Source organism: Melopsittacus undulatus, chromosome 20 (assembly GCF_012275295.1).
Source record: "Melopsittacus undulatus isolate bMelUnd1 chromosome 20, bMelUnd1.mat.Z, whole genome shotgun sequence".
Taxonomy (NCBI): Eukaryota; Metazoa; Chordata; class Aves; order Psittaciformes; family Psittaculidae; genus Melopsittacus; species Melopsittacus undulatus.
This window is the reverse complement of record NC_047546.1, coordinates 757,996-875,233: the sequence shown is the minus strand read 5'-3', so window position 1 is coordinate 875,233 and position 117,238 is coordinate 757,996. Positions and strand designations below refer to the sequence as shown.

At 59.9% G+C, this 117,238-nt stretch overlaps 15 protein-coding genes and 1 long non-coding RNA gene across 21 annotated transcripts; 4 read left to right on the top strand and 12 right to left on the bottom strand.

The window, feature by feature from the left end:
- Nucleotides 1–1,884: 1,884 nt before the first annotated feature.
- On the bottom strand, nucleotides 1,885–11,037 carry LOC117437281 (steroid 21-hydroxylase-like). Its single transcript, XM_034071315.1, has 11 exons — nucleotides 10,970–11,037; nucleotides 7,375–7,625; nucleotides 6,737–6,826; nucleotides 6,248–6,399; nucleotides 5,574–5,669; nucleotides 5,371–5,478; nucleotides 4,913–5,009; nucleotides 4,412–4,602; nucleotides 3,587–3,756; nucleotides 3,023–3,126; nucleotides 1,885–2,512 (listed from the first exon to the last, which is right to left on the bottom strand). Exons 1-11 carry the CDS (start codon nucleotides 11,035–11,037, stop codon nucleotides 2,268–2,270), a joined length of 1,572 nt encoding a protein of 523 aa, XP_033927206.1. The 3' UTR covers nucleotides 1,885–2,267.
- Nucleotides 11,038–11,562: 525 nt separating this feature from the next.
- TARS2 (threonyl-tRNA synthetase 2, mitochondrial) lies at nucleotides 11,563–19,720 on the bottom strand. Its single transcript, XM_034071058.1, has 19 exons — nucleotides 19,613–19,720; nucleotides 19,453–19,538; nucleotides 19,252–19,392; nucleotides 18,697–18,814; nucleotides 17,911–18,032; nucleotides 17,715–17,832; nucleotides 16,869–16,930; nucleotides 16,700–16,778; nucleotides 16,126–16,269; nucleotides 15,706–15,804; nucleotides 15,339–15,505; nucleotides 14,677–14,839; nucleotides 14,327–14,464; nucleotides 13,704–13,781; nucleotides 13,522–13,622; nucleotides 13,197–13,298; nucleotides 12,460–12,532; nucleotides 11,825–11,939; nucleotides 11,563–11,735 (listed from the first exon to the last, which is right to left on the bottom strand). The coding sequence occupies exons 1-19, from the start codon at nucleotides 19,664–19,666 to the stop codon at nucleotides 11,587–11,589; spliced, it is 2,109 nt and encodes a 702-aa protein (XP_033926949.1). The 5' UTR covers nucleotides 19,667–19,720; the 3' UTR covers nucleotides 11,563–11,586.
- Nucleotides 19,721–20,594: 874 nt separating this feature from the next.
- On the bottom strand, nucleotides 20,595–29,766 carry RPRD2 (regulation of nuclear pre-mRNA domain containing 2). The gene is given in 12 exon segments (XM_034071050.1): nucleotides 20,595–21,377; nucleotides 21,379–23,207; nucleotides 23,625–23,828; nucleotides 24,178–24,432; nucleotides 24,786–25,071; nucleotides 25,415–25,590; nucleotides 26,132–26,258; nucleotides 26,652–26,704; nucleotides 26,967–27,044; nucleotides 27,394–27,494; nucleotides 27,976–28,105; nucleotides 29,347–29,766. Coding segments are annotated over 12 exon segments (4,152 nt in total). The 5' UTR covers nucleotides 29,594–29,766; the 3' UTR covers nucleotides 20,595–20,711.
- A 168-nt stretch (nucleotides 29,767–29,934) lies between these two features.
- LOC117437245 (uncharacterized) lies at nucleotides 29,935–32,476 on the top strand. The gene is made up of 2 exons (XR_004550415.1): nucleotides 29,935–30,123; nucleotides 30,898–32,476. It is a non-coding gene; the product is annotated as an uncharacterized lncRNA (long non-coding RNA).
- PRPF3 (pre-mRNA processing factor 3) lies at nucleotides 30,167–38,289 on the bottom strand. 4 transcript variants are annotated; one of them, XM_034071056.1, is made up of 15 exons: nucleotides 37,728–37,872; nucleotides 37,332–37,462; nucleotides 35,051–35,197; nucleotides 34,759–34,842; nucleotides 34,448–34,668; nucleotides 33,560–33,866; nucleotides 33,263–33,429; nucleotides 32,818–32,900; nucleotides 32,351–32,494; nucleotides 32,172–32,271; nucleotides 31,614–31,727; nucleotides 31,277–31,395; nucleotides 31,103–31,186; nucleotides 30,953–31,014; nucleotides 30,167–30,354 (listed from the first exon to the last, which is right to left on the bottom strand). In XM_034071056.1, exons 1-15 carry the CDS (start codon nucleotides 37,870–37,872, stop codon nucleotides 30,208–30,210), a joined length of 2,055 nt encoding a protein of 684 aa, XP_033926947.1. In that variant the 3' UTR covers nucleotides 30,167–30,207. The 4 variants fall into 4 exon arrangements, with proteins under 4 accessions (XP_033926947.1, XP_033926948.1, XP_033926945.1 ...); XM_034071057.1 differs by having other exon boundaries at nucleotides 31,109–31,186; XM_034071054.1 differs by lacking the exon at nucleotides 30,167–30,354 and adding an exon at nucleotides 38,226–38,289 and having other exon boundaries at nucleotides 30,361–31,014; nucleotides 37,728–37,911.
- Nucleotides 38,290–38,565: 276 nt separating this feature from the next.
- MRPS21 (mitochondrial ribosomal protein S21) lies at nucleotides 38,566–39,281 on the bottom strand. 2 transcript variants are annotated; one of them, XM_034071078.1, is made up of 3 exons: nucleotides 39,101–39,281; nucleotides 38,869–38,958; nucleotides 38,566–38,778 (listed from the first exon to the last, which is right to left on the bottom strand). In XM_034071078.1, the coding sequence occupies exons 2-3, from the start codon at nucleotides 38,949–38,951 to the stop codon at nucleotides 38,598–38,600; spliced, it is 264 nt and encodes an 87-aa protein (XP_033926969.1). In that variant the 5' UTR covers nucleotides 38,952–38,958; nucleotides 39,101–39,281; the 3' UTR covers nucleotides 38,566–38,597. The 2 variants fall into 2 exon arrangements, with proteins under 2 accessions (XP_033926969.1, XP_033926968.1); XM_034071077.1 differs by having other exon boundaries at nucleotides 39,053–39,274.
- Nucleotides 39,282–39,415: 134 nt separating this feature from the next.
- Nucleotides 39,416–45,740, top strand: CA14 (carbonic anhydrase 14). Its single transcript, XM_034071314.1, has 11 exons — nucleotides 39,416–39,605; nucleotides 42,225–42,245; nucleotides 42,798–42,977; nucleotides 43,178–43,320; nucleotides 43,978–44,073; nucleotides 44,296–44,361; nucleotides 44,449–44,607; nucleotides 44,804–44,930; nucleotides 45,069–45,089; nucleotides 45,474–45,558; nucleotides 45,643–45,740. Exons 1-11 carry the CDS (start codon nucleotides 39,416–39,418, stop codon nucleotides 45,701–45,703), a joined length of 1,149 nt encoding a protein of 382 aa, XP_033927205.1. The 3' UTR covers nucleotides 45,704–45,740.
- Nucleotides 45,741–45,898: 158 nt separating this feature from the next.
- Nucleotides 45,899–48,040, bottom strand: SSR2 (signal sequence receptor subunit 2). Its single transcript, XM_005139478.3, has 6 exons — nucleotides 47,942–48,040; nucleotides 47,696–47,850; nucleotides 47,244–47,342; nucleotides 46,701–46,809; nucleotides 46,526–46,603; nucleotides 45,899–46,338 (listed from the first exon to the last, which is right to left on the bottom strand). Exons 2-6 carry the CDS (start codon nucleotides 47,848–47,850, stop codon nucleotides 46,228–46,230), a joined length of 552 nt encoding a protein of 183 aa, XP_005139535.1. The 5' UTR covers nucleotides 47,942–48,040; the 3' UTR covers nucleotides 45,899–46,227.
- Nucleotides 48,041–48,238: 198 nt separating this feature from the next.
- On the top strand, nucleotides 48,239–54,519 carry CCT3 (chaperonin containing TCP1 subunit 3). Its single transcript, XM_034071272.1, has 14 exons — nucleotides 48,239–48,346; nucleotides 48,928–48,989; nucleotides 49,314–49,364; nucleotides 49,440–49,502; nucleotides 49,883–49,979; nucleotides 50,697–50,814; nucleotides 50,894–51,080; nucleotides 51,341–51,490; nucleotides 51,671–51,803; nucleotides 52,183–52,264; nucleotides 52,364–52,544; nucleotides 53,174–53,419; nucleotides 54,007–54,138; nucleotides 54,246–54,519. The coding sequence occupies exons 1-14, from the start codon at nucleotides 48,316–48,318 to the stop codon at nucleotides 54,348–54,350; spliced, it is 1,638 nt and encodes a 545-aa protein (XP_033927163.1). The 5' UTR covers nucleotides 48,239–48,315; the 3' UTR covers nucleotides 54,351–54,519.
- Nucleotides 54,520–54,964: 445 nt separating this feature from the next.
- On the bottom strand, nucleotides 54,965–56,836 carry TMEM79 (transmembrane protein 79). The gene is made up of 4 exons (XM_005139488.3): nucleotides 56,563–56,836; nucleotides 55,645–56,236; nucleotides 55,342–55,555; nucleotides 54,965–55,270 (listed from the first exon to the last, which is right to left on the bottom strand). The coding sequence occupies exons 1-4, from the start codon at nucleotides 56,776–56,778 to the stop codon at nucleotides 55,066–55,068; spliced, it is 1,227 nt and encodes a 408-aa protein (XP_005139545.2). The 5' UTR covers nucleotides 56,779–56,836; the 3' UTR covers nucleotides 54,965–55,065.
- Nucleotides 56,837–57,177: 341 nt separating this feature from the next.
- On the top strand, nucleotides 57,178–72,198 carry SMG5 (SMG5 nonsense mediated mRNA decay factor). The gene is made up of 22 exons (XM_034071271.1): nucleotides 57,178–57,292; nucleotides 59,366–59,464; nucleotides 59,714–59,837; nucleotides 60,184–60,340; nucleotides 60,896–60,985; nucleotides 61,567–61,656; nucleotides 62,174–62,252; nucleotides 62,469–62,594; nucleotides 62,952–63,020; nucleotides 63,934–64,142; nucleotides 64,223–64,360; nucleotides 64,532–65,227; nucleotides 65,946–66,115; nucleotides 66,333–66,408; nucleotides 66,806–66,981; nucleotides 67,101–67,259; nucleotides 67,478–67,537; nucleotides 67,928–68,087; nucleotides 68,318–68,408; nucleotides 68,678–68,752; nucleotides 68,980–69,118; nucleotides 69,861–72,198. Exons 1-22 carry the CDS (start codon nucleotides 57,219–57,221, stop codon nucleotides 69,942–69,944), a joined length of 3,141 nt encoding a protein of 1,046 aa, XP_033927162.1. The 5' UTR covers nucleotides 57,178–57,218; the 3' UTR covers nucleotides 69,945–72,198.
- Nucleotides 72,199–72,490: 292 nt separating this feature from the next.
- On the bottom strand, nucleotides 72,491–73,504 carry BGLAP (bone gamma-carboxyglutamate protein). Its single transcript, XM_034071155.1, has 4 exons — nucleotides 73,340–73,504; nucleotides 72,999–73,040; nucleotides 72,829–72,892; nucleotides 72,491–72,719 (listed from the first exon to the last, which is right to left on the bottom strand). The coding sequence occupies exons 1-4, from the start codon at nucleotides 73,398–73,400 to the stop codon at nucleotides 72,587–72,589; spliced, it is 300 nt and encodes a 99-aa protein (XP_033927046.1). The 5' UTR covers nucleotides 73,401–73,504; the 3' UTR covers nucleotides 72,491–72,586.
- Nucleotides 73,505–73,669: 165 nt separating this feature from the next.
- Nucleotides 73,670–75,429, bottom strand: PMF1 (polyamine modulated factor 1). Its single transcript, XM_034071154.1, has 5 exons — nucleotides 75,258–75,429; nucleotides 75,066–75,171; nucleotides 74,891–74,991; nucleotides 74,339–74,534; nucleotides 73,670–74,250 (listed from the first exon to the last, which is right to left on the bottom strand). The coding sequence occupies exons 1-5, from the start codon at nucleotides 75,395–75,397 to the stop codon at nucleotides 74,197–74,199; spliced, it is 597 nt and encodes a 198-aa protein (XP_033927045.1). The 5' UTR covers nucleotides 75,398–75,429; the 3' UTR covers nucleotides 73,670–74,196.
- Nucleotides 75,430–77,013: 1,584 nt separating this feature from the next.
- SLC25A44 (solute carrier family 25 member 44) lies at nucleotides 77,014–81,141 on the bottom strand. 2 transcript variants are annotated; one of them, XM_034071267.1, is made up of 6 exons: nucleotides 81,084–81,141; nucleotides 79,861–79,968; nucleotides 79,525–79,694; nucleotides 78,999–79,356; nucleotides 78,114–78,241; nucleotides 77,014–77,720 (listed from the first exon to the last, which is right to left on the bottom strand). In XM_034071267.1, exons 3-6 carry the CDS (start codon nucleotides 79,618–79,620, stop codon nucleotides 77,529–77,531), a joined length of 774 nt encoding a protein of 257 aa, XP_033927158.1. In that variant the 5' UTR covers nucleotides 79,621–79,694; nucleotides 79,861–79,968; nucleotides 81,084–81,141; the 3' UTR covers nucleotides 77,014–77,528. The 2 variants fall into 2 exon arrangements, with proteins under 2 accessions (XP_033927158.1, XP_033927157.1); XM_034071266.1 differs by having other exon boundaries at nucleotides 78,999–79,694.
- A 344-nt stretch (nucleotides 81,142–81,485) lies between these two features.
- Nucleotides 81,486–88,032, bottom strand: SEMA4A (semaphorin 4A). Its single transcript, XM_034071252.1, has 15 exons — nucleotides 87,817–88,032; nucleotides 87,237–87,365; nucleotides 86,259–86,419; nucleotides 86,122–86,184; nucleotides 85,923–86,021; nucleotides 85,594–85,702; nucleotides 85,377–85,493; nucleotides 85,157–85,287; nucleotides 84,228–84,394; nucleotides 83,969–84,119; nucleotides 83,583–83,772; nucleotides 83,358–83,473; nucleotides 83,126–83,286; nucleotides 82,519–82,631; nucleotides 81,486–82,434 (listed from the first exon to the last, which is right to left on the bottom strand). Exons 2-15 carry the CDS (start codon nucleotides 87,361–87,363, stop codon nucleotides 81,806–81,808), a joined length of 2,334 nt encoding a protein of 777 aa, XP_033927143.1. The 5' UTR covers nucleotides 87,364–87,365; nucleotides 87,817–88,032; the 3' UTR covers nucleotides 81,486–81,805.
- A 3,875-nt stretch (nucleotides 88,033–91,907) lies between these two features.
- LMNA (lamin A/C) lies at nucleotides 91,908–105,812 on the bottom strand. Its single transcript, XM_005139480.3, has 12 exons — nucleotides 105,359–105,812; nucleotides 96,182–96,338; nucleotides 95,947–96,072; nucleotides 95,691–95,861; nucleotides 95,370–95,495; nucleotides 95,052–95,272; nucleotides 94,764–94,968; nucleotides 94,567–94,674; nucleotides 94,226–94,345; nucleotides 94,042–94,140; nucleotides 93,338–93,592; nucleotides 91,908–93,058 (listed from the first exon to the last, which is right to left on the bottom strand). The coding sequence occupies exons 1-12, from the start codon at nucleotides 105,706–105,708 to the stop codon at nucleotides 93,026–93,028; spliced, it is 1,971 nt and encodes a 656-aa protein (XP_005139537.1). The 5' UTR covers nucleotides 105,709–105,812; the 3' UTR covers nucleotides 91,908–93,025.
- Between the last annotated feature and the right edge of the window lie 11,426 nt (nucleotides 105,813–117,238).

Genomic DNA, 117,238 nt, shown 5'->3' with positions numbered 1-117,238 from the left:
GGCGCAGCACCAGTACCCCCTCCTGGCCCTCCGGCCCCGGGCGCGGGGGCCCGGCGTTCGGGCGGCTTGGCAGGGCGCCCGGGCCCGGGCGGCCGGGGCCGGGGGGGGCCTTGTTGCCCACGGCAACGGCCCTGGGGGCCGGGGGCAGAGAGTGAGGGGCGGGCGGGGGGCAGCGTTGCGAAGCCAGGCGTGCGCTGAACAGGCGCAGCACCAGTACCCCCTCCTGGCCCTCCGGCCCCGGGCGCGGGGGCCCGGCCTTCGGGCGGGTTGGCAGGGCGCCCGGGCTCGGGCGACCGGGGCCGGGGGGGGGCCTTGTTGCCCACGGCAACGGCCCTGGGGGCCGGGGGCAGAGAGTGAGGGGCGGGCGGGGGGCAGCGTTGCGAACCCAGGCGTGCGCTGAACAGGCGAAGCACCAGTACCCCCTCCTGGCCCTCCGGCCCCGGGCGCGGGGGCCCGGCCTTCGGGCGGGTTGGCAGGGCGCCCGGGCTCGGGCGACCGGGGCCGGGGGGGGCCTTGTTGCCCACGGCAACGGCCCTGGGGGCCGGGGGCAGAGAGTGAGGGGCGGGCGGGGGGCAGCGTTGCGAAGCCAGGCGTGCGCTGAACAGGCGCAGTACCAGTGCCCCCTCCTGGCCCTCCGGCCCCGGGCGCGGGGGCCCGGCGTTCGGGCGGGTTGGCAGGGCGCCCGGGCCCGGGCGGCCGGGGCCGGGGGGGGCCTTGTTGCCCACGGCAAGGGCCCTGGGGGCCGGGGGCAGAGGGCCAGGAGGAGGTACTGGTGCTGCACCTGTTCAGCGCACGCCTGGCTTCGCAACGCTGCCCCCCGCCCGCCCCTCACTCTCTGCCCCCGGCCCCCAGGGCCGTTGCCGTGGGCAACAAGGCCCCCCCCGGCCCCGGCCGCCCGGGCCCGGGCGCCCTGCCAACCCACCCGAACGCCGGGCCCCCGCGCCCGGGGCCGGAGGCCCGCGCATGCGCAGTAGCAAATTAGACTCGCGCATGCGCAGTAGCAATTTCGCCAGGCGAATGCGCAGTAGCAAAATAGGCTCGCGCATGCGCACTAGCAATTTAAGCTCGCGCATGCGCAGTAGCAATTTTTACCGGCGCATGCGCAGTAGCAAATTTGCCCCGCGCATGCGCAGTAGCAATTTAGGCTCGCGCATGCGGAGTAGCAATTTTGCCCGGCGCATGCGCAGTAGCAATTTAGGCTCGCGCATGCGCAGTAGCAATTTTGACCAGCGCATGCGCAGTAGCTGTTTCATGCGGTGCATGCGCAGTAGCATTTGGATTTCCGGAAATCGAGACGCTACTGCGCGTGCGCAAGATCCCAGTCCTGTGAAACTCTTCCCTAAGACTTTATCTGACGTGTGAAGCATCTGTGACACCTCAGGACACCCAAGGCAGGGGTAAACTGCAGCATCCGATATTTCATATTAGCTAGGCCAGAAATCCACTAATTTTCCTTGTACTGCTGGATTTTGAGTATACATTTTTCTTTAGGAGGGGGCAAAGTCTTCTCTAAAACAAAGCACTGGGACTGTCTCTTACTCAGAGAATGGCAGCATGTTAAACCCATGCATATCCTGTGCTTTTTATTCATCAACAGAAAAGGTTACTGCTGAAAGCAAGAAGTTATAGCCCACTCCAAAAACCTTATAAAGATCCATTTCTCTGCCAACAGGAAAGCAGCAAACTCACAAAACACCTAGGAACTGGCTCACTACTGACTAAAGAGAAGAAACATCAGCCAGTTGCAATTACTTTAAACTACTGAGCTAGATCTCAAGCAAGTAAGGCTACTTCAGCACTTCCTACCCAATTCCTTTGCTTTCTCCTGTCCAAGGGCATTAAAAAAACAGAAGAGAGCCCTTTCGGATGGGAACTGTTCAGTTGATTTTGCAAGGGTGGTATCAGACAACCCTCTGCAGGAGACCTCAGTGCACTGTAATTGCTCTACAGAGATTACAGGCTTTTATAGATAGTAAAGTACCAGCACTTAAGAGCAGAAAATCCAGACATTTTTAGTAGCACAAATTGGACTTGGCTCTTGCAAATGGAAAGACAAGCTTGTCTCATTAATACTCAATTTACGTTACCTGCTACCCCTATAATCCATGGGCAATCAATGAGTTACAATTCTTTCTAGAAAATAGCAGAGTTATTTGGCTCAGCCAAACTCTTCAACAGGTGCAGGCAGGGATCTGGGTACAGGCAGGGCAGGGTGCAGGTCACATGTCACAGGTCACATGTCACAGGTCACATGTCGCAGGCAGGTCTCAATCCGCCCCCTCCCACGGCACCAGGCGCACCCGGAAGGACGGGCAGCGCAGGACGGTCCCTGCGCGCACGCGCAGTGACGGCAGCAGCCCCGGAACCGGCGGCTCCAACCGGAAGTCGCCCAGCAGCTGCCCCAGGAACACGAACAGCTCCGCTCGGGCCACGGCCTCACCCAGGCACGAACGGGCCCCACAGCCGAACGGCAGCAGCGACCGCAGCGGAGCCCCCGCGGACAGGAACCGCTCTGGGGGGGGCAGAGTCAGAGGGTTGACACCGAGGGGGGCAGGTGACCCCAATAACAGAGAGGAGACCCCAATATCAGGGAGGGGACCCCGATAACAGAGAGGGGACCCCAATAACAGAGAGGGGACCCCAAGAGGTTGGGGGGACACCGATGGGGTTCAGGGCACCCCAATAACAGAGGGGACCCCAAGGGGTTGAAGGGACCCCAAAGGTGTTGAGGGGAACCCAAGTGCTCAGGCGACCCCGGTAGCCAGGAGGAGCCCACTCAGATGGGGCTCAGGGGACCCGAAGGGGTTGAGGGGATCCAGGGGGTCCTACACCAAGGGGTTCAGGGGAACCCAATGGGGTTTGGGGCCCCAAAGGTGTTGAGAGGACCCCAATATCAGGGAGAGGACCCCAATGGTTGAAGGGACGCCAAAGGTGCTGAGGGGACCCCGAGGGCTCAGGGGACCCCAAGGGGTTGAAGGGACCCCAAATGTGCTGAGGGGCCCCCGGTGCCCCCGGTTCATACCAGGCAGGAACTCCTCCGGGTGCTCCCAGAGCTCGGGGTCCTGGTGCGCGGCCAAGAGGTTGGGGACCAGGATGGAGCCGGCAGGGACCGGGAGCCCCCCGAGGCTGCGGGGACAGAGGGGACGGGCAGGGGGCGCTGCGGAGCACGTGACGGGGCGGCAGGGGGCGGGGCCTCGGGAAGGGGGCGGGGTCGCAAACAGGAGGCGTGGTCACAAACAAGGGGCGGGGCCACGGAGGAGGAGGGGCCGCGGACAGGGGTCGATGCTGAGCCCGTTCCGAGGCTGCAGTGGGTGGGGCCGGAGACAGGGGGCGGTGCCACAGGAGGGGGCGTGGCCTCGTGCAGGGGGCGGGGCTCCGGCCTTACCTGGTGCTCCGCCGGGCGCAGTGAGGGAGGGGGCGGGGCCTCGGGCAGGGGGCGGGGCCACAGGAGGGGCGGGGGCTCGGTAGGGGGCGGGGCTCAGCCGGTACCTGGTGCTCCGCCGGGCGCAGCGCGGCAGTGTCAGCGGGGGGCAGGGGGCGGGGTCGGGGGCGTGGTCTCGGTCAGGGGGCGGGGCTCAGCCAGTACCTGGTGCTCCGCCGGGCGCAGTGCGGCAGTGCCAGCGGTGCCGGCGGCCGCAGCCGCAGGGTCTCGGTGACCGTCGCCCGCAGCAGCGGAAGCCGCCGAACGTCCGAGGCCCGGAGCTGAGCACCCGGAGGCAGCTCCCGGCGGAGCTCGGAGCGGAGCTGCTCCTGCAGCTGCAGCGGGGAACACGTGGTGCGCACGTGATGTGTGTGACACACATGTGATGTATGTGTGTTATACACGTGATGCGTGTGACACACGTTACAGGTGTGTTATACACGTGTTACATGTGTGTTACATGTTCTATGTGTCTTAAGTGTTCCATGTTAAGTCACGTGTGTGAAACACATCACACCTGTAACGTGTCATGTCTCATATCACACCCATCCCCTGGATCACACACACACCACATGCATCTCACACACATGTCACATGGATGGGATACGGACATGGATGGACATGGACATGGATGGACATGGACCTGGATGGACATGGATACAGGCGGACATGGATATGGATGGGACATGAACATGGATGGGATATGGACACAGATGGACATGGATAGGACATGAACAGGGATGGGACGTGGACACGGATGAGATGTGGACAAGGATAGGACATGGACATGGACAGGACATGGCCACGGATGGGACTTGGACAGGAATGGGACATGGACAGGGATAGGACATGGATGGGATGTAGACACGGATGGGACATTGACATGGATAGGACATGGACAGGAATGGGACATGGACACAGATGGGACATGGACAGGACATGGCCACGGTCGGGCAGTGCTGCCCCCGGTGCCGCCGGTGCCCGCAGTACCTCAGGCCGGTGCAGCAGGAAGGCAATGGCCCAGGCCAGCGCCGCGGCCGTGGTCTCGGTGCCGCCGATGAAGAGGTCAACGAGGGCCATGTGCAGGCGGGGGGGGCTCAGGGGGGGGCCCGGCCGAGAGGGGTCCAGCAGGAACCCCAGCACCGTGTCCCGGGGGGGGGAGGGACACTCCTGGGGGGGCAGAGAGGGGCCAATGGGTGCCAAGGGGGGGGGCCACGGACATTGGGGTCGGTCCCCCCCCCCATGGATATTGGGGTCTGACCCCCCCCATGGACACTGGGGTCCCCCCCCCATGGACATTGGGGTCTGTCCCCCCCATGGATATTGGGGTTCCCCCCATGGACATTGGAGTCCCCCCCATGGACACTGGGGTCTGTCCCCCCCATGGACATTGGATTCCCCCCCCATGGACACTGGGGTCCATCCCCCCCATGGATATTGGGGTCCCCCCCACGGACACTGGGGTCCGTCCCCCCCATGGACATTGGGGTCCTCCCCCCACCTCGTGCTTCCGGATCTGGGCCCCCACGAAGGCATCACGGAGCTCCACTAGCTCCAGCAGCTTCCGCAGCCCCGGCTGGGGCAGAGCCTGAGGAGAGAGACCCCAGCGGGACCCATAGAGACACACACAGACCCCCCAGCCCCACAGATCAGCCCCATAGACCCCCCCCCAGCCCCATAGATGCCCCCACACCCCACAGGTCCTCGCCAGCCCCACATCCCCCCCAGCCCCACATCCCCCCCAGCCCCATATCCCCCCCCAGCCCCATAGATCCCCCGCAGCCCCACACTTCCCCCTCGCCCCACAGATCCCCCCAGTCCCACAGATCCTCCCCACCCCACAGATCCCCCCCAGCCCTACAGACCCTCTCCAGCCCCACACATCCCCCCCAGCCCCATAACTTTCCCCAGCCCCATAGATCCCCCCCAGCCCCACACATCCCCCTCACCCTCAGCGCCGGCACCAGCTCCAGCGCCCGCAGGGAGCCCCTGCCCCACAGCTCCAGCAGCTCCAGGACACAGCGGGTGAAGCCTCTGACCTCGGGCTCGGGGGGGAGCTGCGGAGGCAACGGGGGGGGGGGATGGGAACCCCCAAACTCACCCCTCCCCCACCCCAATGTTGGGGTTCCCTCCTCCCCTCCCCCCCCGTTACCAGGTCCCCAAAGATGAGGCCCCCGATGGTGCTGCACGTGTGGAAGGCGAAGACCTCGAAGGGGTCCAGGGGGGCCCCCCCGTAGGAACGGAGCTCCTGGGGGGGGGAGGGGTTATTGGGGGGGCTATACGGGGGTCTATGGGGGGGTATTGGGGTCTATGGGGGTATTGGGGGGGCTATGGGTCTCTGTGGGGTCTCTATGGGTCGCTATGGGTCTCTATGGGGTATCTATAGGTCTCTATGGAGGATCTATGGGTCTCTATGGGGTACCTATAGGTCTCTATGAAGTACCTATAGGTCTCTATGGGGTATCTATAGGTCTCTATGGGGTATCTATGGGTCTCTATGGGGTATCTATAGGTCTCTATGGGGTATCTATGGGGTATCTATAGGTCTCTATGGGGTATCTATGGGTCTCTATGGGGTATCTATGGGGTATCTATAGGTCTCTATGGGGGATCTATGGGTCTCTATGGGGTATCTATGGGTCTCTGTGGGTTCTCTATGGGTCGCTATGGGTCTCTATGGGGTATCTATAGGTCTCTGTAGGTCTCTATAGCTCTCTATGGGGTATCTATGGGTCTCTGTGGGTTCTCTATGGGTCGCTATGGGTCTCTATGGGGTATCTGTGGGTCTCTGTATGTCTCTATAGCTCTCTATGGGGTATCACTCACCTCCCTCAGGCCACGCCCCCTCTTCATAAGCTCCGCCTCCAGCCGTGGCCCCGCCCTCGCCAGCGCCCCCCGCGTGGCCGCGCGCTGCAGCCGCCAGCCGGGGGTGGGGGCCCCGAGCGCGAGGTCACGACCCCCACGTGACACCAACGGGGCTGGGGGGGAAGGGGGTTATGGGGCACAGAGACCCCATAGAGACCCCATAGACCCCATAGAGACCCCATAGAGGCCCCATAGAGGCCCCATAGAGACCCATAGAGAACCCTTAGAGAACCCAGAGTCCCCATAGAGACCCCAGAGACCCCGCCCATCCCCATAGAGACTCCCCATAGACCCCATAATACCCCCAGCCCAATAGAACCACCCAGCCCCATAGACCCCATAACCCTCCCCCAGCCCCATAACCCCCCCCAGCCCCATAGAGTCCCCCAGCCCCATAGACCCCATAACCCCCCCATCCCCATAGAGGCCCCCCCATAGCCCCTCCATTACCCAGGTAGCTCGGGGGCCGCCCCAACCAATCCCCCCAGTGCCGAGCGAGCGCCTCCCGAATGGTCCCGGCCGAGCTCAGCACCAGCACATCTGGAGGGGGGGACCCCAAAATGGGGGGGAAGGGGTTAAAATGGGGGGGACCCAAAGATGGGGAGAGCCCAAAATAGGGGGAACCCCATAATGGGGGGGACCGCAAAATGGGGAGAGCCCAAAATAGGGGGGACCCCAAAATGGGGGGGAAGGGGTTAAAATAGGGGGGACCCAAAGATGGGGAGAGCCCAGAATAGGGGGGACCCCAAAATAGGGGAGGGAGAACCCAAATAGAGGGACGCCCAAATAAGGGGGGGACCCAAATTGGGGGGGACCCCAAAATAGGAGGGAAGGGGTTAAAATGGGGGGACCCAAAGATGGGTAGAGCCCAAAATAGGGGGGACCCCAAAATAGGGGAGGTAGAACCCAAATGGGGGACCCCCAAATAAGGGGGAACCCCCAAATAATGGGGGGACCCAAATAGGGGGTGACCCCAAAACTGGGGCACCCCAAAAAGAGTCTGGGGAGGATCCATAAGGGTTGAATTTGGGGGGGGGGATTGGGGGTCAGGGTCAGTTTTGGGGTGTCCCCCCCCCCCATAGACTCACCTCGCCCCCCCACGCGCATGCGCAGGACGGGCCCCTTGCGGCGAGCGAGGCGAGCGAGGTGCAGCGCCCCCTGCGGGTGCAGCAGCTGCAGCGCCCCCCAGTGGGCGGCGAGCGCCATGAGCAGCGCCAGCAGCGGCAGCAGCAGCGGCAGCAGAGCCATGGGGGGGGGCGGGGCGACAGGGGGAGAGGGTGTTAAATAGGGGGGGACACGCCCACTATAAGCTCCGCCCATATACGACGGGACACGCCCACTTCCCAGTTTGAGGGGTTAATGGGGGTGTGTTGGGGGGGGAATAGGGTCGTATAGAAGGGTTAAAGGGGGGATGTGGGGGGGCACCAATAGGGTCCTATAGAAGGGTCCCCAATAGGGTCCTAGAGAAGGGTTAAAGGGGGGATGTGGGGGGGGCCCAATAGGGTCCTATAGAAGGGTTAAAGGGGGGGATATGGGGGGGGCCCAATAGGGTCCTATAGAAGGGTCCCCAATAGGGTCCTATGGAAGGGTTAAAGGGGGCACATGGGGTCCCCAATAGGGTTCTACAGAAGGGTTAAAGGGGAGACATGGGGGGTCCCCAATAGGGTCCTATAGAAGGGTTCTATATAGGGTCCTATAGAAGGGTTAAAGGGGGGATGTGGCGGGTCCCCAATAGGGTCCTATAGAAGGGTTAAAGGAGGGATATGGGGGGGGCCTAATAGGGTCCTATAGAAGGGTCCCCAATAGGGTCCTATAGAAGGGTTAAACGGGGCACATGGGGGGTCCCCAATAGGTTTCTATAGAAGGATCCTATAGAGGGTCCTATAAAAGGGTTAAAGGGGGGAATTTGGGGGTCCCCAATAGGGTCCTATAGAAGGGTTAAAGGGGGGACATGGGGGGTCCCCAATAAGGTCCTATAGAAGGGTTAAAGGGGGGATGTGGGGGGGCCCCAATAGGGTACTACAGAAGGGTTAAAGGGGGGATATGGGGGGGGGCCCAATAGGGTCCTATAGAAGGGTCCTATATAGGGTCAATAGAAGGGTTAAACGGGGCACATGGGGTCCCCAATAGGGTTCTACAGAAGGGTTAAAGTGGGGACATGGGGGGTCCCCAATAGGTTCCTACAGAAGGGTTAAAGGGGGGATATGGGTGGGGCTCAATAGGGTTCTATAGAAGCGTTAAAAGGGGGACCTTGGGGGTCCCCAATACGGTCCTATAGAAGGGTTAAAGGGGGCACACTGGGGGGGGGGAGGACCCCACGTCACCACCTTGGGGGGAACTCAAGGCAATGGGGAGGGGACAAGGACAAGGACAAGGTCATTGCGTCACTGGGGGGGGGAACAAGGACATGGGGGGAGGGGAACTGACATTGGGGGGAGGAGACACAAGGATGTGGGGGGGGAGTCGCTGGGGGGGGAAGGGGGGATTTTGGGGTGTTTTGCTGCATTTTGGGGTATTTTGCATCTTTGGGGGTGTTTTGGGGTGTTTTGGGGGAGTTCAGGTGTTTGGGGGTATTTTGGTGTAGTTTGGGGTGTTTTTGGGTATTTCGGGGTTATTGGGGGTATTTTGGGGGTGGTTTGTGGTGTTTTGATGTATTTTGGGGTGTTTTGGGGTATTTTGGTGTCGTTTGGGGTATTTTGGGTTGGTTTGGGGACATTTCTATTGCTATTGACTTGGACATCGATACTGAATTTGATTTCTACATTGATTTGGCCATTGATATTGATTTCGATATCGATGCTGATCTTGATTCTGATTGATACCGATTCCGGTATCGATTCGGTTCTGGGTCCGGGTTCTGAGCTCCATTGTGACGTCAGCTCTGACGTCAGTTTCGCCACCGATGACGCAAGGCGGAGCCAAGGGGAGCGCGAGCCCCGCGGTGACGTCACAGAGCCATGGCCCCGCCCCTCCTCCTGCTCTGCTTCCTCGCGGGTGCGGGACCCGGGGGGGGGGGGGCGTGTCCGGGCCCCATTGAGCTTCCTTAGATCCCACCCACATCCATTGGGATCCCACCTGGACCGGTTCCCATTGATGCAGCCCCCTTGGCCCAAGGGGACCCATTGGGATAACCGGATGCAGCCTCCCCACACCGACCCCATTCCTCCATTGGGAATTCCCCTTTGAGCCTATGATCCCTGTTTGCTTCCAGGTGCTGGTGTCATTGGTGCAGAGCAAGCTCCGGAGCCGGATCCCAGCACTGAGCCTTGGGCTTCCGAGCACCAGGGTAAGTGGTCCATGTCCCGGCAATGGGAAGCTGGTTATGGATCCGTTATTGGCTGCATAGATCCCATTGGATGGGGAGGATCCAACCTCCCAACGGGCTCTTCTCCATCAGGAATTCCCCTTCTCCCAAGGGAAGAGGCTCCCACTTTAGTGGCATGGGAAGGATGCTCTTGGGATGCTACCATCCACATTCATGCCCTGTATCCGGGTCCCCCACTGTGGCCTGGGAAGGATGCTCTTGGGGTGCTCCCATCCACATCCATGCCCTGTATCCGGGTCCACTGTGGCCTGGATCCCATCCCATGCCCGCAGATCCCTAAGGAGGAGGGGAGCAGAGCGGGATGGGAACCCTCAGAGCTCCCATTGTGGCCCCATTCTGTGCGGTGCTGATGCCCCATGGATGCTTGGTTGCAGATGGAGCCAGGATCAGGAGCTTCCCGGAGCCTCTCCAGCACCTCGTGCACGGTCCCAGCTGGCACCTCACTGGTGAGTCCTGGTTCTTCCCACATGGGGGATGCAGATGTGGGGATGCAGATGTGGGGATGCAGATGTCAGGATGCAGATGTTGGGATGCAGATGTCGGGATGCAGATATTGGGATGCAGATGTCGGGATGCAGATGTCAGGATGCAGATGTCAGGATGCAGATGTCGGGATGCAGATGTCGGGATGCAGATGTTGGGATGCAGATGTCGGGATGCAGATGTGGGAATGCAGATGTCGGGATGCAGATGTGGGAATGCAGATGTCGGGATGCAGATATTGGGATGCAGATATTGGGATGCAGATGTCGGGATGCAGATGTCGGGATGCAGATGTCGGGATGCAGATGTGGGAATGCAGATGTGGGGATGCAGATGTTGGGATGCAGATATTGGGATGCAGATGTCAGGATGCAGATGTCGGGATGCAGATGATGGGATGCAGATGTTGGGATGCAGACACCAGGATTCCCATGGCGTTCCCTGGACCGGGATCCCCACATCCCTTCCCATGGCTCCGGCTCCATCCCAGTAACGCAGCCCCTCTCCCATCTCTCTGCAGGTGCAGAGGCCTCGTTGGTAACAGCAGCCTCGGGGCAGCTGCGGCTCCTCCAGCGCTCGCTATGGGCAGCGGCTGCAGCTCTGGCTCTGCTGCTCCTGGTGCTCCTGACCTCCTGCATCCTCCTGTGCCAGCTCCAGCCCCGGTGAGGCCCCAATCCCATGGGATGTGCCCATGGCAGCGCTCGGAGCTCCGGCTCCTTCCCATCCCATTCCCATCCAGGAGGGTTTTGTGCCATGTTTGTACAGGCAGAGCCAGGCAGAGGGAGCAGCATCAGGAGATGGTATCCATGGGAGCAAGGAGCGAGGGATGGAGAACGGAGAGGAGCATTCCCAAAGGATGGATAACGGCAAGGAGCATCCTCATGGGATGGATAACGGAGAGGAGCATTCCCAAGGGATGGATAACGGAGAGGAGCATCCCCATGGGATGCTCAGCCTCGGTTCCAGCCCATTCCCGAGCTCCTTCCCAGTGGAGCTGCTCCATGCCTACAGGAGCAGGGAGCCCCTGCCCCCCTGCCCCATCCACCCCATCAGGGATGGAGCCTCCGCTCCGGAGATCCACATTTCCTTGGATTCACCCCAGCCCGAAGCCTTCTGGTGCCCCTGCCACCAGTTCCAGCAGGGATACTGCACCTCCGAGGAGGAATCCCATTGCGAAGAGCAGTAAATGCCTCTTTCACCTCATGCCTTTGGCTCCCGATGCACAACTGGGATTCAGTGGGAAGAGAGGAGAGATCCCAATGGAAATGGGCCCTTTGCTTGGATGCTCCTGCTCCGAAACCCGTTTGATGCATCCCCAAACCCACCCCCCCCATCCCCATGAACAGAGCCTGGATCCAGGGAAACGCATTCCAGGAAGGATGGAGCCGGATCCCAACCGGATCCCAACCGGATCCCACCCACACCCCCCATGGCCAATGGGGCTCTCGGCTCCGCTCTATGGGGCAGCAGCTCTTTAATGGCCGTGGGGGGGTCAGAAGCATCTCTCCGCATCCCACACCCGCTCATCCCGCAGCTCCTGCAGCCTCCGCAGCACCAGCCCCAGCTCCTGCTGCCCCACATCCCGGTTCTCCCGTGTCCGGATGCTCACGGTGCCGCTCGCTCGCTCCCGGGCTCCAACCACTGCAATGGGATGGGGGGGTGGGAATGGGACCCCCCCCCCCCGAGCAGATCCCAAGGGGGGGATTGGGGGGTCCCGTCCCCCCCATTACCCATCTGGAAGTTGTACTGGGAGAGCTGGGCCCTGCGGATCTTCCGGGCCAGGGTGGCTCCAGGGTCTGCATCCAGGTCGGCCATCAGGCCCCCCCCCCGCAGCACAGACTGCACCTGGGGGACAGAGGGGGGATATGGGGGGACATGGGGATATGGAGATATAGGGGGGATACGGGGGGATATAGGGGGGATATGGGGATATAGGGATATGGGGGGGACATGGGGATATGGAGATATGGGAGTATGTGGGGATAGGGGGATATGGAGATATAGGGGGGATATGGGAGATATGGGGGGATATAGAGATATAGGGATATGGGGGTGACATGGGGGATATGGAGATATGGGGGTATAGGGGGATATGGGGTGGGCATGGAGGATATGGGGGATATGGAGATATTGGAATATGTGGGGATAGAGGGATATGGGATATGGAGATATGGGGGCATATGGGGATATGGGGGGATGGGATATGTGGGGAGATGGGAATATGGAGGGAAATGGGGTTATAGGGATACGGGGGATGGAGGGATATAGGGATAGGGGGATATGGGGGGATATGGGTGTCATGAGGGGTACATGGGGCTATGGGGGATCCATGGGCTCTGGGGGGGCTATGGGAGTCCTCACTCACCTCCCGGGCATAGCCCTCGATGTCAGGTGCCTGCGGTATCACCATCACCTGCATTGGGGAGAGCCACAGGGGCCTGCGGGGGGAGGGGGGGGGGGGGCAGAGCGAGGCCATGGGGGGGGGTCCCGCAGGGCTGGGGGGGCCCTGGGGCCGCAGTGGGGCCGCAGTGGGGCAGCAGTGGGGCCGCAGTGGGGCAGCAGTGGGGCTGCAGTGGGGCAGCAGTGGGGCAGCAGTGGGGCAGCAGTGGGGCCGCAGTGGGGCTGCAGTGGGGCAGCAGTGGGGCCGCAGTGGGGCAGCAGTGGGGCAGCAGTGGGGCCGCAGTGGGGCTGCAGTGGGGCCGCAGTGGGGCAGCAGTGGGGCAGCAGTGGGGCAGCAGTGGGGCCGCAGTGGGGCAGCAGTGGGGCCGCAGTGGGGCTGCAGTGGGGCCGCAGTGGGGCAGCAGTGGGGCCGCAGTGGGGCAGCAGTGGGGCTGCAGTGGGGCAGCAGTGGGGCCGCAGTGGGGCCGCAGTGGGGCAGCAGTGGGGCTGCAGTGGGGCCGCAGTGGGGCAGCAGTGGGGCAGCAGTGGGGCAGCAGTGGGGCCGCAGTGGGGCAGCAGTGGGGCAGCAGTGGGGCAGCAGTGGGGCCGCAGTGGGGCAGCAGTGGGGCCGCAGTGGGGCAGCAGTGGGGCCGCAGTGGGGCCGCAGTGGGGCAGCAGTGGGGCTGCAGTGGGGCAGAGCCCCCCCCCCACCCCCCCGCTCACCAGCGGCCGCCGCAGCTCTCGGTCAGCACCGCCAGGAGGCGCTCGACGGAGCCGAGCACCGCTCGGTGCAGCAGCACCGGAGTCAGACGGACACCCCCCGGACTGCGGGACATGGGGGGGGTCAGAGGGGGGGGAACAGATACAGTGAGAGCCTGAACCCCCCGAACCGACCCTGACCCCCCCAACTCATCCTGAGCCCCCCAACCCATCCTGACCCCCCCAACCCGTCCTGACCCCCCCCAACCCATCCCCCCCATCCCCATTCCCATCCCCCCCATCCCCATTCCTACCCCCCCATCCCCATTCCCATTCCCCCATCCCATACCTGCTGTACTGGAGCCCAAACCTCTCCGGCATCTGGAAGTCCAACTGGATGGTTCCGCACTGGTGCTGCCTTCCCAACGCATCCCGGATCCGGATATCGATCTGTCGGGAATAACGGGGGGGGGGTCCCCAAGGGTCCTGGTTTGTCCCATCCCGGGACCCCCCCACCCCAAAACCTCTCACCTTGGGGCCATAAAAGGCTCCATCACCGGGACTCAGCTCCCAGGGGTGCCCGAAGGTGCTGAGGCTCCGCTCCAGGATCTATGGGGACAACAGAGGGATTTAGGGATGGGAATGGGGGGGGACACTGGGATGGGGACACTGGGGTGATGCAGGTGATGGATATGGGGTGACACTGGGATGGGATGGATGCATTGGGGTGACGCACGTGATGGATATGGGGTGACACTGGGATGGATGCATTGGGGTGATGCAGGTGATGGATACGGGGTGACACTGGGATGGATGCATTGGGGTGATGCAGGTGATGGATACGGGGTGACACTGGGATGGATGCATTGGGGTGATGCAGGTGATGGATACGGGGTGACACTGGGATGGATGCATTGGGGTGATGCAGGTGATGGATACGGGGTGACACTGGGATGGATGCATTGGGGTGATGCAGGTGATGGATACGGGGTGACACTGGGATGGATGCATTGGGGTGATGCAGGTGATGGATACGGGGTGACACTGGGATGGATGCATTGGGGTGATGCAGGTGATGGATACGGGGTGACACTGGGATGGATGCATTGGGGTGATGCAGGTGATGGATATGGGGTGTCCATCCCCCCTCTCACCTTCTCTGCCCGGTCCCAGGTCTCGGGGTCCCCCAGGAAGCCCTGGGGCCTGGTGGCCAGAGCCACACGGAAGGAGAAGCCGAGCACCCCATAGACCTCACGCACGAAGTCCAGGCAGGCACCAATCTCCTGCTCCAGCTGTGGGGCAAGGACCGGATGGAATGGGATGGGATGAGATGAGGGGGTCCCCTTGGGGCCGCAGGGAGGGGGTCATTGGGATGCAGGGGGGGTCAGGACCTGGTCCATGGCACAGGGGAAGGACCGGAGCGGATGGGATGGGATGGGGGGGGTCCCGTTTCGGATGCAGGGAAGGGGCCATGGGGCCATGGGGGGACCAGGGGGGTCAGGACCTGGTCCATGGCACAGAAGATGTGTGCATCGTCCTGCTGGAAGCGCCGCAGCCTGGTCAGCCCCGTTAGGGTCCCTATGGGTTCATTGCGGTGCAGGACCCCAAAGTCCGCCAGGCGCAGGGGCAGCTCCCGCCAGGAGCGCGGCCGGTGAGCGAACATGAGGCTGGGATGGGGCAGGGATGGGGATGCTCAGGGTGGTACCCAAGGGGGGTGCTGGTACCCGGGTACCCATCCCCATCGCACCCATCCCCATTGCACCCATCCCCATTGTACCCCAATGCACCCATCCCCAATGCACCCATCCCCATTGCACCCATCCCCATTGTACCCCAATGCACCCATCCCCAATGCACCCATCCCCATTGCACCCATCCCCATTGTACCCCAATGCACCCATCCCCAATGCACCCATCCCCATCGCACCCATCCCCATTGCACCCCCCAGTGCTCACCAGTGCTCACCAGTGCTCACCAGTACTCATCAGTACACACCAGTACTCACCAGTACTCACCAGTGCTCACCAGTACTCATCAGTACACACCAGTACTCATCAGTACACACCAGTACTCACCAGTACTCACCAGTACTCACCAGTACTCACCAGTGCTCACCAGTACTCACCAGTACACACCAGTACTCACCAGTACACACCAGTACTCACCAGTGCGCAGGGCAGTTCATGGGTTTGAGGGACAGTGTCTCGGGGCCGGCAGAGCAGGAGAAGATGTTGGGGCCATAGTGGTGCCAGTGGCCGGAGAGCTCCCATAGGCGAGGGTGGAACAGGTTTGGGGTCACCACCTCCTGGAAGCCCCGAATGCGGTACTGGCTCTGCAGGGGGAGGGATGGGATGGGGATGGGAACAGGGATGGGGATGGGAACAGGGATGGGGATGGGAACAGGGATGGGGATGGGTGCAATGGGGATGGGTGGGGTGCAAAGGGGATGGGTGCGATGGGGATGGGTTCATTGGGGTGCATTGGGGTCGGTCTCCCAATCCCACCCCCCATCTCTCCCCCCAGGCCCCATACCCGGATGAAGTCCACGAGTGTGTTGTAGATGTGAGCACCTCGGGGCAGGAGGAAGCAGCTGCCAGGGCTGAGCTCGTGGAAGAAGAAAAGCTCCTGCTCCTGGGGGGCAATGGGGGGGTTGGGGGGGGGGATGGGGGGGAGAGGGGGGGTCAATGAGGGGGTTGGGGGGGGTATTGGGGGGGTTGGGGGGGCCAATGGGGGGGAGAGAGGGGGCAATGAGGGGGTTGGGGAGGGTATTGGGGGGGCTGGGGGGGGTAATGGGGGGGAAGGGGGGGCAATGGGGGTTTGGGGGGGGTAATGGGGGGGGAGGAGGGGGCACAGGGGGGGTTGGGGGGGGCAATGTGGAGGGTTGGGGGGGGTATTGGGGGGGATGGGGGAGTCAATGTGGGGGGGGGGGGTGTCAATGGGGGGGGTCCTGACCCTGCCCAGGCGCCGGTGGTCCCTGAGTGCTGCCTCCTCCTGCGCCTGTTCCCATTGGGAGAGCTCTCGGGCACTGGGGAAGGCGACTGCAGTGACGCGTTGGAGAGAGATGGAGCCGAGGCCCTGCCATAGTGCTGAGGAGCTCTGGGGCAGAGGGGAGGGGTGACCGTGGGGTCCTGCCCCATAGCAGAGCATCAACCCATAGCCTGCCCCATAGCTCTGCCCCATAGCCCAGCCCCATAGCATCAACCCATAGCCTGAACCCATAGTATCAACTCATAGCCTGCCCCATAGCCCTGCCCCATAGCCTGCCCCATAGCTCTGCCCCATAGCCCAGCCCCATAGCATCAACCCATAGCCTGAACCCATACCCCAGCCCCACAGCCCAGCCCCATAGCCCAGCCCCATAGCCTGCCCCATAGCCCAGCCCCACAGCCCTGCCCCACAACACTGCCCCATAGCCCAGTCCCATAGCCCAGCCCCACAGCCCTGCCCCACAACACTGCCCCATAGCCCAGCCCCATAGCCCAGCCCCATAGCATGAACCCATAGCCCAGCCCCACACCACCCGTACCGAGAGGACGCGCAGGGCCCCGATGAGCCCTGTGTGCCGCAGGAGGGGCCCACGGCAGAGCTGGAGCTGTGACCCACACCTGGGGGGAGCAGAGGGTGGGAGGGGGCACAGGGAGCGACCCCCCCCCCGAGCCCCCCCCGGAGTCCCCCACCGGAGCCCCCATGCTCACCTATAGAGAGTGACCGAGGGGGTCGGGAGAGCCTCAAGCTGCTGCAGCTGGAACCGGTTGTGCTGGGGGGGGAGTGGGGACAGCGGTAACATTGACACCGTTCCCATTGACACTGTTCCCATTGACACCGTTCCCATTGACCCCATTCCCATTGACACCGTTCCCATTGACATCGTTCCCATTGACCCCATTCCCATTGACCCCATTCCCATTAACACCGTTCCCATTGACCCCATTCCCATTGACACCATTCCCATTGACCCCATTCCCATTGACACCGTTCCCATTGACCCCATTCCCATTGACCCCATTCCCATTGACACCATTCCCATTGACCCCGTTCCCATTGACACCATTCCCATTGACACCGTTCCCATTGACCCCATTCCCATTGACCCCATTCCCATTGACACCGTTCCCATTGACACCGTTCCCATTGACACCATTCCCATTAACACCGTTCCCATTGACCCCGTTCCCATTGACCCCATTCCCATTGACCCCATTCCCATTGACACCGTTCCCATTGACCCCATTCCCATTGACACCATTCCCATTGACCCCATTCCCATTGACACCGTTCCCATTGACACCGTTCCCATTGACACCGTTCCCATTGACACCATTCCCATTGACACCGTTCCCATTGACCCCATTCCCATTGACCCCATTCCCATTGACACCGTTCCCATTGACACCGTTCCCATTAACACCGTTCCCATTGACCCCATTCCCATTGACCCCGTTCCCATTGACACCATTCCCATTGACACCGTTCCCATTGACCCCATTCCCATTGACACCATTCCCATTGACCCCATTCCCCCCCCATTGCCCCCTCCTCACCTCCAGCAGCTCCCGGACCCGTTCCTTCGGTGCCTCCATGCGCTCGAACCGGTGCCCAGCGCTGGTGAATGCGGCACATGCCCCTTCCAGCGCCTGCAGCTCCCCACGCGCCACCGTCCTGGGGGGGGGACGGATGTGTGGGGCAGCCCCATAGCGGCGTATGGGGGGGGTTGGGGCCCTGCTGCCCCCCTCGTACCGGTCGCCCATGTGCACGTCGCAGTGGAAGCCGTCCTCGGTGGTGCTGGCGCGGCAGAATGTGGCCCCATAGAACTTCTCCAGCACTGCCCCCAGCACGAAGGCAGCCGAGCGCCAGAAGGCCTGGGGGTAAGGGGGGCAATGGGGCACAAGGGATGTGGGGCACAATGGGGGGTGTGGGGGACAAGGGGGGTATGTGGGGCACAAGGGATGTGGGGCACAAGGGTTGTGGGGCTCAAGGGATGTGGGGCACAACGGGGGGTGTGGGGCACAAGGGGGGTATTTGAGGCTCAAGGGATGTGGGGCACAAGGGGGGTATGTGGAGCTCTAGGGATGTGGGGCACAGGGGAGGTGTGAGGCACGAGGGATGTGGGGCACAGGGGGCTCTATGGGGCACAGGGGGTTCTATGGAGCACAGGGGGCTCTATGGGGCACAGGGGGTGCTGTGGGGCACAGGGGGCTCTATGGGGCACAGGGGGCGCTATGGGGCACAGGGGGCGCTATGAGGCACAGGGGGCCCTATGGGGCACAGGGGGTGCTGTGGGGCACAGGGGGCGCTATGGTGCACAGGGGGCGCTATGAGGCACAGGGGGCTCTATGGGGCACAGGGGGCTCTATGGGGCACAGGGCACTATGGGGCACAGGGGGCACTATGTGGCACAGGGGGCGCTATGGGGCACAGGGTGCTCTATGGGGCACAGGGGGCGCTATGGGGCACAGGGTGCTCTATGGGGCACAGGGGGCGCTATGGGGCACAGGGGGAGCTATGGGGTGCACACAGCCCCACCTCTCGCCCCTCGGCCGAGCTGAAGTCCAGCAGCTCCACGTCACTGTCGCCCTCCAGCGGCTGCTCCAGGTCCTGCAGGGCCCCGTTCACCCTGGCCACGAGCACTGCCTCCGCCGCCCTGAGGGACACGGGAACACGGGGGAGCTGTGGGGCGCTATGGGGCTCTGTGGGTGTCTATGGGTCTCTATAGGTCTGTATGGGCTCTCTATAGGGACTCTATGGGGCCTCTATGGGTCTCTATGGGTCTCTATGGTGTCTATGGGTCTCTATGGTCTCTATGGTTCTCTATAGGGACTCTATGTGTCTCTATGGGTCTCTATGGTCTCTATGGTTCTCTATAGGGACTCTATGTGTCTCTATGGGTCTCTATGGGTCTCTATGGTGTCTATGGGTCTCTATAGGGACTCTATGTGTCTCTATGGGTCTCTATGGGTCTCTATGGTGTCTATGGGTCTCTATGGTCTCTATGGTTCTCTATGGGTCTCTATGGTCTCTATGGTTCTCTATAGGGACTCTATGGGTCTCTATGGTCTCTATGTGTCTCTATGTCCCCACCCCATCTCCGCCGCCAGCCGGAAGGGTGTGGTCTGCAGGGCCCGCCCGGACAGGAAGCGGCCTCCGGGGAGCGCGATGCGGATGGGGGCGCCGGGGGCGGGGCTGCCGCTTCCGGTACTTCCGGTGCTCCCGTTTCCGGTGCTCCCGTTTCCGGTGTTCCCGTTTCCGGTGCTCCCGTTTCCGGTGCTCCCGTTTCCGGTGTTCCCGTTTCCGGTGCTCCCGTTTCCGGTGTTCCCGTTCCCATCCTTGCGGAGCCGCTGGATCCGGTCGGGATCGGGCCCGGAGACCTGTGAACAGGGTTCAAAGGTCAAAGGTCACGTCGGGAGGGGCGGGGCCCGGGGGGGGTGGGGGAGGGGCGCACCCGGTACCGGCGCGGGGCTCCGGCGAGCAGCAGCGCCCTGGGCGCACGCGTCATGACGTCAAACCCCTTCCTTCCGTCGCCGCGCTGACGTCATGTGGGACCCACGTGTTAAGCCCCGCCCCGAGGATCGACCAATCCGCGTTGAGGGGCGTGGTCACAGCGCGCAAGCCCCGCCCAGTAGGCGGAGCTTATGGGTTAGGTTCCCGTCCCGTTCCCCCCCCCCCTGCGCCCGCATTGGATTCGTCCGCCCCCAGCGGAGCTCTGCGGTACCGGACGGAACCATCGATAGGGATGGGGGGGGGATGGGTACAGGCATGGATCCAAACGGGATAACAATGGGATAACAACGGGATAACGACGGGATAATGGGATAACCGGCCCCCCCGCCCCGAGCGAAAGAAAAGGAGCCACCACCTCCGGGTCTTTTGGAGTCTTTATGTGGATATTGAACCCTACACCGTGGCTCACCCAGCCCCATGGATTCTAGCAACTAAAAACCAACCCCAAACCGACCCAAAAATCAAGTAAAATCCGAACTTCATATAAAAGCCGCCCGGGGGGGGGATGGGAGGGGATGAGGGGGGTGGGGGGGGCCCTGCCAGGCTCCATCCACGCGTCAAGAGGGCGATTCCCAAGGGATTCGTGGCCCCAGGTACGAAGGGAAGGGGGGGACAGGGACCAACGATACCGGATGCTGTTTGTGCCATGGGGGGGGCTGAACCATAAAGGGAAGGGTTTGGCCTCCCCCCCCCCCCCAGCAACGTTGGACCCTTCCTTTCCTCTTCTTTTTCATCGTTTTTGCCCCTTTTTGGGGTTTTTTTGCATTCATTTTAATGCTTTGGGATGGGAGCAGGGAAAGGCTCCGGTTCTGCATCAAACGGGGGGGGGGGGGGGGGGGAGGCAAAACCCAAAGGGAAATTGGAAAGAAAAAAGCATAAAATTAGAGAATATTTAATTTAGAGGATTTTTGGGGGGGGGAAGGAACAAAAAAAGGGGGAAAACTGGAAAACAAGGGGGAAAAATCCCAAATGGGAAGCGCTGCTCTGGATAGCGCGGGGAGGGGGGTGGGGGAACAGCCTGTGCTTGGGGGGCGGCTGCTTCAGTACCGGGGGGGGAAAAAGGGGCGTTTGGGGGTGAAGAACGGGGCCCCCCCCCTGCCAAACGGGGGTCGTGGCCGTTTGAGGCTATGGAAGGGGTCCCTGCTCCCAAAGGGCTCCCTGGGCCTGAAGTCGGGGCGGGGGGTCCTGAGCAGCACCCCCCCCCTGCCCCCAGTGCTTGGGGGGGGGGGGCCCCAAAGACCTCGGGGTTGGGGCTGCTGCTGCTGCCCCCCCCCCCACCGCCCCCCCCCAAGCAAGGGATCCCTGGAAAGCGGCGTCATGGCCACAGCTTCCCGGGATCGGGATAACGGAGCCGGAGCCATATCCCGGCCTTGGGGCTGCGGCTCCCGGGATGGGAAATGCTCCTTGAGTGTCCCTTGGTGCAGGGAGCCGTGTTCCAGGGCTGGGGGGGGCGGCGGGGGGGGCGCAGGGAAGGGGACGGCTCCGTGCTCCCCAGCGGCCGGAGCTTGGGATGGGAACGGGAGACTGGGATGCTCGGGGGGGGCGGAGGGGAAGGGGACCCCGGGATGCTCCTCCTTGGAGAAGGGGTTGTTGGGATCCCTTGGGAATAAGGCGCCGTGGTCCTTGGGGGGGGGCCCCGGCTCCCTTGGGAATGGAGTCCCGTGATCCATACTGGGAGGTGGTGGAGGGGGGGGGGGCCGGGGGGGCCAAGTGATGCTCGAAGGCAGGGCTGAAGCTGTTGCTCCGGAAGTTGTTGACTCCATCCGGGAACGGGCGCTCCTTGTAGGACGTCGGGAATGGCGCCAGCCCCGGCAGCTCCGCGGGGCCGTTGGCGAAGGCACCGGCACCACTGGGGCTCAGCTCGAACCAGGCCCTGCTCCCATCCCGGCCCTGCCCTCGGCTCCCTTTGCCCAAGCCCCGGATGGACTCCACCGTCTGGATGGGCTCTCCCGGCATTCCGCGGTTGGAAGCATTGTGGTATCCCAAGGTTTCAATGGGAGCTCCCTTCTCCTCGGGGCTCCCGGGTAAGTCCAAGCAGGAGGAGGAGACGCGAGTCTCGATGCGGAAATGCTCCTCCGGTGCTTTTCCTTTGGGATCACCGCCCTCGGTGCCGGATTTGGGAGCAAAATGCTTCTCTTCCGAGGGTTTGCGGGACGCGTTCTTGAGCATGGTCTTGAATTCCATGGTGGACGTGGTGGAGATGGACGAAGCCAAAGGTTTCTCCACGTTGCTTTGGGATGAGAACAGGGAACGCAGGGGAAGGGAGTGCGGAGAGTCCGGGAATTGCTTGGGAGCCAGGCCGGGATGTGCCACAGCCTTGGGCAGGGTGTTGTGGTTGGAGTCGGTGCTGAAGAAGCCGTCGCTCTTCCCGGGGGAATGGGATCCATCCAAGGTGGAATCACTGCCCCGGAGGCCGTAGCTCCCATAGAGCCCTGGGGATGCGGCCAGGGCGTCGCAGGCCTCGCTCTGCTCCAGGATGGATCTCATGGATGGAGGGAATGGGGCCTTGCTCCCAAACTCCCTCTGGGCATAGGAGGGCAGGAGCGGTTGGAATTCCGCCCCTTCGGAAAGCTTCCTGGATTTCAGGATGGATTTGGTGGGTTTCTTGTCCAGGTTGAGCATGGCCGACGGCGGCGGCCCCGAGTACTCGAAGTCGCGGTAATCCTCATCCTCTTGGAATGCCGCGTCCGGATAGAACTTGTCCTGGGAGGAATCCAGCAAGGAGGAAGGCAGCTCCAGGCTGTCCGCGGGCTGCTTGTAGAGCCCGGCCGGGGATTCCCGGCCCATCCCGAAGGGCCGATAGGAAAGCTCTTGGGAATAGCCCTCATCCCGGCTCTGCAGTGGGGAGCGGGTGCTGCTGGGGGTGGAAGAACCTGGGCTCATGATCTTGGACAGCAGGGAGATGGTATCCACACTGCTGGAAGTGGCTTTATCCATCATCTCATCCTGGGTGGGGGTCCCGCTCCGCTCATCCCGCACTGGTGTCCCATCCACGTTCTCCATGGGAACGCTGGTGGGAGCCCTTTGGAAGTCGGCCCCATGGCTCTCCGGGGCTGTGCCAGCCCCCAGGCTGCTGAGGATGGGGATGTTGAGGTTGAGGCCGCTGAAACCAGGATTTCCCTTCAGGAAGTTGTGGATCTTCATCTCCAGGCTGGGAGAAGGTGGCTCCGCTTCCAGCTTGGCCTTGGGAAGCTCAGAGCCCGGAGCCAGGGAGGGCTCTGCTGGCAACAGGGATGAGGGGCTCGGGGGGTGGGAGCTGGGAAAGGCCATGGAATTGGTTGGAGGCTTGAAAGCAGAGCCCGGGGGGGGTCCAATGGGGGCTTTGTTCACGGGGCCAGAGGAGACCTCAGCAGTGGAGGAGTTGGGGGAGTACCCGAAGCCCTTGGATAGGAAGGACTGAGCGCTGGGAGGGGGAACATTCCTGCTCTTCCCACAGGGAATGGCGGAGCCGGCGGGAGAGGCTGTGGTGCTCTGGGTTGAGGCTTCGCTGGCTTGAGCTGAGCTTCCGGCCACGCTCTGGAGCAGGGAGGATAAACCTGGGAAGAGCAGAAGCAGAGCTGAAGCCTTTGGAATAGCAACAGCCACAACCTGAGGCACTGATCCCAGCTCAAGGGCAGGAGCTTCCCAATCCCTAGCCCTGGAATCGTGCTTTGCCCATGGGGGAGTCTCCATCCCAGTGCCACCACAGTGCTCCCTATTGCACAGGGTGAGCACAAAGCCCTCCCGGTCTGCTCAGGGTTCCGGATGGCACCGGGGTCATGGCAGACGGATGGAACTTATGGAATGCTATGGGATGAAGGGACCTTAAAGCTCCTCCCATTCCCGTGGCACCTTCAGCCTAAGAGCCCACCCCCAGCGGGTTAAAGCCATTCCCAGGTCCATCCCGCAGGCACAGGGATTCCCGAGGCTGTTCCAGATCCCAGTTTCAGGAATTCTCCCCTGTAGCCATGTACCTTGCAGGGCCGGCGCAGTCTGGGGCTGCGTTTTGGACAGAGCAGACAGGATACTCTCCGGAGTAATTTCCACCTTGGAGAGGATGTTGGCCAAGGGATTGGGAGCAGCAGAGGGGGGAGCCAGGGCAGGAGGCTTCAGGCCACTGCTGAGAGCTGTGGGGCTCGTCGGGGTGCCCGGAGAGGGCCTGGAAGCCGGACTCACACCTAGGACAGAAGGGACACGGCACTTAGCTCCATCGCTTCCAAGGATGCTCTTTAACCCCAAAGGATGCTCTTTAACCCCAAAGGATGCTCTTTAACCCCAAAGGATGCTCTTTACCCCCATAGGATGCTCTTTAGTCCCAAGGATGCTTTTTACCCCAAAGGATGTTCCTTACCCCCAAGGATACTCTTTACCCCCAAAGGATGCTCTTTACCCCAAAGGATGCTCTTTACCCCCCAGGGATGCTCCTTAGCCCCAGAGCAGAACCTCAGGAAGGCAAAAAGCTGCAGCACAGGGATGGAAGCAGCTTTGGGATCAGGAATTCCACAGCTCTGGAAGCTCAGCACCCACCTGTGTTCTTCATCACCGACGTCAAGCTGCTGAGGATGGAGCTGATCTTGGCCAGGTCCACGTTGGCCAGGTTGGGCAAGGCGAGAGCAGGGGCCGGAGGGGCTGGTGCTGCCTTGGGGGCCGGGGGGGTCGGGGGGGCCTGGGTTGGTGCCGGTACCGGTACTGGGGCTGCTGCCGTGGTGCTGGGCACTGCTTTGGGGATGCTTTCAGGCTTGGGGGGTGCTGGAGCCGTCGGCTTCTCCTTCCTCTCTTCCACTGCAAGGGGAGAAGAAGGCATCATCACTTTGGCCATGTGGAGGTGTTTGGGGTACAGGGGTTTCCTATGGGATTAGGCATAAGCCATGGGATTCTGGAAGGGGTCGGGGTGAAGGGAACCCTTCCACTGGAGCAGGATGCTCAAACCTGGACCACTTGCCAGGGATGGGGCAGGCACAGCTCCTCCGGGCACCCTCCCCCAGGGAAGAACTCCCTTATCTCCAAGCTAAATTCCCATAGGAGACACAGGATTCCCATCAAACCCATCCGGGAGATGGGAATGGCCACGGCTGGATCGGATGCTGGATCCAAGGGGCAATTCCAGCTCCGTTACCCCCCCCAGCATCACCCACCGATGATCTTGGATGCGTCGTCCTCCACGTCAGACAGCTCCATGTCCTCCACATCCCGGTTATCCGTGATGGGCTCCGGAGACACCGGCTTCCGGCCTCCCCCCCCCGGTGAACGGGTGCTCTCCTCCTCTCCCATCCCTTGGAATGGAGACTCGGAGCCCGTCGGAGACGGCGCATCCATGCTCGGGGAAGGGACCGGAGACTCCTCGGGATCAGGAAGTGTTGCTTTCAGTTGGTCGAGCTTCTTCTTGAGGTTGCTCACTCGGTTGGCAAAGGTCTTGTAAGCCTAAGGAGGAAAGGGCAGGGATATTATGGGATGCTTCCCTAAGAAAAGCAGGATGCGCTTGGGAAAAGCATCTCCTCTGCAGGGAAACCACAAGGAAAAGGGAAAGGAAAACCCTTATCCCAGTGCTTCCGTATCCCAAATCCCACTTCCTGTGCTCTCCCCACGCTTCCCTCCATTCCCAACTTCTTCCCAAGGGCTCTTTCCATCCATTGGGATTTACAGGAAGCACAACCCTGCACCCCCCCCCCCCCCCTTGCAACACCAGAAGGGGTAAAACTCCAAGCCTTGCATCCCGCTTTTCCCTTGGGAATGGGATGGGATGCTCCCGAGGAAAGGCACTCACATTGGCCACCACCTTGACTTCCTTGTACTGAGCCTCATAGAAGATCCCGGCGTTTTCCAAGGCTTCTGTGAGGGAGGGTCCGTTCTTCACCTGCTTGTCCAACCCGTTGACGAATTCCTCCAGCTTGGAACTGGCTTCTTCAAATTCCTTGGAAAACTTCTTCCCTCCCGTTTTATCTGCAGGGAAAAGCAGCAGGAAGCAAGGAGCTGAGCAAGGGAAGATTCCCAGCCCAATCCAAGCTTCTGGCAGGTTAAAGCCATTCCCTTTCTCCTGCCCCTCCATCCAAAGCTTCCTGGAGCGCCTGGAATTCCCTCAAATGGGCTCTGGGATCTCCATCAATTCCCTCAAATGGGCTCTGGAATCTCCATCCATTCCCTCAAATGGGCTCTGGAATCTCCATCCATGAGATCCCACAGCCCCATTTGAGGCATCTGGGCTCCAGGTTCCCTTTAACCCAACTCAAGGCCGAACATGCTGCATCCTATTGGACTCACTGGGGGGGGGGGGGGGGTGTTCCCCTTGGATGAATCCCAATCCACTTCCAACCCCAAATCCCACCAGATTGAAAGGGTTCGGGATGCTCCAAAGCCAAAGGGGGGGGGGAGTTGAAGAGCCCAAAGTGCATCTGAGGCTTCCCATTAGCACCGGCTGGATGATCCTGGAGTGGAGCATCCGGAGCCGGCTCATTCCCAATGGGAAGCGCTGCTGGCTCCTCACCTTTGAGACACTTGAGGGTGTCGGTGCTGCAGACATCCACCCGCAGTGTGGAAAGCTGCTTCTCCTTGAGCTCCATCTGCTCCTCGGAGCGCTTGTATGAGAGCAGCTCCTCGATGAGAGCCTGAGGCTGGGGGGGAATAGGAAAGAGCCTGGGAACAGCTGGGAATGGCAGGAACTGAGGGAGAACCGGAGCACAGATCCCGGTGCTTCCCGTGGGATGGGTTTGGGGTGAAGGGAGCTGAAAGCTCATCCGGTTCCATGGGCAGGGAACGCTGAGCAGGATGCTCCGATACTGCCAGGGATGGGGCATCCGAACCGTGTCCATTCAACCCATCCCAGTGTCCCATCCCCATTCCCCCTTCTCCTGCCCCTCATCCCTTATCCAAAGCCCCTCTCTTCCAGGTCTCCCGGAGCCCCTTTAGGCACTGGAGCTGCTCCGAGGTCTTTCCTTAAGGAGCTTTCCCTTCTCCATAGGAATCCCAGCACTTCCCAACCATCCCTGCAATGGGATTCCACTTACCCGGAACTCGGCCACAATCTTGGACTTCAAAGCAGCTTTGGGATTGGTGGATGCTGTCGGGATAAGGATGAGGGATAAGGGAGAGCAGAGGGTACCAAAAGGCAACAGCATCGAACCAGAGGCTCCTGATCCCACTTTTCCTGCTCCCAATCCCCCTCCATGCTCTGCCTTTTGGGAAGAGCAAGTGTTGATCCAAGAGCCTTATCCAAGGTGCCGCAAGGAATCTCCTAGCACTTCCCAAGCTAGGTGCCTGTTTGGTCCCGCTGTCCTCCCCCATCCCTCCATCAGCTCCCAGCATTCCCATAGGATTCTTACCTGGAGCTTTCTTCCATGCTTTATTCTGTTGCTTGCTGAGGGTTTCCTTCAGCTGCTTCTGAGTTTTGAAAGTGGTACCTGGAAAACAGGCCGGGAATTGCATGTGGGCAGCTGGGAATTCCCGGGATAACGCTGGGATTTGGGGGGGGGAACAGCACAAAAGGGAAGAGGAGGTTGGATCCAATGGGCATGGGATGCTCAGCTCCCGAAGGAAGCAGCTGTTTGGGTACCACGGGATCTGTGCTGCATCCTCCATCACCCTTCCCAACAATCCTTATCCCAAGTGGTACCCAAAGCCAGGAGAGGCAGGGCTTGGAGGAGCCCTTCTCCTTCCCATGCTGCTTCCTGCTGGCTGGAATAACTCCAGCTCCTATGGAAGCATTTAGGGATGCCCCTAAAGAACAGGGGGAATGGGGGGGGAGCTTACTCAGGGCTTCCTTCAGAGCCAGGATGGTTTCCTCCGGATACACATTCCGGTCCTCCCAGATCTTGAAGATCCTTTCGATGGATTTGGATACGGATGGATCCCTGGGAAAGAGAGGAATGGGTTGGGTTTGCCTTGGGATTCCTCCCCATTCCACAGCGGGAAGAGGTTGGGATTGAGATGCAGGGAGCCTGCAGGGGGATGCTCTAAAGGCTACAGCAGCACATCCATGTGCTTGGAATGAGGCCCCTGCAAGAGGATCCTTCGAGACCCAACGCTCCCTGCTTTTCCCATGTCCTATCCTTTAAACACCAGGATTAAGAAAGTTTCCATGGGGCTCAGCCCCCTGGGATCCACACCAGCCCCCATTATTCCAAGCCCGGAGCCATGCGTTGGGCTGCTTCTCCCTCAAAACCATTCCCTGCATCCCACCCCCTGCATCCCAACCCCTTTCCCAGCTTCCCAACGAGCTCCCAGTGAAGCCAAGCACGGAACCACTTCCACCCCCCCCTTTTCCAACCCCATCCCACACTATCCCTGCCCCCCCTTCCCAAAGAGCCCGATCCCAGGTTCAGGAATGCTCACTTGACCAAGGAAGCGGCTTCGGGCAGGACCTCAGCGAAGGCATCACGGAAGACGATGGCGTTCTTCCTCTTGCAGTTCTGGATCACATCATTGGCCAGGTAGAAGAGGTTCAAGCGATGGGGAAAGGCGGCTGGAAAACCGGGAATACCGCGGGAATGAACTGGGAGCAGGTGGGAAGCATCCAAGGGGGGTGGGATCGGATCCCAAGGGATGGGGGGGGGGAGCAATTCTGGCTCTCAATGCCATGGGGTGGGCTTGGGGGGTGGGAATGGAGGTGCCTCCAAGGGGTTTTCCATGGGGGATTCCAGGGTTTTCCATAGTCGAGCCTCCAATGCGTACTAAAAGTGTATTACATATGTTCTATGTGTATTATATATGTAATAATGGTTTTCCATGGTTGCTTCCATGATTTTCCATGGTCAATGCCAGAATTTCCCACCAATGCCTATTATTGCATGTAATGAGTGGTGCTGGTGCCTTGGAGAGAGCGTTTTCCACCCTGGGATGCTCATTCCCAGCTTCGCTCTGCATGGATTTCCAGGGATCCCTCATCCCTGCCACCAGCATTCCCATTGGAATGGCTTGGGATCATCCAGCTCCACAGGCCCAGACCCCGTCCACAGAGCAGCTCCCTCCTCATTCCCAGCTGGAGATGGGATAGGGCCAAAAAGCCGGGAAGGGAGATGCCAGCCCCCATAGGGATGCATTGAAAGCTCTGCCCTAAGAGCTCCAAACCTTGGGAATTCCGAGCATCTGGATGGGTTCAAGGAGCTAAAAGGTGGGAAAGGACCCCAGAAAGGCAGGGAAGAGGCTGCACTCCATAGGGATGAGGGGACATGGGGGGGAGCTGCGGGATAAGAGGATGAGGATGGCTCCCAATGTGGGGTGAGCCGGGAGCGGGTCAGGATGGAGCCCTCGGGACAGGGATAACGGGAATGTCCCCCCCGTGATCCCGTTGGGATCTCCGCCATTTCCAACGGGAATGTCCCCCCCGTGATCCCATTGGGATCTCCACCATTCCCAACGCTTCAGGACAGGGATAACGGGAACGACCCCACCGCGATCCCGTTGGGATCTCCACCATTCCCAACGGGAATGTCCCCCCGTGATCCCGTTGGGATCTCCACCATTCCCAACGGGAATACACCCCCGTGATCCCGTTGGGATCTCCACCATTCCCAACGGGAATGTCCCCCCGTGATCCCGTTGGGATCTCTGCCATTCCCAACGCTTCGGGACAGGGATAACGGGAATGCCCCCCCCGTGATCCCGTTGGGATCTCCGCCATTCCCAACGGGAATGCCCCCCCCAGTGATCCCGTTGGGATCTCCACCATCCCCACCGCTCCCCCCGCTCCGACCGGACACTCACAGCGCCGGAGCCACTTCATCCAGTGGCAGACGATAGTGCTGTGGTGCCGCTTGTTCTCCAGGCACCATGAGGACAGGCCCTGGATGGACTCCATGGTGTTGGTGACCGCCTGCAGCTTCCGATCCAGCGACGCCTCCAGCCCGGCCGAGGAGGACGAGGAGGAGGCGGCGGCGGCGGCCGACGAGGAGGAGGAGGAGGAGGAGGAAGACGACGAGGCCCGCCCGCCGCCTCCGCCGCCCGCCGCCATCTTCCCGGCCTGCCCGGGCCCGGCCGGGCCCTCCCGGCGCAGCGCTCGGGGCCTCGTTCAAGACGCGATAGCCACAACCGGAGCCCGACGGGACAACGGGTCCGTTCCCCACCCGCTCCGCAGCACCGGGAGCCCCGGGGCCGAGGCCCCGGCCCGGGGGAAGCGGCGGCGGTCACCGGACGGCCCCCCCCGAGCGCAGCGCCCGCCCCCCCGCCGCCATTTTGTGCCCGGCTCCCCTCACACGGGCCGCAGCCGCTCTGCGCATGCGCGGCGCCGCCCCCTTGGCGCGCTCGCGCACGCACGTACCCCCCCCCCCCCCCTTCCTCTTCCTCCCTCCCCGACCCCAAGATGGCGGCGGACGGCGTGAGGGAGGCGAATGAGCCTCGAATTGGGGCTGAAAACGGCGCCAGAGGTGTAAAATAAAGCGATTTATGAGGTAAATAACGAAGAAAGAACCGGATCCTGCACTACGGGAGCGAAACGAGGGGTGCGCGCCCCAAAAATCCCCTCAGAAACCCCGACAGAAGCAGGTACCCCCCCCCCTTCCCCTCACATTGAAGCCGGAGCTGGGGCTGTGCATTAAAAAATAACAGGTCTTTAATGGCGGGGGGGGTTCAATCCGTGCCCTCCAGCACGGACTCGCTCAGGGCCAGGTCCCAGTAGTGCTCGGCCCCATGCTTCTTGAAGTGCTCCCGGGCCATGTTCTCCGTGGGGCACTGCTTGAACTTCATCTCGCCGAAGCTGCGGTCCTTGGCGGTGCCCTGAGGGGGATGGAGCCCGTGGGAACAGGGGTGGATCCCGTGGGAAAAGGGATGGATCCCATGGGAAAAGGGACGGATCCCATAGGAAGAGGAATGGATCCTATAGGAAAAGGGGTGGATCCCATAGGAAAGGGGGTGGATCCTATAGGAAAAGGGACAGATCTCATAGGAAAAGGGGTGGATCCCATAGGCAAAGGGATGGATCCCATAGGAAAGGGGGTGGATCCTATAGGAAAAGGGACAGATCTCATAGGCAAAGGGATGGATCCCATGGGAAAAGGGATGGATCCCATGGGAAAAGGGGTGGATCCCATGGGAAGAGGGACAGATCCCATGGGAAAAGGGGGAAACTGGGAGGGGGAAAGGGAGCGGGATGAGACCTGAGGTGGGGAGGGGCTGCGGAGTTGTTGGTGATGGGAACATGGGGAATTCCATGATCCCAACTGTTTGGGATGGGAGCTTGGGCTGGACATTGTTTGGGACAGGAGTTTGGGATGGCCGCCATCCTCAAGCTCATCCCTTCCCACCCCCCGGCCCCAGCAGCTCTGCCTCCATTCCCAAGCCTTGGAATACCGCTCCAGAGGGAATCCCACCTCACCTCCCACACCAGCGAGCATTTGTTCGTCTTCTTCACTGCCTCCTCGTCGGACTCCTCCTCATCTGAAAACCAACCCCAAAAGCAGCCAAACCCCATGAATTTCACCCCAAAAAGAGAAGAACGGGGAGGGGGGATACCCCCCCCACTCACCCTCACCCTTGGTGGCTGCCGTCTGCTCATCCCATTTGATCCGGTGCAGCATGAGCCGCTTGAACTTCTTCTGTGCTTTGGGACCTGCGGGAAGGCACCGGGATGGGACCCAAGGCACTTCCCAGCCCCAACCGGCTTTCCCTTGGGAATGCCGCCGTGTGCCGGAGGCCTCACCTCCCTCCACCACCACCACGTTGACGTCCTTGTGCAGCACCACAACCCCGCTCAGGTAGAGCTGCCCTGCGTTGGCCTCGATCTTGAACTTCTTGGCTGGGTTGCTCAAGTTCCGGACCCTGTGTTGTTGGGAAGGGGCAGGATGAGGCCCTGCTGATCCCAGCGGGAAGAGCTGCATCCCAAAAGCCCATCCTGGTCTCCATCTTTCAGGCCGTTGAGCTCAGCTTGGCCCAGTGGGAATGCTCCCAAGCTGGAGCCATGGGTTCAGCGCTTGGGTTTCCAAGGGGGATGCGCTGCTCCGGCAGCACATTCCTTAGGGATGGAGGCTCGGCCTCACCTGTACACTGCTATGTGAACCCCTTGGGACACGTCCTCCTTCAGCTTCTTCACCTTCTTGGCTTTCCGCTGCTCGGCCGTCAGCTTCCGGGCAGCGTTGGCCTCCTCGTGTGCCCTGCACACACACAGGGATGCAGCAGGCACTGCCCCCCCTGCATCCCAGAGCATCCCCAATTCCTGCTCCCTGGAAGGCTCAGGAACAGGGATGAGCCTCGTGGCAAAAGGGATCCCTCCAGCAGCCCCAGTGAGCTCATACTTCCCAAAGCATCCCCCATTCATCCTGCTTGGAAGCCTCAGGAGCAACAGGGATGAGGCTCATGGCAAGAGGAATGCCTCTACCAGCCTCAATGAGCTCAAACCAACCCCATCTTCCGTCCATCACTTCCCAAATGCATCCCCAATTCCTTATCCCTGGAATGCTCAGGAATAACAGGGATGAGCCTCATGGGAAGAGGGATCCCTCCCTCCAGCAGCCCAGTGGGCTCAAACCCCATCTTTCCTCCATCACTTCCCAAATGCCTCCCAAAAGGAGCCCCCCAGACCCCACTCTTCCACCTACTTCTGCCTCTTTGCCATCTGAGCTCGGACGTGTGCTTCCACTTTGGTTGGATCCTGGACAGCTTCCGTGCCCAAAACTCGCATCAAGTTGGAGATCCGGACTGGAAAGGAAATGGGAATGGAGATGCCAAAGGATCCTGGGCCTTTGGGATGAGGCTTTCATGGCCCCCACGGCCTCACCTTTGGGCTCCGGAGGTGGCATCAGGCCCAGCCTGACCTTCTCCTGCAGCTCCTTCTGGGCCTCCCTGCGGGTCTGGCGCCGCAGCTTCTTCTGCTCCTTCTTGGTTAAATAAACCCCTAAAGTCACAGGGGTGTCGCTGTCCACTGCGGGCAGGAACGAGGGATGGACAATGGGAATCTTCAAAGGAAAACCGGGAATAGCGCAAGGGGGGGATGCAGCAGAGGGGTGTGGAGCTGTTGGAGCAGCTCCCATAGGAGCCAGGCTGGGTCAGCTGGGAGAAAGCTCCTTAAAGAGCCCGTAGGGCAGCTCCAGTGCTTAAAGGGGCTGCAGGAGAGCTGGAGAGGGGCTTTGGGATGCAGGGGCAGGACAAAGGGAATGGCTTGGACCACTGGGAGATGGGATGTTAGGAAGCTCTTCCCTATGAGGGTGCTGAGGCAGCGTCCTGGTCAGTGCCAGCGGGGGGTACCTGGTGGGTTGAGCTGGGCCGGGTGTTCCACGAGGTTTGTGATCCCAAAGTACTCGTCCCTCTTGGAAGACGTTCCGCCTTTCCTATATGGGAACGGGCTGGGGGTCAGCGCAGAGCTCCCACAGCTGCCAGTTCCCATGTTCCCATAGGAAACACAGGGAATACTGCTCGGCACAACCCCGGCCCTGGCACAGGGTTGAGACCCAGCAGCTTGGAGCAAGCTGCTCCAATGGAAGGTGTCCCTGCTCGCACAGGGATTGGAGCTGGAGGAGCTTTAAGCTCCCTTCCAACCCAAACCATTCCAGGATTCTAGGAATTCTGGGCCAAAATCCATTCAGCAGGAACCCAGGAGGACACGGCTGAAGAGCCCCAACCCCATCAGGCCCCAGCCAAGATCCACATCACCCCATGGAGCCTGATCCCAACCTCTGGCAAAGCCACTCACAGGTCGAGGCCGTTGGGGATGATGTAGGAATCCCACCACTCGATCTCCGGGATCTCGCCTTCCTTCAGCTCCTTCTTGGGGGTGATGAGAGCCAGCTTGGTGGACGTGTGGATCCCGGTTTTCCTGGCCGCTTGGGAGATCTCCGCTTGCAGCTTTTCCAGTTGAGCCTGAGCGCAGGGAAACGGACGCATGCAGCTCCTTCCCAAAGCCCCTATTCCGGAGCCCCGTTGGGCACTGCCGCTGCTCCACGGTCTCCCCATCCCCTCCCTCCCTCTTCTCCAAGCCCATTTCCACTACCTTGGTTCGCAACCTCTGGGCTATTTTCTCAAATTTGCCTTTTTCATGGAATTTGAAGGTGCGTTTCTGCCGCTGGGCTGGGGCGCTGGAGAGGCGCGGATCGAAGTACGTGTTGGCTTCCAGCTCCTCGGAAGGCTTCTCCTTGAGCTGCTGCTTGAACTGCTCCCTCTTGACCGCCCGGATGTTGGCCTTGAGCGTGGGCATGCGGTGGGTGAGCTCGATCTCCTTGCCGCTGGCGTCCACCGTGCGGCCCTGCTCGTCCAGGATCAGCGGCGTCGGCTTCGTCTGGTCCTTGAGCTCCACTTTCCTGGCAGCAACACAAGGGATGGCAGCGAGATTCCCAATGGACACCGGCGCCGAGGCGGTCGGGGCTCAATGGAAGCGCTGGGAATGCTTGGATGGGATGAGCTGGATGCTCTTAGCTCCGTGGGAAGCACCCAAAGGTGCTGCTGGAGTCACCATCCATGGAAGCATTCCTATGCCCTTGGTGCCCATGGAAGCACTGGGAATGCTTGGACTGGATAAGCTGGAAGCTCTTAGCTCCACAGGAACCACCCAAATTCCCACGGGAGTCACCAACCATGGAAGCGTTCCCACACCCTCAGTGGCCATGAAAGTGCTGGGAATGCTTGGATTGGATGAGCTGGAAGCTCTTAGCTCCATGGGAAGCACCCAAATTCCCATCTCCATGATCTGATGGAGGCCACCAGCCACAACTCCCACATTGTGACCCTTGGGAATCTCCCTCAAGGATGGAGCTAAACCCATTTCCCTTCCTTCCTATGAACCTATTACCACCACTGCTGGGGAACCACCCCCCTGGAGACACCCTCAGTATCCCTCCCATGGCAATTCCAGAGCAGGATGGAGCCAGGGGGTGTTACTTACGGCGGCGCGATGCCCATGGCGTGCAGGTTGGCCAACCCCACCATGTTGGCGTTGCCGATGAGCCCTGGCTTCAGAGCCAGCTGTGCCTGGATGCGGGCCTGCAGCTCGGCAGCCTTCCGAGCCTTCTCGATGGCATCGTTCATGAAGGTGGCCGCCTGCGAGGGCTGGATGGTGTTCCCGATGGGAAGCCGTTCCGATTGGGAGGAAGAGGAGAGTTTGGGCTGTGGGCAGAGAGAGGAGGAGCTGGTGGTGTTGGTGGGGGGGAGATGGATGCGCTGGGATGCGCCTCTGGCTCCCCCCCCCCATGGTACCTGTGGGGCCGGGGGGCTGATGAAGCTGAGCTGCTTCTTCCTCTCCTCTATCTGCCGCGTGGCTGCCTCCATCATCTGCTTGATCTGAGGGGGGAGAAGTGGACCCTGAGCCTTCCTCCCCTCTAGCACCAGGCTCTTCATCACAACCCCAGCCCCATCAAGCAGCCCCAAAACAACCTCCAGGAGCCATAGGGAACCCCCAAACCCTCCTTGTTTGAAGCCTTCCCATCGCTGGGAACCCAATGGGGCAGGCTCACGGTCGGAATTCCCCTTGGGATTCCCTCAGGCTCACCTGCAGCTTGGTCAGCATTCCCGGGCTCTCCGAGGGGGGGCCTGGGATAACTTCTGGTTCATCCTCCACCTCCTCGAAGCGAGGGATGCGCCTCTTCTTCACCCCAGAGGATTCCTTGGATACCTCCGAGTCGTCCCCGAACACATCCTGATGGAAAGGAGACAAAGGGGAACGCTGTGGTTAACACCAAGGGGTTCTCCTCCTGCTTCGATGAGAAAGCACCACATGGAGCGGATCCGGCACCTCCGGGTGGCTTGGAATCACCAGGGAAGCGCTCACAGGTATTCCCATGAGTCCCACACCAGACAGGCACCAATGATGATCCATGGAAAAGCAGGAAGGAGACCACACAGGGATGGATGGACCTGGGTCCAAGCCCTCAGGGGCTCACAGGGGGTTTGTGGCCCTCAGAGACGCAAGATCTCGCTCAGCACCCAGGAGAGAGCATCCCACAGCCGAGCCGACGGGAATGAACTGGTTTCCATGTTGGAATCCCAGCCTGGGTTGGATTGGAAGAGCCCTCAAAGCTCATCTAAAGCCACTGGAGCAGGATTGCTCCAAGCCTCAGTGTCCAACCTGGCTTTGGGCACTGTCAGGGATGGGGCCCTTCGACCCCTTCCAGCTCCTCAGCACCCTCCCAGGGAAGAGCTTCAGCCTCAGATCCCATCCATGGCAGGATAAGCCATTCCCTTGTCCAGAGCCCCCTCTCCAGGCTCCCTATGGAGCCGCTCGGAGCTCTTCCCGCAGCTCCTCTTGTCCAAGCCGAGGAACTCCCCCACCATCAGAGGCTTCGGGGATGGAATCCAGCCTCTCCCCACCGGAGGCCTGTGGTGGAGGCCGGTGCCGTGCTTCCTGCAGCTGGATCATGGAGGCGGATGGGAAGCGCAGATCCGGCCCGGGTGCCAGCAGCCGCCTTCCCTTCTTCACTACAAGGCCCCTTCCGCTTCGTGGCAAACCTACAGGGTCAAGAGAAAGGACTTGCCCATAGTATAAAGTGGGGGCAAGGAAAGCTTTTCCTTCCTGAACATTCCCAAGCCAGGAGCTATCCCAAGGGCGCTTCAAGCAAGGCCATGGCCACGAGCCCATCAGGATGAATCCATCCCGGTTTTTGGGGGTGTTTTCCAACACCTCGGGGTGCAAAGCACAAAGGGAGCTCAGAAACCCTGCCCTGAGCTTGCTGGGGCAGGAATCCAGCCCTAAGAAGAGCATCTCCAGTGGGTGCCGTGGATGGAAGACTGGGAACTGTGGCCAGGAGAAGGAGGATCTGAGCCAAGAGATGAGGATGGGTCTGTTCGGCTGCTTTTGGGAAGCTGAGGACCCCAAGAGCCCTCTGTGGGCTCCTTACAAGGAATGGGAGAGGAACCAGAGCCCCAAGGGGGGGGGGCTGGTAAAGAGAGAGGAAAACCAAGTCCTGACCGGGAATGCCTGAATCCAGGCTGGGATTATCCCGACTCGCTGAGGTTAACATGGATGGAAAATGCCCTGGAGAGAACAGGGAAGCAGCTTCCCCTGGGCCTGGGAAGTGGGAGCAGCAGAGAGCAGCCCCTGTTCGCCTCAGAGAGGTTGAATTCCAGAAGATGGGAAGCGAAGGCTTCTGGAGAAGAGAGGAAGGGAAAAGCGGATGGGATGCACAACCCCCCCCTCCATGGAAGGCAGCTCCGAAATCCCTGCTGGAATCAGGATCAGAGAATCCCAGCCTGGATGGGTGGGACGAGACCTTAAAGCTCAGGGGCAGGGACCCCTTCCATTGGAGCAAGGGGCTCCAAGCCCCACTGAACAAGAGCCAGGAATGGGGCATCCAAACCTTTTCCCTTCAACCCATCCCAGCTCCTCAGCACCCTCACAGGGAAGAGCTTCCGCCTAAGAGCTCATCCCAATCCCCCCTCATTGCAATCCCCCCCTCCCCCATTGATTCCTGATGGAAAACCGGGAATGAAACCCCTTCGAGATGAGCCACAGCAGAGCCCTGTCGGGAAGAGCCATTGGGAAGAGCGGTGGGAGCATGGTGGCATCCCAGGAAAACCCTGTGCTGTCAACACAAAGGTGATGAGGCTGAAAGAAAGGCTGAGCCAAGTAGAAACTGGGAAAGAAGCGAAGGAAAAGCATGGGAATGGGAAAGCTCCCACATTTCATCATGGAAAACCAGAGTCCTTTCCTCTTGAACTTGAAGCATTCCAAGCTGCATCCCTCTGGAAGAGAGGGCAGGGACCCAGCGCTGCCTCCAAGCCACCAATCCCTATGGAAAGCACCGATCATAAAGGAATCAATAAGGAATAATCACCTTCAGCTCCCGCTTGCGGTTCCGGTCGCTGTTGGCCTTGGAATGCCGGGAGCTTCTCCCTTCTTCCACGGCTTCAAAGAGCTTGTCCACAAAGCGCAGGGTGGAATCATCCAGGAAGGGTTTGAGGTGGTCTGGAAAAGGGGGAGGAATCACGTAAGGAAAGGGGAGAAACCCCAGGGTGGGAATGAACCCAACTTCTCCAGGATCTGGGAATGTCGTTGCAATTCAGGGATTAAGGCACAAATCCACCTGCAAACAGCAAACAAAAAAGCACCAAAAAAGGCAAAATCCTCATTTTTGGGTGCAAAATCTGGGCTCCATCCCGGTTTCCTGCCCTCATTCCCGTGCTTCCCAGTGATCCCAAACCGGGCTCAGGCTGCGGCCCCAGCCCCGTACCCGCTGCCTTCTTCTTGTCCATGCCCTTGCCCACGCAGTTGAGCGCGGCCGTGACCACGGTGGGCTCGGAGAACCCCAGCACCCTCTTCACCGTCTTCTCGACCCACGGCTTCAGCTCGTCCAGCTCCCTCTTGGACAGCGCCATGGCTGCCGGCACCGCGGGGGCCTGATCCTGCGCTCGGACCTGGGGAGAGAGAACCGGATCCAGGCAAGGAACAGGGGATGCTTCATGACCCCCCTCAGGCTCTGATCCCATTGGGAATCCCGGAGCTCCCATTCCCGTCCGGACGGGAGCAGATTCCATATGGAGCAGCGGGGAACGGAGCGGATCCGGTGCTGCCTGAGGGCCCCACGGCCGCCGCTGGGGCCGGGAACCGAGCGGCCTCCGCGGGCAGCTCCCCCCAGTGCCCTCCTACCCCCCCCTCCACATTCCCGTTCCCATTCCCGTTCCCATTCCCATTCCCGTTCCCATTCCCGTTCCCATTCCCGTTCTCTCACCGGGCGCGTTCGGGCCCCGCTCGGCGGCGCCTGACGGCGACGGCACGTCGCGGCGGAACCGGAAATGACCGCGCGGCGCCTGCGCGCTGAGGCGGATGGCGCAGAAGGTGGGCGGGGCCCCGGGCGCAAGGAGGAGGGCGGGGCGTCCCCTACCGGGTGGGCGTGGCTTGGGGCGCAGGGGGCGGTGATTGGTGGAAGAATACACAAGGCCGTGACCCGATTGGCTGACAAAGCCAATCCCTCCCCGATGCGCGTGGTTAAACGTTGCCCCTCCTCCCCCCCAATGCATGATTGACACCTCTCCCACCCAATCAGCGATGACGACAACCGGAAGCGGAGCGAAGGAGGAGGAGCGTTTTATTGCGGCCGCCATTAGCAGCCGAGCCACGGGTCGAGCCGGTTGCTCCGGGCCAGGAACGCGATCTTGCGGCCCATCTCCGCCGCGTACACCCGGCGGCAGGCCTCGTAGGCCCGGCGCTGCCGCCGCCGGCACGGCTTCTCGTAGTAGCGGCCGCGCCGCACGGTGTCCACCAGCCCGTCCTGCGTCAGGATCCTGCGGGGAACGGACGGGAGCGGCTCCGGGCTCCGCTGCACCGGGAGCCCGGATCCCCCCCCCCCCCCCCGGTAACCCCCCTTTTCTCACCTATTGAGCACGCCGTACGCCGCCTCCACGTTGCCGTTCTGGACCATGACGGTGCGGCCCCAGAACCGGAGGTGATTCGCCATGGCCGCGCTGCACCGGGAGCGGGGGGGGGCGGGGATGAACCGGAGCTCCTCCCCCTCCCCCCCACGTGATCCCCTTCCCCCTTCACGTGATCCTCTCCCACCTTTGCCACCGCTGGGCCCCGGTGCCCCCGTTGTTTCGCCCCACTCACCGCGACGGAGCGGAAACAGGAAGTGACGTCGCGAGCAGCGGTGGGCGGGGCTTATGGCGAGGGGACGGCGTTTAGGGCAAGGGGGCGGGGCTTGTCCCGCGGGGAAAGGTCAGCGCTCAAGGAGCAGGTCACGGGGTCAGAGGTCACCATTTGGGGGCGGGGGGGGCCCTTCCCCCTCACCCCCGGTGGGGGAGGGGACGTTGAAGTGGGGGAGGGGCAATGGGGTCACCCCACCCCCACAGCTCCGCATGGGGAGGGACAATGGTGGAGATCCGGCCCCTCCCCCACCCCCCCCCCCCCCAAAAACCCCATTAAATGAGTAAATACCCCCCAAAAAAGGCCAAAAGTGGGAAATTGGGGGGGAAGGGTCACGCGTCGGGGGTCACGCTGCGGGGGGAGGGGCGTCGGCGGGGGGCGGGGCCCGGTTTGGGGGTCACGTGGGGGAACCAGAGCCGGAGCATCCCCTCCACCTGCAGCAGCGTGGGCAGGTACCGGGAGCTGCGGGGTAAGGAGAGGACATCAGCGACCGGGGGGGGCGCCCCCTAGCGGGCGGGGGGACCCCGCTCCCATAATGGGGGTGTAAGGGGGCGTAGCGCTCACCCCATGTGGGGCTTCTGCAGGACCCCAATGATGCGGTGGAGCCGGTCCATGGCCAGGCTCTGCTGGAAGGGGCTGAGGCCTGGTGGGGAAATGGGGTGAGGGGGGGGGAAGGGGGAAAAAAGGGAGGAAATAGGGGAGAAAAGGGAGGAAATAGGGAAAAAAGTGAGGAAATAGGGAGAAAAAGCAGAGAGAAGGAGGGAAAGGAGGGAAATGGGAAAAAGAGGGGAGAAAGGGAATGAAAAAGGGAGGAAATGGGAGGAAGGTAGGAAAAGCGGAAGAAAGGGAGGAAAAAGGGGAGGAAAAAGGGACAAATGGGGGGAAAATGGGGAAAAAGGGAGGAAAATGGGAAAAAAGGAAGGAAAATGGTAAAAAAGAAAAGGAAAAGAGGCAGAAAGGGAGGAAAGTGAGGGAAAAGAGAGAGAAAAAGGGGGAAAAAGGAGGAAAACAGGAAAAAAGGGTGGGAAAAGGTGGGAAATGGAGGAAAATCGGGAAAAAGGGAGGAAAAGGGGGGGGACACCCACCTCTATGGAACCGGCCCCGCTGGAGCCCCTCGAGCAGCTCCTGCAGGGGCCGGATGAAGCCCCCGAGCTCCTGGCACTGGGAGGGGGCAGAGGCAGAGCTGGGACCACAGCGTCCGGGGCGGGGGGTACCTGTGCCCCCCCCCCCTTGGTTTTCACCTCAAAAACTCACTTTTTGTGCAAAGACGCGATCGGCATCGCTGGGGGGGAGGGGTCGCGGCTTCCCCCCCCCCTCCCCTTTCCGGGGCCGCTTCCCGGTGCACGGGGATGGGGGGGATCTGCGGGGGGCTCGTCCCGGCCCCCCCCGGCTCTTGGGGCCGTGCTCCGGGGTGGGGGGGGTCGGGACGGGGCCGCCCCCCTCGTGCTCAGAGCCGCAGGAGCATGCGCGGTGGGGGAGCTCCATGGGGGGGGGGGGGGTTCAGCTCCTTCGGGATGAGGCTGCAGCGGAGGGGAGGGGGGGGGGGAACAAGAGGGAAAAAAGGGGGAATTTGGGTCAAAATGGGAAGGGGCGGAGCAGGGACTCCCCCTCCCCCCATAGATACCGGCGCGACCCCAATAACCGGGATCGCCCCCCCCATTGCACCCCCTGATGGGATCCCCATTGCCAGGGCCGGACTCCCCCCCCCCCTCGGTACCGGGACCTTCCCCATCCCTCATCCTCATCCCTGCTCCCCTGGTCCCGCCTCCGGTATCGGTATCCTGGTACTGGTATCCCTATCCCTGTATCCCTATGCCGGTATCGATATTCCGGTACTGGTATTGCTCTCCCGGTGCCCCTATCCCGTTATCGCTATCCCGGTACCGGTGCCCCTCTCCCGGTATCGCTATCCCTGTGTCCCGATCCCGGTGCCCCTCTCCCTGTATCGCTATCCCTGTATCCTGGTACCGGTGCCCCTATCCCGGTATCGCTATTCCTGTATCCCGTTACCGGTATCCCGATCCCGGTGTCCCTATCCCTGTATCCTGGTACCTGTATCCCGATGCCGCTGTCCCGATGCGCGTTTCCCGGTGTCGCTGCTCCCGGTCCCACCCGGCTTGCGCTGGCCCCACGCGGACACGTGCGCGGCCGCACGTGCCTCCCGCTGGGCCCCGCCCACCCCATTCTCCCATTGGCTCCCGCGCCCCAGTAGCGGGCGGAGCCTCCGCCCCGCGCCACGCCCCCTCCCTCCTGGTTGGCCGGAGCTGCTCAATGTGGGACTGCCCCGCAGCTGATTGGTCAGAGGAGGCGGGGCGGCGGCCACGCCCCTCCATGTGGCAACGCAGGCTCCGCCCCCTTTCCCCTCCCCGCTGCCTCCCACCAATGGGCGGCGACTTTGGCCTCACCTCAGGGCCAATCGGGAGAGAGGGGCGGGGCGGAACCAGCTTACATAATAAAGAGGGGGCGGGAGGGCGCGCCGACCACCACGTGGGGGAGGTGTGTACCTTTGTGACGTCAACGACAGGGGGCGTGGCCTAAATAAGGGGGCGGTGCTTAGAATGGGGCGTGGCTGGGTAAAGGGGGTGGGGCGAGGGGAGTCAGCGCAGGGCCCCATCCTCACGTCCCCAAGCCTCCCATGAGTGACCCCCCCAGCCCCATAGGAGCCCCCCATGAGCCCCCACATCTCCCCCCATTCCCCTTTGCCCTTATCCCCCTCCCCAGTTGCCCCCCCCGCCCCCCCCCCCAGCCGCATAGGAGCCCCCCATGAGCCCCCACATCTCCCCCCATCCCCCTCCCCAATTGCCCCCCTGCCCCCCCCATCCCCCTGGGGATGGACCCTCCCCCGTTCCCCCCCCTCCCGGGGGTGGGGGGTATTTAAGCCGGGTCCTGCCGCCCCCCGCCCCCCCTCGCCATGCTGCCGGTGCTGCTGCTGCTGCTGGGGGCTCTGGCCCCTGCCCTGCCCGCTGGTGAGCGCCCCCCCCCCCGGTGACCCCAATGCAGGGACCCCCCCCTTGAGGACCCCAGGGATGAGTTTGGGGGGGGGCTCATCTCAGAGACCCCCTCCCCAACGTCTCTGTCCCCCCCACAGGTCCCCATTGGGCGTATGAAGGTGAGTGGGGCCCCGGACCCACACCAGCACCCCCAAATGTGGTGGGGATGGGAGCAGACCCCACAAACCCCTCATCCCGTTCCCATAGAGCTGAGTGCCCATAACCCCCCCCAAGGCCCCAGGGTCCCCCCAGTCAGAGGTAGATGAATGGGTGCCCCCCCCCCCCATTTATCTCTTCCCCCCCCCAAACTTCTTCGGGTCCCCCCAAATGGGAGGTGGGTGCTTGGGTGCCCCCCCCCCCCCCGTGTCCCCTTTGGGTCCCCACCGTGCTCCAATGCTCCCATTGTGCTCCCTTACATAAAGCTCCATCCCCGCTGCCAAATCCAATTAGGATCCGATCCCGGTTAAGCCTCATCCCGTTGGATACCCCTTTGGTCCCGTGTGTCGTCCCCCCCCCCCATTCCCCCCCTTATCCCCATTGTCCCCGCTCCCCGACCCGGAAAACCCTTCCCAAAGGATTAAGGAGCACATTGGGAATATCCCGACCTCCCACGGGGTCACCCGGGGGCATTCCCGACGTGAGGAACACCGGGATCCATCCCCCCCGCATAGGTCCCCATGGGCAGCACCATTGGCCCGAGGCGCACCCGGCCTGCGGGGGGGGGGCTCAGTCCCCCATCGCCATCCGGACATCGGGGGTGCAACCGGACCCTTCGCTGCCCCCGATCCGGCCCGAGGGCTACGAGAGCCCCGGGGCCGAGCTCCTGGCGCTGAGCAACAACGGGCACACGGGTACGGGGGGGGGGCACCGGGATGGGGGTGTCCCCGGGATGGGGGGTCTGGGGGGGGGGGGGGCACCGGGATCGGGGGGGTACCGAGATGGGGGGGTCCGGGGGGGGGGGGGGGGGGCACCGGGATGAGGGGGGGCACCGGGATGGGGGGTCCCGGAGGGGGGTCCCGGGGTCCCATCCGGCCCCGTGTCCCCCCCGCAGCGGTGCTGGAGCTGCCGCGGTCCCTGCGGCTTCGGGGGCTCCCCCGGAGCTTCACTGCGGAGCAGCTGCACTTCCATTGGGGGGGAGCAGGGAGGAGCGGAGGGGCCGAACACATCCTGGATGGGCACCGGGCGGCGGCAGAGGTACCGGGATGGGAATGGGATGGGAATGGGGAATGGGATATCAAATGGGAAAGGGATAGGAAGAATGTGGGAAATGGGATGGGAATGGGATATCAGATGGGAATGGGATGAGAATGGGGAATGGAATGGGAAAGGGATAGGAACAAGGTGAGGAATGGGATGGGAATGGGAAAGGGATAGGAACAAGGTGGGAAATAGGATGGGAATGGGGAATGGGATGGGAATGGGATAGGAACAATGTGGGAAATGGTATGGGAATGGCATATCAGATGGGAAAGGGATAGGAACAAGGTGGGAAATGGGATGGGAATGGGAAAGGGATGGGAACAAGGTGGGAAATGGGATGAGAATGGAAAATGGGATGGGAGTAGGGAATGGGAAAGGAACAAAGTGGTAAATGGGATGGGAATGGAATATTGGATGGGAATAGGAAATGGGATGGGAATGTGGTGGGAAATGGAAAATGGGGCTGGGGCTTGGATGCAGGAATGTGGCTGAGCTCAGGAAGTGGCAGGAGCAGGAAGTGGGAACCAGCCTGGGAATGGGGAAAGGGTCCTGGTGTGGGAGCAGCTGAGGCAATGGGGCTGTGGAGCAGGAATGCGGTCCAGAAGGGAAGGGGGTGATGGGGGGGCTGTGGTTATGGGGTGTCCCCCCCAGATGCACGTGGTGCACTACGATGCCGAGCGCTATGGCAACGCCAGTGATGCGCAGCACCACAGCGGGGGCCTGGCTGTGCTGGGGGTGCTGCTGGAGGTACCGAACCCCAAAACCACCCCAAAACAGCCCCAAAAACTCCAAAACCTCACCCAAAAAACATCCCAAAACACCCCAAAACCTCCCCCCAAAACCACCCCCAAAACCATCCCAAAAACCCTCAAAACCTTCCCAAAACCACCTAAAAACCATCCCAGAACCCCCCAAAATACTGCCAAAACCACCCCCAAACCCATCCCAAATCACCCCAAACCCCCCCAGGTGGGAGCTGCCCCTCACCCTGCCTACGCCAACATCCTGAGGCACCTCAGCAGCATCCGCTTTGCTGGTGAGCATGGACCCGATGCTGATGGGGTGGGGGGGACACCCCCAAATCGTCCCCCTTTAACCTGCCCCCCCCACCCCCCCCCCCCCGGGCAGAGAACCTCCATCCCCCCCTTCAGCATCCGGGACCTGCTGCCTTCCCGTCTGGATCTCTACTATCGCTACAATGGATCCCTCACCACCCCCCCCTGCTTCCAGAGTGTCCTTTGGACCCTGTTCCAGGAGCCCGTGCGCATCAGCCAGGCCCAGGTAAGGGGGAAACCCCCTTGGAATGGGGGGGATCAGACACCCCCCCCCATATTCCATGTGTTCCCCCCCCATATTCCATGTGTTCCCCCCCCATATTCCATGTGTGTTCCCCCCCCATATTCCATGTGTCCCCCCCCATATTCCATGTGTCCCCCCCATATTCCATGTGTCCCCCCATATTCCATGTCCATTCCAGCTGGAGCAGCTCCAGGGAACACTTTATAGCACAGACGCATCCGAAGCTGAGCCCCAGCTCCTGGAGGGCAACTTCCGGGTACCCCAAGAGCTCAACCAGCGCCAGGTGCTCTCCTCCTTCCCCAGGGGTAAGGATGGGACCTGGGGGGGGGGGGGGGGGGGGCGGGATATCCCCCCCTCATACCCCTCAAACAGATCCTGCAGCCCCCCCCCCCCCTTTATTGGGTGCAAGGCCCCAGTGCTGAGCCCTGGCTCTTCCCTTGCAGCACCTGAGGGGTACTCAACAGGTAGGGATGGGATGGGTGGGATGGGATGGATGGGACGGGATGGGATGAGATGGGATAGAATTGGTGGGATGGATGGGATGGGGATGGGATGATAGGATGGATGGGATGAAATGGGACAGGATGGGATGAGATGGGATAGGATGGGTGGGATGAGATAGGATGGGGATGGGATGATAGGATGGATGGGATGAAATGGGATGGGATGAGATGGGATAGGATAGGGATGGGATGGATGGGAGGAGATGGGATGGATAGAACAAGATGGGACTGGGATGAGATGGGACGAGATTGAATTGGGATGGGATAAGATGGGATGGACGGGATGGGATGGACGGGGGGGAACAGGGAGGGGGGTTCAGGCTTCACCCCCACCATGTCCCCAAGGTGCAGCCATCGCCATCATCATCGGCTCCCTGGGCGGCTGCATCGGCCTCTTCCTCAGCATCCACTTGGTGGGCAAGAGGCTGCGGTGAGAGGCTCCGGTCCCCCCAACCCCCCATCAGCCCCCCAAGGGCTGGGGCAGGGTCACCCCAACCCCTTCATCCCCCCACAGTGTGAAGAGGAGCCAGGAGCAGGACATTGCCTTCAAAGCCTCCCCCCATGGTGCCCCCTGAACCCCCCCCCCCATGGTGGGACATAAATAAAGCCCCTTCCCCCCCACCCCATGGCTCTTTGATGGGGGGCAATGGGGCTGGGATCAGTTCTTGGACCTCACCCTCGCTGCTGTTTCAAAGAGCTTTGATGCTGCTGGGTTGTATGAGCCGAAGGCAATCAGATGCCTCCAGGATATGCTGGTAAAAGCAAAGAGGTTCCATTCATATTCCCTTTATTACAAAGTCCTCAATACCAAATCCCACCTCAACCCTTCAGAGTCACCAGGAAGAGCACCCCCCAATTCCTTGCTCATGGAAGCACAACAGGGATACCAGGAGACCTCTTTGTGTCCCACCTTGAGGAGCATCAACAGCTCCAGGTCTGCTTCCCATTGAGGTTTCATTGTTGAAGGTGGGACCTCGAGATTCCACATCAGACTTGGGCTTGGGAATGTCCAGGTTTGGGGACCACACCACCTCACCCTGTGGAAGGTGGAGCTAGCTCCAGCCTGGATCCCAATGGGTGCTGGTGGCATCGGCTTGGCTCAGTTCTTCTTGGTTTTGGGGGTGTCATACTTCCTCTTGCTGGAATACCACAGCAGCAGTGGGATGCCAATGGAGGGCAGGGTCATCACACCAAAAGCTGCCCAGTCCAGCTGCAAGGAGAAGACGTTGGAAGAATCAACCCGAACCCATGTAGATGAGGCTTAAAGCCATCCCATCTTCCCTCGTGGAAAGCTCCTGGCTCAAATCCCACCACACCAGCTCCTTCCCAGGGATAACTGGGATGCAAAGTGCTTCTTTTGGTGCAACCCAAGCACAGCATCCATCCAAGGTACTCACAAAGTGGGGGGAGAACCTCCTGTCAAACTCCCGTTGCGCCAGGATCCCTCCCTGCCCCGGAGCACTGGTGAAACCAACCTGGGAACAGGGATGGGATTGGTCACCTTTTCCTTCTGGAGCAGGGCCATGGATCATGGCCAGCCTGGGGGGGGATCTGCTCCCTGCTGGGACTCACCACAACCTGGCCCCCCTCCTGTGCCAGGTAGGTGATGGTGGCGGAGGTGAAGTTGAAGTAGCCGGCTTTGAGAGGCCGCAGCACCACAGTGTGGGACACGTTGCTGGCTCTGAGGGCTGGCACTTAAGGAAACGACTTGGATTCAGGAAAGGGAAAGGGGGGAGATGGGGAAAGAGGAACCGCAAACCAGGTGGAAAAGTCACCCATGGACCCCTGGAATGGCTTGGGGTGGACGGGAGCTCCAAGCTCATCCAGTTCCAAGCCCCTTCTACCCATCCCGGTGCCTCAGCATCCTGACAGGGAAGAGCTTCTGCCTAAGATCCCATCTCCATCCTCTCCTCTCTCAGGTTAAAGCCATTCCCTTTGTCCTGTGCCTGCATTCCTTTGTCCAAAGCCCTTTCCCAGGTTTCCTGCAGCTCCTTTAGGCACTGGAGCTGCTCCAGCCCTCGCTCCAACAGCTCCACATCCACCTTGTGCTCGTTTCACTTCCCTGGGTCGGGCTACAGGGGTGAGGAGGAGCACGGGGAATGATGTCATGGATACGGGGCGATCCTGTCCCACTTGACGTTGAGCATCCCAGAGACGATGCCAAAATCTTCCGGGGGGAAGGAATCATCCGAGAGCTCCACATCCAAAGCGGCACTGAAGACAACAACGAGAGGGATGAGAAGGGAACCTCAGCCTTGAGGCCATAGGGATCCCTTAGCAGCTGGGTGAGGTGGTTTGGTAACAGAAGGCGGGAGATGGGAAGGAAACTTCAAGGAATATAAGGAGATTCCATAGGGAGAGGGCTGAAAGCAGAACATGAAGCTGACAAAGGGCAATAAGGTGTGAAAGAGCTCCCAGAGCCCAGCAAGGGAGGCTTTGACACGGGGAGCACGACAGGGACCAACAGGAGAGAGCAGAAAGAGACCAGGAGCAATTCCAGCTTCCACTTGGGAAGCTCAGAGCTCGGGATCCCCCCCTCTCACATAAAGGTGAGGTTTGCTCCTTACCTGGAGCCCACGTTGTAGATGTTGTACTGCAGAGTCAGATCCTTGCCCTCCACCGCGTACCGGTTCAGGAGGGACTTGGAGGCCAAGAGCCGGGCGCCATCCTCACAGCTAGCCACGGAGCACAGGGCGAGCAGGGCGAGCGCCAGGAGCTTCATCTGGGAGCACAAACGGAAGGGAAGTGGGGATTTAACCATTAAATGCCCACTCCGGGGCCCTCCGGTGCCTTCCGGTACCCCCGGTCCTCACCGTCCCAGCCCGGCCGCACTCCCCCGGCCGCGTCAGCGCTGAGGCAACCCCCTCAGCGCCAACATGGCGGCCGGAAGCGGCCGCGGGGCACGCTGGGAAATGTAGTCCCAACCCCACCCAGCCAATGTGCCTTTCTCAGTGCGCCTGCGCACCGCAGCACACCCCCCCCCCTCCCCCCCCCCAACGCGCCTCAACCCAACTTGCTGCGAGCGCCTCCTTCTCATTGGTCAGCGCTCCGCAAGGACGCGTCGGGATTGGTCGGGGCGGGCGCGGTGGGCGGGGCGGTGGGCGGGGCAGGGTGCGGCGGCACCGTGAGGCGGCAGAGGCGCAGTGTGGCTCCAGAAGGTTCCGTGCTCGGAGCCGCTGCCGTCGCCATGATGGGTCCGCGGCCTGTGCTGGTGCTCAGTGAGTGTCGCTGCCGGGTCCCGAGCCCCGGGGGGGGGGGGGACGGGGTCGGGACCGGGACTGGGACGGGGTCGGGACCGGTTCCTTTCCGTTCTCCCCATGCTGGGGCCGGGGCGGCCGCGTGGGCCCTCAGGCACCGCCCGCCTCCCCCCACCCTGCGACCGTCTCCGAGGGGTCCCTGAGGAGGCCCCGTGCTCGGATCCCCCCCCCCCCAGGCCTTCAGGCCCGAGTCCCCTCTCCAGGGGTGCATGGGGGGTTCTCGGCTGTGTTCGTGCAGGCACAGAAGGGGTTGGATTGAAGGGAGCTTTTGGTACCCCGTTTGCCTCCCCCCATTCCCTTCCTGCCTTGAATCCGTGCCCATTCAGGCTGGGGAGGGGGGAAAAGCAGAACCAAGCCTGGAGCATCCTTAGGGCAAAGCCACACTGGGATAGAACTGAGTTTAAACCTGGGGTTTTCCTCATTATAATGGAAGCATCTGGGTGAGAAACTGGTGGGCAGCAGCTTCTGGGTTAGGTTCGGACTTAAATCAGCTTCAAGCCTCTTTGTACTTCCAATAGCTTCTTCGTTTCCTACTTCCATAGGTCAGAACATGAAACGGGAGTCGGGGAGGAAAGTCCAGACTGGAAACATCACTGCTGCAAAGGTACCAGCTTCTGCTCTCGTTCAGTGTGTGCAGATGGATGGATCCAGCTAAGAGGGGAAAAAGGGGGATTTGGAGCATTCTGTCCCAAATCCAGAGCAGAAGCAGCGTGGAAAGGAGCTCTCCATGTAACTGAATAGGGAGAGGTTTCCCTTTGGGTTTAGGTGATGCCAGTCCCTGTGTTTCCTTCCCAGCCTGTTCTTCCTCCATCAAAGCACTGCAGAGAGGTGGTTCCTTCCATTGTACCCCAGCTGCTTGTTCCATAATGGGGTGGGTTGGACCTTTTTGATGCTTTCCAGCCCTCTTCATGTCCTTTGTTCCTCCTAGACCATAGCTGATGTGATCAGGACATGTTTAGGACCACGAGCCATGATGAAGGTAAGAGCTTTGCTCAGGACCCTGTGTTGAAGGCTGTGTTGAACACCCTCCCATGACCTTTTCCTTGGCTTGCAGATGCTTCTGGACCCCATGGGTGGGATTGTGATGACCAATGATGGCAATGCTATTCTCAGAGAGGTGCGTGTTTCCTCATGGCTTAACATGGGAGTGGGAATCTTCCGGGAATGGGTTGGAAGGGACCTTAAAGCTCATCCAGTTCCATGGGCAGGGACCCCTTCCGCTAGAGCAGGATGCTCCAACCTGGCCTTGAATGATGCCAGGGATGGGGAATGATGTTGGTTCATCTTCTCTATTGGAAGAAGCGGATTCCAACCAGCAGCACCAAGAGAGGGGTTTATAGGGATTGAAATGTGTCCAGCAAACACCTTTTCTACTCAGAAGAGCAGGTTTGAGCCCTGGGCTTCAGTATTCCATGGAAATTCCCTAGTGCTGGAATGATGCTGGAAGCTTCAGCTTGCATCTTCTGCATCAACGCCCTGTTTCTTGCTTCTGTCCAGATTCAGGTCCAGCATCCAGCTGCTAAATCCATGATAGAGATCAGCCGTACTCAGGATGAAGAGGTTGGAGATGGGACCACATCCGTCATCATCCTGGGTGAGGAGAGGGAAGGATGTGCCTTTGCTCCAGGGTTTCACCCTTTCTGCCCATTTCAGCCTGATAAATACACTTTAATGGGACAGATCTTCATTATCTACCACTTCCAGAGATGAATCCTAGAATTCCAGGTTGGAGGAGACCTCAGGGATTATCTGTTCCAGCCTTTCCAGGGGCATCATAACCTGGACTTGATGTTTCAACAAGCCCCGTATTAAGCACCCAACACTGGGGAACCCATCACTTCTCCTGGGAGGTTATTCCAATGGCTGGTTGTTCTCACTGTGTAAAATTCCTTGTGTGTCCATTGGGAATCTTCCCAGGATTCACTTGGGCCCATCACCCCTTTTCCATGGGATTCCGTGTAAAAAAGGAGTCTCCATCTGCTTTGTAGCCACCCTTAAAAGAGTGAAACATGGGGTAAGGTTCCCCTAAGCTTTCTCCAGGCTGCACATTCCCACCTCTTCAGCCTTTCCTTACGGCTTCCTAGTTCTTGGATCACCTTTGGGGCTCTTCTCTGCATCATTTCCAGCCCATCCACAGCTTTTCTGCATAGCAAGGATCAAAACCTGAGCCCAGTATTCCCACTGGGACCTCCCCAAACACTGGACACATCTTTATTCCTGCTGGTGACAGCCACCAGTGCCCTGTTGCCTTTCTCTTAATCCCATTCTTCCACAATTGTGGAAGTTTGAGGTCTGGGGCTTTGCTTTGCAGCTGGAGAGATGCTCTCTGTTGCGGAGCACTTCCTGGAGCAGCAGATGCACCCAACAGTGATCATCGGCGCGTACCGCAAGGCTCTGGATGACATGATCAGCATCCTAAAGAAGATCGGGTGAGTCTGGGGCTTGGGAAAAGAAGGGATCTGGAAGGGGGAGGGGAGGGAATAACGGTGGTTTTCCCCATTGGATCAGCACTCCCGTGGATGTGAGCAACAAGGAGATGATGCTGAAGATCATCAAGAGTGCCATCAACACCAAGGCCATCAACCGGTGGTGTGAGCTGGCCTGCAGCATCGCCCTGGAGGCCGTCAGGACGGTGGAGCTGGAGGAGAACGGCAGGAAGGAGATTGATATCAAGAAATATGCCAAAGTAGAGAAGGTGAGTGTGGCCTGAGCCCCTTTTCCCAGGGAAACCCTCCATTCCCAATGATTCCCAAAGGGAATGCTCAGGAAATGACCTTGCGTTGGGTGCTGGCTGCAGGGGGGTTTGCTTGGGGTGGGTTTTCCTTAACGCATGGGATGGGGGTGGCTTGAGGAGTGTGGGTGCTATCCTGGAAAGCAGGAAGTCTATGGGTGCCGTATGGAAAGCATTTCCATACAGGAGCCTGCTTTGCCTTATTCCTGCTTTTCCTGGGCTAGATTCCAGGTGGTTTCAGCGAAGACTCCTGCGTGTTACGTGGGATCATGGTGAACAAGGATGTAACTCACCCCAGAATGAGACGTCTCATCAAGAACCCACGTATTGTCCTTCTGGATTGTTCCCTGGAATACAAGAAAGGAGAGAGCCAGGTAAAGCCAGGAAGCAAATTCATGGAATCCGGGAATGGTTTGGGTCGCAAGGGACCTTAAAACTCCTCCAAAGCCCCTTCTGGGAGGCTTCTCCTTGGTTCCTAGCCAGGAAGTGCTGGAGGAGCTCAGCTCCCTCCCTTTCCGGGGTTCTGGATGTGACCTGCAGCTCTCTGTATGCAGACTGACATCGAGATCACCCGAGAGGAAGACTTCGCCCGCATCCTGCAGATGGAGGAGGAATACATCCAGCAGATGTGTGCAGACCTGATCAGGGTCAAACCAGACCTGGTCATCACAGAGAAGGGGATTTCGGGTAAGAACCCCCTTTTTGGGGGCTTATCTCCATGGGAATGAGGCTCATTCAGGGTTAAATTCAACCTTGGGCAACTTCCAACCCAACCTGATTTCCCCTTGGTTTGGGGCAGGTTTGTAGCTTCCTAACACAGAATTCCCCATTCCAAGGCCTGGATCTGGGGGGTTGAGGTTGCCTTGTGGCAATTCAAAAGAGGATTTGGCTTTGCCAGGGGTTGGAAAGGCATCAAAGGAGCAGTGAGCAGGAGGCTCAAAAGCTGCTCTTGGTGCCTTAAAGTGCATTTGGTTTCCCTTTCTAGAAGCTAATGGCACTTAATTAACAAAGAGCCTTAATTAGTGCTGAGGAATGACTAAATATCCCCCCCCAAACCTGCTTGCAGACCTGGCCCAGCACTACCTGATGAGAGCCAACATCACGGCCATCCGCAGGGTGAGGAAGACCGACAACAACCGCATCGCCAGGTGAATGAAGGCTCCCTCCTCCCTGGAGCTTCTCCTTGCTCCCATGACATGGAATTGCCTCCTTTGCCCACCTTTTCCTTCCCTGGGGCTCCTGTGCAGGGCCTGTGGAGCTCGCATTGTGAGCCGCACGGATGAGCTGCGGGATGAGGATGTGGGCACTGGTGCTAGGCTCTTTGAGGTGAAGAAGATCGGGGATGAGTATTTTGCCTTCATCACCGACTGCAAAGAGCCCAAGGCCTGCACCATCATTCTGCGGGGAGCCAGCAAGGAGATCCTGGCAGTGAGTTCCCTCTTTTCTCCTTAGGGATTTTGCTGCTTCCCTATGGAGCAGCTCGAAGCCAAGTCTGGGTTTCCTTTGGGTTCTGGAGTTACAGAATCCCCATCTCCTGGGCTTCACTCTACGGGGGAATGAGAACTTGGCCACAGCATTCCATAAGGAATGATACAGACCATGAGGTCTATAAGGAATTCTCTATCATTCCATAAGAAATGATGCAGAATGATTTGGTTTGAGAGGGAGCTTAAAGCCATTCCCTCTTCTTCCTCCATCCCTTGGTCTAGGTTACCTGCAACCCCTTTAGGCACTGGAGGAGCTTGAAGCCAATTCCAGGTTCCCTTTGAGTGGTTCTGGAGTTCGAGAATTCCCATCTCATGGGTTGCATTGTAGAGGGGAATCAGAACTTGCCCACAGCTTTCCATAGGGATCATGGAATGATTTGGGTTGGGAGGGAGCTTAAAGCCATTCCCTCTTATCCTCTCCCTCCATCCCTTGGTGCAGGTTTCCTGCAGCCCCTTTAGGCCCTGGAGCAGCTTGAAGCTCTCCCCTTACAGAGCCTCCTTCTCCCAGCACTGCTGGTTCAGATCCCATTCCCGTATCCCTGATCCCATTCCCTGTTCATCCGGCTGCAGGAGGTAGAGCGGAACCTGCAGGATGCCATGCAGGTCTGTCGCAACGTCCTCCTGGATCCACAACTGGTCCCGGGCGGAGGAGCCACTGAGATGGCCGTGGCCCATGCGCTGACAGAGAAATCCAAAGGGATGACTGGGGTGGAGCAGTGGCCGTACCGGGCCCTGGCCCAGGCACTGGAAGTGATTCCTCGCACCCTCATCCAGAACTGCGGTGCCAGCACCATCCGGGTGCTGACCTCGCTCAGGGTAAGCTGGGATCCGGGATCATTGCCCAGCTGTAAGGCTCTTCCCACCGGTTCCTTATCCCTTTGGATCCAGTGTCTTTCCATAGCTGGGCCCTTGAGGCAGCTCTTGGGGGAACTGCAGGAGGTTTTGCATGGAAGGGTCCTGGTGGTCAAGGAATTGATGGATCCCGTTGAGGGGGATTTGAAGGGTTTTTGGCTATAAAATGGCCTGTGCTGGATCTCCAAGCATGGAAACTCTGGAATCCTGGAATGGGTTGGGTTGAAGGGAGCTTAAAGCTCCTCCAGGTCTTGGAAGCACGGACAGGGCCACCTTCCCTTCAAGGAGGTTGCTCCTGAACACTGCCACAGCTTCTCCCTTTAACCCCTTCCAGTCTCCCACCACCCTCATGGCAAAGTAATTCCCAAGATCCCATCTAACTCTTCCCTCTGCCTCTTGGAGCCGTTCCTCCTCACCCCATCCCTTGTCCAGAGCCATCCCCCCTCCTTGTCCTGTTCCTCCATCCCGTGCCCAGCTTTCCCTGGCACCGACAAGGCCACACTAAGGCCTCATCAGAAGATCCCAAGTGGTGATCCCGGCATTCCCAACAGGCAAAACACACTCAGGACAACAGCCAGACGTGGGGGGTGAATGGGGAGACCGGAGCCTTGGTGGACATGAAGGAACTGGGGGTCTGGGAGCCGCTGGCTGTTAAGCTGCAGACCTATAAGACAGCAGTGGAGGTGAGGATGGGGTCTCCAGGCTCCTGGGCCCATATCCCGGCATGGGGGGGGGGGTGTTGCTCCATGAGGCTGGAATTCCTGACTGGCTCTGGATACTCTCTCCATAGACGGCCATTCTCCTGCTCCGCATTGATGACATCGTGTCCGGGCACAAAAAGAAGGGGGATGAGAAGAACCAGGGCCCAGCAGCACCAGAGGCAGCCCAGGAATGAGCTCCGGGAATGAGGGGATCCAATGGGAAGAACCAGCTGGCACTTGGCTTGCTGGGGCTGAAGCCTTAGGGTTGGGAGGGGGCTCAGTGCCCTGTTCAGGGGGCAGGGACTGGGCATGGGAGGCTCTGGAATGTCACGGTTTGCCTGGGAAATAAACCCAATCACGGCATTCCGGTGCTTTCTGAATGGGGGATCCCATACACAGCTGTCGAGGAATGTTGCTGGAGTTTGGGAAAGGAGCCCCAGGCTTTTCCTTGTCGTTCCAGTCAAGAGCAGAATCACTTCCTTCCACAAGGAATCCCCTCTGGCACATTAAAGCCATTCCCCCTTATCCTGCCCCTCCATCCCTGTATCCAAAGCCTCTCTCCCAGTTTCCGGGAGCCCCTTTAGGCACTGGGAGCTGCTCTGAGGTCTCCGTAAGGAGAGAAGGGAGAGCACCAATGCTGCCCTTGGGCCAGGGCTCCCTCCCACTGCTCCAACTGGCTTGGGAACCAGATCCTGAATCACCCCTGCCCCAAGCCAGGGCTGCAGGAGCCATCCCATGGGCAAAGCCCAGTCCTGGCAGCCACAATTCCTGATGGATCGATGCCACCCTTCCCAAACCAACCATGGAAGCACTTGGCAAAGGGGTTTATTGGGCAGTGGGGCTCCCCCCTTCCTAGGGCAGAGCAAGTGGGATTGCATCTCCCTGCATCCCTCCGGGGGGGCTTATCCCTCATCCCCAGTACCGGAGTTTGGCTCCAGTGTTCTTGGAATGCTCCTGGGGCTTTGCCTCTGCCACAGCCAGGAGGTTTTCCGGCTCCAGCACCACCATGCTGTAGAGATTCCAGAGGAGCATGGCAACGAGAGGCAGGAAGCTCAGGCTGAAGCCAAAGACCCGGAAAGGGCGTCCCATGGCATAGGCCAACCAATACAGCAACCTGGAGAAGAGCATGGAAATGTGGGATAAGGGATGGATCCAACTCCCCCCCCCCCCCCAATTCCTGCTTACCTGGAGATGGCAAAGAGCCCTGTGAGGAGCGGGATGAGCTTGAGCAGCTCCTGCGGGAGGTAAGTGGCCAGCACAGCCATGTTGAAGAAGTAGAGCATGAAGAGGTGTCCGGATTGGGCCACGAAGGTGCTGTGGATCTCCACCTCCCGCCGCAGCTCCCCAAAGGGCTCCAGCGCCGAGGAGCAGAGCCGGGAGATGCCACTGACCAGCATCCCTGCGCATGGAACCAATAAAGGTGGGAAAGGGGCTTCTTCCAGCTGCCCACATCCCATAGGATTGGGGACACTTCGCTCCCCGGCTCACCCAGCACGATGGGGACGGTGGCGAAGGCAGCGCAGCGCAGCGTGAACACCAGGCGGGTGCTGATAGTGGGCAGCAGTGGGGCATCGAAGGGCAGGAAGACGTAAGCCCCATAGACAAAGCAGGGGCACAGCACCAGAGCCCCCAGCACCGAGGCCACGGCTTTAAGGTGGCCACCACCGCAGTCTTTGGCCCACGGGCACCTCACTCCTCCCTTATGGGGCTCGGCCGTGTCCTCCAAACCCAATGGGGCCCTGGAGCGAGCGGGTGGCATGGGGAGCAGGAGCGGGTGCTGGCTCCGGGGCACGGCCCCCCCTTTGCCTTCCTCCTGCTGCCCCTTGCCCGGTCTCCGCTCGATGCAACGCGGGTCTATGGGCACCATCACCGCGGGGGCACCCCCGGGCTCCTCGGGGCCTTCCCGGCCCCCATCCGGGCTCGCCCGGTCCCAGGGCAGGGTGGCCTCGGGGTCCTCCGGTGCCTTGGGCAAGGCCGGGGCCAGCTCCATCAGTGCCACCTCCTCGGGGGGCAGGATGGGGTCGGCAGCGGGCATGGAGCGGGGGGGTCCTGCAGGGGCTCCGGTTCCTTCCTCTTCACCCTGCGCACAAAGTAATGGGAATGGGGAGGGGGGGACCCTGTGCCTCCATCCCCGCACCCCAAAGCCTCTCCCCGGGTTCCTGCAGCCCCTCCAGGCACTGGAGCTGCTCTGGGGGCTCCCGTTCCCTTCTCCAACCCCCATTCCCTCTGCCCCGTGCTCCGGAGCCTCCCGCAATGGGAACCTCGCTCCCTCCCGGCCGCATTCCCTATGGGAAGAGCCTCAGCAATGGGGGAGCGGAGGCTGCGTCGCAAACACACACACACACACCCCCCAACCCCCGGTTCCCAGCCCCATTCCTGCCGCCGGGAATGCGCTGCGGGACTCACTTGTGCTGCGGAGCGGGGCCATGGGAGCGCTTCCCCCTTCCCCACGGCTCTTCCGGGACCTGAAACCGGTTGGACCGGCCGAGGTGGGGCCGGGCTGGAAGGGGCCGAGCCTGAGCCCTGCTCCCGAGGCCGCTTCCCAAGGGATCTGGGCCTGGAGAAGCCAGAGCCTGAGGTGGGAATGGGCTGGAGCCGCCTCCATGGGGCTCCTGCGGCCATGTCCAAAGGGGGAAGCTCCAAAGGGAGCCACAGGCGGCAGCACCTCAGCCCCACACTGTGTGCATGGAGGTTCCCAAGGGATGAGGAGGGATTCCCAAGGGATGAGGAGGGATTCCCGAGGGATGAGGAGGGATTCCCAAGTCCATTCCATCCATCCACCGCCAGCCCCTCGCTGTGGGGCAGCCATGGCGGTGCCCGCACTAGGCCCGGGCTGAAGCCACGCAGCCGCCATCTTTGCCAGCACTAAGTACTGGCACGGCGAGAGGTTGAACTCTCGCGAGATGACGCCGCCGCCGCCAGGTTTCGCCGGCTCTCGCGAGAGCAGCCCGGGGCAGGGGGCAGCCATGGCGGCCGAGCGGGGCCGGGGGCGGCGGCGGAGGCGGCGGGGCCGGTGCTGAGGGCAGCGGAGGCAGGGCCAGGCCTCGCCGTGTACCGGAGCCATGAGCCAGGGCGGGGGGGCCGGGGAGAGCGGCGAGCCCGAGGCCAAGGTGCTGCACACCAAGAGGCTTTACCGGTGAGGAGACAGCGGGCGGCGTGAGGGGCCGTGAGGAGAGCGACGGGAGAGGGGATGGGGACCGGGAACGGGGGGAGCGGAGGGGATGGGGATGGTGAGAGAGGGGAGGGGGGGTCCAGGAGAGGGGATGGGGATGGAGGAGAGGGGATGGGGATGGAGGAGAGGGGATGGGGATGAGGGAGAGGGGATGGGGATGAGGGAGAGGGGATGGGGATGGAGGAGAGGGGATGGGGATGAGGGAGAGGGGATGGGGATGGAGCAGAGGGGATGGGGATGCAGGAGAGGGGATGGGGATGGGGATGCAGGAGAGGGGATGGGGATGGAGCAGAGGGGATGGGGATGCAGGAGAGGGGATGGGGATGCAGGAGAGGGGATGGGGATGGAGCAGAGGGGATGGGGATGCAGGAGAGGGGATGGGGATGGAACAGAGAGGATGGGGATGCAGGAGAGGGGATGGGGATGCAGGAGAGGGGATGGGGATGCCAGGGGAAAGGCTGAGGAGTCCTCTCCAGTCTCCATCAGTAGTCACAGAATCCAGCAGGTTGGAAAAGACCTTTTAGATCATCACATCCCCTTCTTTGGGGGGAGCTCTGGGATGGACGAGCAGGAATATGAGGAAGGCAAGAGAAGGGGTTGTGGTCAGGCTCCACTTCCTTGCCCTGTCACTGCCATTGGGCCCATCCTTGCATCTCCCTGCCCTCCTCCAAAGCAGGGCCAGGTTTTCCTCTTCCTCCTTTGAGGAATGGGGCAGGATCCTGGAGGGCAAAGAGCAGAAGAGCTTTGGCAGCCACCGGTTGCCAGAATGGGCTTTGGCCCAAGCGCATTCCTGACGCTTGGAACTTCGAGGAGGGGAGTTTCCCCATGGTGGAATCCATCCAAGGAATCAAGGTCAAATCCTCCTCCTGTATCTTGCCCCATCACAGGAGGAGGTTGGGGCCCAAGAGGCCTCCATGTGGGACCATTTCCATGATGTGCTTGGTGCTTTCAGTAGCCTGGCACCTCAGCCCCTTCCTCTGGGATGCTCATGCCTGGAAGCAGCTTCCAAACCCAGCAGGATCCAGCTGGCTCCAAGTTTGGTCTCTTAACAGCCAAGGGGGATCCAGCCCCTGCTCCCAAAGGATATCCAAAGCGCTGATGTTCCATTGCATTTCAAGCCTCTTGATGCTTCCGACCACTGAGGCTCTTCCCTGCTTCCCTTTTCCTCGTGGCTGTGGACACAGGACCCTCAGATCCTTCTTCATTCCTGCCTCTTCCGGAGCTTGTTCTCCCATGGGATCTGCTTTCCCAGATCAGCAGCCCCCATCCTCATTTTCCAGGCCCCATCCCTCTGTTTCTTGGAGAGCTCCTGGAAAGGAGCACAAGGAACCAGTGCCTTTGGGCTGCACATCCTGGCTGGAAGTTGGTGCTCCCAGCCAAGGGGAAGGGGAAGCATCCCCAGGGGCCTGATGGGATAGACCCGGGAGGCTTTGACATCCCAGCTGTGTCCTGGGATGCAGGTGTTGGCTTTGGAATCACTTCCCAGCTCGAGGTGAGGGTATCAGCCCCCCACTGGGCACAGTGACCATGCTGCTTGGAAGATGAAGATGCCTCTTTTGGGAAGGGAAGAGCAGGTTTCCAATCATTCCTTCTGGGAATGGGATGGATCAGCAGTTCCCCTTCCTGGGCACCCTTCTACATAGGGAGCAAACTGGTTCCCTGGGAGCCACGAGCTTCATCCCACTCCGTATTGAGGGATACAGGGGCAGGACATGAAACACTTCTTCCCTGTAATCCCAAAGTGTCTTCCTCCTGTTTCCCTTGCTGGTGGCATTGCCAGGGCTGGCAAGGGCCCTTCAGCCCCATGAGGAGGGTGCTGAGGTTGGGTCCAGACCTTCGGATTCAATTCCTCCTGTGGAGGAAGCTTCTGGAAGAGGCAGAGCTGGAGGCAGGAGCTGGGCAAAGCTGATGGCAGGTTTTGGCCGTGTGTGGTCTGATTGGAGCTGCTTTTGGGGGGGGGGGGAAAGCTCCGAAATTCCCATCTGGAGCTGGTTGGGAATCGGTGCTGGCCTGAAGCTCCTCCCGTTGCCCTTGCAGAGCAGTGGTGGAGGCCGTCCATCGCCTAGATCTCATCCTCGGCAACAAGGCAGCCTATCAGGAGGTGTTCAAGCCAGAGAACATCAGCTTGAGGAACAAGTAAGTGGGGCAGAGCCTTTGCCTTTGCTCCCTTCCCTGGGGAGAATCCCATGGGAGCAACACTTGGGAGGTGGATTCCATAGGGAGCTGCTGCTGACCACTGAGCCAAGGGGACCATTGAGGCACAGAGCACTTCCAGCTGCTCTTACTGGGGGGGGGTGGCACAAACTGCACCATTATCCCATGGGATGAGCTCTGCTTTCCCTCTTCCATGCCGGAGGTGGATGTGAGTGCTCTGCTCTGTCGCAGGCTGCGGGAGCTGTGTGTGAAGCTGATGTTCTTGCACCCAGTGGATTATGGAAGGAAGGCAGAAGAGCTGCTCTGGAGGAAGGTTTACTATGAAGTTATCCAGCTCATCAAAACCAATAAGAAGGCAGGTATCCAGGGCTCTTCTGGGGCAATGGGTGTCTTCCCATCTCCCTGTGGAATGATGGGCTGCAGAGGCAATGTATTCCCACTCATTCCAATGCCATGAGCCCTCTCCTGACCCACTCTGAAGGTGTTTCAGGTGCTCTAAGCAGCCACCTTGGGTTGCATCACCTCTTGTTGCAAGGATTTCTCCTCGCTGTTGGCTCTTCATGAATGGAGCACTAGTGAGGAAGAGGAGGTGCAGAGCTCCACCTGAGCTGCCTCCTGGCCTGCTTCCTCCTCAGTGTGATGGGGCTGGGTGGTCTGAAACCTTACCTGGGCCAACAGAGCCTCCTCTTTCCTCCCTGCAGCACATTCACAGCCGTAGCACCCTGGAGTGTGCCTACAGGACCCATTTAGTGGCGGGGATAGGATTCTACCAGCACCTTCTCCTCTACATCCAGTCTCACTATCAGCTGGAGCTGCAGTGCTGCATCGACTGGACGCACGTAACAGACCCTCTCATAGGTCAGTGCTTGGGCTCTGGATCTCTGGCAGGGACAGAGAGGGTTGAAAAGCTTCATTAAAGCTGATGAATGGGCCATGGGGAGGGGGGAGAATGGAAGCAGAGGATCCCAGAATGGGTTGGGATGAAGGATGCTTAAAACTCTTCCAGTTCCAACCCCTGTCACTGGAGCAGGATGCTCCAAGCCCCATCCAGCCTGGCCTTGACACTGCCAAGGGATGGAACATCCAAACCTTCTCCATTCAACCCATCCTAGTTCCTCAACACCCTCACAGGGAAGAGGTTCCTAACATCCCATCTCCAATGGTTAAAGCCATTCCCGTTGTCCTGTCCCTGCATCCCTGCATCCAAAGCCTCTCTTCAGCTTTCCTGGAGCACTGGAGCTGCTCTAAAGTCTCCCCTTAAAGAGCTGACCCAGCCTGGCTCCTATGGGAGCTGCTCCTACTTTTGAAGCCCCTGCTCTCTGTGCTCCCCTCCTGCCCTCCCTGCTTGCCCTGGGCCTGCTCTGCCCCAGCAGCCTTTACTCCATGGGCTGTGTGTGTGCTTCCTTCCTGCAGGCTGCAAGAAACCCGTGTCTGCATCCGAGAAGGAGATGGAATGGGCGCAGATGGCATGTCACAGGTGCCTGGTGTATCTGGGAGACCTGGGTGAGAGCAGCAGCAGTCAGTTGGGGTGATTTATACAGGGAAAGGCTGGTGCCCATCCAGGCAAAGAACCAGCTCCTAGAAGCATGGCCCAGCTCTTGGCAGCTCTTTGCCATTCTCCTTGGGCTCGAAAGCAGCTTTGTCCCAAAGGAGATGGGGGTAAGGAAGAAGGAATGGTGGGAGAGGGATGGGCTCCTCTCTTCAGTGTGCTTTCACCTCGGGTGTCCAAAGAGGCTGAAGGCCCCAGCTGGATTGTTAACTCAGCTGCCTTGATGGGAGTTTTGCCCCTCTCTGTAATAGAACATAGTCTGAGGCCCTGGAAAAGGGGGATGCTCCAGGGATGCATTGATCATGGTGCAGAAGAGTTTCATCCTTTTGCTTATGGGCTGTGCCAAGTGTTGAGGGCTGTCCCCTCACCTTCAAGTGTGATGGGCAGGGGAAACAAAAGGCTTCCATAGAACCATTTTGGGAGTGCTTTGGGTTGAGGGGGGGGAAGGGACCTTGAGCTCATGCAAGCAAACCCCTGCCTTGAGCTCTTGCCCTCTGCTTGGGATTTTGATGCCTGGGGGATGCTTTCCTTGCAGCTCGCTACCAGAATGAGCTGGCTGGTGTGGACACAGAGCTGCTGGCTGAGAGATTTTACTACCAGGCCCTTTCTGTGGCCCCTCACATTGGTGAGTGGGGGAGTCTGGAGCTGTTGCCATCCCCTCACCGCAAGCACCGCGTCAGGATGGGGCACAGGGCAGGGAGAGATGGGGGGGAGTGGCTTTAAGCACTGCTTAAACCCCACTTCCTTGTTGGGAATGCAAAGAGAGGAGTTAAAGCAGAGAGCTCCTCACCCATGGATGAAGTCTCCATGAGCTTAACTCATCTGCTGAGCCCTGAGTGCCACAGGGAGCTGGAGCAGAGCTTGGGGATGTGCTAAGGTGATGGAGAGCAGGCAAGGTCGTGGTGTTAGTGGTACCCAGGGGGAGAGGGCCTTGTTTGCTCTGCTTTCTTGTCTAGAGCACGGGTGAAGGATCTAAAACCACTGCAAACCAGGAGGCCAAAAAGCTGCGTGGCCAAAGGCTTGAGTGGTCCAGACCTTTCCTGATTGTGCCTCCTGCTTTCCTTCTTGGCTAGCAACATAGGGAGAGGGAAGGGATCGGCTTTCTGGGCTGCCTTCAGGCTGTTGTCCCTCTCTCGTGATAGGCATGCCCTTTAACCAGCTGGGGACACTAGCAGGGAGCAAATACTACAACGTGGAAGCTACCTATTGTTACTTACGCTGGTGAGTGTCTTGGGCAGGGAATTGGGCTCGGGGCATCACTTTCTTTCCCCTTTCCCTTTGCCCTTAGGGCTTTCTTTGCAGCCCCTGAGTTTCAAGGGGACCCAAGAGCCCAGCAGGCTCAAAGCAAAGCTCCCTTGGTGCTTTAGGGCTTTCATGCAAGCCCCCCACAATGGGGGAGAGGTAAAACGTGGGCTCTGTTCTCTTTGGGTGGCTCAGCATCCAGTCGGAAGTGTCCTTCGAGGGTGCCTATGGGAACCTGAAGCGGCTCTATGACAAAGCAGCCAAGATGTACCAGCAGCTGCGGAAGTGTGAGAGCAGGAGGTTGTCTCCAAGCAAGAAGAGGTGAGAGGGACAAGGAGAAGGGTGGCAGCAGCACCAGAGGCATCCGAAGGGTTGTGTGGTGGGATGCAGGGATGGCTGCGTGGAGGCAGCATCCCTGAGCTCTCAGCTCCTCATTCCAGGAGGGAAGCTGAATGCTGGCTCCTTGGAAAGGGTGGACTGAGGCCTTTTCTCTCCGGGCCCTAGGCCTGGTGGCTGGTCCTGAGGGTTGAGGTGCATTGGTGGCAGTTTGAAGGCTCTGGAGGGTCTTTTTTCCTCCCATTATCATCAGGCTGCAGTTCTGAATTGAGAGCTGAGGTGCCTGTTCCCAGAGCTCTGGTCCATGGCTGCTTTATGCTGTTTTCTTCTCCATCCTTTCAGAGGCAAAGACATTAAGAGGTTGCTGGTGAGCTTCATGTACCTGCAGAGCCTTTTGCAGCCAAAGAGCAGGTAAGGTTACAGTTATGGCCTTGTCCATCCAATGCTTCCTGCTGCCAAGTGCTGCATTAGGACAGCCAAGAGGCCCTGCCTGTAGGTGTGCAGGGCTGTTGTGAAGCTGTAAGCACAGAAGCAAACCAAACTCTTGGTGCTGCAGTCAACAGGAAGCTTTGCCCCATCCCTGAGCCCTCTTTTGCCTTGGCTTCTCTGTCTCTCCTGGAGTCTTTTGGGGGTGCTTGGGGCTTGACCTCATCCTGCTGGCAATGGAGCAGCTGTTTGAAAAGCCTCGAGCACAGGCTGCAGTTAAAGTCCTGTGGAAGAATTGAGGTTGGAAGGGACCTTCAAGGGATGCTGGTGGGGAGGGAGCTGTGATGTGCAGGCGGATGAGGCTGCTTGCTTCTCTTTGCCTCTTAGACATCACCTTATCTCTTCCCCTTGACAGTCTTCTGCTAGGGCTGAGTCTGGTTTGTCCCTGTCTTTAGCTGGAGTTTGATGCACTGGGGACCCCAAACTGGCTGCACTATTCCAGATGCCATCTCCCAAGGGCCAAAAGCAGGGATAAGCCTTTTCCTCCACCTGCTGCTGTGCCAACGCAGGCCCGGTATGGGACTGCCTACCACCAGAGTAGAACCTCACTGCTCTTTAAAACAGCTGCTCCACATTCATTTAGTGCCAAAGAAAACTGGGAATGGCTTCAAGTTCTTCAGCTCCCATCCTTTCCAAAGGATGCTTTGCAGCCAGGTTTAGTTTGGAAGGAGGAGGCTCCCATAGGCTCTTCCACTGGATCCTGGGGGTGCTTCCCAGCACATTAAAGACATGGGAGTGTGGTGCTGGAGGATGGCCCCAGTGCCAGGTTTGGATCAGCTTCCCCCCCACCAGAGCCAAGTCGGGAATGCTCATCCTGGTTCCTTTGTGCCTCTTGAAGCTCCCTGGATTCGGAGCTGACGTCTCTGTGCCAGTCTGTGCTGGAGGATTTCAACCTGTGCTTGTTTTACCTGCCCTCTCCTCCTCACCTGAGCTCAAGCAGTGAAGAGGAGGAAGAGTACGAGAGCGGTTACTCCTTCCTTCCGGATCTGCTCATCTTCCGCATGGTCATCATCTGCCTCATGAGCGTCCACAGCCTCAAGAGAGCAGGTACCCCCTGCTCCCTTCCTCTGAGGATGCTGCTGGGTGTGCTTTGGCCTCCACCACCTCATCCCCCTGTCCCATTGCAGGTTCCAAGCAGTACAGCGCGGCCATTGCCTTCACCCTGGCCCTCTTCTCTCACCTCCTCAACCACGTCAACATCCGCCTGCAGGCAGAGCTGGAGGAAGGGGAAAACCCGGTGCCAGCCTTCCAGAGCGACAGCCCAGGTAAAGGGGGGTTCCTGCAGGCTCTGCCTTTGCTTCCCTCCATCCCTGGCAGTGGCCAAGGCCGGGTTGGACGGGACTTGCTTGGAGCATCCTGCCCTAAAGGTGGCTTTTAGGGTGGCCTCGAAGCTCCCTTCCAACCCGGCTCCTGCTCTCGTTGTCCACTGCCTGCAGATGAGCAGGAGCCCCGGGAGCCCTTGCTTGAGAAGGAAAGCGAAGAGGCCCTGGGGGCTCCTCAAGCCAAGGAGGAGCAGAGGAAGAGTGAGGGCAAGAAGAGCAAGAAGTACTCACGTCTGTCATGCCTGCGGCGCCGGCGGCACCCACAGCAGCCTGATGAGAGTGACCTGAGCGAGGGCTTCGAGTCAGGCTCCAGCCAGGGCTCCGGCAAGGGCAGCGAGGGCTCGGATAGTGCCTCGGATAAGAGCGACGAGGAAGCAGAAGCTGCTTTTGATGTGGAGACAGACTCAGAGATGAACAGCCAGGAATCGCGCTCCGACTTGGAGGATATGGAGGAGGAGGCAGGAGAAGAGGCCTCCAGCCAAGGCAAAAGTGGGCCCAAAGAGGCCTTAAAGAACGGTGTGGATGACACTGGGCTGGGGGACTCCAAGAGCTCCAGCATCTCCAAAGCTGAGGCTCCAGAGCCAGGCCTCAATGGGCCAGCTTCACTGAGCACCAGTGAGAGCAGCATCGCCAGCAACCTGCAGGCCATGTCCACCCAACTGTTCCAGACCAAACGCTGCTTCCGCCTGGCTCCCACCTTCAGCAATATCCTGCTGAAACCCCCCCCTGATCCCCCCCTCTTGAAGGATGGCATCGAAAGCAAAGCCTGTGTCAATGGAGATCTGGAGAAGTCTGGCTTAGCAGAGCAAGGTAAGGAGCAGCATCCTCATCCCGAGTGCTTGCGGTTCTCATCCGTTTGGAATCCAAGCCCTTCGCCCTAGGATGGGTTTGGAGGAGCCAGGGACAGGGCAGGGCTGGTGGTTGGGTGTATCCTGAAGAGCTTTACTCTTCCTGATGGGCATCCAGGGATATGATCGCTGAGCAAAGCACCTGCAGCCGTTGGCTGAAGCTGGATGCTGAGCAGCTCCCTTCATCCAGAGGAGAATTCCAGCAGCTTTTAAGGATGCTCTTCCTTTTCCCTATGGGAAATCTCTGTAAGGAGCCCCTTCCAGGTGCTCCTGGCGCTGGGCACTGCAGGAAGCTCTTCATGACACGAAGCTCTCAGGGCTGTTAGTCCCCATCTCCCCTCTGTGTCAGGGCTGGTTGGTGGGTAAATGCCTTCCTCCCTCTTGCTTCTGAAGGTTTCTTGGGTGCTGATAGCAAACCCCAGCCCTCAATCCCCTCCGTGCTGCTCCCTTGTGCTCAGGTCACTCCTGGGAGCTCAGAGATCCTGGAATGAGCCAGGAATCTTGGAAAAGACCTGTAGGATCCTGGAGATATTGAGGGTTTCAAAGCCTTGATCCCCTCTTGCACAGCTCCAAGGTTGATGCCCATTGACCTGCACAGCAACTGCTGGCTCTGGCCCCTGCAGTAAATGATGCTTGGCTTCTCCAAGGGTTTCATCCTGCTTTTCCCCTTTGGTTTCCAGACGATGTGTCTGACTCCGAGGAGAGCCTCTCCAGCAGCAAATCCTGCAGGAATGAGCGTTCCCTTCAGGAGAAGCTGCAGATCATGAGCAACGAAGGGCTGCTGCTCACTGTCAAGGTCTTCCTGGACTGGCTGAGGACTAACACAGACCTCATCCTCATGTGTGCTCAGGTGGGAGCTGTGCTGGGTGCTCCGGGCCTCTAGGCTGGGATGCTGAGGGCACAATAAAGCTGCTATCCCAGGCCTGGACAGGATGGGGGGTGTTAAATACCCCTCAGCTGCATGGGTTTAAGCTTGCCTTAAGAAGTGGAGTGAGGCCTGTGAAAGGGACCCCAAGGGGGCTGGATCCATCCCTCTTAAGCTTTGTGTTGTGTGCTTGCTCCCACAGAGCTCTCAGAGCCTGTGGAACAGGCTCTCCGTGCTCCTGAACCTCCTGCCTTCTGCTGCAGACCTGCAGGAATCAGGTACTGGCCCAGCCATCAGGGAATGCTGTGGGTGGGAGGGATTTGCCAGTAGCACTTAGCTGCTGAGCGCAGTGGGAAGCAGCATCCCATGGGTGTTGATTTAAACACCATTCCGGTTAGGTTTGAGCTTTGGTAAGTCATCCTATACAGCTCACAAGACACTGGAACACTTCCCCTCCATGTGTGAAGCCTTTCTGTGGCCAGCACCTTGAGAATTAACCCTTGAGGGGCTGATTTTTGCCCTGGCCATCATTGGAAGCTGCAGATGCTGGTGCTGTGCCCTGTGTCTCAGCCTAAAGGTGGCCGTGGTCCATGCAAAGCGGAGTTGCAATGGGAATGCTTGTCTGTTGGAGCAGATAGGACAGGGAGCCCTCCCATTGCTCTCCCTCCCCTCCAGGCCTGGCCCTGTGCAATGAAGTCAAGGACTTCCTGAGTGGTGCTGAGCTCCCAGACCCAAAAGCCAACTTGCTGCTGCCAGAAGATGTTGCCCTCCGGAACCTTCCTCCCCTGAGGAGCGCTCACAAGAGGTTCAACTTCGAGCAGGACAGGCCCATCTTTACCCCCCTCGAGGAGGTGAGTTGGGCTCAGTCCTGACCAGGGTCCCCTGTTGGAGATTAAGATCTCCTTCATTCCCCTCCCTGCCCCAAAGGGACCCAGGAGCATCCTTTCCATCCCCATGTGCCTCTTTGCAGTGCATCGTCCGCCTCTGCTGCATTCGGAGCTTCGGGCACTTCATCACCCAGCTGCAAGGCAGCATCCTGCAGTTCAACCCCGAGCTTGGCATCTTCATCAGCACCGCCCAGGCCGAGCAGGATAACCTCCTGCACCAGGCCCAGGCCCAGTTCCACATGGTGAGTTAGCAGAGGGGAAGGGAGGGGGGGGCTGAGGATGCTCTGTGCTTGGTGCAACCCCCTGCAGGTTACTCTTGGCTTGTATCATGGAGCTTTGGGAATTGGGATGGAAGTTTTCCTCCTTAAAGCTCCTCGGCTGTCCCCTCTTTCCCCCCCCCCTTTCCCAGTGGGAATTTGTGTTTCCTGCTGACTGATGGGGAAGTTTGCTTTGGTGACAGGCTGCGGAGGAGGCTCGGCGGAACCGGCTGATGAGGGACATGGCTCAGCTTCGACTGCAGGTAGGAGGGGATGCTGCTCCCAGCCTTGCTCCTTAGCCTTGGTGCACAGCTTCATCCCATTATCCTCATGTGCTAATGGGACCTTCCTCATGTCCTGTCTCTGGTCATCAGAGGAGCTCAGCACCTCCCTTTGAGGAGTGGGATGAGGCCACTCTCAGCCTTCCCTTCTCCAAGCTGAGCCTCAGGTCTTGCCCTGTAACCCTGCCTCAGCCACCCCCCTCTCTGACAGTTCCATGCCCTACAGAGGTGCACAAATCCTGCCCACCTCCCACTCCGTTGGCCCCTTTTCCCCCTCTCCTCCGGGTGCTGGGAGCTGGGAAGGAGCTTTGCAGGGTGAATCCCTTCAACATGAACGGGGAGCAACGCGGCTCTCTCCGGATGTGTTCCCAGCTGGAGGTGTCTCAGCTGGAGGGGAGCCTGCAGCAGCCCAAGGCACACTCAGCCATGTCCCCTTACCTGGTCCCGGATACCCAGGCCCTTTGCCAGCACTTGGCTCTCATCAAGCACTTGGCCACCAGCGGCAGGTTCATCATCATCATCCCTCGGACAGGTAAAGGGCTCTCCCCATCAGCCCTTCCTCCTCCTGCTTCCCTTCCTGTGCTCCCCGTGGCCTTTCCCATTCCCACATGGCATCCGTGAGGGATGGGATTGCAGCTGGAAGAGGGGAGAAGCCCCAGGCAGCATCTCCCATCTGTGGCAGCCACTTGCTTGAGGAATTGCTGCCCCATCCTGGGGAGTCTGCAGGGAGATGGCCTTGGGTTTTTGTGTGTTTTCTGGCAGTGATTGATGGCTTGGACTTCCTGAAGAAGGAGAATGCCGGAGCTCGGGACAGCATCCGCTACCTGGAGGCCGAGTTTAAAAAGGGGAACAGGTACAGCATGGGAAAAGCTTGATCCTTGCTTTTGGAATGGGGCGGATTGGGGCTGGAAGGAGATCCCAGCAGTGGGAGCAGAGCAGGCTTTGGGAATGCACTCGGCAAGAGGGAAAAGGTGGGAAAGGAGCAGGTTCAGTTCTGAGGCACTCGGAGCATCCCCATGTCAGGATGCAACCTTGGGCAGCCTCTTCCCCTGCGGCACTGGGGGTGCTGGGAGAGCCTTAGTGCAGGTCCATGGGAGCTCAGGACCCCTCCTCTCTCCTCAGGTACATTCGTTGCCAGAAGGATGCTGGGAAGAGCTTGGAGAGGCACAAGCTGAAGAGGCAGGATTTAGATGCTTGGTAAGAGCGCAGGAGCTGAACGCAATTCCCAGCAGGAAAGGGGCTTTTGGGGAGCCATCCTGCAGCATTGCTTGAGGTGGTGCTGAGGCAGTTCCCGGGGGGGGTGCTCATCTCTCACACAGCACCAAACACTCGGTGTTAAGGGGCTCAGAAGAGCCCTCAACAGGGACCCATCCTGCTTGAGCCCCTCTGGAGCTGAGCTTTCCCTCTTGGATCCTCTCCATCAGGAATCTCTATAAAATCCTGGACAGCTGCAAGCAGCTGACGGTGTCCCAAGGCAATGGAGAGGACGATGGCACAGGAATGGTCACCATCATCACAGGCTTCCAGCTGGAGGACCCGAGCGTGTTCTCAGCACCCATGCAGGTCTGGGCTGTTCAATGCTTTGGGGGGATTAAGGTCCCAGTTCCAGGTTCCCTTCTTCCCCCTTGGAATTGTCACGGATCAAGCCTTTGGGCCAGGATCAACAAGTTGGGAAGGGCTGAATTGACAGGGCAAGAGAAGAGTCCTGGAATCATGGATTTGGATGGGATGGGATGGAATGGGGGGAGCATAAAGCTCCTCCAGCTCCAACTTCTTCCACTCAAGCAGCTTGGGATAGGATGGGTTAGAATGGAATGGGATGGGATTAGTGGAGCCTAAAGCTCCTCCAGCTCCAGCCCCTTCTATTCAAGCACCTTGGGCTGGAATGGGATGGAATTGGATGGGATGGGACGAGTGGAGCTTAAAGCTCCTCCAGCTCCAACCCCTTCCACTCAAGCAGCTTGGGGATGGGATGGGGCATCCAAACCATCTCCATCCCAGCATCCCAGCCCCCTTGCAGGGCAGAACTGCCTCAGATCCCATCTCCCTTGGGGCAGGATAAAGCCATTCCCCTCATGCTGCCCCTGCATCCATTGCCATGGTAACAGGGGCTGTGTGTGCATGTCCCTTGCCATGGTAACGGGGACCGTGTGTGCATCTGTTGCCATGGTAACTGGGGTGGGGTGTGTGCATGCATCCATTGCCATGGTAACGTGGGGTTGTGTGTGTCCCTGTTACCATGGTAAGTGGGGCTGTGTGTGTGCATCCATTGCCATGGTAACAAGGGCTGTGTCTCTCTTTGCAGGCTGCCATCCAGGCAGCCGCCAGCGCCAGTGTGGAGCTCAGGAACGTGCTGGACTTCTACAAGCAATGGAAGGAGCTGGGCTGAGGCCGTGTGGGGCTTGGGCTGGTGTGAACCTGTCTCTGTGCCCCCCCCTTGGAACGTGCAGCGTCTGGACCAAGGCTCCCAACCTCCAGGCTTTGGACCCGAAGCAGCAGCAGCAGCAGCAGCATCACCACCATCAACCAAATCTCTACCCCAAAGGAAGCCCCAAAGCCAATGGGGGCTCCAGCCCCAAGCCAGGGTCTGAGCAGGCGGCTCCAAGCGAGAGCCAAGGAGAGCTCTGCCCTACTTCCCAATGGGCAGGGATGGGGCAGAGCTGGGCAGGCCTTGACCGCCCCCCCCCAACCTCATCCCAGCTCCTCAAGCCTGGACTTGAGCTCCAAGCCCCCCAAGCAGCTTGGGAAAGGGGATGCTGAGAGTGATGGAGCCCCTGGGGCCAGGGAAGCAGAAAGTCCTTTTCCTTTCTTTTCCCTTCTTTCTCTTTTCCCTTTCCCCTTCTCCTTTCCCTTTCCCTTTCCTTCCATCCCGCTCCTGCAGATCCATTCATTTTCAAGGGCTTTTTCCCTTTTCATCCTTAGGGTTTTGGTTTTTTTCCAATGTAGAAATGAGCTTAAAGCAACAGCCCCCTCAGAATTCCTTTGGGATCTGGCTCCTCTTCCCATGGCAGAGAGCAAAGGAAAGGATGATGCTCTTTAAAAGCTCGCACTAGAATAGTGTTGTCTTGGAAGCAGCATATTTATTATCCTTTCCCAGTGTCCCCCCCCCAGTGCGGGCTCAGTGCAAAGGGATGCTTCCTGCAAGGAAAGGGAGCACATCCTGGCTCTCCTCCCAGGCTGCAGGAGCACCGGGAGCTGGGCCAAGCTGCTTGTGAGAGGTGAAGAAGACTCCGCTCCTGCTTCCTCAATCCCACCTCTTTGCTTCCAGTGCTAGGGAATTGCAATGGAGCTGCTGGAAGGGAGAAGATCCGTGTGGGATTTCAGCACCATCTCGGAAGGATCCCGATGCCTCTTTGTGTCCGTTTTCCATGGGGTTTTTCCCTTTGACACCCCTGCTGCTAGAAAGAGGGGGCAGAACTCGGGTGTCCCCCCCAGCTCCTCACATCCCTCCAGGCAGGCAGAGGCAGACACGACCCCTTCGGTGTGTTCAGCATCCCCAAGGGAAGGGCTTGGTGCTGCTGTGGGATTGGATGCTGGAAGAGCTCATTCCCTGCATGAAGGGACCTTGGAGACCTCCATCCGGATGGCAGCATGAGCAGCCTGGCTCTCCCTTCCTGCCCCACCACCATGCTTGGAGATAAGGAATGGGTGGCTCCCTCATCCGGGTCAGTGTGATCCAGAAGGAGATGATGCTCCAGAAGGAGATGATGCTCCAGAAGGAGATGATGCTCCAGAAGGAGATGCCTCCTCCATCCCCATGGACTCAGCAGCTATGCAAGTACCAAACCACTCCATCTTCTCCATCTCCTCCCATGGGCCAGGCCTGAAGCTGCTACAGAAGGAAGGGGCCCTAAGGCCCCAAGTGACACTGGAGACTTCCCAGCATGGACCAGGATGTTCCTGGGGATCAGGTAAAAGCCCCCAAACCAGCACAAATCCCAGTGGATTCCTTCATTCCCAATCCCTTTGCCGCATGCAGCCTTGTAGCACAGCAGGAACCCTGCAAGCTCCATCCCTTAAGGGGCTGAAGGGAGGCCCCAGAAGCAGGGTTTTGCTCCTCCTGAGCCTCGTGGTGCTTTTCTTAGGCTAAGCCAAGGACCCAGCACAAAAGAGCAGGATCCGGCCTCCAGCTCCTCCTCTTGGAGTCCAAGCAGGGCTCCGGAGCTTCCCTTGCTCTTTGCTCCCATGCTTTGGGTGATGGGGCTGGTCCAGCGCTTCCCACCCTGCAGGGATGGGGATGCACAAAGGGAGCCACATCCTTTGGGTCCAAAGCAGCAGTGTTGAGGTGGGGTTTGTGCTTCGTGGCTTGTAAAGCACCACTTTGGGCTATGGGGAGGGCTCAGGGCACAGCTTAGGAGGGTGCTGAGGCCTCGCTCCCTTTGGTGCTGGTTGGACTTAGGGGCTCCAGGGCTGGGCCAAGCACCTCTCCCCTCTCCCAGCCTTGCCTGGGGGGCCTTGCACTGGGCTTGGTTCCTCCTTGAGCTCCCTGGGGCTTGCCTGGAGCCCAGGGGTGCTGAGCAAAGGGCAGGATGTGTGCGCAGGGCAAAGGGGGAGCGTGGGGGCTGTCAGAGCAGGGGCCTGGCTGTGCCCCCCCCCACCCCCTCACCACCTTGGGTAGCTTAATAAAGGCCAGGATGTTTGTAGTCCCTGTCCTGTGCTCCTGTGGGGCTGGGATGGATGGGGATGGATGGAGGGATGGATAACAGATGGAAGAATGGGTAATGGACGGATGGATACTAGATGGGGGGATGGATAATGGGTGGAGGGATGGATGAGGGTTGGATAATGGAGGGATGGGTAACGGAGGGAGGAAGTGAGTGGGGATGGAGGGATGGGGACAGAACAATGGGGATTGAGCCCATGGAGATGGATTATTGAGGATGGAGCCATGGGGATGGATGAGGCAGACACTCTGGACACTGTTTTGTGCGTTTATTTCCATCCCGTTACCAAGCACGGGCTGAAACCGAAGCTGGTGGGGGGTGTGGGGGGGAAGGCTGGTGCTGGGAGCCCTATGGGGCGCTGTGGGGCTCAGACGAGGCCGTAGTACCGCCGGAACGCCTCCTGGAAGCCGATGTGGTCGGCGAGCTCATCGCAGGCAGGGTTGAACTCACAAACCTCCCGCTTGGCCTCCAGCGGGTCCCGCACGGCCCCATAGGCACCGCTGGGGGCACAATGGGGAGGTCAAGGTGGGGGGGGGGCGTCCTGCAGCAGGGACACCCCCCGCCCAACCCTGCCATAGGGGTGGATGCAGTAGGGCCCCCCCCAGGTACCTGTCATAGACGTAATTCCTCTTGTGCCTCCGCATCTCGGCGCTGGCACGTTTGGACACAAAGGCTGCGGGGACAGAGCAGGGGTCGGGGGGGGCAGGATAGGGACAACCCCCCCCCCCCCCCCATCCCTATCCCCATCCCTATAGGGGCGCATGCAGCTGCTCACTCACCTCTGGACCTCAAGGAGTCGGTGCTGACAGAGCCCTCTGGAGCTGGGGATGGAGCAGAGGGGTCAGAGCAGCCCCATTCCCACTCTGGAATCGCATCCCTGACACCCCCCCCCCCAATCCCGGCACCAGTGGGATGTGGAGCTGTTGGAGTCAGGCTGAGGGAGCTGGGTTGAAGAGAAGGCTCCTTAAGGGGAGCCCTTAGAGCAGCTCCAGTGCCTAAAGGGGCTGCAGGAAAGCTGGAGAGGGGCTTGGGATGCAGGGACAGGACAGGGGGAATGGCTTTAACGTGATGGGAGGAAGCTGGGAGGCTGCATCCCAGGGTCCCCATCACCCCCCATTACCTTTGCTGCAGAGGCCAAGGGCCAGGAGGGCCAGGAGGGGCAGCAGGAGCAGGAGCCTCATGGTGCCTCTGTGCCGGGTCTGCCCTCACTGCCCTGCTCCTGCAGCACCTTTATAGGGCCCAGGAGGGTATTTCCAGCACATCCGGGAGCAGCCCAAGCAGCAATTGTGGTTTGGGATGAACTTGATCCCTCCGGGAATGGGCTGAGCCCGCAGGGAGGGGATGGAGCAGGGCCGGAGCTCTCTGCATCCATCCTGCTCTCCATGGGAGCCCGGAGCGCTCAGGGCACCTCCAGCCCTGGCCGCAGCTCCCATAGATCCCATTGGAGCGGAACCGGAGGAGGGAAGGGCTGGAGCAGAGCCCGTGTCCGACAAAGCCCTAAGTACAGAGCACGGGAGCCAAGTGCCGGCAGGAGCCCATCCCAAGGGAATGGTGGCTCCCGTTGATGATAAAACAGTGGGAAGCAGCAGTGCCAGAGGAGGGAACCATGCCCAAAGCAGGCAGGGTCCTGAGGGGGTGCCAATGGGCTCCATAGTTTCCAGGCATGGACATTGCAACCTCATGGTGCGGAGCATCCCATGGGATCTTTATTCCAAACACCAGTTCTGGATGTGGACTCCGGGGGTTCCAGCCCCTTGTTCCATGCATGAGGCCCCCATTCCCTTCCCAGTCCCTCAAGGGATTCAGTTCATGTTGTAAGGAGCCACAACCACGTTTTCCCCCCAGGATTCTCCTCCCTGCTGGGCCGAGAGCAGGAATCTGCCCCCAGTTCCCAAAGCTGCGGCTGTGTCCTTGGTGATTCCTTGGCTCCAATCCGGAGTAAGGATGAGGATCAAGCCCCAGGGCATCCCCACATCCTCACTGCGGCTCCTGGAGGCTCAGGATCAGCTCCTGCTGCTTTTCATTGAGTGCCTGGCAGGGGAGGAACAAGCACCCCTGAGCTCAGGCTCCCAGAGGAGCCCCATGGAGGGGCTGGAGCCAGCTCCCTGCCCTCCGGTACCTTCCAGCCCTGTCTGTGGGCCTGGATCTGCTCCTGCAGCTCCCGGATGCGGCCCCTTCCCTCCAGCACCGACTCTGCCGCTTTCCTGTTCTCCTCCTGCTTGGTCCGGAGGGCTCGGAGCAGGCACGAGCGGTGCTGGAGCAGGGATGGGACCAGGGCACTGCGGGCGTCATCCTCCGGGATCCCACTGGGCCGCCTGCGGGAAAAGGGGGATGAGGAGGGGATAAAAGGGATGAGGAACAGAGAATAGGGGGATGTGGAGCAGATAAACGGGGGCAAAGGGGGATGCGGGAAAAGGGGGATGGGAGTGGATAAAGGGGAATGTGGAGTGGATAAAAGGGGATGCAGAGGAGGCAAAGGTGGATGTGGGCAAAGGGGGATGCGGAGCAGGCAGAGAGCAGGGACCTGGGGTGGGAATCGGTGCCCACAGACCAGGGAGGCTCCGGCTCCGGTCCCCACAGGAGAAGCCGGGCTCCGGGGTCCCTGCCACCACCGGAAGGCGCACGGGGAGCACAGCTCCTATGGGGCCCATTGCCCGGGGCCGGTCCGTACCACGCAGGCTCCTCTTGGGGCTCTCCGTCCTCCACGATCCCGTCCAGGTGGTTGAGCACCGCCTCCAGGTTCGCTTCCTCCATCACCTCCCGGAACTCCGCCTGCAACCGGGATCCTGCGGTTAACGCCAGGCCCGTGTCCGCCCGTCCCCCGCCCCGTGCCCGCCGCCGCTCACCCGGATGGAGTCCCGGAGCTGGGGCACGAACTGGCTGTGGACGCTCCCGGTGAGCTCCGGCCGCAGCCGGCAGAACCCACGGTAGCAGCTGGAGAAGCGCTGGAAGCTGCAACCGGAGCGGACGGCAGCGGGCGCTGAGGAGGCCTCCGCGCACAGCACCGGCTGCGGCCGCAGCCCCGGAGCCCCCCTCACCTCCCGGCCGCCGTCAGCTTCTCGAGGAACGCGTCCACCACGGTGCTGAGGAGCTCGGTGCGGGCGGGCCCCGGGGCACCGCGGCCGCCATGGCCTCCGTTATCGCCTCCGTTATCGCCGCCGCTCCTCACCTCCGCCATGTTGGGTCTCCACAACCGGCCGCCCGCGCCGCCTCCCCATTGGCTGCCGCCTCAGCAACGCGCCGCTGCTATTGGTGGCTGAGCCGGGGAAGGCCCGCCCACTCTGAGAGCGGGATGGGGAGAGGGCGGAGCCTGCGTCAGAAGGGCGTGGCTTATGAGGGCAGGAGGCGTGGTCATATCTGGGTGGGGGCGTGGTTTACGCGGATATGAGGCGTGGTCTGGTCGGAAGGGGGCGTGGCCTAGCTCTTAGAACCCAGCTCAGCCCCGGGACGTTGGGAAACGGCTTAAAACGGTAAAAACGCGGATGCGCTCAACCCCCCCCCCCCCCCCCCTCCGGTTTTAACGCTCCAACGGCCTTGTCCCGGCGGAATAAACGCTCCTGGGAGCCCATGGGAACATCCCCCCTGTCCCCAGGTATTGTCCGTCATGGATGGAGCCGAACGCTCAATCCTGACCCATTCCGAGGGGGATGAAGGAGCCAAGAGAGGCACAGGCAGCTCTCCCTTGTCAAGACACCGCTCGTCAGAGGCAGGCAGAACTCACCCCATTCGGGAAGCTGGATCACAGAACCATGGAGCAGTTTGGGATGGAAGCAGCCCCCAAAGCTCTGCAATGAGCAGCCGGAGCAGGTTGTCCAGAACCACATCCATCCTGGCCTTGCCTGGCTCCAAGGGGTTTGGGCTTGCTTGATCCCATATGCTTTATCCCGGTGTCTTTCCAGCTCCGTGTCCCTGCTGCCTCTTTGTCATTCCCCTTGGAAGGTAAAGCATTAAAACCACCAGGCTTTGACACTCGGGCATCACAACAAAGGTCTCTGAAGTTTATTATCAGTCAGGAACATCGCTGGGGACGAGGGGAACACGAAGCTGCAGAACCCCCACATCCCTGCTGCACAGAGCCAGGGACCAGCACCACCTTGGAGGTGAGAGCGGGGCTGCCACGTGCTCAGGATGCTCCAGGCAGATCCTCTTGGATCTGCTCTTCCAAAGAGCAGCAAGAGAGGAGCAGCCGGCAGAGAATCACCATGGGGTGACACAAAAGGGGCATTGAAAGGCCTTTCCTGCCTCATCCATGGGTACCGTGGTGCTGGGCCCATCCCCAGCAGCCCCTCCAGCCAGTCCTTGCTGGGGTGCAAAGGCAGCCAAGAGGCCCCCCCAGTGCAGCAGGATCGATGCAAGGACCCAGAGTTCCAGCAGCAAGAGGATGGGAAGCACATCCCTTCCCTCTCAAGGTGTAAACCCACCTGGGATGAGCACCATGGCAAATCAAAAGCAACCCCTTCAGCCTCTGGCTTCATCCCTTGATGGTGACATGAAAGGAGCCTGGCTTAAGCACCACAGTGCAAAGTCATCCCTGCCCTTCCCAAACAGGAGGAGCAGGATTTCAACATGCAGAGGTATTCATGGCCCATTGCTTCTTATTCAATATGAACATGAACTGGAGCAAAAGCCAGTCCCAGGTTTCTTCCTTCCCCGCCTCACATCCACTTGGAGCTCAACTCCCTCTCCTGCTGCTTCCAAACAGCTCCACGAAGGAAAAGGTGGGAAGTGGCAGCAGCCACGCGCACTCCTGACACCTTGAACAAGGCCACAGCACAACCCCTGAGGAACCCCCCCCCCCCCCAAGATAAAACCATGAACGGAGAAAAGCACAGCTCGAGCATCCAAAGATGCTGCTCGAAGGATGGGGCCCAGGGAACCGTGTTTCTGAGGGCGTACAAAAAGGGGGATGCCCAGAGCACCTCCAACGAGGGTTTAAACGGGTCCAGGTCGCTTCCTTCCCCCGACACAAGTGCAATGAGGAGCGGAGCCACGAGAGGGCTCTGCTGGAGCGCGATGCCCTCCCCTCCTCGGGTGCTTGGCAAGGATGGGAATAACCCCATGGAGAGCCCGGCTTCTGGCTCCAACCGGGGCCGTTTTCCATCTTAACCCCCCACCCCCCCCCCCATCCCCGGCACGCAGGTGGTGCCAGGATGTGCTCCTGGATGGTCGCATCCTGATGCTTGGCATTGGTGATGGTGCCGCACTTGCAGTGTGCAGGCAGCAAAGGGAGGAGGCAGCTGCTTCTCCCCCCCTCCATCGGGATGGTCCGGTCAGGATGCCAAGGAAGGTTCCTCTTCACCGCTTTGCCTTTACCAGTGCCTGGAATCCACCAGCTCCGGGCGGAGGCTCAGCTTCTTCAGGGTCTCGTAGCCCACCACGATGACGATGGTGGAAGGGGTGGCTGAGATGATGCGGGCCGAGAGGCCCTTGGTCAAGCCCCAGGGCCCTTCCTCTGCCAGGAGCTGCCTGAAGGTCAGCACGATGGAGCTCTTGCCTTCCACCTGCAAAGCCACAGCAAAGCCAGCGTCAGCCTCAGGGTGCTCCTGCTCCAAGGGAGGGCTCTGGAGGCCACCCCAGCAGCCCTGATGGGGGCTCCAGAGCTCCCTAAAGGAGGGGATGGGAGGGGGAAGAAGCCCTAAAGAGGCAGTAGCAAGTGGGTTGCTTAGCCCTGGCTCCTGCTTCCTCCCCTCTGTCCCCATCAGATCCTTCAGTGCTGTTGGGAAGGGAGCTCATGTGGGGCAGCCCAACCCAGCCCCATTAATGCTGAGGGCTAACGAAGGCCTGGGCTCCCCAGGCCAAAAGAGCTTTTGCAAGCAGAGACAGGAGGAGCCACGGACCTGAAAGCTGCTGAGGCCAAACCCCCAGGCCGCATCCTGCCGGGGCTGAGCTCTCACCTGCACCCGAGCCCTGATGACATCCATGGGGTTGGTGAGCGTTGAAGCTGTTGCAGCCGCAAGGGGCCCCGAGATGGCTTGGAGGAGGAGATGGGGACAGTCTTTAGGAGTCAGGCTGGAGAGTTGCTCTGGGAATGATGGGAAGGAGCCAAGCATCAGGGCAAGCGGCTGCTTCAGGCCCTCATCCTCTTCCTCCAGACCCCAAAGCCCCATTCACCCCCTTGGGAAGCTTTCTCCACCAGAATAGCCAAGGGCAGGGAGCAATGGGCTCAACCCCCAGCCCTGCTGGGCAACCAGGGCAGAAGGAGCTTGCATGGTCCCAAACCAGAGCATCAAAACACTCCCCCCCAGCCCAGCATCTTTTAAGGCTTTTAGAGTCAGGAATGTGTGCACCCAGATCCAAGGAGCACGTTGGTATCTCCATGGGATCCTGCTGGGGGATCCCTAAGGAACACGTCCAGCTCATCCCAGGGACTCCCATCTCCCACCCATTCGAGCTGTCCCAAAGCCAGAGGAACTGAGCTTAACTCGGTGCAGTTTTACAGCTACAGGAACCGCAGCACCATCTTTAGACAGAACCATGCAGGATTTGCCCTTCACCTCTGGGCTTTTGCTATGGGCCCTGTGGTTCTAAGAGGTCTTTTTGTCGGCATGAGCTGGGATTGCGCTTACACAGTGGCTTTCCAAGCCCATTGCCATGCATGAAATCAGCCTTCCATGCAGAAAGCAAGCATTTGGGATCCATGGAAGTTAAGGTTAAAGCCAACAGCCCCAGGCTCCAATGGGTTCCAAGGCTTCCCCCCCATGAAACCCAAGAGACGAAGCACGCTGGGCCCCCAGTCTCAATGTGAGGGGCTTCGGGGGGGGGGGCCTCCTTTCACTCACCAGCATAGAAGTGGTAGAAGGGCCACCAGACGGCACTGTTGGGGATGTAGGTGAGCAGCGAGGCCACATAGCCCCTGTAGAAGCCTCTAAAGCCATCGGCCTTGAAGATCTGCACAATGATGTCCTTGGTTTGGCCGAAGACCAAGAGGCCTTTGCCATCCTGGTGGCGCACTGTGAACCTGCCCATGCTCTCGCCTTTCCTCTGCATCATAAGGTGCTGGGAGACGACGTCGATGGGTACCGTGATGCTCTGGGCCACCAGGGATGCTGAGCCCCCTGCCACCAGGGACTTGAGGGCGTTGTTGTTGGTGTAGTGGGACACGTACTTGCGGGTGAGCTCGTAGGTGGTCACGTAGCACTGGCCCGAGATGAGGGTGAAGGTGTTGACCAAGAAGCCCCGGTAGAGCCCGGCGGCGCCTTCCGTCCGCAGGATCTTCACAAAGGCATCGAAAGTGCCCTTGTACAAGCTCTTGCCCTTCTGGACCTGCAAGCGGGTGCGGATGAGGGTGAAGGGGTAAACGCTCACCCGGATCATCATCGTCATGCAGATCCCAAAGACGTAGAACTTCCGCTTGTCCAAGTGCTCCCATTCAATGATGGGGATGTTGCGTTTGTCCTCCATGGCTCCTTGGAGGCTGGGAGAGCCAGGGATGGTCCAGACCCACCTCAAAAGGGCTCAGCACCAAGGGGATGCATCTGCAACAAGAGATGCTTTGAGGAGGGGACGAAGCACTTGAGGCAGCTCAAGTACCCAAAGGGGCTGCAGAAGCTGGAGTCGAGGGGCAGGACAAGGGGAATGGTGTGAAGCTGCCAGAGCAGGGATGGGATGGAAGAAGAGCACTGCCCCGATGGGAAGCATCACCTTTGAAGGGCCGCCAGGAATCCAAGTGGTCACCAGAAGCAGCTCCTCTGTGGTCATTCCGGGTTCCTTAGATGCCAGGATGTCCCTTTCCACTCCCAGGCTCTGGACCTGGAAGGAAAACACGTTTCCTTTTGCATTCCCACATTCCCTGCACAAATCAATCCCATGTTCCCATTTCCATCCAGACCTTCCAAGCCTGGAAGCCAATGGAGACCAGGGATTGAAACCACCACATCCCCAATCCCAAACTGCCTTCTCCATGGCTTGGGCAGCATTCAGAGCAGCAGGAAGAGCCTCCTGCAGCAGAGCCCTCCTTGCCCCACTGCTCTCCCCATCATCACCAACTGGTGCACTTATTGGGTGCATGGAGCAGGTTTGGGATGAGCCCAGCTCCCCTGAGGCAGGATCCAAGCCATGAGGGAAAAGCATCTCAAAGCATCGACCCAACAGGAAACCCCCAAAAAACCTCCTTTCCAGAGAAAAAAAAAGGGCTAAAAAAGCTGATTTCGGTTAAAAAGGAGCTTAAAGTGTGTGTGTCCCCCCCCCGTCCCCATCCCCATCTCCCACCAGTACCTTCAAGTACTTGGGGGGAAACGGACGTAAAAGCAACAGCTGCTGCTTTCCCACTGCTCTACAGGACCCAGCTTCAACCCCAGACCCCATTTAGCACAACCCCCCCCCCCCATTTACCCCCTTCTCCCCATCCAACCCGGCTTTGGTTCCACTGTACCTAAACCCGACGCTTTGGGAAGGACAAACGGGCTCTTTGTGCGGCCCTGGCCAAGGAGCTGTCCTGCTTGGCATATTAATGCCATTGGGAAGCCTTCCCGAGCCCCCCTCGCTGCCCTGTTGCCCATGGAGATGCTCTCAAGGGGGAAAGCCCCAGGCCCCTGCACACGGCTCCCGTTGGAAGCCCGGTGGAGACGGAAGCTCCGTTCCCAGCGCTTCCCATGGAGCTCAGCCCGGGACGGCCTCGGCTCCCGACCTCCATCCCTCGGGAACGGAGCCGCCTCACGCTGCACCCCCCCCCCGGTCACCCCCTTCCCCACGGCCGGGCCCAACCCCGGGGGCAGGCCTCGGGGCCCCGGTTCCACGGCGCTGCCATGGCCCGTGTGTGCCCCCCCCCCCCCCTCCCCGCACCCCGGTTTGCCCGCACCGGGTGATCACCACCACCCCACCCCCACCCCCCCCCCCCACTCCCGGTGCCGCTGCCCCCCCCTCACCCCGCGGCCCCTCCGCCGCCCGGTGCCGCCGCTCCCCCCGCCCCATGGCGGCCCGGCGGACACCGGCCGGAAACGAAGTGCGCCGGCGCGGAGCCGCTGGACCAATCAGCGCCAAGGGAGGTGGAGCCATCTTGGAAAAGGGTTGAAGCAGAGCCGGAGAGAGCGTTAGACCGGTACTGTCGCCCATAGTAAAGATGGCGGCGCCCTGGGAGGAGGTGAGGAGAGGAGGGAATGCGCATGCGTCAATCAGGACTCCCCCTCCCCTCCCTCTTCCTCTTCTTAAAGGGCCAGCGCCGCATTCCAGTTCTATAACCGCCGTTGAAGGTGCTCCTTGCACACGCACCCCCTCCCCCCCCCGTTGCATCAGGGCGAGGGAGGGGGGAAGGTTTTTGTTCCTTTTTGTGTTTAATACAAAACATCAAATATACAAAGAAAAGGGAAATTTACAGCTTCCAAAATAGCGGCTCGAGAAGGGGGCTCCATCCCCACCATCACCCCACATGGCACAGGGCCATGGGGTGCCCCCCACCCCCCCTATTGCTCAGCACCCAGGGTTGCACATGGGGGCACTTGTTCCATGGGGGTGGCACTAACGGCACCGTTCCCATCCCCATCCCTGTGCCCCGCATCCCACCCCAAAACATCACCTCGAGGGTGTTAAATTAACCCCAAACCCTTCACATTCACCCCAACCCCCCCCCCCCAGAATTACGACGGCACCATCACGCCGGACCCCCCATAGGCACACGGAGCCTGTTGTCACCAGCATCGATGTCCCCATCCAGCTGCACGCAGCACGGATGGGATCCTTCCTCCTCCTCTTCCTCCTCCTCCTCCGTGGTACCTCCGGGTGCGGGACGCTCCGCGGTGCCCCCATTGAGGGGCACCTTCTCCCCTCGCTGCGTGGGGGGGCTTTGGGGCGCGCTGCACCCCCGAACCTTGCTCCTGGCTTTGAGCTGGTCGTGGTAGGCAACGAGAGCCAAGCAGGCGGCCGCGGCCAGGGTCACCACCAGCAGCACGGTGACGGTGACAAACTCGGGCCAGTACAACCGGGCAGGAGCCGGGTCCGAGCCCCGGGGCAGCCCGGACTCCGCCAGCCCGTCCGGGCCCGGAGCGTCCCCCCCGGGCTCCCGCAGGTGGTAATGAGCCACGGTCCATGTGTAGCCGTTCTCGCTGGCCTGGCACTTGTAGGTGCCCACCGTGCCCCTCTGCATGATGACAACGAGCGTGTGGCCGGGCAGCAGTGCCGTGGCCCCGCGGGCACCGTCGGGATGCTCCCAATGGTAGGTGGCCAGTGCTGAGGGATGGGGACAGGACAGGCGGACCACGGCGTTAAGAGGTGGGGTGAGCCCTGTGGGGTGTAAAGGGGGATAATGGGGTGATGGGGGCCGCATCCTGCACCCAGCCTCAGGCCCGCAGGGTCCCCACACTCAACTCTCTGCAGAGGGGGTCTCCGGGGCTCCCCATGAGCGGGGCATGGCTGCGCTCTGGCCGTGGTGGCACAGGGGGGCCGGGTTCCCTGCCTCGATGTCCTGCAGCCAAGTGCTCCTGTGGTGGGAGAGAGGAGTCAGCCCTGGGGGGAACTGCAGGATTGTGGGATGGGGTGGGATGAAGGGTGCTTAAAGCTCCAGGTCTATGGGCAGGGACCCCTTCCACGGGAGCAGGATGCTCCAAGCACTGTCCTTGGACACTGCCAGGGATGGAGCATCCAAACCTTCTCCATTCAACCCATCGCAGTGTCCCACCACCATCCTAGGGAAGAGCTTCTGCCCCAGACCCCATCTCCATCTCACCTCTGGCAGGTTAAAGCCGTTCCCCTTGTCCTGTCCCTGCATCCCTGTATCCCAAGCCCTTCCCCAGGGTTCCTACAGCCCCTTTAGGCACTGGAGCTCCTCAAGGAGCTGCTCCAGCCCCACTCCATCAGCTCCACATCCCCCTTGCGTTGCCGGATGCAGTGGGAGGGTCCCATAGAGGATCAGGATCCCCTTCCACAACCCCTGCTCCTGCTCCACATCCCCTTTCCCTCCCTCATCCCTGCTCACATGTCCTGGGCTCCGCGGATGGGCTGGCAGGAGCCCTGGTTGCTGTTCCAGCCACAGTAGGGGTCCCGCGCCAGGACACACTCGGCACAGCTCCGGTGCAGGCTGCAATTGGCCACCGGCACTTGGAGGACACCACCAGAGTAACCCACATAGAGGATGCCCTATGAAAGGAAAGGAGCAGGTTTGAGCCCATCCCGGCTTTGGGGCTGGCTCTTGCCCCATCCCCTTGTACCTTCCCCGGTGCCAACAGGAGGTTCTTCACCGGCTCCGGTGTTCCAAAGAGCTGGATGCTCTCCACGATGTGCGGAGCTCCAGGCAGCTCCACGGCTTTGTGCAGGAACCCGTCCGCTGTGGGGCACAAAGGGCATCACCGGGGGGGGGGTTTAGGAGGCACCAAGGGGAAGGCTGGGGGGGGGGGGGGGACGGACCCGGTGTGGGTACCCCCGCATCACCCCACCGGTGGCCAGGAACAGGATGCGGTAGCTGGTCCCCGAGGCACCGCGGGTCTCATCCACCACGATGCGGGTGTAGGTGACGTCCGTTCTGACAAGCAGGGGCCGGCCCCGTGTGGGTGACACCGTCCCGTCCATCAGGAAATGGTCCTTCATGAAGGTGAGGGCTTTGTCAGAGGAGGGGCCCATGGAGCACTGTGGGGTGCGGAGAGAGGAGGCAGCGCTGATGGACGGCATGGGGGGAGAACGGACACACGCAGCATCATTGGGTGCGACCGGAGCTTCCCCCTTTGCCGTCATTCCCATCCCTCTCATTCCCTCCGAACTGCAGCTGCAAATCCTTCCCATAGGGAGCAGCAGCGTCCCCATGGATGGGCCTGGTCCCACTCACGCTGCCGGGCCGGGGGCTCACGTCGGGGCCCCCATAGACGGTCCAGCGAGAGCTCTCCTTGTTCAGCTCCTTGTACTTGCCCTCGAAGACCTCCTCCAGCGCCTCTTGGCTGTAGGCGCAGACGGCGGCGCTGCCCTCCCTGCCCGCCTGCCTGCAGGGACAGGATGGTGCCCATGGGTGCTCCCCAGGGCACCCCCAGCAGCACCCATGGGTGCTCCCCAGGGCACCCACAGCAGCACCCATGGGTGCCAGTGCTCACCACTGCGAGCTGAAGACGGCATAGACGTCGGCACCGCCAGGCCGGGGCAGGGCGAAGGCGTGATGGATGACATTGAAGGGGAAGTGACCAGGTTGGGAGCACAGCAACTGTGCCTTGAGGAACGTGGTCCACTTCTTCTGCAGCACTTTGTCCCCTCCGACATCGCTCTGAGATGGGGGGTTCAGCACCAGGGTGACAGGAGATGGGTACCCCTACTCTCATCTGCTATCATCGTCCTCCATCATTGTCCTCCATCATCCTCCTCCATTATCCTCCTCTATCATTGTCCTTCATCATTCTCCTCCTCCATCCTCCTCTATCATTGTCCATAATTCTCCTCCTCCATCCTCCTCCCCCATCATCCTCCTCCATCATCATCCTTTATTATCCTTCTCCTCCATCATTCTCCTCCTCCACCATCCTCCTCCATCATCATCCTCCATCATCCTCCTCCATCATCATCCTCCATCATCCTCCTCCATCATCATCCTCTATCATCCTTCTCCTCCATCATTCTCCTCCCCCATCATCCTCCTCCATCATCATCCTTTATTATCCTTCTCCTCCATCATTCTCCTCCTCCACCATCCTCCTCCATCATCATCCTCCATCATCCTCCTCCATCATCATCCTCCATCATCCTCCTCCATCATCATCCTCTATCATCCTTCTCCTCCATCATTCTCCTCCTGCATCATCCTCCTCCACCATCCTCTTCCATCATCATCCTCCTCCATCATTCTCCTCCTCTATCCTCCTCCTCCATCATCATCCTCTATCATCTTCCTCCTCCATCATTCTCCATCACCCTCCACCATCCCCCTCCATCCTCCCCCTCCTCCATCCTCCCATCTGAAGGGGGCTATAAGGATGCAGGAGAGGGCCCTTCCCCAGGGGCCATCGCACCCGGTCCAGGGCCATGCTCCCACCTTGCAGACCCGTGCCACACGTGGCACCAGGAGCCGCTCGAAGAAGTCAAACTCCTCTGCGGTCTCCTCGAAGAAGAAGTAGACTTTGTCATCGCCAGGGATGCTGAAGGAGGCCACGAAGGCAGCGTCGGCTGTGGGGCAGCGGGTGAGGAGCTGGCGGCAGCACAAGGATGGGTCCCATGATGGGGGGGGTATCCCAAGGGTTGTCCCCTTTGCTCACCCGAAAGCCAGCGCAGGAACGCATCCGTCTTGAGCAGGGTCCTGGTGCCCAGCGAGCGGGACACGATGGGCTCATTGCCTTGGAAGTTGTTCATGGTGCCGGCGTAGAGCTCCCCGTCTGCATGGGGACACCGGGATACCCCCCCCATCCCATTCTCCATCACCCTGTGTTCCCACCCATGGGTGAGCACCCATAGGGGCACCAGCCCTGTACTCACCCACCAGCAGGGCCGTGTAGGTGTGCTGTGGGTCAAAGGGGCATTGGCCCTTCCCATCCAGGAGGGGTTGGGCTCTGCTGCTGGACACCAGCGTGAAGTTCTCCAGGAGCTGTGGGGATGAAGGATCAGGCCCAAAGGAGTCCCTGGGCAAGTGGGGAAACTGAGGCAGGGGCTAAACCCTAAACCAGGGCTTCACCATCTCCATCCATGGCTTCTACAACCCCAATGATGGGGAGGCAACAGGGGATACCCCAGGATGCAACTGAAGCTCCAATCCCCCATCCCACAGGATTCAGGGTCCCCCATCCTCATCTATGGGGCCCACTCACGATGTAGGTGCAGGCAGGGCTGAAGGCGTAGGTCCCACACACATAGAGGTGGGTCTGGTTCAGGGGTACCAGCACCCGGATGAAGTTGAAGCACTCGGTCTGCAGTGATGGGGGGGGGGGGAACAGGAAGAAGTGGGGGGCTTGAGCACCCCATAACCCCAATGGAGCCCCCCCGCACAGCCCCATGGCACAGTCCCACCTCTTGGCTCTTCTTCTTGAAAGCGCACTGGGAGGCTTTGTCGGCCGTGGGGCCCCATGTTATCTATTGGAGGGATGGGAGATGAGTGGGGGAAACTGAGGCAGGGCCAAGGGCATCCCCGCAGCGCTGCTGCTCACCGAGGCCTGGGCTCGGATGGTGCCGGGGGTGCCGACGGCGAGGGCCAGCACCCGGTCCCGTGCCCCCACGTACAGCTCCTCCTCATCTTCACGCAGGAGGAAGATGTCGTAGTGCGAGACGTTGGCCTGGCTGAAGTGGGTCAGGGTCCGCCGGGGGTCCCCTGGGCAAGGGGGGGGTGACAGGAGCCAAAGTGGTGCCGGTGCCACCGTGGAGCCCGGATGTGGCAGCACCGGAGCGGAGGGGATGTGGCAGCTCCCATGTAGGAAATGGGCTCTGCTGCTTCCACCGTGCTCACCCCAGCACTGTCCCCTCCAGGTCCTGCTGCAGGAACTGGGGGTCCCCGAGCCCCCCAAACCCTCTTCCTCATCCCCTGTGGGGCTGCGAGTGCTGCCCGTGCCCATGGCCATGGGGTGATGCTTGTCTGGGGCATCCATCATTCCAATGGGGAAGACTTGGGGAGGTGGGGGGGGGTGTTCCAAGCCCTCCCTGGTGCCCCCTAAGTTTCTTGCTTGGCCCCATCAGCCCCGGGGGCAGGAAGCAAGCAGAGGGAAGTGCTGCACTTCTCGGAATGGCTGCATGGGGAAGGGGAAGTGGCAGCAGGGCCATGGGCCATGCTCGGGGCACAGAAGTCTCTGAGTTGGGGCTGGTGGCACCCTGGGGTGCACCCAGCATCCCCCCTGCCAAGGGGGTTTGGGTACCAACAGCCTCACCCCATCGGTCGCCCTTTGCATCACCTTTGTGCCACCCTGTTGTGGTACCCAGGACACCGCAGCCCCATCACCACCTTCCCAACACGATGGGAGGGGATGGAAGGCAGCCCATGGATGGATCCCCACCCCAAGGTGTGGAAGTTGTCCCTGGTTAGACCTGGAGGAGCTGTAAGGTCCCTTCATCCCAACCAATCCCATGGTCCCACGATGCCGCTGGTGCCCCCCCAGCCCATCCCCATCCGCATCCCTCTCCCTGCCCTCACTCACCGCTATGGAAGGTGGAGCGGGGCCGGGGCTCGGCGCAGAGCAGCGCAACCGGTATCAGCAGCACCCAGAGCAGGCGCAGGGCGTTGGGGGGCAGCGGGGGAGCCCCCATGGGGTGTCCCGGCACCATCCCTGCGGGAAGGACGAGGGATCAGGACCCGGCGCCGCCCGCACCGCTCGTGCCCAGGGAGGAAATGACACGAGGGGGAACCAGCACCCGGCGCGGGGGGGGCACGGGGCCACAAGGCGTCGAGCCACGTGTGACCCCCAAGTGTGGGGCAGAGGGTCTCGTTGGCACAGGCGGTGCCATCCCCGTGTCCTGCTGGGACCCCTCCGGGTGGCTCCATCAGTGGCCTCCATAGGAGGGGGTTTGGGTACAAACCACGGAACGGCCCCCACCTCTTCCAGCTCTTTTTGCCCCTCTTGAGAGAAGCAACAGGGAAAGGACCCCCCCCCCCCATGGGGCTGGACCCTGTCCCCACAAACAGCCCCATGGAGCTGAGCATCCCCCCTTCCAAACAGCGCCTGGAAAACCCCCTGGTCCCTTTGGAGCAGGCACCACGTCCCCATGGAGCAGCGTTACCTCTAAGGGGGGCGACGACGGAGCCGCTTCACCTCCACCCCTGGACCAGCACCATCCCCCCGGGGGTGATGGGGCCGCTTCCCGGCCCCATGCCCGGTGCTGCTCCCAGTACGGGGCTCCCAGTACGGGGCTCCCAGCGCAGTTGGGGCCCGGGCCCGGCCCAGCTCGGCCCCGGCAGTGAGGGCAGGAACCAGAAAGTCCTGCTGGAAGGGGACGAGCCCCAGCCTGCTCCGTGCCCGCCCTGCGGAGCCTGGTGGAGGGAGCCGGGATGGGAGCTGCGGTGCTGCTGCTCCTCCTGCTGGGGGGGAATGGGGTGTCCCAGAGCCCGGGGGCCCGGTTGGCTTTGGAGGGAGGGGGAAGCAAGGGTGGGCTTCCTGCTGAGCATCGCTCCTGAGAATGGGACCGGGGGGCTGAGCATCACACCCTAAAACAGAGACATGGGGCTGAGCATCACCCCTAAAACAGAGTCATGGGGCTGAGCATCCCCCCTAGAACAGAGACATGGGGCTGGATATTGCCCCCCATGAACCAGGGCAGGCTCCATCCTCCAACCCAGGCAGCTCCGGGGCAAAGAACCCCTTGAAACCAATGCCCTGGAGTCCCCCCCCAAGGCCAGAGCCACATCCAAGCTCCCCAATACCCCTCTCCGGGCTCACCCTTCCCTCTCTGTTCCTCCTTACCTGCATTCCCCAGGGCCAGCATCCCCCCACAGGGAGCCTGGGCCTGGGAGGGCAGCGCTGTGGCCAGCCCCTTGCTTGCCTGGGACAGAAAGCTCCTTGTGAGCACACAAAGTAGGTTACTCTTCCCCCGGCTTCCCCACTTGGGGACACCCGGAGCCTTGGACCGGCTGCATTGTTCTGCCCTGGGCCGGAGCCACTGGGGCCGCCGGAGGGGGAGGAAGGATGGCAAAGGGAGGAAGAGGCTCCTCGGTGAGGCTGAAGGAAGGTGGGGATGAGGATGTTGTGTGTGTCCCCCCCCCCCCCCCCCCCCAGGTCTGATACAGGGTGGAAGCTGCTCCAGAAGCTCTATCCCAACCCTGGCCTTCATCCTTTCTGGATCCAAAGTGCGAGCAGGGCACGCATGGACATTACAGCCTCCCTGGATTGGATTTGGAAGTGAGCATCACCAAGGGTCACTCAGTGCTGGAATAGTTTGGTTGTTGCTGGTGCTTTTGGGTTCGCCACGACTGTGGCTCCCTGGGTCCCCTCTCCGCATTCCCTCCAATGCCAGGGAATGCTGTGCTGCCAATAAACACACGTTTTCCTCCCAAAGAGTGGTTCAAGCTGCCCCAGGATGGAGCCAGACCCAGACCATGTGCTCAGCAAGGAACCGTTGAGGTCTCAACCTCTGCCTGTGCCATAGAATAGAACCACAGCGTGGTTTGGGTTGAAGGGAGCTTAAATCCCAGCTCCAACCCCCTGTCATGGGCAGGGACATCTTCCACTAGAGCAGGTTGTTTCGAACCTCATCCATCCTGGCCAGGATGGGACATGTCACCCCTCAGGAGCATCCCTGTGGAATGGGGAGATGATGGGATGCTTCCACCACCCAGGAACAACCTTAACCTCCCCCAGACACCTGGCAGGAGGAGAGATGGGGGAGATGGAAAGCAAAGGATGGGAGATGGAAAGCAAAGGATGGGAGATGGCAAGCGAAGGATGGGAGATGGAAAGCCGAGGATGCAGTAAGGATATGGGAGGATGCAGGGGAGGAAGCTGGGGAAGAACAGATGGGGAGGGATTCAAGTGGTGGGGAATGCAAAGGGTGGGGACAGAAAGAGGTAGGAGGATGCACAGGAGGGAACTGGGGAAGAGAGGAGGGATGCGAGGGGATGTGCAGAGATGTGGGATGAAGGGGGGGGCGCTGCCAAGCGGGATGCAGGGAAGCGATCCCGGAGGATGGGACCTGGGGCCCTTTGTCCCCTCCCGGCAGCACCAGACAGGTGGGGGGGGGGGGGGGGGGGGGGTGTTCCGGAGCCCATCCCCCCTATCGCAGCCCCACCGAGCCCCGGTCCCGGTGCGCGGCGGTACCGACCTGCGGCAGCCCAGAGCCGGGCTGGTGGGAGCATCCCCGGGGCCGCCGGATGCTGCTCACGTCGCCATGGCAACGCTCGGGGCGGACACACGGGCGGGCACGCGTGTACACGGCACATGTATGACCGCACACACAGCACAGACACCACCGAGCATCCCCCCCCCCACCCCGGCTCTGGACACCCCATAACTGCATCACTTTGATCTGCTCCTGTTGGGAGCATCTGCACGGCAGCCCTGCATCCCCATCCTTGCACCCCACTATCCACACTGCATCCCTGAGTCCTACTGCTGCACCCCCTATCCACACTGCATCCCTGAGTCCTACTGCTGCACTCCCCTATCCACACTGCACCCCCCTATCCACACTGCATCCCTGAATCCCATCCCTGAACTCCCCTATCCACACTGCATCCCTGAATCCCATCCCTGAACTCCCCTATCCACACTGCATCCCTGCATCCCCATCCTTGCACCCCACTATCCACACTGTGTCCCTGAGTCTTATCCTTGCACCCCACTATCCACACTGCATCCTTGAATCCCATCCCTGCACTCCCCTATCCACACTGCATCCCTGAATCCCATCCCTGCATCCCCCTATCCACACCACATCCCTAGACCCTCATCCCCACTCTCAGATCAGCCATGCTGGTTTGGGGGGAGTCCCCAGAGGGGGTTCATGGCCCACCAGCAGGGCCCCATCCTGAGCACCCCCCAGTACCCCACTTTGGTCAATGGCACTTCCATGAGGGGAAGTCTGCCCTGATCCCACTTCTCCTTCCCCTTCCCAGAACCCCGAAACGGGATCCTGCTTCCACCACTTCCTCCCTGCACATCCCTATGAGAGCCCCTTATCCCCAGCCTGGACCACGCACAAGGAACCCCAGGGAGGTACCTGCTGGGGTGGGCACCAGCACCCCAAAAGCATCAGGCCTGGAATGAGCCCATCCAGGAGCCCCAATTCCCAGTGCTCCGGAGCCTTTGCCTGGGATCCCTAAGGAGCTTGTGCCTCATGCCTTGGAGGCTTAACCAAAGCCGTGGGGATGCGGAGCTGCCCCAGCCCCTTCCCACCCCAAGCATTGAGCCCCGTCCCCCCCTTTTCCCCCCCACTTTTGGTCCCCCAAAGGGTGCCCCATCACAAGCAGCACCTTGGGGTGCAGCCTTGAGGGGCGGCAGTGGGTGCAAACTCCCATCCTAAAGCACCCTTGGGATTAGCAGAGAGACCTGACCTTAATCCCCCAGGGCATGCAGGGGCCTGGAGGGGGCCGCTGTGGGGCTGATGGGGCCCCCCCACTGCCAGATGTGCCCAGCATCCCTGGCTCCATCCCAGCTCCAGGCCTGCTCCAAGACTCTCAGGGGGTGCGGATGGGCCATGGTCCTGTTTCCATCCTGGCATCCACCATGGAGGAGCTGGAGAACCACAACCCCTGTGCGTGGTCCTCATGGGCTGGGTGAGGTGCCATGGGCCATACATGGGGTGTGCAAGGTGGCAATGGGGCTGTGCAAGGTCTATATGGGCCGTGTAGGGTCCCTATCACTTCCCCAGTGCCACCAGCCCCAATGTGGCAGGTCCCCAATGTCACCAGCCCCATTCATTCACCCATTGCCCTCAGCCCTGTCCCCATTGGGTGGGCACCTACCTGCGCCTGCACCCCCTGGTCCGTGCTGCTCACATCGCGGCTCCCGGCGCTGGGCCCGGCCAAGCCGATTAAGGACCGGCTTTAAAGCTCCCTCCCCATTCCCACATCTGCTCCCGCCTCATTCCAGTGCCTGGCACAGCCCTGGGCAGGACAGGAATACACAGGGAAAGGGTCTCCTTGGTGGGGTGCTGGGGTCATCTCATGGGAGGGGTAAAGCAAAGGGGCTTATTCACCTTCTGCTCCCCCCCCCCCCTCCATTCCCCATCTATCCCATCCAGGGGGATTTCTGCTTCCCAACACCCCAGGGGCAGGGAATCTCTCCCCACATTCCATCCCCTCTTCGTTACTGTTGGAGCTGCGGGACCCCCACAGCCCCCCCCCCACCTCAGGACATCAATGACAACAGCACACAGGATGGGAAGGGATCAGCTCTATTGATTCCAGAAGGAAACAGAGGCAGGAATACAGAAGCTTGGCAAGCGCAGATACATAACGCGGTGTCACCATATCCCGCCGGAGCAGGGGGCCTGATCCTGCCCCCAGGCTGGATGGAGCCTGGCAGTGAGGGAAGCTGCCCCTTAGGTGCCCCCTTGCTCAAAGGCAAAACCTTCCTCAATGCTTCCTAAAGCATCCTTGGCCTCATCCTGCCTGGAAAAGGGCTCCTGAGCTCCGGGCACTGGAGAACAAAGAAGGCTTCGAACCGCACTGGATGCAGCATCCCCTGAAGAGGAGGTTCAAGTGGGTCCTGCAGGAGCAGGGTCCATCTCCCCATCCACCAAATCCATCTGGTCCCAGGATACAGCTCCGGGGCCTTTCACTTCCCATGTTCCATCCACCCTCGATGCCGGGTGGGATCCCTGCTCCGGAGCGGCTCCCACTTTGGCTAAGGCACAACTTGGCTGCTTATAAAAGAGAGACCCCAAGGGGCAAAGAGGCGCTTGGGATGGGGAATACAGTACATGGAGTGACGGGAATGCTGCCGGATGCCCTGAAAAGAGGGGGGAAAGGGGAGAAAAAACCCAGGAATTCGGGGGGGCAAATCCCAAGAAAGAGTTGCTCAAGGCAACGCTCCACATCAGGCACCAGCATCAGAGCTGCTCTGCTCAGCCCTGGAGAAAAAGCTTTGGAAAACACTAGGATCGTACCTACGGAGCTGTCGAATCCCAACCTCCCGCTCCGTAAACGCGATTCCTGCTTGTCTTTGGCTGCGCTTTTACAAAGGTTTGGAAGCTGAAAAAGCTCTTTTTTTTTTTGGTTTGTTTGGGGCTTTTTTTTTGGTTTTTTTTTATAGAAATAGATTTTTTTTAATCTTTTTTTTTTTCTTTACAAAACCAAAAAAAAAAAAAACCCACAAAAATCGAAGCATCCGGAAGCGTTTCCAATAGGTTTATATATAAAATTCCTGCTCTAGAAAAGGAAAAAAATCCTGATGTCTGTGCTGGATCCCGGTGGGTCGCAAAAGAAAACACCGAAATACTCTGCCTTTGGGAAAAGCAAATCCTGCCCAGGGATCCCAGGAATGGTGCCATGGAGTTACATGATGCTGCAGTTCTGCACAGCCTGAGCCTGGGAGGGAGAGAGGAAAAACAGCACATGAGCCCCACATCAGTGCGCGGAGGCAGCACATTCCAAGGGGTAATTCCTTAGGATGCAATGAACCCCCCTCAGCCCTGAACTGGGGGATAGGAAGAGGGTATTGCCTGCTCTTGAGCATGACTGATAGGTGGAATGAGAGCCATGGGGATGAGAGATGCTCCCGGGGCTTTGGGATAGGGGAGCCCATCCCGATCCCTCCCTTTCCAAAGAGGAAAAGCAGAGAGGAGGGTGCTGGTGGTGGGCACCAACCTGCCGGCGAGGGCTGGAGTCCCCCAGGAGGTAGTTCCTGGTCACCAGTGTCTCCCCGAGGCCGATGGTGCCGGCATCACCTCCCATGCTGCGGTAGCTGCGGGTGACGGTCACACTGGAGGTGGACGAGCCCGAGGACATGCTGGCCATGTTCTGGGTGCCCCCCTTGTCGGCCGGTTGCCCGCACGTGCCGCAGACCACGGTGCGTGAGCGCAGGTTGTATTCGCCGGGGTCGCCGGGGCCACCGCAGCTGCCCTGCACCGGACAGGGGACACACACACACACATGGGTAAAGGGACCTCGTGCATCAAGCACCCTGCCCTAGGAGCAAGGTGGGAGCCAGGAGGGCTCTGCAAGGCGGTCTGCAAAGAGGGTCCATGAACCAACCATCCCACCCATCCCATCTTCTTCTTTCTCTTCTATTTATTATTACTATTAGATGATGATGATGATTATGGTGATGATGATGATGATCCCTGGCAGTGCTCAAGGCCAGGTTGGACACAGAGGCATGGAGCAAGCTGCTCCAGTGGAAGATGCCCCTGCCCATGCAGGGGTTGGAACTGGATGAGCTCTAAGGTCCCTCCCAACCCAAACCATTCCATGCCCCTGTTACTATTACCCTAATTCCATAGAGCCTGCTGCTATTACATCCCATTACTATTACTACCATGAACCCTCCAACAGCCCCCTGCATCACTCACGTGGTGATGGCGGTGGTGGATATTCACTTCATCATCATCCTCATCCTCATCGTCATCGTTGATGATCACAGTGCGGACCAGCTTCCTCATGGCCACCTCCTGCAGGTGACAGCAAAGGAGTTGGGGGGGGTTTGGTGGCTGCTGACCCCCACCCCATGGCCTGGAGCTGCCCTTGGGCTCTTACCTCCCCATTGGAGTTGATGAGGGCAGTGCGCAGGCTGTCCCCAGAGCCCCAGCTGCTTTGGGCTTTCCACACCACGTTGCTGGGGGGACTGTGGGTTGCCCCAGCCCCTGAGGCCCAGATCTAGGGAGGAGAGCACAGAGCATTCAATTAGGGGGCTGCCCCATCCCTTGGCAGAGCTCAAGGCCAGGTTGGATGGGGCTTGGAGCATCCTGCTCCAGTGGAAGGGGTCCCTGCCCATGGAACTGGATGAGCTTTCAGGTCCTTCCAACCCAACCCATTCTGGGTGTCTCTGATTCCATGAGTGGGATCTTGGCTGGATCCATCACTGGGCAGGGACTCACCGTGACCACTTGGCCGGCCTTCAGGGTGAACTTCGGGGGGAAGCGGTAGGTGATGGGGGGATCGTCTCCGTTCTGCCTCTTGATCTGCCAGTTCCCCATTGCCTGGTCCTGCAAGAGACCCATGCTTAGATCCCTCCGTTCCTCCCCAGCTCGTCCCAGCTCCATCCTACCCATGGGGTGAAACAGGGCAAACACACCTCATTGGACTTGTTCCTGAGCCTCACGAATCTCCCCTCCAAGTCAACCTCCTCCACACCAACGCGGCCGCTTGTCCGGGCATGGTGGGAGAAACTGGTCCTGCTCTCGCTGTCCTCCAGCTTCCTCTTCTTGGAGGAGCCCGGGGTGGACAAATGGCTCCGGGATGTACTTTTGTGGGAGGAAGGGCTGGGCGACAACCTCAGCCTGGGCAGGAGGATGAAGGGGAGGTGGAATCAGTGAGGGCACGAGGAGCAGGACCCATCGAGCCCATTGGGTTGGATGCTCACCGCTCCTCCTCGCCCTCCAGCAGCTTGCGGTAGGCGTTGATCTCCATGTCCAGGGCCAGTTTGATGTCCAGCAGCTCCTGGTACTCATCGAGCTGCTGCTGCATGCGTGCCCTCATCTCGGCCATGTCCCGCTCCTTGTCGGACAGCAGGCGCCGGTTGGTCTCACGTTCCCTGGCCAGGATATCCTCCAAGTCATGCAGCTTCGCTTCCTTAGCAGCCAACTGCGTCGGGAAGGGAAGGTGAGGGGTGGATGCTCCGTCTAAAGCCACCTTTCGAGGTGGCACATCCAGAGGGATCTCCCCACTGGTCCTCACTCACCTGCTTCTGGAGCTGGCTGACTTCCGAGGAGAGGTTGTCGATGCGGATCCGGGTTTGCTGCAGCTCCTCATGGGCAGCACCCACCATGTTGCTGTTCCTCTCAGCCGACTGCTTGGCGTTCTCCAGCTGGAGGACACGGATAGAGGGATGGAGGGATGGATGGATGGATGCAGGGAGGGATGGAGAGATGGATGAAGGGAGGGATGGATGGATGAAGAGAGAGAGGAATGGATGGAAGGATGGATGAATGGATGGATGGAGGAGTTGCCATCCCCATCAGCCCTAAGGGGCAGGGAACAAGGTACGTGGGGCGCTGCTCACCTTCGCCCCATAGGTCTTTTCCAGTTCCTCCTTGTAGAGCCTGATCTGGGCTTCGTGCTGGCTCCGCAGCTCCTGCAGGGCTTCCGAGAGCTTGCTCTCGAACTCCCGCTGCCGCCCGTTGTCGATCTCCACCAGCCGTGTCTCATGGCGGCGCTTGGTCTCCCGCAGCTCCTGGGGACGGGACATGGTGGGATCAGCTTTGGGAATGGGGCCAGGGTATGGTCGGAGCAGGGTTATCCCACACACGGACACTCACCTCACTGTAGATGTTCTTCTGGAATTCCAGCTCCTCCTTCAGCGTCTGGAGCCGGTTCTCGGCATCCACGCGCCGCAGCATCTCATCCTGCAGCTGCTTCTTGGCTTCACCCAAGGCACTCTCCAACTGCAGGGCATTGAGGATGCTCACAGTGGGCTCCCGGGTACCCAGCCCCAGCTCTGCCCCATGGGGCATCCCATGGGTACCCATGGGGACAGGGGAGGCCGATGCTCACCTTGGCCACCTGCGTCCTCAGGTCCCTCACTTCATTCTCCAGGTTCCTCTTCTCGCCCAGGGCCGTGGAGAGCGCAGCCTCCTTGGAGTTGAGCAGAGCCTCCACGTCCTTGAGCCGTGCCTGTGCTGCCAGCAGGTCCCCTTCCTTCTTGGCATTCCTGCAGGGACCATGTGGGATAGGTGAGCGGCTGTGGCACAGGGCTGTGTGGCACAGGGGGTATGGCACTGTGTATATGGTATAGCACAGTGTATATGGCACAGGGTATATGGCACCATGTACATGGTATAGCACAGTGTATATGGCACACTGTATATGGTACCATGTACATGGTATAGCACAGTGCATATGGCACAGTGTACATAGCACTATGTACATAGTCTGGCACAGTGTATATAGCACAGTGCTGCATAGCACAGTGTATACAGCACAGTATATATGGCACAGTGTTGCATAGCACAGTGTATATGCACAGTGTATACGGCACTGCCGGTGACTCTCCTGCCCTCCATCATCGCCCATCCCATCCCTTGCTCCTCCCCTCGTTCTTCCAGCCCTCCAAGAGCAGGTCCAGGCTGTTCCTTATGGAGCCATCTCTCAGTGCCTGGGGAACCCGACCCGATCCCCCCCCCCCCAACACAACCTGATACTATTTTGGTAGGTCCTATAAAAAGCACAGTGCTGTGGGTGCCAGTCAGCAGCAGGGCAGGGATCATCACCCCCCTCCTTCACAATGGGGGGCAGGATGGGCACGTTCCTGCCGCAGAATTCCTGCCCCATGGCTCAGAAATAGCAAGGAGGAGCTGGTGCCCCCACAGTAGGATCTACCCTGCTTCCCATAGGGAACACAGGGAGGAGCTGCCTCCACTCCTCTCCTACCCACCACAGGCAAGCACTGGCATTCCCAGACTTGTGTGTGGGAAGCTCCTTGCTTGGCCAGCAGCAGTTTTTCCTGCCTCTCCTTCTGCTTTCTGACCTGAGGCCGCATGGAAAAGTCATTCCAAGATATCCCCCCGGTGCCGTACTCCATTAACCCCCTTCCTGGGGCACCACAGACTTCCAGTGCATCCCACTCCTTTCATGCCACTGACTCACGGGACAAAAATGCCATCTGGGAGCAGATCCAGAGCCTGAGTTGTCCCATCTGGCAGCAGCTCCTCACTGTTTACAGGGATCGATCCCACTGTTCCCGATGGATTTATCCACCTCCTAACTCTGGGAGCTGGGTATGTGGGGGGGGTCACTGGCTCTTTGGGATGGGGTTTGGGCCTCTGATGCTTTAGGGGGCACCAGCACCCTTTAGAAGTGAAAAGGCTGAGATTGGATCCACTGATGCTCAGGAAGCTCCATGGTAAATCCCAGGAAACTCGAGGAAAAATCCCCTTTTCCCCCTCTCACTTCCCATCGGATCCTGCTCGGTTTTCCCTGCAGCCTCCCAGGCCCCAGCTGGCACTGGGCTAAAAATACATCACTTCCATGGCAGCTGCGTCGCTCCCACATCCCTTGGGAATGGGATGAACAGGGACCATCCTCCTCCTCCTCCGCCTGTTCCACCGTTCTCCCCATCCCACCTGTGAGAGCGGATCCCAAAGGCTCTGCCAACCCAAAGGGAAGCACAGCCCCACTTTTGGAGCAGCTCCCATGGGATTTGCTTCCCTACACTGGGACAGGCGAGCGTAAACCCAAGCATTCCTTGAAGCCAAGAGGAGAAAACACAAGGAGGGAATGGAATCCTTCAGGAACAAACGGCTCGAGAGAAAAGACGCAGGGAAAAGCGGCCTCCAAACTATTTTTAGCTTTTAAAAGCAGGAAGGAGGGGAAAAAAATCCCATTGCAGCTGCCAGAAAATCCCAACGTTTATGGAAAGTTGGATCTGTTGGGAGCGAGCTCGGCACGGGCACAGGCACGAGCCTGCAGAGCGCATGGGGTGGCTTCAGAAAGGCTCTGGAGGCCTTGGCATCCTTGGCCCTGGTTCTATTCCTGCCATTCCCTCTGGCCCAGAATCCCAGAAGGAGCCTGGATCTGGGCTCTGCCTCTGGGAATGCTGAGGCAGGACACAGCTCAGCAAGGAGGGATGCTCTGGGCATGCTCAAAGCCCACTCCTCATCCCTTCCCGAGCCCTGGCTGAGGCTTGAGGCTGCTGGGAAGGGGCCATGGAATGAGATGGAGCTGGTATTGGGGAACCAGGCACTTCCCTCCTTCCCTGCATCCCAATCCAGGCAAGGTGCCAAGTCAGGAGCTTCTTCCCCATGGATAAATCTTTTCCCCTTATCCCAGGGATCACTTCCCCCATCCCAAGGATCATTACCTGCATCCCAGGGACCACTTCCCCCATCCCAGGGATCACTTCCTCCATCCTAAGGATCATTACCCCCATCCCAGGGATCACTTCCTCTATCCCAGGGATCATCCCCCCATGCCAAAGACTAGGGCCCTACAGAACAAGCAGCAGGGACAGGACAAGGAAAGCCTCTATGGTGGGGCACTGGGAATGTGGCAAAGCAGCTTCTCCCAGCTCCTGACTCATCCATGCCTCTGCCAGGTCACCAGGATAAACAGAGCCGGTCTCCAAGCACAGATCCCAAATTGCCGGCACAATGTATAGGGAGGCCAGGATCTGCACACAGCCAGCATCCTGCCAGGTCCACAGCCCTGCCAAACACAGCCAGGGAATGCCAGCACTCATGGATGCATGGAAACGGCTCACACCCTCCGGCATCCGCTAGGCCAGAGCCTGCTCCCGGTGCCGGGCACGCTCATCCCTAGGGATGAGGGGTTTGCTCAGCTCCATGTAGCTTGTTGGCATCCCTGAAGAGCTCAGCTTCCCCTTCCTGGAATGGGGAGCTGGCTTTTCCATGCATCCTAAGGGGGAACCAAACCCACTGGAACCAGGAAAGGGCATTTCATAGGGATATAAATGGACCCAGAATCCTGCTCATTCCTGTTGCTCCACAAATCCCATCACCAGGAGCCTTGCTGGGAGCTGCTTCCAGCTTGATTCCTCCAGGAATCAGCTACAAACATTCCTCACAAAGCCTTGGAAGGAGCTTTTCTGCTTTCCATGGATACACCCTGCACCATCTCCTTGCATCCTCGCCTCTCATAACAGGGAAAAGCAACCTGGCTTCATCAGCACCGGGATGCATGGACATGCGGGACCACGGCATGGAATGATGCCCCTTCCCACATGGCTTAGAAGCTGGAAACGGGATTTCAGAGGATAAAAACACATTCAAAAGCCACAGAGCCGTGGGGAGCCCCAGTGCCACTCACTCCCTACCCCAGGCTGGTGACTCATCCCAGCTCCAATGGAAATCCCAAATCATGGAGCGACGTGGCTGTTTGGGCTGAGCTCCCCCTGGAAACGGGAGGGCTCCGTGGTTTGGAAAGGCGGATGCTATTACCAGAAGGGTTTTATAGCTGGAAAAAGGGGTTTGGCCGGCTCCAAAGTGGGAGTCGATGGGGAAAGGGATGGGAATTGGCTTTCCACTGCCCACCCCTCAGGCATGAAGCTGTGTCTTCCTTGGAGCAGGGAGGGAAAAGAGCCCTAAACTTGTGTTTAGATGCAGCCAGGGCTTGGGGGAGCAGAGGAGGAGCAAAATCCCAGTGCAAATCCCAGCTCCAGGAGCAAGGACATGAGTTACCACCATGGAAACATGGCTGTGGTCCCCTTCCCAGAGGCATCTCTGCACCCAAAGCAATGGGGAGGCCACCCTGCTCATATGGATCCATGGCTGGGAATGGGATCCCAGATGGGACAAGGCAGAGAGGACCCAGGAGGGGCAAGCCAAGGAGCAAGCCCATGGGCTCCCTCTTGCCCAGCACCTCACCCCATTCCCCATCAGTCTGGGTCCACCAAGCTTCCGGCCAGGAAGCTTTGCTCAGGGAACAAAGCAGGAATTGTGGGATCCAGTCCTGCCGGGAACAAAAGGGTTTGCTCCCAGCTCTGGAGCACAGGCAGATAAGGGGCAGGGAGGTGTTTACCCTGCACAAGGTTTGTTTGCCTGCTGCTGCCTTGTTTGCCATCTGCAGCCTGGGTGGGTCTGGATGTGATTCCATTGGGAAAAGGCAGCTGGGGCACCGGGATGAGGAGCCCGGTGCTGTGCTGCATGAGGCAGATGCATCCCTGCTTCCCACTGGCGACGGGGCAGCATCCCTGGGAGGTGCAGGTTTAAAGCCATGGGATGAAGGCTCAGCTTTGCCAAACCCTGGCCCCTCTCCCGCACAGGGATGCAGGGAGAGGAGCAGGATGGATCCTGCACCCTATGGGCACTGCTGGGAGCGGGTTATCCACCAGCACCCATCACATCAGGAAGGAAGGGGCAGGAGAGAGTGCCAGCAACCGCACCCAGCGCCAGGGCTGAGCCTGACTCATCCATCACACAACCACAGCCTGCGGTGGGATGAAGGGATCACATCCAGCTCCAATCCCTGCCATGGAAAAGGACCCTGCCTCTGGAGCAGCTTGCTCCAACCTGGCCCTTTGTCCAAGAGGGCTGAGAGACCTCTGCTATCAGAAACCACCTCCTATGGAGCCACTCGCAGCCCCAGCACAGGAATTCCAGGGATCCGTAAGAGCTCTTGGCTCCCAATCCTGGCTCCATCCCCACGTTGTAGGGACACGGTGCCAGCGCCTGCAGAGGTGCAGGCCGGTAAGGGAGCAAGGCAAAGTGCAGGCAGTCACTGAGCACACTGCCTGGGCTGGCAGGGACCTTTGGTCCTCATCCTGCAGCACCTCCTGGCTCTGAACATGGGATGGCAGCAATAGAGCTTCATGGCTGAGAGGGTGACACCGACCATCAGCACCTTCACCTCCCTCCCTGGTTTATGGTGGTGCTGCTGGCTCAGCACCGCTCAGAACAGGGATGTCCCAACCCCACTTTGGTTTCCTGGCATTCCTGTGGGATTGGCTCAATGGCTTTCATCAACCAACTCATCATGGAATCACACTGGGTTAGGTTGAAGGGACTTTGAAGCTCATCCAGCTCCAAGCACTGCCAGAGACAGGGCAGCCCCAGCTTCTCCATTCAACCCATTCCAGTGTCCCATCACCCTCCCAGGGAAGAGCTTCCTTGTCTCCAGCCTCAACTTCCCCTGTTTCAGCTCGAACCCATCACCCCTTGGACTATCCCTCCGCTCCCTCATGGAGATCCCTCTCCAGCATCCAGCTTCCAACCCCTTGGACTTCCCTTAATCCCCACAGGCACCGTGGGGCTCAGACAGGTGCTGGATGTGACCCAGCACAGCAGCAGCTGCTGTGGCACCAGTGCTGCTCCGGTTGCTCCCTCCACACTGGGACCATTCATCCCTCATCCCAGGGCTGAGGATCCAGCCCTGGCACCACGGTGAGGGGCTGCGGGCACACACGTGCCACCGGCTGCTGGGAATGTGCTGAGCCAGGCACAAAGGAGCTGCTGCAGCAAATGGCATTGGAAAGAGACCAGGAAATGGGGAGCGGAGCTGGTGGCAGAGCAGTGGGAAGTGATTCCCACCTTTCCCACTCCAAACCCACTGGGCCAATGCTTCCCAGGGACTCTATGTATGGAATCACAGAGTGGTTTGGGTTGGAACTCATTCGTGCCAACCTTCACTTCAGCTATGACCAGGGGTAAAGCTCCAGTGGCTTCCTCCTCTCCTGATGCCAGCAGCAGGGAAGGAGGCTGCTGCTCCCAAAGGGATCCATTCAGCACAGCAAGGAGCCAGGAGCAGCCTCTACACATGCTGGGAACGGCTCCGGAGCTGAAGCGTTAACTAGGAATCAAGTGACGTGCAAGAGGCAGGAAAACACTTGTGGCAGCAAGTGCAGCCAGGGCAGGCTGGGACGTGCTGTGCTTGGCGCTGTATGGGGGGGGGGGGGTGCATCCCTGCACCAAAAGCAGCCACAATTCCCTTTGGAATTGCTTTGCTTTAATCCCCCATCTCTGGGGATAAAGCCCTTAATTTGCCAGGGTGGATCCCATCGCAATCCCAGTGGTGAAGGCAAGAGGATTTCCTCTCATTCCCCTCATTCCCAGGGCGGCCCAGGCCTGCAGCAGGAGCAGGGAAGGCGCCAGCAATGGGAGCAGAGCCACGGAAACGAAAGTGTTGGAGCAGCTTCCTCTGCCTGAAGTATTCCTACTGGGAGAAAGTGGGGCTGGACAAGCAATATCCCTGCAGAGAAACAGCCGCGGGTGTAAAGGGGTCCATGAAGGATGCGGGCTCCTGGACCAGCCCTGGCTCCGCATCTCCTGCTCCCCCCGAGCATCCCCCTGCAGCACAAACTGTTCTTTGTGTGCTCCAAAAGGGCAAAGCCTCCTCAGATCCCAACTGCTCCTTCCCTGGCAAAGGTTTTCCAAGACACAGAGGGGGAAACAGGCCAAGATCCTGAGGTTTTCCCCCCACACACACACGCAAAGGGTTCCAGCACAAGCACGTCATTGCTGCAGGCAGCGCCCGGCCCTGCAGCGGGAGGCTCCGGGTGTGGGATTGGGGTTCTTTAGCCCTTCTCCACTCATCCAGCTCCGTTTTCCTGCTCCTGCTTGGGTGGTCATTGCTGGACATGGGGTAAAATCCATGCGGGATGAGGGCTTGTTTGGGTCTGCACTTGGAGGAGCTTCTCCCCCCCAAGAACCACTATGGAAAACAGTTTTCCTCCTTAGGGCAGGGATGAGCTCTGGGAGCACAGGAAGAGGCTCTTCCAGCACCAGTTTAATCACATTAAGGGCTGCAATTGAGGAAGTCATCGCTCAGCAGCCGCACTCCAACAAGGGTCTGGTTCCGGAGGGGGGAGCTGCCACTGCCCAAGTGATGCTGCAGGGATCTGGGATGAGAGGGATCCTTGTTGGAGCATGGCAACGGCTCCGGTTCTCATAGAGCCACAACAGGGTTGAAGGGACCTTAAAGCTCATCCAGATCCAAGTACCTTTCACTATAGCAAGATGCTCCAAGCCCCATCCAGCCTCAATTTCCCCTTGTCCTATCCCTATATCGCTTGTCCAAAGTCCCCATAGCTCACAGAGGGCAGGATGGGCAGGACTGGGATGCAGAGCATCTCCCCCACAGCAGCCCAGTGCCCTCCAAGCCCTCCTGCCCATCCTTGGGCACCACAGGGCAGGAACATTCCAGGCTCTCCCCGTGGGGTTGGGGACTTTGGGAAACCCTTCCTGGACTGGCATCAGGAGCAGCTGAACACACAATGGGAAGGCTCCAGCCCAAGGGAAGAGCAGGCGGCTGGAATAGCGGGATGGAGGAGGCACAGGGCAAGGAGCTAGGGAATACTGGGCTGGCTGGACCCTCCTTCACCCATCCCAGCTCTTGCACCAGTGCATCAGGAGCTGGTGAGACCGGTCTCCTGCTGCACACCCTCCACCCTGCATGGGAGGGACAAGAACAGGGTGCTATGGGGTGGCCCCAGCCCCAGGAACTGTGCCCCACACAACGCCCCACGACAGCCCCAGCCCCACTTCTGTGCTGCTGAGACAACCACAGCTGTGAGCAGCGGCGATGCTGGGGGATGCTGATAACGCAGCCCCATTGCTGCCTGCCCCATAGGAGATACCCGGAGCTTCCTCTCGGTTGATGGGGTGAGATGGGGACTCCCCAGTGCAAGGGGCAGCGAGACGAGGACCAGGGGCTTGGGGGGGGGAGGCAGGACTGGTTCTCCCTTCCCATTGGGATGGAGCAGCAGCACAAATCCTTCCTGACCCTTCCAATGGCTCCAACCCGTGGCACAAAGATTGAGGACACCCCTTCCAAACCAAGCATCTCTGTTGGTGCCCCCTCAGCACCACACCGAGAAGGTCCCTGGTGATGTGACAATGACTTGGCAATGACAGCGTGTGCGTGCAGGGGGGAAGAGGCCCCGATGCCGGTGCCCAGGGCCGTGGCACGCAAAGGGCGGTGATGGATATCAGCTCTCATCTCACAACCATGAGTCACAGACACCTCCCTCCTCCAGCAAGCAGCCCTGAGCCCGCACCCAAACCCGCCTCCGACACAAGAGCTGCTCTTTGGGGATCCCCCCTGGTTTTCCGAGGGGGGTTTGGTGGTGCTGGAGAAGCTCCGGGAGCATTTCCCATCATCCATAAGGACCCTGCTGCCAGGCTCCAAATACCATGGCCAAGATAGTTGTGTGTTTGCATCAGGCAGCAAAAAGCCTTTAGAGAGCTCAGCTCCCTGGGAGCAGGGACGGTGCCTTATCCGAGCCCGGCACATGGAGAAGGGAGCTATATATATCCCAGCGCTCAGCGTTCCGGGAGCGCTGGATAAGGCTTCACTTCACCCTTTCCCTGTCGGAAGAACATTGACGGCATCTTCGGGGCAGGTTAATTTTAGCCTCATTGGAGACGGCTCCAAAGGAGGTGTCCAGAGCAAGAGGCAAAAGAGCAAAGGGAGGAAGAAGGGGTTTGTCCGGATCCCGCCCCAGTGACGGAGGGGAACACGCTCAGTCCAACATGGAGCGGGACTCGGGAGCAGAGCCAATGGCACTGGGGCCATCGGAGCCACAGGGAAGCCCAGGGCTTGTCCAGCACTGACCAGGGAGCGCCATGCCAAGACCCGTGTCCTCAGGGAACACGATCCCAGCATGGGAAGGGCAGAGGCACCGGCAACAGCAGGGAGGTCCCTATGGCAGGAAGGGAATGACATAAACCTGTCAGGAAAGGGCTGGGGGGGATTGGAGCTTCAGAGCAGAGCAGAATGCATCGCCCGGAGGCAGCCGATGGGATGGGGATGCAGGCATCGCCCCAGCGGACCCCGCGGCACAGGCAGGGTTAAGACAAACCAAACCAGAGCCGGTTCTTGTAAGTGCCAAAGGCAGCAGAGGAAAACAGGGAGAGCTCCGTGGGCAGGACGGAGCCAGCTGCCTGGCATCGGTCCTGCCCTGCGCCCCAGCCTGCTCGGGAATAGCTCCGGGATGACGAACGCGGAGGGGCCACCGGCCCCGCATCGCAACAGACCCGCTCCCAGAGCATCCCTGGTGCTGGGAGGGAGAGGGAACTCCGGGAGACCCTCCCTGTCCTCTCGGTCCCTGCCATGGGCACTCCAGCTCCAGGCAGGTCACGGGTTTCTCCTCTCCCGGCCTCCTCCAGGTCTCTATTTCCTCACTCCCGGCTCTGTGCCAGCCATGACGACAGCGATCGTCCCGCCACCATCCCGGTTCCCCCCCCCCCGCATCCCTCCGTCCATCCCTATGGCACTCACCGCGCTTTGAGCTCCTTGTGCTCTTCCCGGACTTTACTAAGCTCCAGCTGCAGTCGAGCTCTCTCCTTGGCCACGGAATCCAAGGTCTTGCGGGCATCCGCCAGCTCCGACTCGTAGGCAGCCTTGATGCCGGACACCTCCCGGCTCACCACCTCCTCGGACTCGGTGATGCGGAGCCTGAGCCCCGCGTTCTCCAGCTCCAAGGAGCGCACCTTGTCGATGTAAACGGCCAAGCGGTCATTGAGCTCCTGCAGGTCCTCCTTCTCCTGCAGGCGGGTGATGCGGGTCGGGGACAGCGGCGTCCCCGCAGCCCCGCTGCGGGTGCTCCTCTTCTGCGAAGGGGTCGCCATCGGGGTCCGGAGGCGAAAGGACTCGGGCTCGGGTCACGGAGCGGGGTCCCCCTCAAGCGAACGCCTCCGGCTTGTCCGGGTGCCCCGCTTATATCCAGGCTGGGAGGAGGAGCTGCGAGGAGGAGGAGGAGGAAGAGGAGGGTGGAGTTAACGAGGCTCCGCTGCGGACAACACCCTTGCATCAGGCACGGCTGCTGCGGGGGGAAAGCAGGGAAAAGCATCCTTGGGAATGGGGGGCCTTGGGGTGAGCCCATTGGAAACTCCCCTTTGCTCACCCCCCCCTTTTCCCAACTTTCAGCTCTGGAAAGGGCAAAGTGCTCCAAGGCTCAGAGGGGCTTCGGTGGGCACCCCCAGGACATGGCTGCCCCACACAGTGGGGTAGGGGACATCTCAAGCTGACCCCAGGGGGTACTGTGTACCTCAAGCACATGGAGCATCCCAGGATGCAGGGTCTGGGGACCCAAGGGCAGGATCCCAGCTCACCCATTGCCAAGGGTGCCCCGAGCCCCAAACCATCACATAGAGCCCTGGGGCACCCGAGGACACTCCATTGCCGGCTTAGCCCAGTTATCTCCACCCCAGGGCCCCCCCCCCCCCCCCCTCCACCCCATTGCTCCCAGTTTCCCTGAGCCCAGTTTAACCCTTTCTCCCCATTCCCTATCCCAGATGTGCTCCATTTGGAACCCCCCGCCAGTTCTGAGCATCAGTGCCCATTCTCCCACCATCATTCCCAGCCCCACCACTGTTCCTCAGCCATTCTCCCACTATCTGCAGCTCCCACAGGGGTCATTCCCGGTCTTCCCAGCTTGGTCCAGGTGGCTCTGCCTCCCTCCGAGCCTCAGCAGCTCCCGACTTGCAGATCTGCTTCCTGGCACCCGCAGTGTTACTGATGGGGGTGCTTCATTGGCACCTCAAAGCCAATCCTTCCAGGGCAAGCGATGGAAAACTGGGAATGGCAATGGGAATGGAGAAGCAGCACCCCAGTAAGGGTGGCTGTGGGCGCTTCGGCTTCCTCCTTTGTAGGCTCCTGCTTGCAATGCTGGGCTCTGCAGCAAGGAAAGCTGGAACAGGAGCTGCATCCCATGGGAACAGTGGGAGCCTGGGCACCCCGATCCACGGCCATCCCAGCTCATCCTGCAGCTGAGCTCCATTCCCTTCCCAGCGCACTCCGAGCAGGAAAGCCGCGGGCAGGCTGGGAATGACTCACCCAGCAACCAGAGCAACAGAGGCAAACACATGGGGCACACGCAGAGGGACACACGTGTGGGTGCATGCGCGCTCCGGGAATGATTAATCCGGCTCCGTGAGTCACTGTCACTGGAGCAGGAGCCGGGTGGGGACAGGGAATGCAACGGGAGCCAACTTTGGGAAGCAACAGCGCTTGCTCAGCCCTTCTCCTTCGTGCCTGCAGCTCCATCCCCTTTTCCCACCCTCTCCTCTTCCCCATGTCCCCCATTCACTTATCCCATTCCCAGCCCTGGGGACGTGAGGGGTGGTGATCCCAAGGACAACGGGGTTAAAGCGGCTTTCGCTCCACATGGGAACCGCAGCCAGGGCAAAGGCACAGGGATGGGCTTAGGCAATAGTGAAAAATCCCAGCTAAGGGTCATGGGCACAGCAGGGGCCGTATCCTGGCTCCTGGCTTTTGGTCCCATCATTCCCAGACACACACTGAGGGCTTGGGGGGTTCTTCTCATCCCCCTTGGTGGGGCGGCAGCCCCGGGTTGGCTCCATCATTGCTCCATCTCCTGCTCCATCAGCCCTGCCTTGGACCAGGGCAGGATGAGCCCAACCCGACAGCCATGGGCTGTGATGGCAAAGAGGTTCTTGTCCCTTCTATGTGGCAGGAGGGCTTTAATTCGAAGCAGATGAGCAGCGGGATGAGGCTCTGCTCAGCACCTCCCATCCCTGCCACTGCCAGGCCAGGATCTGTGCCCAGAACTGGGAATTCCTGTGGTTTCCATGAGCTGGAGCAGTGTGTGCGTGAGGAGCGATGCACAGGGGATATGAGGGGCGATGGAGGGATGGATGAGGAGGCTGCGTGGCTCCAATACAGGCTCTGTCTCCCTCAGTGAGACTTGGAAGGCAGGAATCAGCCCCATCCCTGGAATTCCAACCTCCTTGCAGCCTCCAACACTCCTTGGCCAGCAAAAGAAGCTTGGAACCATGGAGTGCTGCGGGCTTGGGGTGCTGAGAGGTGCTGCAGGTCTGGGGCTGCATCCATGGAGAGCCATGGGATGGGGATGTGCCATGGGTGGGATCCCTATGGAATGGGGCTCTTCCCAAGGAACCTGGAGGTGCCCCTCCGGGCTGTGCTGCCCTTGTCCCTTGGCATCATTCCTCCAGCTCTTTCCAAAGCAGATGCATCCCATCTCCACGTGGGAATTTGCTCTTTCCAAGCCTCCCTTCTGGCCAGCAAACCATCAAAGCATTAACCCTGCATCCCTGCCCACCCCGCTACCAGCAGGAGAAGATCCCAGCCTCCAAGTATATTCCCATTGGATCCCAGACAGCCAAAAATCACTGGGTTGACTGTACCCAGCTGTCCCCCTCCCTTATCTGTAGCAGCAAGTGACATGCCCAAGGATGAAGGGATGCAGCGGCAGAGGCAGGGATGGGACCTGGATGTCCCCATCCAGCATCCCAATGCGTGGTGCTGACCTGCAAGGCCCTGTGCTGAGCTTCCAGTCCCCCCCCCCCAAATCTGTGCACATAAGGGGGTTGATGCGTACGTGTAGAGGAGCTTTAATTAGCTAATACTCTCTAATAGGCTCTAATTGCCTTGTTATAAGAGGTAATTACAGCGATACATCAATTAGAGCTGGAAAATTAATAGATTTACCAGTTGCATTTGTGGCAAGGGCTGGGATTCGGGGGGGGAGGAGGGGGGGGCTCGGAGGTGCCAGCAGCAGGAATGGCACCAATCCTGCTCGAGCATCCTGGGATTCACGAGCACCCCCAGCCCTGCTGTGCTCAGCAGCCAAGGGGTTACAGCAGAGTGGTCCATGGTGCAGGTCCCTGCTGTGTCCCTCTGGGATGCTGGAATGAGTCACCTCTGCCAGGGATGGGGCAGGAGAGGCAGGAGCACCCTGGGGTGCTGGGACAGGCTCTGGGCTCTTCCTTAACGCAGGAGGTGCCAAAGAGCATCTCTGGGTATCCCAATGGAAAATGCATCCCTGGGCTTGGCTGTGAGGAGAGGGGTTGGAAGGAAGAGCTGGTTTGGCATCACATTGCTTTGTGGTCCTTTTCCATCTCCCAAATGAAGGCCGAGCCCTCGTGCCCCATCCCTAGGCTGTTCCTATGGAGCAGGAGCAGCCTATTTTCCATATAGCCCCTGGATCATGTGTCCATCCACCTGGAATACCCTATTTCCCTGCAAGGGGCAAGTTTCTGTGTGTGGGATCCTGGACAGGGGATGGAGGGGCAGGACAAAGGGAATGGCTTTAACCTGCCAGAGGGGGGATGGAGATGGGATCTGAGGCAGAAGCTCTTCCCTGGGAGGGTGGTGGGACACTGGGATGGGTTGAATGGAGAAGGTTTGGATGCCCCATCCCTGGCAGTGTTCAAGACCAGGTTGGACACATGGGCTTGGAGCATCCTGCTCCAGTGGAAGGTGTCCCTGCCCATGGCAGGGGTTGGAGCTGGATGAGCTTTGAGGTTCATTCCCACCCAAACCCGTCTGTGATTCATCCCATGATTCATTCTGTCCCTGGCTGCTCTCACTGTTTGTGCTATAAAAAGGTCTACAACAGCCCTGGCTCTTCCAGCACTGCAGGCACAGGTCTGGGGGCTCCATCCTGACCCCATTCCACACCCAAAGCTGGGATAATCCCTCAGTAGCACCACTCGCAGGCAGGGATGCGCTTTGGGAAGGTTTCATCCCATGTGGGCTGTGCCTGCTCTGCCTGACATGGAAAACACCAGAGGCTCCGGTCCCTGGCACGGCTTCAGCCAGCGCCGAGGGCAGGATGCGGATCTGCCTCATCCCAAGGCCAGCACAATCCCAGCTCCCCTGCTTCCTTGCAGGGCACTGGAGCTGCTGCCAGGGATGTTTGTGCAGGATGGGGCTGGAGAGCAGCCAGGCCATTGCCGGTGCTCAGCATTCCCTGGCTGCCACGCTGGAAGCCTGCAGGAAAGGTGGGGAAAAGCCACTCATCCCCCAGGGCTCCCCTTGGGCCCTGCTGAGCTTCTAGCATCCTCCAGCCCAGCTCCAGGCTCCTGGCACCTCTCCTTGATCCACAGGGAATTCCCTGTGAGCCCAAGGAATTGCAAGTGGGAGCTGCTGCTCTTCCTCCATGTCCTGGGTGGATGCTCCCAAGTAATTTGCTTGGGGGCTTTTAGGATCCCACAATCAAACCTCTCCGGGGGGAGTTCAGGATGAGCTAATCCTGACCTTTTCCCTGTGGATAAAACCCACCTTGTGCCAAAGAGCAGCCTCCAGCATCACCCGCTCCCTCCGGAGATGGACGGGAGCAGGGATGTGGCCAAGGACAAGGTGCACGGTGCTGGGACACACACCCAGAGCCACACACCCGCTGTGCAAATATCCACATCCCTTTATGCTGTCTGTAAAAGGGAAAACTGGGAAAGGCTGGGGATGGGCAGCATGCACTGGATTCAGTGCTCCTGGTATCCCTGGTTGCACACGGGACAGGGAGGACCACTCTGTGCATCCCAACAGCATCCTGCATCCCCCACAGCCCCTGTGGGTGGGTACCAGCATCCCGCATCCAGGGAGGGCTCCTTCTGTGCTGCTTGGCAGCATCCCTGGTGAAGGAGCCATGTGTCCAGAGGCCGCATCCATGGATACCCAGGAGCAGAGGCAACTTCAAGTGTGACCAAGCACCACTGAGGAGCCCACAGAGTGGGATCTGAAAGGGCAAACCTGGCACTTATGGGGCTTTAGCTCCTGACTCCCTCTTCCCATGCGCTTGGCACATTGAGCATCCCATGGTAGCAGCCGGATCCTCAGTGCTGGGGAGGGAATGTGCCTTCAGCAGCAGGAGGGGGCTGGAACTGGGAGAGCTTTAAGCTCCCTTCATCCCAACCCAGCCTGGGATTCCATGGGGAGGAAGCTCTGTGCATCCAGGGAAGGGATTGGAACCCTGGGGTACGGTTTGGAAGGGGAGCCGTGCGCTGGCTAAAGCCAGGCAGAGATTCCCGATGCTGCTCATCCCCAGGTACATGTGTGGAGGAGCAACGGGAGTTTTCCTACTGATATGTGGACATAAAAGGCAGCAGAGGCTGGGAAGGAGGGGATGAACATCAAAGGGAAACGGCTGCACCGCGCCTTGTGCCGAGGGAGCATCGAGCGGCTGCTTCCGTGCTCCCTGTGCCCAGGGCTGTTTGTTTGCCCGTTGCCAAGTGCTGGGCTTGGGCTTCGCAAACCCCGTGGTTCCGCTGCTGTTTCCAACCCACAGAGAGGGTTTGGGATGGGGGAAGGCAGGGAGAGCCCTGCGAGGGTTGGGCTGCACTGGGCAGGATGGAGCTGGGGTTACTGGGAACAGTGGAGACCCCGACTGCTGCCCAGAGCCATAAGGATGGAGATTGAAGAGCCAAGAGCCAGAACCACTGCACCAGAGGGGTTGGAGGACAGAGGCCACTGGGAATAACTCATGGAAAACCAAGAACCCCTTTGGCTCCAACCACAAAGACCCCCTAAAGCCCTCCCGTTCCTGCTGGAGGTGAGTCTCCCCTTCCAGCTGCCTTCACTTCTCCATGCAAAGCTTGACCTCTTTAGATGTGCCCTGCCTGGTCCGCAGTGCTCTGCCCATCCCATGGAGCATCCCCTCTGCCTCACAGCTCCTCCATCTGGGATGCACAGATCCCTGCCTCAGTGACTCTGTTTGGGCTAAACGCCTTCTTCCAGCCCTTTCCATCTCAGCTCTTCACCTGCATGATCTTTAAGCTCCATCCCATGCTGTAACTCTATGATGATTGAAGGTTATACAGCATCATTCCAGCACCCATGCTCTGAGCAGTCCACTCTGGGCAGTGGGACCCGTATCCCAACAGCGATGGGATGCTCCCTGCCAGCCACACAGCGCATCCTGGCTTGCCAGGCAGCGACCGGCAGCGCCACCTCGTGTCCACCGTGTGCAGTGCAGAGGAGGCGAGGCCGGTGCTGGGACAGCGCTGCCTGTGTATGCTCCAGTCCCTGTTTCCAGGGGTCTCGAGTGGGGTGAGCTCCCTCCGTGCCATGGCCACCAGGCCGGGAAGCCAAATCCATCCTCTCCAAGGCAAAGGCAGGGCAGAATTTGAGGCAGGAGCAGTGGAAAACCCAGCATCAGCATCACTGCTCTGGGTGCTGCTGCCTCACCTGACCCTGTGGCACATCCCAGGGATGGGATGACGCTTCCCTGAGCCACCTTCTCACCTCCAAGATGCTGAAGCCGAGGATTGGGAAGCTTCATCCATCCCGGGACGCAATAGGAATCTCTTGGGCATTTCAGGCGAGCACAGGCTGCCTGCAGCTCCAGCCTGGATCGACACCTGGAGCCCTTTGCTGCCTGCAGAGGACCCAGCCCCTCAGCAGTGATCCCAAGCCCCCTGCTTTGCTATTAAATCAAACCCATCTGGCCTCCACCATGGAGCGTTGTTATCCGAGTTCCCTCTCGGAGCAGAGCTGGGATTAGCTGCTGGGCATGGTGGGGATTCTCCCTCCCTCCTTCTTTCTTTCCCAGCCCTTCCTGCCTCCCGTTTGTGTTCTTCCACTCGGGCTCCTCAGGCACTCTTGTGCAGCCCGGAGCTGCAGGGCTGTCCCCATGGGGACCACTGCAGCATCACCTTCCCCATGGATCCTGGCTGCACAAACCTGAGCTACCCACGTGTGGGGCAGCCCCAGCCCCACATCCCCGGGGACACCCAGGGCTGAGCAGAGTGATCCCAGCTCCAGGGAGCCCGTGATCCCATGGGAATGGGGGTGAATGGGTGAATAGGATGTGCTGTCACTGAACAAGTGGTTGTCGGCGCTGCCACTTCCTTTTAATGCTGCGCTAGAGCAGGATGCTCCAAGTCCCTGTGTCCAACCTGGCCTTGGACACTGCCAGGGATGGGGCAGCCACAGCTTCTCCATTCAACCCATTCCAGTGTTCCAGCACCCTCACAGGGAAGAACTTCCTTATATCCAACCTAATTCTCCTCTTGAACCCATCACCCCTTGTCCTGTTGCTCCAGTCCCTGATGAAGGCCACTCTCCAGCATCCTTGTACCCCCCTTTAGACACTGGGAGCTGCTCTGAGCTCTTCCCTGTGCTGTCACCTTCCCTGCTGGTCCCAGTCCACACAGGGATCTAAGCACAGAACCAGTGGAGCCCCAGCTCCATCCCAGGCCTCCCTGTCCTAGGGTGGGCTGCAGGAGGATGTGTCCACTTGACGTGCCTGAAAAGCAGCTCCCATCTCCCCGTTGCTACGGCAACCCTTCTTTTAAAGCAAATGAATAATAATAATTAACAGGATCTATTAAAGAGTAGTAATAAAGGCCTCAGCAATGACTTGTAATCAGTCAAGAACTCTTCATGCCCCATGCCCACAACCCGCTCCCAAGTGCAGGAACTGGGCGCAGCAGCTCGAATCCAAAGGGAAGTGCTGGGTGAAGGCGAGTGCCCTCTGCATTCCGAGCCCTAAAGGCAGGAGCTTAGTGGGATTCAGGGAGGGATCAGACATTTATCTGGATAATGAGGATGTCTAGACTGATAAGAAGAGGGGTTCAATTGGCTCAGGGCCTGATTCTGCTTCCCCGTGTGCTTTGGCACGCTCCAGCACCCTCAGAAGTGAAGCTGAGATGGGCTGAGGCCGTGTCCAGGGAAGCTGTGGCTGCCCCATCCCTGGCTGTGTGCGTTGATCCGAACCTACCAGACCAGCCTCAACCAAGGCTGAGTGAACTCCATGAGGTTCCAACCTGGCCAGGTCCCTCTGGATCCCATCCCTGGGCTTGCACAAGCAGCTTCAAAGCCACAGGATGTGCTCTTTGGACCTGTTCCCAAGCATTCCCGACGGCCTCAGGATGCCTCAGTGTTCAGAGCAAGGAGGTGCACGGCTGTGATTGCACCTGCATGGCTCAGGCTCCATCCCACCCCGTGCGGCAGCTTCCACCACGAGACTAAAATTAGCAGCAGCAGGAAGAGCTCTGGAGTATGATGGGATGATTAAAGCATCCCTGGGAAGGAGGCATCACGTGCGACGCGATGACTTTCCTTATCTCCGGCACAACGTGTCGTGGGATACAGCAGGGAAAGGGGAAGGGAGGGAGGAAGGTGCTCGCACACAGAGCTGGAGGTGTCCCTGCCTGTTGCAGTGGGTTGGAACTGGAGGAGCTTTAAGGTCCCTTCAAGCCATAGGACAGGCTGGGTGTTCTATCCATTGACATCAGGAACTCCCTGCTTGCAGAAGGTGGGATTTCAACAGGAAGGAGAAAGCATTCCTTGGGGAACAAACTCCGTGTCTAAGCAGCAGGAATAAGGGAAAGGCCCTGGAACTGGACCCCCCTTTGGATCCCAGACCTAAAAACACCCAGATTGGAAGGCAAAGGAATTCCTTTAACAACCTTAGGGCACTTTGGCCCCAAACCCTCCACACTCCCAGGCACAATCCCATCCCCAGCAGCCCAGCACCCCAGCAGCTTGCCCCAGGGCTTAACCCTCCATCTGCAGGCAATATGCTGAGCTCTTAACCAAATTGAGGGGGTTTAAATCCCACGGAGCTGGATTCCCAAAACCAATGGACTTCAAGGAGCTTTGGCCCAAAGCTTTGTGGTAATTTACTTATCTCATCGAAGAGCTTAATGAGCAAATGTTTGCAAAGCACTTGAGCATCCTGCATGGGCAGCACGATACCTCCTGCTCCCAGTCCTGCTATAGAGCAGAGAGGTTTCCAACCAGGGCCCATTGATGCTGCAGATGGGGGTGCATGGGCATGCCCTTACCCTTGGTGGCCTCCAAACTCCATCTATGGATGGGGTGGGATGGATCCCTTCTGGCTTTAGAGGCTTTGGGATGCTCCTGATCTGCCTGTGGCTGAGCAGTGATTGAAGGGAGCTGCCCTGGGATGTGGAGGTGACATCCAGAGCCCTTGCTCCAGTCTCATGGGGCAGGAAAAGGAAGAAAAGGCTAAAAAAGGGTGTCCTGGTCACAAGCAGCATTTTTGCCTCCCTGCTGCCCCCCCCCCCCCCACCTTGGCTTCTCACAGCAGTTAAAGGGAACCCAACTGCTGCATCCCTGGCAGGGTTCAAGGCCTTGGAGCAACCGGATCTAGTGAAAGGTATCCCTGCTTTGAGGTCCTTTCCAACACGAAGCAGGCTGGGATCCTGTGGTTCTCTGCCTCTGGGATGAAATGGGGATGCTCCCCCCGCATTAAAGCAGGGCTGTCTTCCAGACACCTCGGGTGCTTCCATGGGAAGGAGGGATGCAGGCCTGGGAAGTGCCGGGCATCAATGGCATAAATGAACCTCGAGCATTCATTACAACTGGAAATGAACCTAGGAAGAGCACAGGAAGCCTCATTGCTCTCGATGGTGAAGGCGAGTTAGTGCTCAGCCTAAGGACTGTCAGGGGCAGCTTTAGGGCTTCCCGTTGCCCAACCACCCCTCCACTGGCTCTGGCATCAGGCACGGTTTGCAGTTCCTCCCTTCCCTTTGATCCCTCTGCAAGCTCTTGCCTAGGAAAGGGGTGAGGAGCACGTGATGCTGCTACATGATCCCAACCTCTCCTCTTGGCAGAGCTTCCGGCATCCCTGGTTTTAATTAATCCCTCTTCCCCCCCCCCCCCCCTTTCCCTCACTCTTCCAGGGCTGTGGATTTCCATCCCATTGGAAAGAGCAGCTTTTCAACGCTGTGTTGGTGCCAAAAAGCTTGGTCAGGGCTGGGTGCAGAGGGGATGGAGCTGTGCCCATCCCAAAGTACCCGAGCTCCCAATCCAACCCCACTGCCTGGCACCAGACAGAACCTTTTCCACCCCCATCCAGGGAGCTGCAAACATTCCAGTCCCGTGAGAGGAGCCCCAGTGCTTGGTTCCAGCTCATGGAGGCAATGCCAGCCACCTGCAGGGCTAACTTTAACCTGGATCGCTAGGGAATTGCAGCTTCCCCACAGGGCAGCAATGCCAGCCGGGAGGGAAGATCATTCCGAAGCTGTTGTAGCACCATGAGGAGCATCAAAGTCTTGGTTGGAGCCCAACTACACCCCCAAAACAGAGCACGAAGCGAGACACGTTGCTATCAGGGACCCATCAGGATTAGTCATTGCCCCTGTTGCCAACTCTCGCCATTATCCTCAGAGTATTCCTGTTTGCCTGAAATTCCCAGCTCTGTGATTCATGTGGATATGGGAATGCTCAGGTTTGAGGAAGTGAAGGGATGGAGCCCCAGTGAGATCCCTGGGAGGAGGCGAACAGACCTGGACCCCAACACAAACCTTGCAGTTGGTTTGATGGGTTTGGGGCCCATTTGAGAGCTCTTGTTTTGCCCTTTCCTTTTCCTTTCACTTTATGGAAAGCTCTGGGACACAACTGACAATGGAGCTTGGAAGCAGAAACATCCCCCCACAATGATCCCTCCAGAGCATCTCTATTGGCCACAAAGGATGAGTCCGAACTGGGACAGATGGGAACGTTGGTCTATCATTCACAGGACAAAACAGGAGGGCTTCCCAACACCACCACTACACACATGCACTCATGGTCCCACATGCAGGAGCACACCAGCACACAGATGTGCATTCAATGAGCTTTAAGGTCCCTTCCAACCCAACCCATTCCATGATTCCATGCCACACGCCTGGAACACGCATGCTTCCATGGATGCACACTATCTCTTGCCATGGATTTAAGCGTGTGCAAGAGGCAGCACATGTGTGAACACCCACATGTATTAAACACACACGGATTTGCCCATGCATCTCCATGTGTGGAGTGCACATCCCTCACAATCCAGACACCACTTTGGACAAAGGAAAACATCCCAAAGTGCTGGACTTCCACAAACCCCATCCCCACACAGGGGTTATAAGAACAAACACACAGGCCATTGAAGCAATTGAACCCCCCCATCAAACAGGTCCACACCAGGGACCTGCCACCAGCAACCCCAGCAGTGCCCCAGCATCGCCCTGACTTGGCTGCCAAACCTAAAAGCAAGCAGAATTCCCATTCCCAAAGCGCCTGGGCAAAGTTGCAGGGAAAGCTCCGCAAACACCTTACCGTCTGAGTCAGTGCATGAGACATTTCCTTGTGCTGGGTGCCCCATCTGCTTAGTTCATCTGCAAGCTGAGAGTCTTCTGCTCGTAGACCCAGAAAGGGGAGGGAGAAAAGAGCGAGGAGCCTTCGCTGTAGGGATCTGGGAAGCAGAGAGAGGGAATCACAGGGAATAGAGTGGAGGGGGGTGACGAGGCATCAGTGGCACCCCCTTCCCCGTCAGCGCCGCAGCCGTGGCCTCTGCCCGAGCCGCAGCGATGGGGCTCGGTGAGAGCCTCGCGTCTCTCTTGCATTGTCTCTCCCCAGTGTAAGCTCCTGCAATCGCATTTCATGGGAGAGACATCT

Bases quoted from the DNA above. Each gene is read 5' to 3' on its own strand.
- BGLAP (XM_034071155.1), bottom strand. From the start codon at position 73,400: ATGAGGCTCCTGCTCCTGCTGCCCCTCCTGGCCCTCCTGGCCCTTGGC. The intron at 73,041-73,339 runs GTAATGGGGGGT...CTCCATCCCCAG, and splicing joins CCTTGGCCTCTGCAGCAAAG to CTCCAGAGGGCTCTGTCAGC. The intron at 72,720-72,828 runs GTACCTGGGGGG...TTGTGCCCCCAG, and splicing joins AGGAATTACGTCTATGACAG to CGGTGCCTATGGGGCCGTGC.
- TARS2 (XM_034071058.1), bottom strand. From the start codon at position 19,666: ATGACGCGTGCGCCCAGGGCGCTGCTGCTCGCCGGAGCCCCGCGCCGG. The intron at 16,779-16,868 runs GTGAGCATGGGG...TGCTCCCCCCAG, and splicing joins CCCTCGGTCACTCTCTATAG to GTGTGGGTCACAGCTCCAGC. The intron at 15,805-16,125 runs GTCAGGACCCCC...ATTGCCCCCCAG, and splicing joins ACCACCGGCGCCTGGGCAGG to GAGCAGGAGCTTTTCTTCTT.
- LMNA (XM_005139480.3), bottom strand. From the start codon at position 105,708: ATGGCGACCCCTTCGCAGAAGAGGAGCACCCGCAGCGGGGCTGCGGGG. The intron at 95,273-95,369 runs GTGAGTGAGGAC...TTCCCGACGCAG, and splicing joins TCAGCCAGCTCCAGAAGCAG to TTGGCTGCTAAGGAAGCGAA. The intron at 93,593-94,041 runs GTGAGTGATGCA...TGTCCGGTGCAG, and splicing joins TCCACCACCGCCATCACCAC to GGCAGCTGCGGTGGCCCCGG.
- SEMA4A (XM_034071252.1), bottom strand. From the start codon at position 87,363: ATGGTGCCGGGACACCCCATGGGGGCTCCCCCGCTGCCCCCCAACGCC. The intron at 83,773-83,968 runs GTGAGTGGGACC...CGCACCCCACAG, and splicing joins TGAGCCCCCGGCCCGGCAGC to TGCTCCATGGGCCCCTCCTC. The intron at 83,287-83,357 runs GTACAAGGGGAT...TTCCTTTCATAG, and splicing joins TCCTGTTGGCACCGGGGAAG to GGCATCCTCTATGTGGGTTA.
- TMEM79 (XM_005139488.3), bottom strand. From the start codon at position 56,778: ATGGCCGCAGGAGCCCCATGGAGGCGGCTCCAGCCCATTCCCACCTCA. The intron at 56,237-56,562 runs GTGAGTCCCGCA...CTTTGTGCGCAG, and splicing joins GGCCCCGCTCCGCAGCACAA to GGTGAAGAGGAAGGAACCGG. The intron at 55,556-55,644 runs GTGAGCCGGGGA...TTCCATGCGCAG, and splicing joins CACCGTCCCCATCGTGCTGG to GGATGCTGGTCAGTGGCATC.
- SSR2 (XM_005139478.3), bottom strand. From the start codon at position 47,850: ATGAAGCTCCTGGCGCTCGCCCTGCTCGCCCTGTGCTCCGTGGCTAGC. The intron at 47,343-47,695 runs GTAAGGAGCAAA...TGTTGTCTTCAG, and splicing joins ATCTACAACGTGGGCTCCAG to TGCCGCTTTGGATGTGGAGC. The intron at 46,604-46,700 runs GTGAGTCCCAGC...CCCTGTTCCCAG, and splicing joins AGGAGGGGGGCCAGGTTGTG to GTTGGTTTCACCAGTGCTCC.
- CCT3 (XM_034071272.1), top strand. From the start codon at position 48,316: ATGATGGGTCCGCGGCCTGTGCTGGTGCTCA. The intron at 49,503-49,882 runs GTGCGTGTTTCC...GCTTCTGTCCAG, and splicing joins GCAATGCTATTCTCAGAGAG to ATTCAGGTCCAGCATCCAGC. The intron at 51,491-51,670 runs GTAAAGCCAGGA...CTCTGTATGCAG, and splicing joins ACAAGAAAGGAGAGAGCCAG to ACTGACATCGAGATCACCCG.
- SMG5 (XM_034071271.1), top strand. From the start codon at position 57,219: ATGAGCCAGGGCGGGGGGGCCGGGGAGAGCGGCGAGCCCGAGGCCAAG. The intron at 62,595-62,951 runs GTGAGAGGGACA...CCATCCTTTCAG, and splicing joins TTGTCTCCAAGCAAGAAGAG to AGGCAAAGACATTAAGAGGT. The intron at 64,361-64,531 runs GTAAAGGGGGGT...CACTGCCTGCAG, and splicing joins CTTCCAGAGCGACAGCCCAG to ATGAGCAGGAGCCCCGGGAG.
- CA14 (XM_034071314.1), top strand. From the start codon at position 39,416: ATGAGTAAATACCCCCCAAAAAAGGCCAAAAGTGGGAAATTGGGGGGG. The intron at 43,321-43,977 runs GTACCGGGATGG...TGTCCCCCCCAG, and splicing joins GGCACCGGGCGGCGGCAGAG to ATGCACGTGGTGCACTACGA. The intron at 44,931-45,068 runs GTAAGGATGGGA...CTTCCCTTGCAG, and splicing joins GCTCTCCTCCTTCCCCAGGG to CACCTGAGGGGTACTCAACA.
- PMF1 (XM_034071154.1), bottom strand. From the start codon at position 75,397: ATGGCGGAGGTGAGGAGCGGCGGCGATAACGGAGGCGATAACGGAGGC. The intron at 74,535-74,890 runs GTACGGACCGGC...CTTTTCCCGCAG, and splicing joins CCCCAAGAGGAGCCTGCGTG to GCGGCCCAGTGGGATCCCGG. The intron at 74,251-74,338 runs GTACCGGAGGGC...CTCCCCTGCCAG, and splicing joins CCCACAGACAGGGCTGGAAG to GCACTCAATGAAAAGCAGCA.
- MRPS21 (XM_034071078.1), bottom strand. From the start codon at position 38,951: ATGGCGAATCACCTCCGGTTCTGGGGCCGCACCGTCATGGTCCAGAAC. The intron at 38,779-38,868 runs GTGAGAAAAGGG...CGTTCCCCGCAG, and splicing joins GCGTACGGCGTGCTCAATAG to GATCCTGACGCAGGACGGGC.
- LOC117437281 (XM_034071315.1), bottom strand. From the start codon at position 11,037: ATGGGGATGCTCCTCTCCGTTATCCATCCCTTGGGAATGCTCCTCTCC. The intron at 5,670-6,247 runs GTGAGTGATACC...TCCCCCCCCCAG, and splicing joins GGGGGCGTGGCCTGAGGGAG to GAGCTCCGTTCCTACGGGGG. The intron at 2,513-3,022 runs GTATGAACCGGG...TGCCCCCCCCAG, and splicing joins CCCGGAGGAGTTCCTGCCTG to AGCGGTTCCTGTCCGCGGGG.
- SLC25A44 (XM_034071266.1), bottom strand. From the start codon at position 79,620: ATGGAGGACAAACGCAACATCCCCATCATTGAATGGGAGCACTTGGAC. The intron at 78,242-78,998 runs GTGAGTGAAAGG...CATCATTCCCAG, and splicing joins CTTCTACCACTTCTATGCTG to AGCAACTCTCCAGCCTGACT. The intron at 77,721-78,113 runs GTGAGAGCTCAG...GTGGCTTTGCAG, and splicing joins TCATCAGGGCTCGGGTGCAG to GTGGAAGGCAAGAGCTCCAT.
- PRPF3 (XM_034071054.1), bottom strand. From the start codon at position 37,872: ATGGCGCTGTCCAAGAGGGAGCTGGACGAGCTGAAGCCGTGGGTCGAG. The intron at 35,198-37,331 runs GTGATTATTCCT...CCTTTCCATCAG, and splicing joins ACCGCAAGCGGGAGCTGAAG to GATGTGTTCGGGGACGACTC. The intron at 32,272-32,350 runs GTGAGGCCGTGG...TTTCCTTTCCAG, and splicing joins GCCACCTCCGGAGCCCAAAG to TCCGGATCTCCAACTTGATG.